The 128,610-nt window shown below is 42.8% G+C and overlaps 10 protein-coding genes across 19 annotated transcripts; 5 read left to right on the plus strand and 5 right to left on the minus strand.

The window, feature by feature from the left end:
- Positions 1-26,506: 26,506 nt before the first annotated feature.
- LOC120824273 (hydroxylysine kinase) lies at positions 26,507-29,907 on the minus strand. Of its 2 annotated transcripts, none has more exons than XM_078108292.1 (5): positions 29,780-29,907; positions 29,048-29,356; positions 28,305-28,447; positions 27,872-28,052; positions 26,507-27,125 (listed from the first exon to the last, which is right to left on the minus strand). In XM_078108292.1, the coding sequence occupies exons 2-5, from the start codon at positions 29,325-29,327 to the stop codon at positions 26,686-26,688; spliced, it is 1,044 nt and encodes a 347-aa protein (XP_077964418.1). In that variant the 5' UTR covers positions 29,328-29,356; positions 29,780-29,907; the 3' UTR covers positions 26,507-26,685. The 2 variants fall into 2 exon arrangements, with proteins under 2 accessions (XP_077964418.1, XP_040040912.2); XM_040184978.2 differs by having other exon boundaries at positions 29,672-29,802.
- A 1,029-nt stretch (positions 29,908-30,936) lies between these two features.
- LOC120824274 (hydroxylysine kinase) lies at positions 30,937-34,920 on the minus strand. The gene is made up of 5 exons (XM_040184979.2): positions 34,826-34,920; positions 33,503-33,811; positions 33,016-33,158; positions 32,478-32,658; positions 30,937-32,293 (listed from the first exon to the last, which is right to left on the minus strand). The coding sequence occupies exons 2-5, from the start codon at positions 33,804-33,806 to the stop codon at positions 31,851-31,853; spliced, it is 1,071 nt and encodes a 356-aa protein (XP_040040913.2). The 5' UTR covers positions 33,807-33,811; positions 34,826-34,920; the 3' UTR covers positions 30,937-31,850.
- Positions 34,921-37,233: 2,313 nt separating this feature from the next.
- Positions 37,234-47,665, plus strand: nmur1a (neuromedin U receptor 1a). 2 transcript variants are annotated; one of them, XR_013468612.1, is made up of 4 exons: positions 37,234-37,412; positions 39,849-40,779; positions 41,121-41,670; positions 41,906-42,645. XR_013468612.1 is itself a non-coding variant. In XM_078108293.1 (3 exons), exons 2-3 carry the CDS (start codon positions 39,876-39,878, stop codon positions 41,498-41,500), a joined length of 1,284 nt encoding a protein of 427 aa, XP_077964419.1. In that variant the 5' UTR covers positions 37,922-38,037; positions 39,849-39,875; the 3' UTR covers positions 41,501-47,665. The 2 variants fall into 2 exon arrangements, 1 of the variants encoding a protein (XP_077964419.1); XM_078108293.1 differs by lacking the exon at positions 37,234-37,412 and adding an exon at positions 37,922-38,037 and having other exon boundaries at positions 41,121-47,665.
- dynlt2b (dynein light chain Tctex-type 2B) lies at positions 47,308-50,084 on the minus strand. Its single transcript, XM_040185023.2, has 5 exons — positions 49,666-50,084; positions 49,089-49,222; positions 48,643-48,712; positions 48,263-48,326; positions 47,308-48,149 (listed from the first exon to the last, which is right to left on the minus strand). Exons 1-5 carry the CDS (start codon positions 49,710-49,712, stop codon positions 48,102-48,104), a joined length of 363 nt encoding a protein of 120 aa, XP_040040957.2. The 5' UTR covers positions 49,713-50,084; the 3' UTR covers positions 47,308-48,101.
- A 1,851-nt stretch (positions 50,085-51,935) lies between these two features.
- Positions 51,936-53,135, plus strand: LOC120824470 (receptor-transporting protein 3-like). The gene is made up of 2 exons (XM_040185360.2): positions 51,936-52,186; positions 52,558-53,135. Exons 1-2 carry the CDS (start codon positions 52,035-52,037, stop codon positions 52,886-52,888), a joined length of 483 nt encoding a protein of 160 aa, XP_040041294.2. The 5' UTR covers positions 51,936-52,034; the 3' UTR covers positions 52,889-53,135.
- Positions 53,136-53,863: 728 nt separating this feature from the next.
- LOC120823430 (uncharacterized) lies at positions 53,864-62,859 on the plus strand. Of its 2 annotated transcripts, XM_078108296.1 has the most exons (20): positions 53,864-53,924; positions 54,060-54,132; positions 54,305-54,359; positions 54,549-54,712; positions 54,891-54,935; positions 55,043-55,149; positions 55,499-55,668; positions 55,955-56,115; positions 56,391-56,601; positions 57,031-57,216; positions 57,348-57,526; positions 58,720-58,786; positions 59,284-59,447; positions 59,643-59,687; positions 59,928-60,034; positions 60,234-60,403; positions 60,560-60,723; positions 61,077-61,287; positions 61,965-62,174; positions 62,280-62,859. In XM_078108296.1, the coding sequence occupies exons 2-20, from the start codon at positions 54,121-54,123 to the stop codon at positions 62,561-62,563; spliced, it is 2,712 nt and encodes a 903-aa protein (XP_077964422.1). In that variant the 5' UTR covers positions 53,864-53,924; positions 54,060-54,120; the 3' UTR covers positions 62,564-62,859. The 2 variants fall into 2 exon arrangements, with proteins under 2 accessions (XP_077964422.1, XP_077964421.1); XM_078108295.1 differs by lacking the exon at positions 53,864-53,924 and having other exon boundaries at positions 53,977-54,132.
- Positions 62,860-63,781: 922 nt separating this feature from the next.
- LOC120824093 (uncharacterized) lies at positions 63,782-73,034 on the plus strand. The gene is made up of 17 exons (XM_078108092.1): positions 63,782-63,836; positions 64,147-64,310; positions 64,388-64,432; positions 64,554-64,663; positions 65,276-65,445; positions 65,580-65,740; positions 66,047-66,257; positions 66,617-66,907; positions 67,121-67,335; positions 69,101-69,199; positions 69,339-69,383; positions 69,654-69,760; positions 70,392-70,561; positions 70,759-70,919; positions 71,545-71,755; positions 72,166-72,375; positions 72,592-73,034. The coding sequence occupies exons 1-17, from the start codon at positions 63,782-63,784 to the stop codon at positions 72,897-72,899; spliced, it is 2,733 nt and encodes a 910-aa protein (XP_077964218.1). The 3' UTR covers positions 72,900-73,034.
- A 389-nt stretch (positions 73,035-73,423) lies between these two features.
- On the minus strand, positions 73,424-91,374 carry rubcn (rubicon autophagy regulator). 4 transcript variants are annotated; one of them, XM_040184277.2, is made up of 22 exons: positions 90,867-91,374; positions 88,684-88,837; positions 88,218-88,301; positions 87,489-87,654; positions 87,168-87,274; positions 86,620-86,851; positions 86,007-86,405; positions 85,396-85,443; positions 84,673-84,768; positions 84,149-84,264; positions 83,708-83,903; positions 83,309-83,416; positions 82,436-82,510; positions 80,555-80,615; positions 80,182-80,314; positions 79,925-80,070; positions 79,692-79,756; positions 79,219-79,457; positions 78,742-78,803; positions 78,478-78,631; positions 78,215-78,308; positions 73,424-75,559 (listed from the first exon to the last, which is right to left on the minus strand). In XM_040184277.2, exons 1-22 carry the CDS (start codon positions 90,902-90,904, stop codon positions 75,423-75,425), a joined length of 2,910 nt encoding a protein of 969 aa, XP_040040211.2. In that variant the 5' UTR covers positions 90,905-91,374; the 3' UTR covers positions 73,424-75,422. The 4 variants fall into 4 exon arrangements, with proteins under 4 accessions (XP_040040211.2, XP_040040212.2, XP_040040213.2 ...); XM_040184278.2 differs by lacking the exon at positions 85,396-85,443; XM_040184279.2 differs by lacking the exon at positions 82,436-82,510.
- Positions 91,375-92,260: 886 nt separating this feature from the next.
- LOC144411450 (uncharacterized) lies at positions 92,261-96,469 on the plus strand. Of its 3 annotated transcripts, none has more exons than XM_078108299.1 (4): positions 92,261-92,989; positions 93,625-93,738; positions 94,972-95,028; positions 95,400-96,469. In XM_078108299.1, the coding sequence occupies exon 4, from the start codon at positions 95,480-95,482 to the stop codon at positions 96,131-96,133; it is 654 nt and encodes a 217-aa protein (XP_077964425.1). In that variant the 5' UTR covers positions 92,261-92,989; positions 93,625-93,738; positions 94,972-95,028; positions 95,400-95,479; the 3' UTR covers positions 96,134-96,469. The 3 variants fall into 3 exon arrangements, 2 of the variants coding, with proteins under 2 accessions (XP_077964425.1, XP_077964424.1); XR_013468614.1 differs by lacking the exon at positions 95,400-96,469 and adding an exon at positions 95,120-95,238 and having other exon boundaries at positions 92,853-92,989; XM_078108298.1 differs by lacking the exon at positions 92,261-92,989 and having other exon boundaries at positions 93,603-93,738.
- Positions 96,470-97,290: 821 nt separating this feature from the next.
- On the minus strand, positions 97,291-120,117 carry tsc22d2 (TSC22 domain family 2). Of its 2 annotated transcripts, XM_078108297.1 has the most exons (4): positions 117,216-119,702; positions 107,550-107,621; positions 99,653-99,704; positions 97,291-99,548 (listed from the first exon to the last, which is right to left on the minus strand). In XM_078108297.1, the coding sequence occupies exons 1-4, from the start codon at positions 118,658-118,660 to the stop codon at positions 99,249-99,251; spliced, it is 1,869 nt and encodes a 622-aa protein (XP_077964423.1). In that variant the 5' UTR covers positions 118,661-119,702; the 3' UTR covers positions 97,291-99,248. The 2 variants fall into 2 exon arrangements, with proteins under 2 accessions (XP_077964423.1, XP_040040478.2); XM_040184544.2 differs by lacking the exon at positions 107,550-107,621 and having other exon boundaries at positions 117,216-120,117.
- Between the last annotated feature and the right edge of the window lie 8,493 nt (positions 120,118-128,610).

The raw sequence follows: 128,610 nt of genomic DNA on the forward strand, positions 1-128,610 counted from the left end.
GCTGCAAACCCATTTTGATGCTTCTGACACCACACAAGTTCCATCAGCAAGACTTTGAATCTGAAAGCCATCATTAGGGATGTGGTAAATGTGTTTTGACCGAGTGATTATTGTATATACACATGTGCTGATTTATAATCAGATTGAAATTAAAGGGGAAAATATCATACTTGCTTTGATTGGTAGTACTGTAAATACTGTGCGCATGCCAGGATGACGACATGGTTCCCATAATATAGTATTAGTCTCTTTCCAAAGGGCATCATCAATAGAGGTAAGGGTTGAATTCATTTTACAGGCAGTGGAACACAAATCAACAGACTTGGCAAAGACCAAAAGTGCCCCCTTTAAACAAGAATTTGGTGCACACACAAAAGCTTATGTTTAAAAAAAAAGCACCCATCCTCCCACAAATAAACACACGCAGAGACTCACCTCCCTCCTCGTATTGCTGCAGAGATTCCCCCGGCCTTGATTAATCTCCATCTTGTGTTTGGGTTTCAACAGGCAGGTTGCCCACTCCACATCTGGAAGCTCTAGCACTGTCATCTCCAGACACACACACACAGACACACTCTAATGGCTGTTGCAGCCAACACACAATTCCCCCAAAAGCTTTCTACCATACACCTTTCCGAAGGTTCGCTACTCTTTGTTTTCTCCTCTGTAAGCAATTATCACTGTGGTTCAAACTTTCTCTAGTTCTTCATCTTAGTTGTTTTTCTTTCTTGCAGCTATGTATGGCAGGGTGTCAAACATTTCAGGTTCGGGCAAGATACTGCCCACTTCGATCCGACGCGGGCCAGACCATTAAAACCATATAGAGGGGCGGCGCTGACGATCCGACCGGCGGACGGTAAAAGGAGCAGAAGCGACCGCGCCTGCGTGAGGACCGTTCTGTAATTCTCACAATAGCAAAGTCATCCGGCGGGCTGCACCGGCTTCGGCGGCGGACCGTCCAGACTCCGGCGGTGGGCCGGATCTGGCCCGCGGGCCGCGAGTTTGACATATATGGGAATTCATTGAGACAGGGTGTGTCCAATATAGTGTAATTATAGTATAATGACATATTATTAAAAATGTCTTTGTCAAGGACAGGGCGAATGTTTTGAATAAGTGTGGAACACAAATGTTGTATTTTTTTGTTTGGTGTTCATATTTAATCGATAGTGTGCAATTAACATCTACATATCAATGTTCATTCTAATGCAAAATAGAATGAAATAATAAGCAAAAAAGCATCAACTCAATGCATTTCATCTTTAGTGCTGTTCTACTACACAAGCCTTCTCCTAACACACTAAACTCATGCAACACTCTTGTTTGGATCCACAACCCTGAAGGACCTTGTATCCAAAGCTAAAACAAGCAATGTCCTCAATGCAATAAATCATTGTATAAACACAGCCAGTAGTCTCGTAACAGTGTTTCAACACCACAGTGTATTTACCAATTTAACCTTTTTAACAGTAAACTGTGTGAACTGAATGTTGTGTTTCGGTCTGGCAGGAACAGGCTTACTCCTCCATTCTTTAAAAATGAAGGCCAAGCGAAGTCAGAAATATTAACCGTTGAGTGTGGGCTCGACAAAATCAGAGCAGTGAAATAAAGCAACAGTGGATATTCTTATAGTTTTAAGCACACTTCCAAAGGCTCTTCTATACTTCAAGACTCCTGCAAAAAAAACAATGATGCATTCCTATGAGTGGCAATGGGGCAAATAAAAGTAAAAAAAAAAAAAAAAAAACACTGTGCTGAGTCAACATCTAAAAAAAGACAGATAATGAATAACGTGTCTCAGATATATATATACATGAGTATATACACACAAATGACAAAATAATTTTAATTTGGTAATATGTTTCTTTTGTTTCAATAGTCTGCCTTGTTTTGAATTGTCCCCCTTTGAATGTTCATAGCTCATCCCAGAGTAAAAACGTGTCACACAAGGGTTCAGACTGGCCTGTTCTGGCTGCTCCACTTTGACCTTCCTTCGAGTGAGTGAGACAGGCCACCTTTTATTCCCAGACACTTCGTTAAGTCAACTTCCTCTCTCCCCTCAGACCAGAGTGTTATTGTAAAGTGTCACTTGGTACTGTCAGAGACAGAAGAGATTGTTCTGTTGCTGGATGTGTGTGTGTGTGTGTGTGTGTGCGTGCGTGCGAGTGTGTGGGTGTCCATTCTGTCCACATGTCTTTCCAGCTGGTTTGTAAGAAGCTGTATAGAAGTGTTTTTGTGTGGCCATTTAAGGTGTCTGTTTGAATGTTATCTGTGACATGACACTGCCACTCAGTGGACTGGTGCCAGAATGCAACATGAATAGACTGACGTCGTCTCCACGGAGACTCTCTTCAGTGCCCAACATGCTTATATTAAGGGCTGTTATAAATATTTATTGCTTTGAGTAAACTAATGGATAGACACAACGGTAACACTTGACCTGCAATAGATTGATACAAAAACATGTATTGATGCTCATTAGAAACATGTTTTCTGCACAAAATAAATTCTGCACACAAATCTCACAGAGTAAACACTTTTGCCCAGTACATTTTAAGGAGCAACACGTGACATTCTGAACATACACATAGAAGATCAGATTAGCTAAAAGTACATGAAACTGGAGGAACAGTTAGCTTTGTCAAACAAAAATGCCTCAGCAAAGTAACTGCTTGGAATAGTTTCAGATCTACAGCAATAATACAAATATGAGTATTTCCCAGAATGTGAAGCTAATATTATATCAAATAATGATTGAAAAAAAGACACAAAAATATTCATCTTTCTAATGAAAGCATTTAAGACACAGGGATATCTGGTGTCGTTACAGCAGTGAAACTCTGATAACACCCCACTTATCACAAGGTGCTGCAGCTATTATCTGAGCTTCACACCGCTGAGGAAAAGTTAAGATAGTTGTCTTGATTTAAGCTGCTTCTGCTGAGTCAACTTGGCTTTGAACTTTGAGCGAGCGTTTCACCATGAACCCCCCCCACCCCATTTGTCCCCCGGGTGCTTATAGGGTGGAGAAGGTTATAGAGCGGATGGATCTGTGGACAAATGAAGGTGACGACACAGACGGAGCAAGTGAGCGCTGGAGACAGAGGCAGAGTCGGGAACAATGTAGTAAAAAAGATGACAATGTCGATAAAGTGAAATTGGAGATCAAGCCAACAGATGGTGGAGCAAAGAATGTGACCTGCCAAGTTCGTTGTGGCACTCCAGGCACGGATAGACGGATACATATAGTCGGGAGATAAAGAAGGGGGGGAAGAGAGGAAATGACAGATGCTCAGCGGGACAAACCAATGGAGGGAGGGTGGGCGGGGGGGGCAGGAAAGCACAGAGAGATGAGGGGAGGAAGTGAGACTGGCACAAAAGATGAGTGGGAAAGCAAAAGGACGGATATCTGTAAAATCTAAATATTAAAAGTAAATGGAGATAAGGGGCGACGGTGAAAACGAGCGAGGGATTAAAAAAAGGCAGTTCAGTAGAACCAGGCGCTGCATTGAAAGAGGGACGCAAGAGAGCAGGGGAGAGGCCACCGCTTGCCTTCCTCCAATTCTGATGTGGAACAATGGCTGCCTATCAGTCTGTCAGCACCTAAAGGCGCAGTGGGAGTGAGAAGGTAGGAGTGACACGGCCCCAGCATCAATGCGCCATTGTCTGTTCATGAGTCTCCGTCGAAACGAATATCACTTCCTTTCCTATTAAAAGTTCTAACACTATGACTAACGGCTGGAACTTGGGGGGTGGAGGGGGAGGGAGGGGGGGTCCGTTCTCTCTTAAAGCCTGTAAACAGAGCGATTGTGCAGATGCGTTCTGCATTCTGTGCGTTTGTCGCAACGCGACAGAGGCCCCCACGCGGCGCAGTGCATTTTTCAGAGTTACTAAAGATGCCCACACAAACAGCCACATACACATAAGTATTGAACAATGATGTCCTTTAATGATTTCCATTACCTTCCTCCAAGCAAAGGCTCTGTTTCTCTTTAAACTGTTATTGTGTCTTGACAACATACATTAAACAAGTGAGAGTGGAGAAGGATTGGAATGCAATGCACTGTTAACAGACACAATTGGACACAAAAAGATTCTGTCTTCCCGGCAGCAGTCATAGATTCAGACCAAGATGTAATAACTGCATACTGTACATGCAACGTCTGTGTGAAACACTGTGTAGTCATTGCAGAAACCAGTGGATTATGCTGGTAAAGCATAAAGTGCCACATCCTGTTGGCTGTTGTTGATCCAACTTTTGACCTAATTGAGGAGGGAAACATCGCTCCTGATATCTAATGTTCACAGCAACTGAGCCGTTTACAAAAAGGCCACAGGTCCGAGTGGCTAATACAGCCTAACTATTTACTTCTTTTAATTTGCTAAACATAAAGTTGTGAGCCAAATGTACTCACTGTCACTTTTGATCCACAGTCAGATTACTTTTTTTAGTGAAGCATGCCAAAATTAATTAATTGTCGTGTGTGCATGTGCATAGTTGGTTGTTTGTTTAGTTTGGGGAAAACCTCTGAATTAATGCTCTCTATTTGTAACAGCTAATTATGACGCTGAGGGATCGTATTTCTAATTACAGTGTTTGACACAGACAAACAGTAAATCCAGTTCAACAAAAGTTACACCGTAAATGTGATCTCATAAAAAAAAATCTCAAAAGAGAAGATTTGTTGCATTCTAACATATGAATATGCTACTATACTTAGTTTGAGAAGAAAGCTCTTAATGCCTTGCACATAGAATCCCAGTCCTTTCTTTTTTTAATAGTCACATAGACACATTAGTGAATGGGACAGCTGGATTCTTGAGCGGTTGGACCTCTGCAGTATGAACTCAATGTAAACCATATTCATTTCCTCTTAGTAAGCTTTACCAGATACAAAGTCTCATGTGAGTTAACGGTCAAAATCACTGGAATTGATCAACAACCCAGTCAAAGCACCAAATACATATTTTTGTAATTTGAATATTTGTGGGCTGCGTAAATCCTATTTCTGTCCGGTTTAAGCTTTTCTTGCTGTGATATCCTGTTTCATATGTTTTCCTTTTCTCAGTGCTGAAGACTTGTGGCTGGGGGGAAATGCATACATTTGCATTATACAAACATTTGTGGTCTGTACGATCAACCAGAAACATTTAGGTAATGGCAGTTCATTTTCAACATGCTGAGTATTAACGCGAAAAAAAATCTCAACGTAGTTTCATCAGCTACTCAATGATTACACTCTAAAAGTCATTTGGACAAAGTATCATTTAGGCGTTAATGAACGCAAACCATTATGTTATTTGACTTTATGTAAGAACATGGCTTTTTTTTGACGTGTTAATTTAAAACAGTTATTAGTTTGGCTCTGGCCCAACTTTGCAAGCGCCCACTCTGTTCATTTCTACACATAGATAGATCTCCTCGCAGAGTGCTGCGATCAATGGCGCGATGAATGTGGTTCTGGTTAGGAGGGAAAAGTGGGAGGTAAAGAAGCAAGAGGAAGAGAGCTGCCTTTGGAAATGTGCTCTCATTGGAGCACATTTTTCCTGACAATTTTGACACACGGGACTATAAACTATGTAAAATAAATATATGCAAACAATAAAGAAGCTTTTTGGAGTTTATCAGGCCCGTGTATGAGTGGGGAGGGTTGAGAGACTAGAGTGCTTTCTGAGTATGTTCATGATGTTTATGTGTATGTATATGTGCAAGTTGGAATGTAAATTAAAGTTGGAAGACTAAAGAATATACGCATATGTTTGTTTTCTATGCAAGCATGCATCTACTAGGGGCGTGGTGGTGGGGGACGAGCGGTAATTGATGGCGGTTTCTTGGGCGTCCTTTTGGGACTTGTATGTATAAATATCCATGAAAAGCCACATTTAGAGAACCAGCCGACCAGCTAACCGACCAGCCAACAAGTCACTCACAGCGCCAGACATTCCACAACCATCATTTAAGCAACTCGCTTTGATTTTCTATTAACTTGTTAACTGCCCTACTTTACAAGCAAATGGGAAGTATTAAACCTCTACCCGCTGGTTCTCCATTAACTTGCGCTCAATCACGGCCTTTTCACACAATAATAAAATGTTGTTTTAACTTTAAATGCATTCACATGCAGCGGAATCAACGGAACTGCAAATAATATCCTTAGGCAGTGAGAGTGTTGTTCAAGTGAATCATTTTATGCAGGAAGCATATGTTACCTGAGGGAAAAGTTGTCAAATTAGTAATGTGACGCATTCTCTGCCATTACTCCCCACACTGGCTAATGCCCATCAGAGCAACTGTCAGGAGGATCAGAACATTTCTGTCTTTGACGCCCCACAGTGGGCATCGAACAGAGATACAGTTTCTAACAGCAATACAGGACAATCCCTCCTTGCTGGATCCAACTCGAGGACAAGGGAAATAATGTCCTGAAAGCAAAACATGTAGTGACCAATTTATAGAGGGATTTGTTATTTATTACAAAAAACTATATTAGATTATTAAAAAGGAAGAGTTTAAAACATGGTTTTAGGCATCACAAAGATGACATCACATTTAATGAGAATGATAAATTATACAGAAATAATAGACAATAACACAACACAACATCTACTGGCAGCCCTGGTTTATATATTCTGCATTAAAGCAGTCACCCTGTTCTGCTCTGCCCTGCGGACTTTCCATCACCACATTCTCACCACTATCTGACTGACATGCTGTGGCGCAGGAAGTGTGTGGTGTGCGTTGGAGAGCAACGATGGTTTTCACAGTCATAGACCACTGCACAGGACCCTATAAATGTCATTCTGCCTGGTGGGAGGAGAAGACGAAGATGGGGCGCTCAAGCGGGATCACCCCATCGATAATGTGATCCACAGCTGCTGCACTGTGAGCACCTGCAGGCTTAAATCAAATTTCACAATCCCACACCCCAACAGTGGTGTTAACGACAGAGATTGCACTGCAAATGTCGGGCCCTCAAACTCAACACGCCCTCACACACAGGAGTATTCCAGTAATTTGGGGATGTTAAGGGATGTTTGCGGATCCTTGTGTCGGGTTACTTACTTTCCAGGCAAGGCTACTTAGGAACGAACAGTTCAAAACCACAACGGCGTCGCACAACCATCTTGTGAACCACCCAATCCTGGTTAGTGTTTGACAAAATTACAGCTATCAGCCATCGCACAAGGATTCTCAGTGAGATAACCCAGCCGCGTGCTAGCAATGGGGTAATTGGGGTTATATTTTGGAAACGGGGGGATTTTGTTTCTGTTTGATGAGCAACACAGTGGGTGGAAGGAAATCAGAACCCTGATTTATGCCGACTTTGAATCTGTTTGCCATGGACAAGCTATTGGGGGCCGCGTGTATCAGTCTAGTGGGAGTAGTTGACTCATCAGAATAAAGGAGATCAATGCATTTTCCACTGGAACTGGGTGACATTGTGCAGTGACATAGAGGTTGGAATCAGCTAGTAAAGCTAACAAAAAAAATCGGATTGTGTAGTTGAAGAGAAAGCCTCCCTCATTCGTACATGCAGATCCATATGCAGCGGTAAGAATCTGAGGTGCTAATGGCGAAAAAAGAGTAAAGAGTTATTTTAGCACCCTGATCCTACAAACACACACAAGTCTGGCAGTTCTAATCAAAAGAGCAGGGCTTCTCAGAGGGCGTCCTCCGGGGAGGCCCGTGTCTGGGGCCTGCTTCCCCCGAGGGCACCAGGCTATCATTCAGCCCGCAGGACCTGACCGGACCTCTAAGCCCCGAGGGCAGATGCTCATCTCCTCCAAACCCAACTATCGGCCTCTCTCTGCTGCATTATTGATGAGCTCTTCTGCAGTGCACAGCCCTCTAACAGCCCTTGCACTACAGATGGATTCTACTGTAGCAGAGTCGGTAGCTGGAAAAAGTTGGAAAGGATCAGCAGTGGATGGATGTATATGCAGAGTGTATGGATGGATGGACAAACAGGCAAGTCTAGATGAAAATGCATGATGGATTTTTGGCTTCTGCGCTCTGCCTTGGAGACATGTTTAGCAAAACAGCATGTGGTGTGAAATCAAACTTTGGTTCATGGATGGAAAAATGCTGATGTGCTGACTACTTTTCTAACTCCACTTATTTGGCTTGAAAACCTGAGCTCAGGATCACTGTCATATCCACAGGGAACAAAGCAAGCTTCCAAAGGGATTTCAAAGGAAACTGTACTCTGCATCGTGTGCAGGATGGAAAACTAAAGAAGTGTATTCTTCTGTAGTGTGCAGGTACTTGAAGTCGGTCTGGGGAAAGTGTAGCCTACTTGTGAATGTGCTGTACTGTGTGGGAAGATGGCGAGTAATGGTCTCGTCTGAGAGAAAGTAAGCTTCCAGCCCAAAAAACGGCAACCCTGGGAGCCTTTAACTGGCAGGGATACCATAAAGCCTCCTGTTTAAAAACCATAAATCAACGAGAGTAGACTTTACTTTTCAAATAAATACCGGATTCAGGAGAGGGGAAACTGTATGGGGGATAAGGTGTTGGATTTGGGCAGTTAAGTACTAGCAGAGAATTGGGACTGTGGTGACATCATGGTAGGGGAAGTTTAAGAACCACCCCAAAAAGGGTAGCTGTTTGGTACCCCAATCATGTGATTGTGTTAAACCCAACATCTTGAAGAGAACTGCATCAAGTTGAGTGTGTTGATAGATATGTGTCTATGTATGAAAGGTATTAAAAGATAAACTAATAAGGGTCATCATTTATTTAATTGTTAAGAATTGGATTTGACAACATTTCTTGTTTGTGGGGATTTAATCTTTGTCAGAGGGCAGATTTAAACATTACTTACTGGCTAATGCAAAAGCTCGGATATCAATGATATGTGTAGCATTTTAAATAGGAGGAAACACAATGTTCCACAATGCTAGTTTTGCCCGGCTGTCTATACTCACCAACCGTTCAATCATTTGATTTAATTCTTCTTTCAATAATGTGTATGAGGTTGCATTTTCAAGACTTTTTTTTATTTTTTCTATCAGCTATAATTTCTCATTTTCAATCATGCATTTTAAGATGCTTTTACATTTCGGATCAAAAACTATTGATACCTAAAGTATTAGAGATCAATTTCTGGACACAACAAAACCTCTCTCTGCTGCTGCACTCTGGGCTTTTATGCTATAAGTCACCAATTGCCAAGTATTAGTCCAAATGTTTACTATTGCTCTACTCTATGCCCTATTTAAAATCCAAACCGAATGAGGGGATTTGCAAACTATGTAACAGAAGAAGAGGCAATAGAAGAAATGAGGCAAGAGAGAAGCTCACTGAAATACTGTTTTGTTTTGTACTTTTTACAGTGAGATATGTCGAAAGGATCACATCAGGAGAGCTCGTGCTCAGCAATACTTGAACACTAGGCTGCATGCACATGTTTGCATACTGCCGTTAGCTTCAGCCAAGCTCGTCCACTGATGGCTGCCTTTCTGATTCAATCTCTGTTGGTGGGCGCAGAGCCTGGAGACTTCACTTGTCAGGGCCTTCTCTGAGACGCCCGCCTCCACCCTTCTCCAACTCACCCGCAATTTCCCTGGCTCTCACCGTCCCTTCCACCGCCACCCGATCCTCTTCCTCCGCCTCGGCGTCCAGCACGGCTCGTCCAACCGCTGTTTTGACAAGTGCTTTGGAGATAATGTCGCAAGGAACCCCTCCGTTGCCTGCCAAGAAATGCTAACTAGCCATAACATCAATTAGTCAGCAGGAGAATGAGGTTGAAAATGGTAGCTTGAAATGTAAATTGTTCCTTTTTCTGGCCATTAAGGGGGAGACCTGGACCCCATCCTGATTGACTGAGGGAAACAATGCCAAAAAGAGAGAGGGGAGGGTGAGGCGAGGTAGAACGAGGAGGCAGAGTGGAATTTCATGGACTCGATTAGCTGGGTTCATGGACGCTGGGGTGAAATGCGGAGCTTTTAAGGGGTGAGTTGAGTTTCGCGAGGTCCATCCCTGGTGTATTCCCCTCCCACTTATCTTCGATACCATCAGTGTCAGCGGGGTTACGTTTCCCACAGGCGTTCAATGGTTTCATTGCCTGTTTTAACATTTTACAAGACAAGTAAAGTCCTTTTACTTGTTACTCAAAGGTTTCCTTTCTCCGATGGGTTCTGACTCAGTAAAAATGTTGCTAAAAATGTTAGATCGGCAAAAGAAGATGGATACAATATTAATTTTATTCAATTGAATGCACATTGTTGATAGATTCTCAAATATTTATGTCAGTTAGATGGATTTTGTTCCACAGATGGTAAAAGCTTTATTGTAAAATGAACAGAAATGAGGTTCACAGAGAATCATCCAAATATTGCAAAACGTTACACTTATTGATGGATGATATGGGTAACAAGCAGCGAACCCATCAAGCTCTTATATAACTGCAAGAAGAAAGCCATTGTATTGTACGTGCTAACACAAAACATAAGGGTAGAAGAGGATTCAAGAAGAGTGCCCGGCAATTGCTTTTAGAACAGCAAACCCATGCTGTCAGCAGAGTAATGAGAGTCTGTTTGGCTCCTCTCAGCCACATGAGGAGAATAGTGGAACGACTGACCCCGTCTCTTAGCAGTTAAATGATGTCTTCCAGCTTTCAGAAAGCCATGTGGCTTACCAACAGAAAGTTCCCCTCCGATATCATTGTTGTGAGCACACCAAGCTATTGGCTTAGATGTGCTTGGTGCAGTGAGTGGGGGAATGGAGACAGGGCACAGTCCTGTAAATTAACTGATATTTGTCTTATTCTCTGCCAAAAATAAACCTGGATTTGAAAATTGATTCTTTGCATAAATGTCTGAAATAATAAACCTAGATTCATAAATTACAGCTATGTATTGAGAAACGACTTTAATTCCAACATGTCACAAATCTTGGTAGTTTCTTGTAACGTCTTTTTGGCAAAACGGTCGTAATTGTCACGCCCTAATTGTGTTCACCCGTTTTCACCTGTTTTTCCCCTGTCTCCTCCCACACCAGGTGTTCCCTGTTTGTCAATTATCCCTTGGGCATATAACCTGTGTCTTCTCCCTGTTCTTGTTGCCAGTTTGTCTTGTGTGTTTCACCAGGTCTTACCAGCGTTATATCCCAGTAGTTTCCAGTAGTTTCCAGTCAATTCTTGAGATCCCCCGTGTACTGACCCCTGCCTGCCTCCGACAACGACACGGCCTGCCACCTCTGTACCTCCGACGTCCTGTGTACCGAACTCCGGCCTGCCTCCGACAACGACACTGCCTGCCACCTCTGAACCCCTGATCTCCCGTGCACCGAACTCCTGCCTGCCTCCGACAACGACACTGCCTGCCCGAATTCCTCTTCATTAAAACCCTTATTCCCCATATCTGCGTTTGGGTCTCTGTCTGAGTTGTGATAGTACGAACTGGCCATGACAGACCCAGCAGAACCTGACTCCCTCCGGAATGCCGTCGCTCTTCAGGGAGTTGCTATAGGAAGGCACGAAGACATCCTACAACGGGTCATGGAGGGACTTCAAAGCCTCTCTGACCACCACGATCGGACATATCAATCCCTGATGGAGCAGTTTCGTGGGATGTCTATGGGACAGTCAACTACAGCGGGGCTGACACCTGCCCCAGACCAAGGTGGCCTCGCAGCAAGTGCGGCCTTGCCGGTAACCAACACGGCCCCTCGGGAACCCAACTTACCACCTCCTGAGCGCTATTCTGGAGACCCGAGAACCTGTCGTTCATTCCTCTCCAAGTGTTCCCTGATCTTCGAGCTACAACCATCCTCGTTTCAATCGGAGCGTTCCAAGGTAGCGTACATCGTTTCGCTCATGTCCGGGAGGGCAGGAACTTGGGCTACGGCAGTGTGGGAACAGCAAACACCCATCTGCTCCAGTCTGGCTGCCTTTATGGCCGAAATTAAGAAGGTTTTTGAGTCACCGGTGTCGGGGAGGGAAGCAGCGCGTAAACTCCTGCGACTCCGACAGGGCTCTCGCAGCGTGTCAGACTACGCGGTGGACTTCCGCACTCTGGCTGCGGATAGTTCATGGAATTCAGACTCTCTCTTCGACGCTTTTCTTAATGGGCTGTCCGACATTATCAAGGATGAGCTAGCAGCACGAGAGCTGCCCCCTGATCTCGACTCCCTCGTGAACCTTTCTATGCGGATAGATAGCCGGCTGCGGGATAGAAACCGGGAGAGACAATCAGCCCCCCCTAACCCCCCACAAACTGTAAGTATCCGGCTCTCCAACCAAAGAGACACTAGGGGCTCAGCAGAGTCTTTCCGTAATTATCCGAGGCCTCACGAAGTCGATAGACCAGAGCCCATGGACCTCGGAAGGGCGAGAATAAGCCCTGCTGAGCGGGAGAGGCGATTTAGCAGCCGCAGCTGTTTGTACTGTGGCACTTCCGGCCATTACATCTCCACCTGCCCACTAAAAGAGCAGGCTCATCAGTAGGGGCGGGTATGCTGGTGGGCCAAACAGAGACTCCCTGGACTCATACTACCCGTGCCCCGCTGCATGCAATTCTTGTGTGGGGGGCCCAATCCAACACCATCAGAGTGCTCATTGACTCGGGGGCTGACGAGAGCTTCATTGACTCCGCCCTGGTCCAGCAACTGGGCATCTCGACCCAACGCCTCTCCACTCCTATAGAGGCTCGAGCCTTGGACGGCCGGCCCCTTGGCAAGGTGACGCTCTGTACCGTTCCAGTGGTTCTACGCATCTCTGGCAATCATAGCGAGCCCGTCAGGTTTTTACTTATAAGTTCTCCTCACGTGCCTGTGGTTCTGGGCCATTCCTGGCTTCAAAAGCATAACCCCCTCATTGATTGGACAACGGGCTCCATAAAGGGCTGGAGCCCATTCTGCCACGCCCACTGCTTGGGGGCTGCACAACACTCCTCGCCTTCCCCCAACCCGGCATCGGGGGACCCCCCTGACTTGTCCTCCGTTCCGGCCGAATACCAGGACCTGTGGGAAGTCTTCAGCAAGTCCCGGGCGACATCTTTGCCCCCGCACCGCCCCTATGATTGCGCCATCGACCTATTTCCTGGCACTTCCCCCCCTAGAGGGCGTCTCTACTCCCTGTCTGGTCCGGAGACCAAGGCCATGGAGGCCTATGTGGAGAGCTCTCTAGCGGCAGGAATTATCCGCCCGTCGTCATCCTCTGCGGGGGCGGGATTCTTCTTTGTGGACAAGAAGGATAAATCCCTACGCCCCTGCATTGATTACAGGGGCCTTAATGACATCACCATCAAAAACCGCTATCCGCTTCCCCTCATCTCCTCAGCCTTCGAGCTCCTTCAGGGGGCGACGGTCTTCTCCAAACTGGACCTGCGAAATGCCTACCATCTGGTTCGGATCCGGGAAGGGGACGAGTGGAAGACTGCTTTCAACACCGCTAACGGCCACTATGAATATCTAGTGATGCCCTTCGGTCTGACCAACGCCCCTGCAGTGTTCCAGGCACTGGTCAATGACGTATTCCGGGACATGCTGAACCGGTGCGTCTTTGTGTACCTGGATGACATCCTGGTATTCTCCCGTTCTGCCCAGGAGCATGTTGCTCACGTCCGCCAGGTGCTCCAGCGCCTCCTAGAGAACCAGCTGTTCGTCAAGGCGGAGAAGTGTGAATTCCACCGCTCCACTATCTCGTTCCTGGGATACATCATTGCAGCTGGGAGCATCCGGATGGATCCCTGCAAGGTGAAGGCGGTGGAGGAGTGGCCACAACCGCACTCCCGGGTTCAGCTCCAGAGGTTCCTGGGATTCGCAAACTTTTATCGTCGCTTCATCCGGGGCTACAGCACCTTGGCAGCTCCCCTCACCGCTCTCACCTCTACCAAGGTCCGCTTTCGCTGGTCTCCTGAAGCGGCTCGTGCTTTTGCAGATCTCAAGCAGCGCTTCACCACGGCCCCCATCCTCATCCAACCCGACCCCTCTCGCCAGTTTGTGGTGGAAACGGACGCCTCGGAAGTGGGCGTGGGAGCCATTCTGTCCCAGCGCTCAGCCCTCGACCAGAAACTGCATCCCTGTGCCTTTCTCTCCCACAGACTCAGTCCAGCGGAAAGGAACTATGACGTCGGCAACAGGGAGTTGTTGGCCGTCAAAATGGCGTTGGAGGAATGGAGGCACTGGTTAGAAGGCTCGGAGCTGCCGTTTTTGGTTTGGACCGACCATAAGAACCTTGAGTACCTTCGCAACGCTAAAAGACTCAACTCCAGGCAGGCCAGGTGGGCTCTGCTATTCAGCCGTTTTAATTTTCTTCTTTCGTATCGCCCTGGCTCCAAGAACGTGAAGCCGGATGCCCTGTCTCGAGTCTTCAGCCCTGCTACCACCCCTCCGGATCCCGGGCCCATCCTTCCCACTTCCTGCCTGGCTACATCCCTGGTCTGGGAAATAGAAGCGGAGGTCCGCAAGGCACAGCGGTCAAGCCAGGTCCCTAGGAATGTTCCTACAGGCTGCCTGTTTGTTCCGGACCCCATGCGGTCTCAAGTTCTGAAGTGGGGCCATTCATCCAACCTCTCGTGTCATCCCGGGGCTCGCCGGACCCTTGCTTTCATCCGTAGGCGGTTTTGGTGGCCCACCATGGGGGTGGACGTGCCCTCTTATGTCTCCGCCTGCACGGTGTGTGCACAAAGTAAGACCTCGCGGCAAGCTCCGGCCGGCCTCCTTCAACCGTTGCCTACGCCACGCCGCCCGTGGTCCCACCTGTCACTGGACTTTGTGACCGGTCTTCCTCCTTCCGATGGCAACACTGTCATCCTCACTGTCGTGGACCGGTTTTCCAAGGCAGCCCACTTTATCCCCTTACCCAAGCTCCCCTCTGCCAAGGAGACGGCCCAACTCATGATACAACACGTCTTCCGGATCCATGGACTTCCCACTGACATGGTGTCGGATCGGGGTCCCCAGTTCGCATCCCAGTTCTGGAAGGCGTTCTGCGCCCTCATCGGGTCGTCAGCCAGCCTGTCCTCCGGATTCCACCCAGAGTCTAATGGTCAGTCGGAGCGGGCCAACCAGGACCTGGAGACTACCCTGCGGTGCCTTGTATCTTCCAATCCCACCACTTGGAGTCGACAGCTGGTCTGGGCGGAATATGCCCGTAACACCCTTCCATCATCTGCTACGGGCCTCTCCCCCTTCGAGTGCTCCCTCGGCTACCAACCTCCCCTTTTTCCTGTCCAGGAAGCGGAAGTGGGGGTGCCCTCAGCCCAAATGTTCGTTCGCCGCTGTCGTCGGACTTGGAGGAGGGCCCGGATTGCTCTTCTCCGGACGGCATCCAGGTATCGCCGACAGGCTGACCGCCGTCGGACCCCTGCTCCTCGCTACCGTAAGGGGCAGAGAGTGTGGTTGTCCACTCGGGATCTGCCTCTCCGTGTGGAATCCCGGAAACTGTCTTCCCGGTTCATCGGCCCATTTACCATCTCCAGGGTCATCAGTCCTTCTGCTGTCCGTTTGGTTCTTCCTCGTACCCTTAGAGTACACCCCACCTTCCATGTCTCCCGTATTAAACCTGTGTCTCTTTGTCGCCTCCTTCCCCCCCCACCTCCTCGGCCGCCTCCCCGGATGGTTGACGGGGGCCCAGTCTATACAGTGCGGCGTCTCCTGAGGGTCCGACCGCGTGGCAGGGGTTTCCAGTACCTGGTTGACTGGGAGGGCTACGGACCGGAGGAGCGTTGCTGGGTTCCTTCCAGGGACATCTTGGACCCCTCCCTCATCGCCGACTTTCGCCGTCGCCACCCCAGTCAATCAGGTACGGCACCAGGTAGGACGCCAGGTGGCGCCCCTAGGAGGGGGGGTACTGTCACGCCCTAATTGTGTTCACCCGTTTTCACCTGTTTTTCCCCTGTCTCCTCCCACACCAGGTGTTCCCTGTTTGTCAATTATCCCTTGGGCATATAACCTGTGTCTTCTCCCTGTTCTTGTTGCCAGTTCGTCTTGTGTGTTTCACCAGGTCTTACCAGCGTTATATCCCAGTAGTTTCCAGTAGTTTCCAGTCAATTCTTGAGATCCCCCGTGTACTGACCCCTGCCTGCCTCCGACAACGACACGGCCTGCCACCTCTGTACCTCCGACGTCCTGTGTACCGAACTCCGGCCTGCCTCCGACAACGACACTGCCTGCCACCTCTGAACCCCTGATCTCCCGTGCACCGAACTCCTGCCTGCCTCCGACAACGACACTGCCTGCCCGAATTCCTCTTCATTAAAACCCTTATTCCCCATATCTGCGTTTGGGTCTCTGTCTGAGTTGTGATAGTAATCATGCCAAGAATATCATGTGTTTCATGTTTGAAGGAGTGGGAGGTTTCTGCTTGTGGTAATGATTTTGTTAAATACCATGCAACCTCTACAGGGGTTTATTGGTATTAGCACCAGGTTTTTTCCTCAACTAGCCACAGCACGATCCTATTACAATCCAATGAACTCTTTGGTATCTCTTCCTGAGTGTACATTTTAATGGTGAAATAAACTGTAGCAGTCAAAGAAGAATGAGTCATTTGTGAATGGAGTCCGACCAGCAGTGTGGATATTTATGCTTAATTGAGATTCAGTCATTAATCAAACATGAATACATTCTGTACACCCAGTAACTAAATGACAAACATCATTACCCATCTAAAGCTGTTGCTTTTCTCCCATATATTAAATATTCTGCAAACGTTCTAATTAAACAATGAAAATTTCAACAGTTAGAAGTGCAAAAACATATACGAGAGCAAATTTCCGTGCACTAATATTTTTTGGACTATTCATTCTTTCAATCCCTGGCATGGATTCTTTGCTGTAGATAATCAGAGATATGGTCATCTAGAAATGATGCACTTTGACAGATAAATCAATTTCAAAACATGCTTTTAAGTACCTATTCTGAAAAGCCAAACAATAATATTTTTGGGAAGGCTGAGTGAAAACCTGAAACACACACAAACACCACCTACCCACATGCACTTGTGTATTTTCTAAAATGCATAAATAAAAGGCAAATGTATATTATTAGGCAAGCGATATCAGGCTATTATGTTATGTAGTTGGCTTCTTGGGAGCCAGACAGGCGAATAATCTACTTTATTCACTGTCACATTTATAGAATTCTCCTCTGAACAAGGCGAAATGATTAACCAGCTGGGTAATCCCGCTGCAAAAGGTAACAATATGTTCAACTGAAACGTCCCTTCAGCAAGGTCTTTATGTGAGGAGTCCCTATGTTGTAAATGTTGTGTATATGAGGAAAAAGTAGAGTGCGTGGGCCAGTGTGTGTGTGGGGTTGTGTGTTGGTGTTTTTTGGTCCTTTTTTCTCTCACTCTTCTCTTTTAACTTTGTTAAAATGTTAATGTCGGTTGATGATCCTAATTTCAGAGCCCCGCCTTATTTTCTATCAGGTGGGAAATAGGAAGGTCTGCAGACTTTGCTCTGCTACAGCTTTGGTCCCAAAATTTCGTAGAAAGAATTGTCACAATCTGTTGGGTCGTAAAATCTTATGGAAAAGAAAGTAAGAAATGATTAGGTCTAAAAATGTTTTGACTAACAAGTATTTTTTTTAACTATTTGGTGAGTTGAAAAAGAAAAAAATAGTTTTTTCATTTAAAAAAGTCCAAAATTATTTGGTCAAAAATGTTTTTACAAAATTCAGAAAATATCAGTTTTTCATAAAGAAATCATAAATGCTCATATAATTCAGAAAATTCTTTAAAAACAATGGAGTGTGATATGTAATAAGGATATCATTCAAATGTCATAAACAAGGTCATAGAATAGCATGTCATGAATTGGCAGAACAATGTCATAGTATAGCAATTAATAACAATCTCATGAAATATATTATACTTTACATTTTTATATGCCATTGTTGAATTGATACAAATTGTCGCATTTACCCTTTATATTTCTTAAAGTTTGATATAAATTGACACGTTGGTTGTTCTTCAACTAAATGCAGCGGCCGGTCAGTTTTCTGAATTTGACTGTTGTGTTTTTATCTGTTTGTCATATATTATTGTATATGTATATATACATGTGTACATATATCAATATATACAGTATATTCGTGTGTGAATTGCAATGAATGTATTTATCAATTTCAAAACTCTGTTCTGTATTTCTGTTCCATAAATAGTTATAATGTATATATAACTGTAATGCCAACTCTCAAAAATAGAAAATCCCGTAAGAGGATTTGTGGTTGCTCTAATCACAATCGTTATCTAAGTTTTTCTAGTTATGTTTAGGGAAAGCACGCGATGCAGATTATGGAAAGATCATGGTCTAGGTATAGGAAATAAAACACATACACTGACCATTGAGTCAGCCTCACCCTAAACAACCAAAACATTAAACTTAACCACAGACAGGTGGTCCACTTTGTCGACCCGCCATCTACCTGAACACCTCACTGCGACTCCTTTGAGTTAAAGAAATGTTTGGTGCTTCGCTCAAAACAGTGTGGCCTCAGAACGTTATCTATACAACAATTACATGTGTCAACATAATTGAGGAAACAATTTAGCACTATATAAACATGATTTCTTGGAGACAGATGTTTAGGGTTTCAAATGTAAATTCTCCCCTCACAGTCTTTTGCCGTGGACAAAAATGTGAATGTCTCATGAGGGTTGCTGCTCTATAGAATCCCAAGAGTGGTACAAGCTGTCAGAATGCACAACGACTGCAATCTCTCTGACACACGGCGTTCCTAATTATAAGCTACTACTGGCCAGCCTAGCACTTTTTTGAGGTCATGTCTTCAACGGCGCTGACATGACTGCAGACATTCCTTCCTTTGAGCTGAGAAACAACTCACCATTTGGTTTTCTCTGTAATTTGGGTCACATGACAGTGAAACCGGAGGATCAAACCCATGGCAAAGGGTCATACCCACAGTGCCTTATTAGTGGGAGAAGGTTATAAGGGCAACAAAGAAAATCTGTAGCGTCGGCTAAGAAACTCAAATTGAGGCTCTGGGAGTGGAGTAAAGTTATACTTAAATCATTAGACCGGATTCATTCTCATGGAATGCAAGGTGCCTCTGAATCCAACATATAGACTGAGTGGAGACCAATAAGCCGTTCCCTGCAAACTCAAACTCAAAGTCATTTAACTCTAAATGGCCTTTCCTTGTTTTCTTGCTGTCTGGCCAATTTTTCCTCATATTGTAATTTAAATAGCTGCTTATATTTTTTGTATATCTCTTTGTCATTGGGCCAGATTCTGCTTGGTGGGCCACATCAGAAATGGCTTTTCTGCAACAGCTCTGGACAGAAAAAAACTGTCTGTGCACACATGTGATGACCCTCTCTGCCTGTCTGGGTGGCGGCCCAGATCATGAGTGGGGAGCGGACGGTCACAGCCCCTAGAAACATTCTTTTGGTTGGTTCACGCACAGTTGTGAGAGTGGTCAAATGTGATGTACTGCATGTCTGGTATGTCTGGATTGCATCATCCCATTTTGTTCTTTGAATATTTTATGGCTCCACTAAAATTGACGCACCAAAGTTCTCACTGATTATTTCTGTTTTTTTGCTTTTGTTCCAGCTGCCAGACAAATTTCTCTGTGTCGTCTTCTCGGCAAAGCCATTTTATACAGGGTTTGATTGATGAGGCGGCATGCAGACTCATGAATGACCTCTGTACCCACAGTTCTCTCCTTCTACGTCCATCAGAAAAGGCGGAGGAAATAATCTTTATATGCGATGCAAACACTTTGGGGAGTCTTTTGGCATGCTAGAGGGGCAATATTTTATATTTTATGATTTTAGAGTACAACACAAACGAAGCCAGGGAGTTTAGACAAGTTCAAGATCATTTGCGAGGTACTTTTAACTGCTAAATTACCAGACAGAGAGTATCCTTAAGTTGTAAATTATATCCATCTCAGACAAAAGGACAGCACACAAGATAACAGGTTAGAAAAACACAGGGTTTGTTCGAGAAACAGAAAAGACTCTCTGGAACACAGACAGTGACAGGTAGAAACAGGCAATAACTAAAACGTGTGGTTACTGACACCCAGAAGCAGGAATAAGGGACTTAATGCTGTCACCAGGGCCCATCTGTACAGTAAAATGGAGTCTATCAAACTGGGTTATGATGGGCAGGGAAATAGAACAAGCAAGAAGACTCCTACAGTAGATCATAACAAGCAAAAAGAAACTATTGCAGACTAGTTGTAGTCTGAGAAGATGTGCTTAAACTTTTGACTGGTACTGTATATTGAACTCCAAGTTGCTCCCCAGGTGCTTTACAGCCGTCCCCTGCTCCTAAAATGCTGGCTGGGTTACACGAGGAGTCCGATTTCATGTATGTGGCGTGTTAAAAACGTTCAAAATGATTTGATGTTTTCTTCTACTTATGTCTGCTAAAGCTCTTGAGTCTTGACATGACGTTATCTAACTCCATGTGCATTCACTTATAGTAAGAGAAAACAAGTTTGAATATTACAACATCTAAGCTCGTGCTGTGATGGACACAGTTTGTAGTTTACAGGGTCCTGCGGAGCCACGGTTGACTAATCTGGGCGGTACTTTGGAGGATTGTCTCTCAGGTATTCTGATGTCGACTGAACAGGGACGTGATGGAGGCCAACAAGAGATCTCAAAAGGACTTTGCATCATGTAGATGGGTGTGAAGGGTCAGAGGTCATGCAGACCTCTTCAAGCCTTCCTAGTGATTCACAGTTTAATGTCGACACCTCCCACTCACTTCTTTTTCACCTCATCTGTTGCCATCTTTTTCCCCACCGGGGGCCAGAGTTTTTTTCCCCATCTCCGTCTCTAGTGCCCTTTACTTTGTGTCGGCAATTATACACAGCCAAACATCATAGGATCCAAACAAGACTCTTCTAATCACAAGCACATGTCCGGGGTGGAACATTCTTTTATCCCCAGATCGTTACAGATTAGAATAAAAATGTTATGTTCTCTATTGTGAGAGCTGAAAAACTAATGAACAGCAACAATTGAATATTGCCAACATCTGGGACACAAAAGTCAACCCGGAGAAACGTAAATTTCTCCAAGTAGAGAGAAGATTTAGCAGAATTACTAAAAAGTACATGTTAAATTTAAATGCCATTTTATCTTCAAACAGTGGGTGAATATTATACAGAGCCGGCAAAAACTCTCTAGTGGCTCAACTGCTCCTGCCATCCTGCACAATTTCACATTACTATTGTTTCATTAAAATAGATTTTTGCCTCTCAGCTTTTATCTTACTTTCTCAACTTTTCTTCTAACGGATGTCATTTGTCAAAAAGGCAGATAGATAAACACATGTTCAGCTTGGAATTTTAAATTGGGAAAGACTGTTTTTTTTTTATCCAACAGAACTTATTGGATTACAGTTGCTAACTCTTCTGTTTCCTATTTTGATTATTAAATCCAGTTTCTCTTCAAAAAATCTCCCAGCGAGGCAGACTGCTGTCCAAAATGCCTGTACACCCAACTCTCCAGCCGGCACTCATGTAGTAGACACTCACATAAACACTGACTCCTTCATGCATTGCATGCTTATCCATCCACACTGAGGCAGCCACCAACTGTACACACATGTCATGTTGTGTGTATGTAAACATAGTGGCAATTCAAAAGCATTACCCTATAAATTAAAAATAATCATCGCCACATAAATCAACGTCCTGTGATTTACGAGTTGAAGAGGCGTCTTTCCTCCTGCAATATTTGTCCGGCAACGACCGCCTGACACAAGATGCTTAATGGCCTGATATTCTGAATGGTCCAGGCTGGTACATCCGCCTTTCACTCTCACACTTTTTCTCTCTCTTTCTCTCTGTCTCTCTCTCTCACGTCCTCCTTTGCCCTTGTTTGTATTGGACGTGTGTCCCTTCCAATTTCCCATTTTTGAAAACATTTGGGATGTGTCCAGTTTTGGGTCACTGCCTGTGGCACTTCAGGTTGAACACGTGAACTTGAGCTGTGCTGTGCATACTATCAGGTTCAGACTGAGAGAGAAATGTGTAGCGCTCGGAGGGAAGAGTAAGCAGCCCCCTGTGAAGGGAATGCAGCGTAGTTGGCTTTCACTCTGCACTTAATTCAACTCAGCTCTGACCAAATAACTTAATAACTGGCCAGATTGAGCGTACAAAATCTGGCCAGTTTCCCCTCCGTCAATGTAGAAAGTATTAAATAACATTTGGTCATTGAGCCTTGTCCAAAAATGTACTTTAGATCTTAGATGAAGATCGAGCCTGAATGACCCATGAAACCACCATTAAACCATCCTGGGTCAGAAACTGTTATTTTCAGCTTGTTTTAAAGTTGTTTCATAACAATGAACCTATAATCCTCCATAAATATTTCCCATCTAAGGATCAAAAATTACTATTTGATATTCCAGCACTGAATTATTTTAGAGTTCCAGTCATGTGGATTAACACATCTAAGTGGGTAACAGGTGCAAACTGTACACGTATACATTACCTAATTATCATGATTAGAGACAGCGTTTGCATCAACCCTCCTTCATGCTTCTCTTAATGAGCAGTTCTGCAATTCTTAGTGGGTAAAAAGTCTCTTTCTTTTTGAGACGAGCCAGTCATTTCCAAAGAGCTGTTTCTCTTCATATCAAATCATAGTCAATATTGTTATGAAACGTTTCTAAGTTTGAATAAGTGCACCATTTCTGGAGTAGCAAGTCGTCCAGTAAGAGTTGAACTTTTCATGACACATGGAGTTGACAGGAGTTATCTGGAGAGTTGTGTCCACTAAATGTCTGCAGGGCATGTGGGGGTGTTTGAAACAATCTTTAAGTGCGATACTTTTCATACTCATACTGTGTTGAGCTATGCATTTTCTGTGTGGGTGGAAAACGATCACCAAGTCAGACAGTGTCAACATTGTGAATCACAGAAAAAGTCTCACTTGTAACATTGAAAAGTTTTGTGTATTATATGTTTTACCTTCCTGATGCCAGAAGGATGAATGACAAGTTGTTTTTTTGCGGATACTGTTCTTTTCATCCAATTGTTAAATACTTTTGTGATGATCTACTTTCCGTTTTCCTGTTTGGTAGGGAAAGCAAGGACAGTGGTAGATGAGAAAAAACATGATTTTATAGCGTTAATATAAGTTGAAACGCTCTAAATTAGCTACAGTAATACTAAAGGAGCTTCTGTCCTTCCTGCTTTTTGCCGTAGCACGTGATTAAACTAGAATGGGTGATCTCAGGACACAAAATATACTGTAACATTTCTAATAGAAAGTCTAATAATTGTTTCACAAATATATAAATGAAAAGATACATCTGTAGTAAATTTACATTTACATTTCATCTTTTTTTTCAGAACATTGGTCATATTTGACCAATCACACAACATAAGCCTAAGTTTATCTTACTCGTGCAAGTACCTTGCTTTGATAATTCTAGTAGTTTCTCAGTGGAATGAGACACCGTCCTGTACGTCAGACACAAGCAGCTTTGCCTCCGTATTCAGCCTGTGACTCAGTCATGCGGTCGGTCCAATCGATTCGCCACCCCGCCCTCAGTGCTCGGCTAATGCCGGAGCTCTGTGAGCACCTTCCTTCCCACCTGTTCTGTGCAGATAGGCCGTCACTCGTCTGCATTCGTCTCACGGCGCGTGCAGTGACGTCAACTAAAAAGCAATGTGCTAATGTGCAGAAAGTTTCAATGAATTGATGTTATGCCTTTCTTTTGCTCTCCCATCGGTCAGTTTTTGAACGTCTGATGGGGAGCAGCTCTTTGTAGGAGACCGAGGCTGGCATCTGTCGGTAAATACAAGCAGCTCTGAAACGTGCTGATAAGACTGTGGGGGCCTCTGAGCCGCAGCAACGGCTTACGGATTGAGGCCTGCGTCTCCTCCACTGCTCCCAGATGGGAGGAGCCTCCCATTTGTTTTTGCATGATTTTAGTGGCCGGATGCTATTGTGGTTACGCCTTTCTTAGAAAGTGATCACACTTTAGAGGTGACCTTATCCTTGAAGTAGTAAAGCTGTCCTTCTAATATAAATGACGGTAATTGTTTGAAAGAAAACGGAGCATTTCTCAATACTGAGACGATTTGCCTTGTTTGTAGGCAACAAGGAGGCCAAGCTATTCAATTAATGTTATTGAACTGCATGCACAAAATGCTTCAATTACGTGAAGACACATTTTTTGTGTGAAACTGGGTAGTTCAAGACCATGCCAAACTGCCAATTACCATAACAGATGAGAAACATCTTGTTAACAAAGACAGAGAGACCTGTTAGCCTTGAATCAAGCCTTGACATCTTGGCTACTACGGATAGTCTGGGCATAAAGCTAATATGCATAACACAAGAGTCTGTCAGGGATCCATGAAGGGAATTAGTCGTAGCAGGTCGGCTTGGCAATTGCAAAGGCCTCGCAAGCCAGCCAAGAGCTGTACGTCTGATGCGTCTGAAGATGGAGACTAGCGGAACAATGGAATGTGGGTCATGTTGTATGATGTTACGATGTTTTGCATGTCTGGAATCGCACCCGAAGGATCAGAATAGTTGTCAGCCGTCATGTTAATCTGTTATCAAATATACTATTTAATGAATGCTACAAGGAACGAAACGTCAACCATTTCCAAAGATCAACATAACAGCAAGTGTTGGTTTCATGGCATCTGACAACAGAAACTGAACATTTGTGCGAATAAGTCAAAGTACATCCTGACATTGTCAGCTAAGACAAACATTTGGCAGCAGATTATCTCCAACAGCCGCAACAGAGAATTCTGTTTGATATAGTTGCTACATGGAAATTAATGGTAAAGTCAAGGCCCAATTCCAAAAGTATATGCTGTATAATACACACACACAGTCAAATCCCACAATACAATGCTCTCGTAAAACTGTGGCGTGCAAGACATTTCGTTACTACAGTCCTGCTTGACAAATGACCCAGAAAAGTCACAGAAATGTACTTAAACGAAAGAAACTGGCTTAGTAGACATTGTTTAACCGGAAAAATCTAACATGGGATAACGGAACAAAAGATGTAATCCAACGGTTTGTTTTTTAATCCAATCACAACCCCTTGCATTCGTTGTTGTTTACCTTGCAAAAACAAGCCTTTGTATTAAAAAGATATTCCTAACCATTTGCTGTTTGTTTACATGTAAGGCACTCAGATAATATTCTCACGCAAAGTTAAGCAACAAAAATCCAAGATGAGGAAAAATATTTTTGCCATTTAATCCTGCAGAGAATGTATTATGTGATAAACTCATTAGCTCTTTTACATTGCATATTTACTGCTGCTGCGGATGTCTGCACACGGGAAACATTATTTGGTTATATTATACTTTGTCTAATTTGTTTCTCTTTTTTTTATTGCTCAGGTTCTGCTATTGTTAGAGGTGATCTTTATTACTAATGCTTCATTTTATTAATGCCTCATTTGTTCAATATAATATTTGTAAAGTTGTTTAGTACAATGCACCATTTGAGTGTCAATTAAATGTTTTGTATTTAAAAAGAAATGCACTCTGTTTTGGAATGCCAAAAGGTTTAATGGCGCTTAGAAGTGGAGTTGGTGTATTAAGCCGAGTCCTTTGAGTGGGCCATTTCTATTTCTGTTATAATTTGTGGAAAACAGATTCAAAGTACAACAAATGCCAAAAAGAGAAAACACAGAAAAAGAAAAGAAAGAGAGAGAGAGAGAGAGAGAGAGAGAGAGAGAGAGGACGGACATTGACTTAAGAGGAAAACAGTGCAAAGGTTCAGATACACGCCTCTTTCAAATGCCGGTAAGCTGCAGTGAAACAGACGGGGAGCGAACGTGAACACAGGCAGACATTGACAGACGCACACTGCGACTTTTTCTGCATGACTGCAAGGTACATGTCGCAGGCTGCGGCGGGGGCAGAGGGCAGATGGTGCCTTTTAGAGGTGGGAGGTTGAAAGGTGTGTGTGTGTGTGTGTGTGTGTGTGTGTGTGTGTGTGTGTGTGTGTGTGTGTGTGTGTGTGTATGTGTAGACATAAGGCTCTGGCTGAGGAGTTTGGACCACAGCTCAATTCTAAAGCTGGAATACCGTGCTGATGACAATTGATCTGTAGTTGTGCATTTTCCTGGAAATGATATCATCCGGTTAGCTGAAAGCGATGGGACTGGTTACCTTCTCATCCAGATCTTTACCCATGAACTATGGTTTCTTCATTTATCTTAATGGTATAAATCAAGCTTTTTAAGCTTCTACCCACTCACATATTTTCAAATTACAGAACCTATGCTTTCCATATGCTTAACATTTTAAACTCCCTCTATATATCCCTCGGGACTGTCAGAGGAAATGGTCAAAGTTGTCACAAAATTAGGATTCAAAGGATTTTAAGCCTGAATGGCTCTGGAAGACTCATTGTTAAATTCTGTGATGAATGAGCTAATGTTGCCATCTAGTGTTCATCGATGTTTCATATGTGTTTATTACCACAGCTTTCTAAATGTCAATAGCCAACGCTCTTAACCAAGGAAGAAAACCAACTTGAATACGTTTACGTTATTCGCCTATTAGTAAATCAATCAAAAATTAAATCAAAGAAAACTTTAATGAAGAAAGCCATGTATTTCAATTTATGGGTAAATGTTGAGGAAGTGGTACAAACAGCTGTATAAAGTGTTAAATATGTTGAATTTAAAAAAATGCTACACTTTGGATGTTTTCTGCCAATGCAAATCTTTATGCTCATCAACTGATACACTTCTAATTCATTTGTCTATGAACATGGCGGCATCTGTGAACCATTTTCTTTCCACGTTTTTCTTCCCCATCTCCCACAGTTTGGTAAGAAGCAAAGTCCCACTTTTGGCCGTGGTCAGGAGATATTCCTTGTTGTCTGGGTACTTTGTGACATTGTACCGGCCGTACACCAGAGACTGGCACAAGCGGCCGAGCACCAGCAGGAAGAGGGAATCCTTCTCCTCCTCGCTGAGCACCATGACGCTCTCCCAGCCAGCCAACACCGCTCCGCCTACGTCCAAAGGACTGGGGTTCTCCATCATCATGTACGCAATTGTTACGGCCACTTCAAATACATAGCAATCAATCATGAGCAGAGAAAAGTCCAGCACGCCCGACACCTCATGCCTCCCGTTGGCTGAAGGTGTGACAATGATGTTCTGGTCATTTATGTCTCCGTGTATTATTCCTGTGAAGGACATCACAGAAAAAAAATAATTCAGTGAAGAACTCTGCATTAATTGGAATGAAGCCAAAGTTCAGTCATTTTTGTCCATATTTGGGACGTTGGTGTGTTTTGTATAAAAATCTTGGGTGTGTCAATACTTACACAATAAAACAATACATTTGATATAGAAAGCTTGTTAGCATGTCCCCCGGAAAAAATGAAACGTAGAATTCTTTTGGATTTGGGTTTCTGGTTGCAGAGTCGCTAACTTTGTCTGTGTGCCTTTGGTAATGGACGAGTATCATGTGCAAGAAAAAACAGTTGCTTACTGTCAGACACCATGAGAGAAGTACGAGTAAAATAAAATGGAAAAGTAAATCTCTGGTAGAGTAAATAAGTGAGTTATATCAAGCTGGGGGCAAGTGTTGAGTGACTTGATCATGGATTATGGACTCATCACTGTGAGTGAACCCCTTTCAGACACAAGTAGTGATTTGATCCATTGTTAAGTCGCAGCTATTTAGCTCTATTACCATTAAATGAAAGATTTGGGCATCATAAAGTTAACAATACAATTCATTCTAAGGATGTGTGAATCAAACGTCCCATTCGTCCAACCAATAGTTGGGAGGTCAGTAGAGGTCAGTAGAATTCATTCTTTGGGGACAATGAATGTCAACTCATAAAATGTCATCTCACAAAATGTCAACACGTCCAATTGAACAATAGAAAAAACAAAATAAATATAGAATTATTATCTATATTACCTTTACGGAGAGAGACAATTCTGGGCGCCACCAGTGACTTATACTGTTTAACAACCGCTTTGATCACTTTCTGCGGGGGGTCTCCATCCATCACTGACAAGTAGTCGTCTATGAGAGGAATGTTGGATAAACTCCACATCTCCTCATTACTTTGTAAGACATCCAAGTTTGGAGAAACCAGCTGAAAAAAGAAAATGGTTTCAATACAAGTCATTTTGCACACTTTATGTACCACAACTTTTTAAATAATGAGCTTCATTATAACCAGAGTAAGCAGTCTGCAATACAATTAGGCCCTTTGTAAATAAAAGCGAAATAACAAACTGTAAGGAACGAAATATGTATGAGCCAATAGGGAAAAGCCCATGTGTAGGTAATTGGAGATCAAAAAATCTCTCTGAGCTGAAATGTAGAAGTTTGACATTTAACTGACTTGTTTCAATGTCGTATCGATGACTGCAGCCAACTTCCCGATCTGATAAAGATCTTGCACGGTTACTGGAGATTCTGCAACAGTTTTTCCAGGGAGATACGTCATCAGCCTCACACAGTAGGTCTGAGCACCCTGTCCACAGTCTAATAACAGAATGAAGATACAAAAACAGGAAGATATGATTCACAGTGTCATAACTAACAACTAATTATAATGTATGGTGCAGTTTAGAACTTAAAGATCATGTGATACTATTTAATAATGGACCAAAGGCCTTGCCCTAAATCGGACTAAAACATGACATTCAAACGTTCTTCTCGTGTCTTGTAGGGACATGCATATCTTCACAGTCACATTCCATTCCAACCATTCAATCCAAGTCACTACATTTTGGGGTTTAAGTTATAGGTAAAGGACGCGGGGACAGTGTAACTAGGTCAGCAGCGAGTTACACTAATGACATAGCTGATATTTTGACATATACCAAGTTGTTTCTCGGCTTTCTTACTACGCAAAACAATCAACAATTGTTGAGTTTAGCATTTCTAAACTGTGGCTCCAGCACTTAATTAGTTTCTAACAACCTGCAATAGAGTTAGTGTCTAAACAGATTTTCATAAAATGCATTTCATTGTTTCTAAACCAGTGTGTTTCTGCAGTAAAATGGGAAAAGGCTCCAGTCGTTTGTTTAACCTCTTGCATCATGTGATTGTGAATTATTATTGGTGGTACGTTGCCATTACCTATTTCCTCCATACTCATGAGCTTCCCGGTGGTGGTGGGCACGACTATCTGAGAAGGAACTCCACGTTGGTGTAAGAAGGACATGGCCAGGGTCTGCACCTCCATCCGGGTGGGATTCATACTTTCTTTTGAGTTCATGATCTTCAGGACATACTTGTTATCCTCCTTGGTAACTAGGAAGAAGTTCTGGTCGTTGTAACTTGGCAGGGTAGAGATCTCCGTTAAAGTCACCCCATAAAGTCGTACTGTCAGTTGTGTTGCTTGCTGCAGGGTGAGCATTGGTCTGTGATCAACGGCTGGGACGGTATCTGCACACAACAGTCAAATTAAAACACAAATTCACACCCATTTTTAAACCTTGACGTTTGAATATGCAAGTTCGCACCAAATGACAAGAAATCCATTTTCACTTCAGCCAAATTAAAAGGACTACTGTGCGCGGGACAACTTTTAAGGTTCAACGGGACCCTTGAACGTTTTGGAACTACACCACATGCTGCGGCAGCCAGCGTTGAGAGGATTATTTTAAATTTAGATGCTTTAAAGCATTAGCATACAAAATATTATGATAAACATGCATTCAACTCGGTGATTTAAATTTGAAGGACATTATGTGCTCTCACCCATTGCTCAAGTAATCCAAGAAAGTGGATGACAAAAGCCGTAAACGAGTATAAACACGTCTATCCTTTCTGTCTGTCAGGATGCACCAGTCAAACCTGCCTGCTTACCTCAACATATACTTTCATTCCGCGCCTCCTCTGTGTCATCAACTCCTCCTTGTGGACCTGCTCCGTCTCTCGCACTCCCAAACTAACCCTCAGTCACACCCATTCATAAAACAAACCTTAACCCCAACATCCACGACAATTACAGACCCATCTCCAACCTCGCATTTCTGATTAAAATACTGAAACGCCCACCCACTAAAAACTCACCTGGACTGACAGCAGCTGTACGAACCATTTCAATCCGGTTTCCCATCTCATCACAGCACAGAAAGCCAACTGGCCCAGATGTATAAAAACCTGGATGCAAAGCAAACCTCAACGGCAACAAATATGAAATCCTCATCAGACCCAAATCACTAAACAAACCCCACCACAACTTCTCCCTGTCCATTGATGGCAGCACTGCTCCTGCCAAGACACGTCGTCAGTATGAAGAATTGGGACTACTACTTACTGAGATACTGTATTATCTTGTATTATCTATGAATTGTTGATATAATAAATATGTTACCACAGAAATGACAGTAATTATAGTAAATGAATTATATTAATGTCGTCATCCACGCCTACATTGGAAGCAGGAGCTCGAGAGGACCACACAAGGGCAGCATTGCACAGATACAGATTTTATCCACAGCTATGAGGACAGTGACAGACCAATACCGTTGGTTTTCAAAGCACTTAATCAAACAAAAACAACGTATAAGTAAATACTTGAAAGGAGTGATGCAAAGTGTCAGATAGAAACACAGCAAAGCCCCTTTGTAAGTAAAATGTAAAACTGTGATGTTTACAAAAAAAACAGACTCAGGGATACCAAGCTGCAAGACTTTAATGGTGAACTACAACTAGAATCTGGTGAGGAGTTACAGAAGATCTATCTGACTAAGCAGCAGAAAGCAACACAAGTTTAGACAGTAGGATATCTGACTGTAATATATGCTTGAGGTTTTCTGTTAGTTTTGTCTAAGCAGTAGAACCACAATGCATCAAAAATATCTCAGATTAGTCAATCGCATTGTACTGAGCAAAACGTTTTGAACTTTAGATTGTAGCAGATGTGTCCTTTTAAAATGATGCTTAGTCATTTACTGCTGTCAGCCAGCGGAGGAGCTGTGTTACCTTCACGATGGAGGAACTCTCAGAGAGAATCAAGGTGGGCTTTTTGGAATGTACAAAATACAAACCATTTTATTAGGGTTTTGCAATCAAAAGAAGATAAAATGTTACAAAAATGGACTGTGTACAAAAAAAGGAAAATAAATGATGAAATGTAAATCATTTTAAAATTTTAAAAGTTTAAATCATACAAAGCAAAAAGAGCCCTTTTGCTGTCACCTCCCATATATATTGCTTCTTTAACCTCCTAGACATACATAGTAGACAACTAATCATTTACAATTGAATAAATAATTACTATTTCTTCAAGTCAACACTTACATGTTAGCCCTTCGGTTTCTGTAAGGCCTTTTATCGACATATAAATTACTATTATTGCAATATCTGAAAAGTGAACACCTACAATCAGCATTTGACCTACAATCAAATGCTGATGGAGAATCATCAGATCAGAGTAAGTTGGATTAATACTTTAACATTCAGCCAACATAGAAGCACTTATGATTAGATATTGTTAACTGGAAGAAAAACACTTTACCGTTAAGTTGACATTACAAATAGTGTGAGATTTTATGTGAAAGAAATAATGTTGTGATATGTAAGACTAAAACCCTTTTAGATAATTAAACGTGATGCTGATTGCTTATGTGTATTGTGATGAGCATTACCCTTGACTGAGGTGGGATAATTACTCTCTAAATTATCAAAAGTGGAAATGCCGACTTCAAATATTTAGCTGTCCAAGAATGATATTAAAAGACAGCTGAAACAAATTGTTTTAAACAGCTGCAATAATTGTCTTTTATTTAAAAAAAGGAGAATAATAATAAGCTTTTTAGATTGACTTTATCCCCAAACAAATCCATTTGAATTTGTGTAATGAGAGATGCGGACATCTTTGGTACCTCGACAGTGCGTTGGAAACGTATCACTGTCTCTCCTTCCATCTTTCTCACAATTTGTCGCCGAACTGAGCTGCACTCTGGAACCAGACCTTCTCTACCTGCTCCTTTCCAAGCTCCCAGAGTTGACGGAGAATGTGGACGCCCCTCCTGGAGGAAATCATCAGATACTCTGCATTTTCCGGATGCATTCTCACAGCGTGACGAGCTAAGACCATCGACTGGCAGAAGCGGGACAGCACCAGCACGTAGAGACAATCCCTCTCCGTCTCATTGAGGGGGAGAACGCTTTCCCAGCCAGCCAGCACGGGTCCACCCACCTCCACGGGTTCAGGGTGCTCCGTCATCATGTACATGATAGCGATGGCCAGCTCGTGGATGTAGTAGCCGCTGTTCATGTCCCCGAAGTCGAGGATGCCGGAAATCCTGTGGCCGTCGCTCTCATCGGGTTGAACGAGGACATTGAGGTCATTGAAGTCACCGTGGTTAATGCCTTGGAAATGAGAGAGACAATGTTATTAACCTGAACATGTTATTCATGCATTCAGGGACACATCCAATCCCTGCTGGCAGCATACACGGTGCTAATGATCAGGGTCGGGGGGAGGTGACCAGAAGAGTGTTCGAATTGGACAGCGTCCTTTATTCAAATGTTTCAAAGTAATTATTATACTCACACTTGCGGAAATTGGAGCGTTTAGGCGTCACAGAGGTCTTGTACTGATGAATGACAGACTTCACAACCTCTTCAAGAGGATCTCCTTCTAATATATTAAGGTGTGCTTCCAGTTGGAGAACATTCAATAGACTCCATATGAAATTCTCTCTCTCCAGCAAGCCAAGATGAGGGTGCTCCATCTGGAAAAGAATAAATGATATTAATTATAATACAGTGTGTGCTTCCTGAACAGTGGGGGGCTGGTGGTATATCGAACACAGTGATTCCCCTGTTTGAAGCCTTGTTTAATGAAATAACAATTATTGGAAAGGTAACCTTAAAGGACTTCTACCAATGTAATGGCAGGGAATTAGCCTAACTAGTAAATTCATGATGAAAGATTTTTTTTTTATAAAACAGTCTTTAGGTTTTGACTTAACACTTAACACAAGTGACAATACACTTTTAAATAGTGCAGCACTTTGTTGGTCAGCAATTGATGGAATTACAAAAGAATATAAATGATTGAAGGTTTCACAGGTATGTTAGTGTTATACCTTTTGTAGGATTTGGTCCATTCTGGCTGCCATCTTGCCAGTTTCATAAAGTAACTGTGGAGTTAAAGGAACCTTGGAAATAGTGGTTCCAGGCAAGTAAGTCAGCAGCCTCACCAAGTACTTCCGAACGCCATTGCCACAATCTGCCAAAGACAGGATTCGTTTTACCAGTTTGTCCAAATACAAGCATAGCTACAGTACATCTCTCTCTACACACACACACTATATATATGATAAGTATGATATAATATGGAGCACAAACCTCTGTGAATATATGCTCTGGTGGAAGATGGTGCAGGACAGTGCCAACTTTACTCATTTTAAAGGTAAAAACAAAGAAATTAGCCACCGCCTGAGCAGAGCCAAACGTGTCTTAACATTCCTCTGCGGTATTCAACTAGTATTTTCCTCAGCCAATTCTTCTACTTCTGGTATTTAACTCAATAAAGCCTGGTCTTACTTCCGATGTGTGTGACTGGTCTCATACCCATTTCTTCGAGGCTCATGAGCTGTCCTGCAGCATTCCGCAGGGCTGTTTGAGCAGGAAGTCCATTCTGGTGCAGGACCGACATGGCGTACGTCTGCACCTCGATCATGGAAGGGTTCTTACTGTCCTCTGAGTTCATTATCTTCAGGACGTACTCGCCACCCTCCATGCAGGACACGTAGAAGTTCTGGTCATCGTAGCTGGGGAGGGGGCGGATTTCGGATGGCGTCAGGCTGAAGAGTCTTGTCACCATTTCAACCACCTGAGCGTGGCTGAAGTTTGGCTTGGAATGCAATGTTGCCATTATTGCTGTTGAATGAAAACAATAACCTATTACAAAAATGCAATTTTGTAGCATAAATTTTAAAAACTAAATCATCAGTCATTTATTGTACAGTTATGATCATTTAAAGGACATCTTGCCATGCCATCTAGGGGGTTTATTTATTACATTTCAAAACAACTGAGTGTTAGTGCTGACGGTAAATATTAATTTCACTATTACAATAAATAATCATGGCGTTAAAAAATATGAGTATTTGCAAATACAATATGCCATCTTGGACTCCGTGACATGTGTTGCATGCGTTTTTTAAATTACTTGCTAAATAATTACTAAATCAAAACAATACTTGATTCCTGCCGAAATTAAGCCTTATTGAAAGGTGACCACTGCACCACTCACACGTTTTTTCCACCTTCATTGCTAATTGATTTAGTATTATTTAGTATGCATTCATGTGTGTTTTCTTCTGTCAGTATTTTATGAGAATGAACAAAGCAGATTAACCTATAGGTAAAACGATGCATAAACTCCAAAGATTAAACAGAGAACTGTAGGAGGTGTCATTAATAAATACAGTTAAATTTTAAAAGATAGAAAAGAAACTGACATACTGATAAACAGCAAGTGAGTGTGATTAAGTATATTATGTATATCGTGTGTAATTGGTAAGTGGTGCTCTTTTAACATTATTCACATTTATTCAACACATTGCATGAGCTATGAATGAACACGCAATGCAGTTTAGCACCACACAATATCAGAACATTAACACTAAAGCCTTTAAATAAGTAACTAAATAGATTGTTTAATAAATCATTAAACAGATTATTCCACAACTTTTACTTTGAAGGAAAACCTCTCTTTTTTCCGGCTGTCGATTTCACTTGACTCAAGTGTGATTACTAAAGTTTGTGCTGACCAAATCGGTTTATTTAGGATTATTGTGATTTCAAACTTTGCACAACGGCAGACGGGAGTTACGCGAGAAGAAGAGACACAGAGGCTGGTTGACGAGAGACTCGGGCCCGTAGTCTTACCTCGCGTTGTGCGGAAGAACGGGGAACGAACGGGGGACGTGGCGCGCGGCGGCGTGTGCGCTTCTTATCAAGTTAACGACGCGACTAAAAGAAAGTATCCACATCCTGTTTGGATTGAAAATCACAATAATATAAAACGGCATGAGAATTTGAAAATGTGTATTGTCGTCGCGACGGTGGTTTTACGTGGTCAAAATAATAAGAATCAAAATAACTTGAAAAAATGTTATCTTTTCTCACTTTGGAAATATAAGGAAAACGTTCACCTACTTTGTAAACAACAGGTCCCCACGTGGATAAAGGGGGAACAATTAAAAATGCATCGTGTTTGTAGCCTCCATCTGTCCTCCTGTTAATATTTATGATATGGCCTTTCGCTTGTACAGGCATGACTCAATTTGCCTTTGCTCGCTTATGACTAGATAGATAATGTCCCATGAGCTTCTCGTGTCTCACATGACAGCCATGAAATGGACTCTTTCGACCGTCAGCATCAGAACTGCGTATGAATATCGAATAATCATAAACAACGTTTCATGACTGCCAGAATACTGCTTAAACCTTAACAAGCATTTTGTTAATCATTCATCGTTATGAAACATAAACTATTTTAGTGAAAAGAACGCTAGCTTCAATTTACTCTTTTCCTTCACATATTTGTAAAAGTTTGGGTATTATTCCCATATGTAATGCACTGCACCACATCAGGCAGGTTTTAACAACACTACTTATCATCAAAAAGAATAGCATTCCCATTGGGTGTACTTTGTGACGCAGGGTGGAGGCTAAGCTTCAGCAACAGACGAAAACTGGGGTTTGAAAAGTCAAACTCCAATTTTTTTAAAGGCATTTCCCACCCTGTTTTCAATCGTGCTGCTCATTATTTGGGGAACTATAGTAAAACAAATACTGTAGGTCCTTGAAAGTCTCATCTCATGGTATAACCTAGATATATAATATTATAGATACATACTATCTAAGATATATTTCTGAGACATATGTATAGCGTTTTCAAACTTGTAATACAATTTAAGGACACGTCAACTGTTGAGATTGGGATTACAGCTTTTGACCTCCGGGCATCTCAGCCAGCTGAAAATATGTCAGAAACATTAAATTTCACTGAAAGGACAAACTGTCAAACTGTCATGGCGATAAATGAACCCTCAGTACCAGAGAAAGCAGTTAAGTCAGCTCTGTCACCCTTGTAGTGCTTCACTGTGAGTGACTTTGTCCTCAGTCAGCATGCAGAAAACGTAATAGTCAGGATTAAAATACACCTGTAGCTGCCAGTCATTAATTAGAGGTAAGCAGCAGCGTTAGCAGTTTTTACTTTACTGGAATTTGTGCCTTTATGTTCCTGTTTTTTTTGCACATTTTTAATTTTCTTGCTCAGTTGGTGGCATTATTCAAAACTATATTCATACGACACCAAAGTGTTGTGAATTTACCTTCTAACCTTTGTTAGTGGCTTTCCAAATGCTCATGTTTTGTGCTATTTGCTATTCTGTTTATTTTGATATATTTATATATATTTTTCTGTGTATTTGTTGTCTTCCCCTTGCACTGCTGCAACAACCATATGACCCTTGACCCATAAAACACTATAAAAAAGTGTGTGCGCACACACGTACACACACACACGTATCCTGTATTTTCAGCAGCGCACGTGTGTGCGGTTAATGTGATCACTTATTAACATGTATCATTCTTATCAGGTCAAGGTAAGCATCTGCTGTGCAGAGATTTATCATTCATGACAAACAGGAAGACTATCTGATACCTGCACAACCTAATACATTATTCATTCTTACTGCTGAAACATGCCAGGTATATAAAATCACTTTCCAATTTCACAATCTCTATGAAACTTTAACAAAACATCTGCTTAAATTCTTGCCTTTCCAGCTCTTCAATACGTATCTCTTCAGCATTTTTTTTATCCTTTCCGTTTCTTTGGCCACTTAACCACATTAGGTCCATCCAGTAAATCAAATTCACGAATCAACATTTAACATTCATAACAGTATTACTTTATGTCACATCCTGTGTTTGCAGAGTCAGTGATTCACGGTAGTTCACTTTTACACTTGGATCTGTATGCTTTAGCCTCTTTGTTTGTTTTTCAACCTGTTTGGCTGTTTAATCAGTATGACATACAGTATATCCTGCAAACCCATTGTGTAGCCCTTTTCTGTCTACGCTCTTTTGCCATAATTTTGTTTTTGATATCTAAATTATTGTGCATGAGTGTTTTTTTCCCCCACACTCAGTATGAAAAGCACACAAGCCTTGGCAGTACCATATTGACATGTCCATAATTACAGTAGGAAGTAGGAGCCGCGGTATAATGAAGGTTTGACAGGATGGTATTGAAAGGGCCGAGGTGAGGGAGGGGGACAGAGAGAGAGAGAGAGTGTGTGTGTGTGTGTGTGTGTGTGTGTGTGTGTGTGTGTGTGTGTGTGTGTGTGTGTGTGATTGTGCAACAGAGCAGGAGGAGACGAGACGGAGAGAGGAGCACATTGTTCACTCCTCAGTGAAGACATCAGTCGGTGTTTGGGAATAACAACGGGGGAACACGTTAGAGGTAAGAAGATTTATGCAAATTAATCATTATGAGTGCAGGAATTAGACATTATAATGTTTATACCACTGTCTCCCAGTGGTACAGACATCCGGCATAATGTGATGGTTGAGAACCTGAAAAACGCATCACGCATCATTTAATGAATGTTTTGTTTTGCAAATCAAAGCATTTCAATTCAAGGTGTTTTTCAAATGGTAGATAAATAACTAATAAAAGAAAATCTTTAACCTTTCATGACGATACGCTAATATACTGAAACAAGTACGTTGCGATCGAGGTGGGCGGAGGCAGGACTGAGAGTTTGACAACAAAAGGTACTTTTAAAAATCCAAAAATCCAACGAAGGGGGAACGAAGACACGGAAAAACACAGACGGGGAACAGGAACAGGCAAGACATTAACGAGTGACATTCAGGGTAGAACATTCAATGACGCGACAAGGGACAAAGGACACACAGGGCTTAAATACACTGGGGAGGTGCAGGTGATTGGACACAGGTGGACACAATCTGGGACACGGCAGACAACCACAGGGGATGACAGGACAAGGCAGGAAGGGACCCAGGGGACACAAGAGGCAGAAAACTACAAAATAAAACAGGAAACAAACCCAAAACGTGACAAAGTATGCAGTCCTCACTAAATCAGCTAAGTATAACTTCTGTTTATAGGAACATTTTATTTTAACATGTCATTCAAAATTGACATTAAATATATGTTTATATCAGGGACAGTGCACGTTGATGGATCAGTGAATTCAGTTTATTTCTGTTACTCTGATATATGTGCATGAAACCAACAAAAAAAATGCTTGGATTAGAACACCAAGTCTATAATTGAATTAGTGTAATCGTATTGTACAAAGGTCTGTCAAGATGACCATAAGGGTAAAAGTAATTGAAAGTAACCCCCCTGAAATAGCAATATGGAAATAAGGAAAAAAAATCCATCTTGGCTAAAAAAGTGTCCTTAGTGTAGGTCATTCAGCCAACAATCAATATAGATGTAAATAAGACGAAAATAAGACTAAAATAGGATTTTTGTTTTTCATCTTCATACTAAACTATCTTTCCCACCTGCTTTCAAATTCTTTCAATAGTCAAAATTGGGAACCAAGCCTGCTGTCCAAAACAATTAAACTGTTTTTACCCACCATGTCTTTGAGATTCTCAGAAATATGTAACAGATAATAAAACGTACTAATATATGTAAATATGTGGAAGAATTATGATTAAGTTTTCCCAATTATCATCAACAGTCAGTCATTAAACTGGAAACACAGACTTTTCCTATCTCATTACCCCACTCTCACTTGGAAATATTGGTAATATCATTTTATGTCAAAGACAGTAATTAACATGCAGCTAATTTACTACGCCCGAGTCTGACAGACGCCAACGAAGATCCTATTCAAGTACAATCAAAGGTACTGTGTATTAAGAGTATACAAACCAATAATACATTTTGGATAATTTGGAAAATCCCTTCATTTTAAACATTCAATCCTGATCATTGATACGTAAATGTCAGTAATTGTGTTGCTCATTGAATTTGCACTGGATTAAAAAAAAAAAAAAAAATAGAATGAAGGATGTGACTCAAAGCACTTACTTTTATGGACCACTTCAATGCAGTGACTCAGTGCTTTGCATTTACACCGAACCCTTAATTGAATGGATCTCCCAATAGGGAAAAAACAGAAACAATCATCATGACTCGCATAGAACCCCCATCACAACCAATCTCCACAGACTGGGCTGGTCATGGTAACGGCATTGAGAATATAACATAAAACCCTTTTATTGCAGTCTTCCTAAGTGAATTTGCTCCAAACCCTCTTCCTGCTATTTACCTGTCTGCTTGCCAGTGAAACATGTCCACACATTGGACAGGGGAAATTATAAATCTAGGAATATTACTTTATTATTCTTTTACTATTAAATTATGAAAAATGACCAATCTTAACAAGAAACTGATCCTGTGAATTTGAAGTCTGATATACAATACAGTAGCGGATTTCTCTGAGTCAAATAAGTTTGATATTATTAATTATCCTTTCAGTACTTTGTTGCAGGGAAAAATATCTATCAGTGAACAGATTTTAATTCATGCTTATTAGATCACTCAGTCTTCTGCTCACTGTCGGAAGTCAAATCAAAATTAATAGGCAGAAACAGTCATAGATCCTCTTGTTCAGACTTTTGGAAATTGGTCAGCAGATCTCAGAGCAACATACGAAACAACTCCTTCCTTATTTGAGCTGACATATGTGACAACACATTTGCAGTAATGAGCAAAACTTTGACCCCTGTTCACGCAGGGTTAAAAATTATTTGGTGTAAATATCGTTAGCCGCTAACTTTATTCCAATTTGTCTTAAAAAAATGCCATAAAATGCAATCTCACGTTGATGTCTGTTTCATCCCTTTTTCTTAGATAGCAAGTCTTGACTTCTTCTGCAGGATGTCGGCTTTCAACTGCTCGTTCCAAAATGGTGTTTGGCCATGTCCTTCGGGGGAAGAGTGTTTCAACCTGACCCCGGGCGTGCATGGGAGCCACGTCGCTCTGGAGGATGCATGTCTGACCGAAGAGGAGTACCTGGAGAGATGCCTGGGGCCCCGTCGATCGCCTGTGTTCCTCCCCGTCTGCGTGGTCTACCTGCTCATCTTCCTGGTGGGTGTGGTGGGGAATGTGCTGACGTGCACCGTCATCACACGCAACAAAGTCATGTGGACGCCGACAAACTACTACTTGTTCAGCTTGGGGGTGTCTGACCTGCTGGTGCTGCTGCTCGGCATGCCATTGGAGCTGTACGAGCTGTGGCAGAACTACCCCTTCCTCCTGGGAAACGGCGGCTGCTACTTTAAAACGTTCATATTCGAGACCGTGTGTTTCGCGTCCATCCTCAACGTGACGGCGCTGAGCGTGGAGCGCTACATCGCCGTGGTGCACCCACTGCGCGCCAAGTACGTCGTGACGCGCACCCACGCCAAGCGGGTCATCCTTACAGTGTGGGGCGTGTCGGTGTTGTGTGCTTTGCCAAACACAAGTCTGCATGGAGTAACATTTCTTTACAGTTGCTCCACCGGTTCTTCGGGGAACATCCCAGTGGAAATCCCCGGCTCGGCGATCTGTACGCTGGTGAAACCGCAATGGATCTACAACGTGACCATCCAGGTGACCACCTTGCTGTTTTTCATGCTGCCCATGCTCACCATCACTGTTCTCTACATGCTCATTGGGCTGCAGCTGAGGCAGGAGAAGATGCTTCAGTTGGAGGCGAAGAAAGGCTTTGGAGAGGACAGCTTCTGTATCGTCCGAACGCAGCTGCAGAGGGCACGTCGCCGGCAGGTCACTAAAATGTTATGTGAGTATACAACAAGTCGGCCTACCGAAGATCTATGTTATGGCCATGAGATAGCTCCCTTCCCCTTTGGGCTTGTGATCACATAATAACTCAAATAAATAATAGTGACTATTTCTTTCTGACACTTACATTCAAATTCCAGTTATTTTAGACATAGATTTGAAAGAAACATTTTCGGATTATGAACCCAACGTTTTATTAACAGTAAAAAGCACCCAGAAAAAAATATTCTCAGTATCACTGACACAGCCACAAGAGGAACAATTTGATAGTTGCATGTTAGCAACATGGATCAACGCACTCCTTTTAACACCTTCTTTTGTCTCTTGCTGTTTTTCCAGTTGTTTTAGTGGTGGTTTTTGCGATCTGCTGGGCCCCGTTTCACACCGATCGTCTCATGTGGAGTTTCATCAGCGACTGGACTAACAACCACCTGGAAATATTCCAGTATGTGCACATCATCTCGGGAGTTTTTTTTTACCTTAGCTCATCGGTCAACCCAATCCTGTACAACCTCATGTCCACGCGCTTCAGAGAAATGTTCAAGGAGGTCATGTGCCATCGCCCTCACCACATCGGCCCCAGAACGCACTCACTCAGCGGGACCCAGGTGACCCTCCGCAGCACCCTGAGTGATGTGCCACTCAGCAACGGCGCTGCTGTTGCTGAAGCAGAGGCAGAAGATGGAAGGATCAAAGATGAAACCGTTTTTTCCTGCTAAATTCTTTTTTTTTTAAATGTATTTGAAAGGGGAGATGTTGTTTGTAGGATGGTTCTATTCTGAGCGACTATATCCATCTACTCTCACTAACATCTACCGCAGGTGCATCAGCTAACCTTGAATAGTCTGCCGGAAGATCTCCATAAAAACCAAGGCTGCCAGCAGGCAGTGTGATGTAAGTGCTGCTATGCCATTTTTCAAAAATGTAGAAGTAATTCAGCAAATTACACTTTTAACTTGCCACAGGTTAGATGCAGACCAAAGCCCTCTGGTTTATGTATGAACGTACACTTGAATGTATCTTAAACTTGTTAGAACGGTTGTGCAACATTCAATGTCTGAAAATAGATTTTGAAAATAGATGAAAGTTGGAAAATATGTTTAAATGAAGACAATGATAACAAGTTTAAAAATGTTGGCATGAATAAGGTCCATGGCAGAAAGAGGATGAACGATAATTATATACATAATTACTTAAAATTTAGAAAATATTTGTGAAACACACATGTATGAATTAACAATAAACAAAGATTTCTAGGTAAACTATTTTCATTAATTAAACTAAAAAACAAGCATTTGGAAAAAGAGTAAAAAAGGGAAAGGATATTATGGATGCTAGAACATCATGCAAAAGTGATGGTGTTTTATTACTTATACTGCTTCTATAATCGTCAATGGTGTGAGTTCAGTCAAACTGTATGTGCAGTAATTACTTATATCAATATCAGTTATAATATAAATGTCAAAGATCACTTGCATGGTTCTGTACTATATTGCCGTATTCAGATAACAAAAATGCTTGTGCGCCCGGTGTACTGTTCACACTAGTGTTTGCGTGTCATTTCTGTAACAATCTTAATGCTTCATATTGTTCGAAGTTGTATTCAGATGTTATTCATTACCATGGAAAATAATTTTAGTCGGAAATATTGATCATTTAAAGCAGCTTTGGTATTTGCTGTCACTGCAGAAAAAGTACATACTGTTTTGTATAATGTACGAGTGGCCCTCATTAACAGTATGACGAACATAAAGTAAAGATGCTTTCAACACGATGGACTAGGATTCCAGTAGTAGCTTCGTACTGCATTAACTGACAGCAACTGTATGTGTGCTAAACCAACCATAAAAACGGTTTAACAAAACGTCTTCTTTCATTTCATTCATTTACAGTTGAAAACACATGTTCATACCCTTGTATGTAACATATATTTGAATAATAGTACATCATTTGTAATAGCGTGATGCACAGTAATAAACACGTAATGCAAAACATTACTGTATTGAAGACAGTAATAAATAACAAGTCTATATATTTTTCAAACCAGACAGTCACTTGATATGTTATGAAACTGGTAATTTGCTAGAATTCTGCACAAGGTGATCACATGGAACAGATTATTACTAAAAGGACACACGTAGCTGATTTATCACATCTTTTGTGATGTTGTAGCATCCCACATTTCTCCAAGTAAATTGGACCGTAGGAAGATCTTCCAGAGCCGACAACCTCAGCAGTTTGGAAGGCAGTACAAGGTTTCTTTAGCTGTATTGTATTCTAGATCTGCACCTCAGGCACAATGTAATGGATGGTCCTGTCTTGTTTTATGTTTGTTAGACCAAGGACATTATCACCATTCGCGCCAGAATTACCAAATGCAATTTCCCCGCGTACCTCCTTGACATCATTTTAAAAGGGTCATTCACTCTACCCATCCAACTCATAGCTGCCAGTTTTCAATACAATGCAGTACAAAAGGTCATTTTATGTGATGATTTAAATGTCTCGCTGTTATTGCAGCATAAATACTTATTTTTCATTAAACTCCATGAAGAGATCTCTGCTCTGTATGTAGAATAGTGCATCTTGAGAAATCTACAGTGAGTAATTGACAGCAAACTGCGATATGCCAGACCAATTCCGAAACGTATCATCCATCAGGACAGCTTATTAGCGTGGGCGCGACTACATGGAAATATGACACAGTGGACAAAAACATAGCATATTGTAGTTTGATTTCACAACAGAGGCCTCATGAGGCTCCACGGGGCCATGTCTGACATTCATACCCTCGCCATGTTTTTGTGGACCTCAGAAGCATTGATGAAGAAACTCCGAGAAGTTCATAGTCAAGACACTGACGTGGAGATGTAACGCAGGTAAAGCGCAGTGCACCGGAAATGAAGTGCCTGCAGCAAAGCCCCGGGGTCTTTTGTGACTGTGACAATACTAGAATATAGACCACTTCTAAACTAATATGTAGTTGTTGCACCATTTTGTCTCATTTTGTGGCCACTGCAACCAACTGTGAAGGCCGGCGCATGCTTCTGCGTTTACGTCTGCGTCGTTGCGTCGACCCGCCAATGACGGCTTGTATAAGCGGTCATATTTACGCATTTCTTCCGACAGAAGTTCTTAAATCTGATCCGTTCTCCCGTAAACATTCTTTGTTTTAATAATGGCCGTATCGGGCTATGAAAGCGGAAATGTGAGACTCCGTAAAGGACGTAGTTAGCGGACCAATCGCAGCTTGGTGCGCTGCGGGAGGCTTGCGTTGCTTGCGTCGAAGCCTAGAAAAATGGCTCGAGACACGCAAGGACGCAAGGAGGTGTGAAAAGCGACGCAAGGGACACGCAAGGGGGTCTTGCGTCTGCGTCGCTCTGAAAACGCAGAAGCATAAACTAGGCTTGATTGTGTGCATGTGTGAAGCCTCCATTTTATAGTTCTGTAGTCACCAGAAACAAGGGTGCATTAAAAAAAAGGGTTGTTCAATGAATAGGTTCATGTTAAAGACTTGAAATTGTGAAATATTTTTGGTATCATATTGCACACCTTGTAACAATATACATATTGAATCATCAGGAAAAGATGCACACCCCTTAAATGAGTATCAAACCATTTTCTCTGAAATGCCTATAAACTATTTAAAACAAAACCAAGCCGTAGAGACTTGAATTGTTCCAGCTGATTGAAACCTCTGGACCAGGTGCAACACTACATTAGTCATCATTCGCCATGTAGGGGGGAAATATTGTGTGACACTGAAATACTTTTCCAAATAATAGCCAATAAATATCCCAGCCATCTCTACCCTGAGGGGGAGCAGAAGATTGGAAAATAAGGCCTCATCAATGCACAGGCACAACTCTCAGCAGAGTCCATCAGCAGGTCGTCAATGGAGACACACAGACTTCCCTTGACCCCATCTGGAAGAGCACACATTAAAGCTTTACTCTCTGCTGATGCCTTATGATGTCACATTTGAAGAATATTAACCTTAGCTAGATGTGTCTTCAAATGGATAAAAGGTGAAGATTATTTCCACTGTGCAAGTTGTTTATTCATGGGCACCAACGTACGTATTTTTTGGTGGCAGTAATTGGAGGAAAGAGAAACGTGTGTAGAGCATGCTAAAGCTAAGGCGTCGCAGTAATGTCCCTCACCCTGATCTGTGTGTTTAGTCAAAGTATTCAAGAGCAAGCAACAGAAACTGCCCCTGCTCACCAGTCTCAAGCAAAACAGGAATCTATCAGTAATTAATGGAAATCACAATCTTAATAAGTTTAAAATAGAGGAAAAAAAAGAGGTTTATTACAGCTCGTCAAACTTGTGTTGTGTTTTGTTGTTGTTTTCTCTCTGATAATTTTATAATATAACTACTACTATAATGGTACGATTAAACCAACACAGCAAATGATCAATCATTTATGAGCTACAAACGGGTTTTATACAATATATGTTGCAAAGTTCAGCAAAACAACGCCAAACATTATTGAAAATGATGAAGAAGAAGAAGAAGAAGAAGAAGAATAAGACACTCCACTATCACAAACATTTCCAAACAGTATTGGAAAGGCAAAGATCTGATGAAGCCGTGGTGCAACGCTGGTGAGATTCTTTTTTAAATACTGGAGGGATGGATAAGGACAACCTGCAGCACTGAAGATTACCTCCATCATCAGTCTCATCTAAAGTATGTCTACTTATTGTGTGGAAAAATCCAGTTAAAAGAAACTTGGCGTAGATTAAATGTTGTTAGTGTTATCTACATGTTCTGGTTTGCTTTATGACCAAACTGGTTAGTTGAGGCAGAAACAAAGCAGGCATCCCCTGACTACACTCTAAAAAATTTCACCGTAAATTAACGGTATTTCACTGGCAGCAAGGTTGCCAGGAATTTACCGTTATTTTACGATATAATACCGTAAATGATTTTACACTATGTTACCGTAAAATGGATTACTGTATGTTACCGTAAACTTGAACAAATTTTACTGTGAATTAACTACCGTAATTTACGGTATGTTGTCGTATATTGGATTAGTTTGTTACCATACGATTACTGTTTTTGTGTTATAAATACCAGAATGTTACCGTTTACTTATAATCGTATACTTTTGCATTTAATTCCCCACAAATTAAAGAAAGACAACCAAACTCATTTCGTCATAGTGGTTGGAGTTTATTAGATGCCTTTAAGACAAAAATGTTAGGCCTTTGCCTAAGCCGTAAAATAAGCCGCATGTATACAATAATAAAAAATGTATTATAAAATCATTAGGAACAAGGTAAACTAACTGCAACAATGCGCTATGGAACACTTTCAATTGACCGCAGATAATGGCTGGCGTCCTTAATCCAGTGCCTCTGTAAAACAAACCAAAATTAAATATTTAGAAACACTGTCATTGGTAAAATATTAAAATTACAAAGATGTGGAAGACAACAAGATGTAAGGAAAGAGTAGGAAGGAGAATGTTGATCATGCTAGGCAAATAACACTTACCAACGTTACTTGGAGGGACGAGGCAATGAGAAACTCCTCCGATATTGAACTGCACAGGTGTTCTGGATAAACTGAGATTACGCGTCTGACGCGTTCAGGAGCAGTCGGTCACGATTAACACTCAAATGACTTTTAGGCAATGAACACTTTATAATCTTTACATTCCGGCCACTGAAACGACAGTGAAGGCGGCGCATGGGATAGGAAGGGTGTGCTGTGCAGCACAAGGTTGGAGGTTTGAATCCTGGCTGCTCCCTGTGCCAAGTTGAAATGTCACTGAGCAAGACACCTAACCCCCGATTACTCCACGTAAATTATGTCAAACCATGGGTGTTTGGATAAAAGTGACAGCTACATGTATTGTAATGTCCTGTAAGTCAAAGTCATCATCGTATCTCATGAGATACTATCTCATTATGATGACTTACAGGACCTGTTTTTCAGTGGCTGACATGGGCTTTCATACATTAACCTACAGATGTAGATGGATTGTGATTCACTGCACTTGTATGTGTATTTCCACCACTTCATAAAATATATGTAACATGCAGTTGAATTACGGTAGTCTGCTATTATTGTAAAATGACAGCTTTAACTGTTTATTCATGACATTGGCCGTTCATTTACAAGCAAGGGATGGAAATGTAACTGTATGTTACAGTTATTATGACATACTGTAAGATACTGTTAGAAATGCACCGTAGATTTACAGCAATTTGTTACAGTGTAGCTATCTATGACTTTCACAAACAGTTTCCCAATCAATCTCTGACTAAACCCCAAGAGATTGCATATTGTCTGAAGAGGAAGAACTGTTCAAAGGGCTTTTGGAAAGTAGAGTAACATGTACAGTGAGACAGAGGAGTGTTATCTCTCTAGGGTGAGTCTGCTACAGTACAGGGTAACAGCACAGTGACTGCACAGTAATTCCTGTTGCTTAATTATGCCTTAATAAAAAAATAGTGGTTTTAGTGAGTCGGTCTAAATTCTGCACATAAGAACAAATGTTTATAACAACTGTCGGCTTGAAAACGTTTTTTTTAATGTAACAGTTAATGTTGGACATTTGATATTGAAACATTTTACTCTAGAGATTGCAATAGTTTTCGAAAAATCAAACTTAAGTAAATTAATAAGACGTCCACTTCAAAAGATAACAAAGCCATTGTGTCAAATGCAAACCAGGACTAATATTAACAAGGAATTCAGTCGTGTGTGACAAAGATGAAGATGAAGAGCAGAATGAGGTTTATGATCATTGGGCTTGGGATGCACTAAACAGACAATAGTTTAAAATTATCGTAAAGTCTTTCCTGCATGTAGTCGGCCAGCGGTAATGATCGGTCACATTGACAATCAGACAAATACTGACCTCTCCTGTAACTTCTGTGCTGTGTCAAGCACCTGAAGTGTACAAAAACTGTGCTGCATATTCAGTTGTGATCTCAAGGATTCTAGTAATCTACGAGGTCCGCTGAATACATAAAACACACATGATACATACCTACAAATATCGGGATACAAGTTTTTTTGTCCAACCCTTCAAAACAAATTATCCCTTTTGTAAGAGATTGCAGTCTTAAATAATCCTCTTGCCAGATTTCTATTTTTTTTTTTTTACAAACACCAGAGTATCAACACAGATATCCATCACTCCTACTCTGGATGTCATCTGTCTTGACTTTGAGATGCAGCGATTAATGCCAGTTACTTCAGACACAGCGTAGGCCTGAGATCCTGAAGGACAGCAGTCTCGTTTGGATGTTCACCTCACAACTTTCCATCTGAAAGACTTTGGGCATCCATTCTTGACCTTAGTAGTAATAGCTTCCAAAAACTACCGCCTGACAAAACAAGTTCTCCTGCAGCCAAAGGTAAAACACATGTAACGGATTAAAAATAAAAATATTGAATTGAGGAGTCTGCCCCTCCTCCCCCACCTATAATCTGAATAAACAGACCATGAGGTACATACGTTTATGAAAACATCTTCTGCGTGGTTGTCTGTATCGGCGTCCCAAAAACACCTTGAAGACATCCTGGTAAAACACATAACAAAGGCCTACATTCAAGTTTTGATTAAGTTTTCTGCTGGATATTTCAGAAATTGCGCATTGTGATCATATTTCAAATTGACAAAACAATGGTAATTCAAAGAATGTTGATTTTTGAATGTTGAAGTCCCTAACTTCTCCTGGAATTTTTGCTGGAACCCTGCAAAGAACCTAAAAGAGTTTCTGTTTTTGCATTGTTGGTGTTTTCTTCTATGTTACGGCTGTTGCATGGATAAAAAGTGTAAAGTTAGGAAGCATATATTAGTTTATCTTGATTCACCACTACCAAATGATCACTTACTTGACTCCTTCTCCACGTTGTTCTCCAATTACCACTTGCACGACCAGCTTATATTTGTCAAAACCTGCGTCTGTTGAAGATGATAAATAAAGCAGTAATAATGCATAACATTTTTACAGGGGAATACAGGAGTGGTATGCTACAATTACTTTGCAGCATGTATTTAGTGGAAAGAAAATTCCAATAGGAATATCTTTGTTTATTTTTCATTGTGTGCTGTTTCCACCTCTAAAGGATTCAGAGTGGTACTACACTGAATGCCACGTCAATCATAAGCAGTACTTAGTTTCATTATTTCCATAGCGCCGTTAGTTTGTTGCCTTCACAATCAGGAGGATGGTGAATGTGTAAAAACCTTCTATGAAACACAAGTGATCTTATTCCAAAAGGATGTTATGAAATAACAATAACAGTTTTTTTTCAGTGATGGAAAAAGCATCCCTTACTCTTCACTTTGTCCTTAATGCATTCTGCAAGTGAACGGGACAGCTCGGTGACTTCCCCCGGCTCGTACCTCTTCCCAGACAGTCGCTCCCTCACAATTTCACGAATACATTCCCTCACAATGGCTGGTTTAAACCTGGGAGGTTAAACAGTGAGCAACGAAGCAGGAAATCAAGTGAAATCGGCCTGGTTTCCACAACTGACCAGTCTCTGCGTGGATGACTAAGCTGTACAGGTCTCCTAATAAATTATGCTTACGTTTCTATGACTGGTCAACAATACATTTGAATAATGTGTTTTACACACGTGACTGTAGCCTAGCGAACTAGCTAGCGTTAACAATAACCCACTGACAGTAAACGTAACGCGTCGTTCAGACCGACGTTATCCGTTTAACGTTGACCTGAACCAACCCCCTTATTAAAAAGGTTAACTAACGTTATGTAAAGACTAGTTAACAAAAGCACGACAGCAGAAAACCCCAACGCAGTAATTGCTAACTTGGTTTAAAATTAAAAATCGTTAGCGATGAAGTAACGTTAGCTGGCTACAGGCTAACTAACTGTAAGACCAACTCACTTGTGCTGGTGATTGGGTCGTATTAGGTAGGTATCGGACCCCTCCATTGCTTGCTAGTAACACACCGCGAGCTACAGCAAGGAAGGGGAAAGAAAGAAACCTTAGCGTCAGATAACGCTACTTGCTCAAGAGCTAACGTGAACTAAGCTAACGTTAGCTAATGTCGTCGAAGTTCCATGCGTTACCATAGCAACGTGTTTCCCAACCTTCCGGTTTCAAAATAAGTTTGTACTGTATCTTATTTTGTAATATGCTAAAACTTTGCTTTTTCTTCCTTTGTTCTTTCAGAAATAGTCTCTGTTGGAATCATCCTGTCGTGGTTCGCACTTTCCTTTATCTGACAAAGAAAGCCTTTGATTTCCTTTTCCTCCAAAATGTCCCTATCATCTACACAATGTCTTTCATTCGCTTCCCTTTTACTCCCACATGGTATAAGATCAGGGTTGTTATCTTAAGAGGAAATCTGGTGGAGCCGGTTCTCTGTAGTCTTAATCATGATTTCTGAATTTCCAAGGCCTCATCAACCTACAGTCAAATAAAAGTGGATGTCATTTGGCTTCATTCACCTGAATACAAGAGCAAATCAAGACTCCTTTCTGCATTTAAAGAGCAATCTCCAGCTATACTGACAGAAGGGAAAGACCTCTCCTGGCACATCCTGCCCATTATCTCCTCTGTCATTGCTTTGTCAAAGATACGAATGTTGGATTTAAATGACATAGAAAAAAATGGAAAAAGTCATGTCTTTTATCAGCTATCACATGCAGAACAAGTTTTAACTATTTGCATCTACTGTAACTAATCGTACACACAGGATAACTGAAACCAGCAAACACATTCGTTTTATTGGAATATTTAAAAGGATTCATTTTGAAATCAAGGTCTTTTGCCATTGTGTGAAAAAGCCAGAGGGATAAACACCGCAAAAATTGTCTAATAATATTGCATCTAACGGTTGAACATGGTGTGATTGAAGACATTCAGTGTGGATCCTCATTATCTAGAGAAAAGGGTAGAATTATGGCAGAAATAGAGTTACTCCCTGTTGTAACATTAAACTTACAAATGAGGTCAAGATGCTTTGTTATGCGCCGTGTTAAGTGAGTAGCTCTCATTGAAGACATTATGCATTTATTGTTTACTGTTAAGCACCCTATTCTATATTTCCTACAGAGATTATTAATATGGAATCAAAAAAGGGTAAACCGTGTGGGTGGCAATGTTTGTACAATGTTTTTGTACTATTGTATATATATTTTGATATATAAAATTAAAATGGAACCAGGACAGACTGAAAGAAATGTTTGAGGTACTAATTTCTCAAAGGGGAAATGAGATGGGAATCAACTGTAAACACAAATTATCTCATCTATTTGGATAAAATTTTGTAAATATACATGTAAGCAAGTGAGTATGTTATCATCTACTCCATACCCAATCCTAATTCAGCAATATCCTCATGATACAGACTAGACCCCAGATTTAACAAACCAATATTCTAATCCAATCCAATCCACTTTCATTATAAATCTAACAAAGTACTCTTGTTACAGGTCTTTCGGTTTCATTTTTCTCAAACTCTCTAGTTGATTTGGGTTTCATTTACCGTGAAGTCTGTCTCGGGTGGCGTTACTTTCTCAAACGAGCTCTGATACGTCATTCTCCTTGTTTACTGTGCAGATCAGCTGTGAGTGTTTTGTCTCTTTCTCAGGATGGCACATACAGTGTGTGCTCGTCTCTTGGATGTCAACAGCAAACAATCCTAGAGATTCCTTTCGTCTTTTTCAAATAAAAAGCTATCTTTGAACAGTAGAATAACTGAATATTCAAAATAATATTTGAACATATGCTGGTAAGAAGATACCCTCGACTGTATAAGAAAGATAGGACATACAACGCATACATTCATTGAAGACATGGCACCATATCACCAGCAAGTGTCAGTATTGCATCAATACAGCAGGAAAATATTTCACTTTCATTTCTCCATCATTTCTGACCGAGTGAGTGCTCTGAAGATTTCATGAGACACAAAATTTGTAATCGTGTATCAGTTGATTTACACATAATCACTGTACTTTTAAGTCTGACTTTCCTTAAATTCTCTATAGGTCACAAGGCTGTCACGTTTAATTTCCATGAAATCTTTATTGATTCACAGTACTTCTAAGTTTCATTTTCCTTTTATTGCCGGTGATACGAGTTACAGCACGTTTAAGTTTCATTTTCCTTAAATTCTCTGTTGACAGTTACATGACTTATTTTAAGTTTCATTTTCAATAAATTTGCATGACAAGTCATTCTCACGACCTCTTTTGTGTACGTGCACATCAGCTGTCAGTGTTTCTTCAGCCACCAGCACCGACAGGATGGCACTTTCAGACAAATGGACAGCTATCTTCGAGGAGAAGGCCCGTGCTTTGAAACAAGGAGACTCCTGGATTCTACAGTTTGATGACAGTCTTGTGCCTGACAGGCCGAACGCAGGCTGGCAGCAGTACATCCGGACGACATCTGCTTGGTCAGTGTGTGGGACTCCTGTTATGTCTGTAGTATGTTGTATAATACGTTAAAATGAAAGATGGTTTAGAAGATACATTTGGTTTTTATATAGATTTGCGTCAGTTTATGTACTCAAGTAATGTATTAAAAAATATGTCTGATTTTAGGACCCAAACTGGTGCACAACCGATACCGTAAAACGTTAAGTTTGAGTAGCGTTAAAGGAAATGAACATTGTTAATGATAATGCTATCTCCGGTGTTACACAAGCTTGATTATTTTAGTGACATTGAGAGAAGAAACAATCTAGTAACACTTGAATGGCAGAGAAAGGGTGTAATTTTGTTAAAGGCCAAGTCCAGACGTCCTTCAACTTGTGTCATTTTTCAGGTTCGCATGCATGGATTGTGGAAGAAGCTGGCCTTCCAACCGTGTGATGGTGGTCTTTCACATGCGCCTGTCAGGCGGGCAGGGCGTCGTCAAGGTGAGGCGCTTCCGACAGAACTGCAAGGAGTGCGAGGAAGCTCCAATGGACCAGCCCGCCGTCTCCCCGGAGAACATTGACATCGTCCTGACGAATCTGATGGAGAAGATAAGAATAAAATGCTACCATGAAGACCTGGGCCAAGTAAACAGGCCTTTTGTGAAGCTGAATGTCAAAAGTCCCCATGAACCTGATCATTGTGAGGGATGCATTCAAGGCATCTGTGATAGGAGTTAATCTGCATTGCTTCTAAGCCATCATTTTTGTTAATTTAACACAGATTCACATACCCCATAATATACTACAATTATGATAACATAGATATATCATACTTATTCATAATTATCTGCATGTAGACTTTTAGATTTATTCTTCTTTGTGTCAGTGGTCTTTAAAATATTACTATTATCTTCTACCAAGCATTAAACAAGCCTTGTTATCATTTGGAATGTGGTGGATAAATAAAGAGTACATAAACATTAAACCAAATGGTATTGTCTTTTCTTTTTAAGTGAAAATGACACACTAAATGTATAAAGGAGTCACTATAGTAAACTGATTTGAAAACACTGCGGTACTTAAATATCAAATAGTGAATTTGGACATGAGCAGTAAAAATGGGGATATTATGCATACAGCAGGTATATTCTTATGTAGTGTATGCACGTCACTTCAACTGAAGAAGTGACAGAGTGTCCCCCCACACTTCATTAATATGATATTTACAGAGGGGGCACCTGTACATGAGGCACAGGAACACAACTGTATTTATCTCAACGTTTCAGCAAATTGTGTCCTTCATATATGATCCAATTGCAATATATGAGGCTCAAAGTCCAAATTGTTACACAATATGAAAACAAGTTTGCAAAGGCATCGTGTGCTGTGGCTAAGTTGTGCTACCTGGTACATTTTGATAGACAACATTAATACAACATGGAAAATAGTTGGCTGGTAGGAGGTTTAGGGGGACACCTGAGGACACATGTCTCTCACAGGCCACCCACTGTTTATTTGCGTGCCACCAACAGGTGTGACACTGCATTCGGTCTTCACCTTCTGCAGGTCACATATTCTGGTAGAATACATTAACTTTGGCCCATCTTTGTTTTGTATGAAACCACCGACAGGGAAAGTAGCTGCCGTGCTGCAGTTTTCCATTTCCCACTTAATTTGCAAAGGGTTTGTCCTGATCACCCCTGGCTTACACTGGCACTATGTATATCTTGGCCACCAAGGCTGAATTTAGTCTTGCAAGAGTGAGTTTTGTCAGGTAAGAGAAGGGCCTTTGCCTTGGCAGTCTGACCATGTTAACTTACGGCCGGAAAACTCTCCTGCTCATATGAATGTAAACTAAAAGCTAATGTCCCAGTGAAGCGCTGTGACAATTAATCTGTGTCTTGTCCAGACGTGATACTGAAGAAACAGCTTCCATCGGACGACTGTAGGAAGAAATAACTCCTAACATCATGACCCAAAGGGTAAAGTATCTTCTCCTGGTGCATATTCTGTATGTTGTTGTGTGAAGCTAAATACAGCAGCAGTTTTAATGAACCATTTTATACATAATAACAACTAATTTATAATCGACACACTTTACAACAGTTTCAATGCTTTAAGTTGCTTAGATTACTTTTTTTTATTTTATTCTAGTGTGTCCCTCCGTCAGTCAGGCCCACTGTGGTCCTGATTCTCATGCTAATGCCAGGTAAGCTTTTTGGTCTGCACAATTTTGACTTCCGGCATGCGCATGTCAAACGTTTCTGTCAAGAAAGATAACCATCGAGGTAAAATAGAATTAAACAGCTCAAGAAAACGTGCACTGGTACAGGACAGCTGTTTTGTTGGAAAATAAGCTGAAGCATGTTAACGACTGGGCTGGTTTTTGACCCTTCAGCGGTTGGCGGTGCCTTCCTGGTGAACTGCTCTGAGCCGAACCAACCCGCCTTGCTGGACGCTCTGCGTCCGATCTTTAACCTGAGCTCCATACGACCCGTTATGAACATGACAACCTGCACCAACATCAGCACATACTTCACCATGTATGGGATACTCGGAGTGGTATGTTTCAGCCCTCAGCAGATACGAGTCAGTTTCATTAATGTTTATACTGAGTTCCCCACAGCATTACATCTCCGGGCTCCACTGAGACTTCCTTGAGTATTGATTTGGTCCCGCAAAACACACAATAAACACTGTAGCTGTGTTTGTGTCTTAAAGCAGGTTTCTTGTCTTCCAGGAAGAAAAGGCTCAACTCTTGATTACTTACCTTTGGCTAACTTCTGTATGTACTGCAATTATCTATCTTCATTTCTCACTCAGTGATGTAGAGATATTTGTGCGGTTATTGTTTTTAATGACGTGCACTGACACCAGCTCTGTGGGTTTTAGTGGTGGATGAACGAGCATGTCAGCTGGGACCCGATCCAATGTGGCACTGACTCGATTTCTCTTCCCAGAAACCTGTTTTGGACGCCAGATATTGTCATCAACGAATTGTGAGTACATAATATGTTTATATATATGTAAAACTGAACCATATTAGGAAACATAGATGTTTAAAGGGCCAGCAAATTTTCCAAAATGTTTTTACCAAATATTATTCAGATATATAATGGACATAATTACACATGTGGTGGTCCAGAGAGTATTTCCTGGAAACAGCACGTTGTATTTGGGTTTAACTCAAAAGTGTCCAAGTTTGCTGAAATGAGGGAAATTGTGATTTCATGTGAGCGGCAAAACTGCCATTATTTGTTTAGAGTTTTCTTTTTTACATTTTATACATTGATAAATCATTTAGCAGATGTTTGACTCATACCTCCTCTGCTTGTTCCTGTCTTGCAGCATGGATGAAAACACAGCCCCCTTCGTACCATACGTGTACCTGTTTAGCAATGGCAGAGTGCACGATGCTCAGCCGGTCAGAGTTGTCAGCTCCTGTAACCTTGACATCTACACTTTTCCCTTCGATATTCAGAACTGCTCAATGACTTTCAACTCCTACATCCACTATGGTAAGTTACTTCCCCAAACGTCTTGGCAGTAAGTCATCTTTGGGCTTTTGTGAGCAGTAATGCATGTTTTAATACTGTAGACACGTAAAAAGGAAATAAATACACTTGATATTGTGTTATGTGTGCTGGCCAATGTTTTTGTTATTAATGTTTTAAAGTAATTGAGTAAGATATAATCCATACATAGTCATTTATTTTAAAACATTTATGTCTGTTATGTCTAGTGGATACGTAATGTGACCTTGACATTACTGGATATCATATTTCACTATTCCTTCGCTCCCAGCGCGGGACATAAAGATTTTCCCGGGGAGAGATGGAGATGAAATAACAACATTTTCCAAGGAGGCGATGACCACCATGGGGGAATGGGAGCTGCTGGATATCACCTCTCACAAATACGACCGAGATGTTTCCGATGATTACATTGATGAACTCATATTTCATGTAGGTTGATTATCTGTAAATTGCAAATATTGCACCTCAAATTGCATTTCAGTCTCAGATTTAAGTATTTAGTTTGAAGCAAGTGTGTAGAAGCTATTATTATTATTAAGTTATTGTCTAATATGAATAATTACTTTAGCATTTTCTCCAGTTTTACTTGCGTTCGTCCTGTTATAAATATCAGTCTCATTCATTAATTGTGCAGAATTGTGCAGGGTTAACAAATGTGTACAGAATGGGTACCGGACAACGTGTTTTACAACTTACCTCGACAGGTCCGAGTGAGGCGGCGTGCCACCCTCTATGTGGTGAACCTCCTGATCCCCAGCTGCTTCCTCATCACAGTGGACCTCTTCAGCTTCCTGCTGCCTCCTCAGAACGTGGACCGCTCCTCCTTCAAGATGACCCTCATCCTGGGCTACACCGTCTTCCTGCTCATCATGAACGACCTGCTGCCCATCACTGGAAACACCATACCGCTCATAAGTCAGTCTTATTCCGACTCCGTATTTACTGACGTGCGTCACATTTGTATCTGGCTGTAAATGTGATTGTTTCATCTGTTGCTCTAGATGTTTCAGAATGAGTGGAGTCTGTCAGCTATCCTGTGGTCTAGAGTGTAAACAACGATATAATGATGATGCATCGTCTTTATTTCACATCAGCACAGCCAATGCACAAGTCTAGCACAAAATGTTATTTGGATGAAAAACTACCATCCTTTGTTTTTTCACTCGTTCAGTTAAAGTTAGTATAAGGAACTTTTACGTTATGTTGATTTTGGAGGCCCCCTGTGGACAAAATGGGTGGTGTTTCCAAGCGCAAGACTCCCATTTGAAAACCTCTCACAGGCTTTGGTCCTCTGTACTATTTACATAAAATAATTTAAAGAAAACATTCCTCTGGTTCTGGCAGATGTGTTCTTCTCTGTCTGCCTGGCTCTGATGGTGGCCAGTCTGCTGGAGACCATCCTCATCACCAACCTGCTCTGTGGCTCAGCTGACTTCTCTCCTGTCCCTCGCTGGGTCCAAGTGCTTGTTCTGGAAATTCTGGGCCGTCTCGTTTGCCTCCGTCAGAGGACGAAAGAACCAAGAGATTCAGGTGATTAGATGTATACTGTACGTTTTGAAATGGATCAATACAGAATATTATTTGATACACATTCACCACATTGTAGGAGTACCGTACATGTAATAATAATTTTTAAACTTTCTTTTTGCCTTGAAAACTAGAAATGAAACCAAACGCGGCACAGCAAAAACCTGATGATGAGCTTTCAGCGGAGATTGGGACGGTGGTGGGGGGCGGGGCCCTTCAGGAGCTGAGGAGCCTGGGTAAGAACCTCCAGGCCATCCGCCTGCAGGTGGAGCAGCAGCTGCGTGGAAGCAAAGGCCGGGAGGACTGGATCCAGGTGGGTTTCATCATAGACCGCCTGCTGTTCGGCCTCTACATCCTCTTCATATCAGTCAGCTTCATTACCATCATCATTATCTGGGCCAACTCATACAGTCAGTAGACGACTGCAGTCTATTTGAACGGGCTCCATTTATTTATTTGAACAATACTTTATCGTTTTGTTGTTTTCTTTGGAGACACTTTTACGTACTCTATATTGTATTATTAATAATAACAAATGGTCCTATTATCCTTATTGGACAGTAAATTGAGTCTACTACATTAATTAGATGTACAAGCCTTCTGTGTTACATTGTGCCATTACATTGAAGGAAAACATTGTATACAAAATAAAATTACTTGAAAAGATTATTTCTTTTGATTGACATTCATTTCAAATATAATAATCCAATGTTCCAATTGTTCACCTATTTATTCATTCATTTTTATGCCAGTTTTGGATCCTTACTGTAGATTCATCTTAAACAAACCAAATCTTTGAAATGATCAAATAAATGTCTCAAAATCTCTCTTATCATACAGAGTGAACTAATCTTTGAGTCCGTATCAGACTAACATCAGTAGTCTTTCATGATTCTAACCCAATCGTTCTGCATTACTCAGGTCAGGTACTGATATTGTGTGACTGGTCTCAGCTCATAGTCACCCTGAAGGTTGTGGGTTGGGTTCAGGTGAGCGACAAAGCAGGAAGCACATTGTTGTTTAAAATATAATTGAATGTAGTATCATCAGCAGGTGCCTGACGATAACCCAACATTCATCTCCAAAGTTTTGGCAATATATTGTATCCCGTTTTAAAGTAGCCTGAATATCTTACATGAACTGCTACATAACTTCAATAGGCAGAACTGCCCAAGATGTGAGCATTACGGTTAAATAATTTATGTATACATCAGCATTAATGTTGAATGCTTGAAAACTCACAATTTTCCTTTTAGATTATTAAAATATATGCTTATATATTCATATCTAGATATTGTCTGATGTCTTTTACTATTACTTTTGGGACTATATGCAATTCTAGGTTTCTTTGGCGAATCAACTTTCTTTCAAGATTTATGCCTTCAAATACTATTAAAATGATAGTTTTGCCATCTATTATACATATACAACTTTACAGGACAGCCCTAAAAAACAGCACACCACTCGGACTAACAACCGCTTTTGACCCAATGTTAATGTTTTTAGTGCTGCCCGCTGCAAGTCAAGCCTGCTAAGGTTCTTTTCATCATCCTCATCTCTGTGCTCATGCATGGTAAGTACAGCACCTACTCTATGGTAAAGTGATATATATATATATATATATATATATATATATATATATATATATATATATATATATATATATATATATATATATATATATATATTCCGAAGGGGAATTATAAATAATATTTGTTGAACATTATTACCCATTTTATCAGTAGATGTGATTTTTTGAAAAGTGAAGTTGCGAGCCTTCTTATTTTACAGCTTATCAGTTCACTAAATTATGTTTGCCAATGCAATAACATAATCTTTAGCTCTGTCTAGATAAACAACATTCCGGTCTCGTGTGTTTATTACTTTACAGTTACTAGTTTTACCTTTAAATTGTAAATAGCTCCAGTGCAATTTGTGAGCACCTGTTTCTTAAATGAAAAAGGAACAACAATGTTCTTTTAGGGTACATTTTGATGTTTTTAGCGCTGCTAGTTTGTGCAGCTAATCTGCTCCAACAGTCACAACTGCGATTCATTTGTTCTTCCGTAGCTCCCTGTGGTTCTGTCATGCTGAACTGCTCTCAACCTGACCCGCCTTCCCTGCTGTCGGCTCTCGAACCCGCCTTTAACCTCAGCTTCATCCGACCCGTCGTGAACATGTCAACGCCCACCACCGTGGGCATTGGATTCACCCTTTATGCCATTATGGGGGTGGTAAGAGACCATGCATTACTCTAAAACCAACTGCGAGACTTACTTTAATCTGTTTCGGTATCTGTGTGGATACACAGATACCGAAACCTTACAGAAATGTTTTTTCATACTATGAAAAAACATTTCTGTAAGGAAGGAATGCATACAACTAAACTGTTAACATACTAAAACTAAAACTGTTGGGTTCTTTTACAGGATGAAAAGGCCCAAGTGCTGAAAACATTCATATGGCAAAGTTTAGTAAGTACTTGCATCAAGGTTGTAGGTTTGGATAGTAGATCAAGTTTGGAGGGATTCCTACTGTGTAACAGCAACAAAACACTACATGATGTCACCCACCACAAAGTAATATAATCGGCAATCTGGAACGGTTTGGGAAGTTAAGACAATAGTGTGCCGCTCAGCTCTGTTAAATGACCCAAAAGCTGTAGAATTCTACTCAACGTAGTTTGTGTTGTATCCGTCTCATTCATGCTGCAGAGATGGAGGAACGAGTTTATCAGCTGGGACGCAGAACAGTGCGGATCCAAATCGATTTCAATTCCAAGGAATCTGCTGTGGGTACCAGATATAGTCATAAATGAATTGTAAGTACCATCACAGTGCAGTTGTATTTTTGTGCTGACTTCATACCTTTATATCAGTGGGCTGACCGAGATTGGCTACTCTAAGATAATACACAAACTTTGCTTACAGGTTACACTCATGCTACATTTGCTGTACGGTTGTTTGTATTTCTACAAAGAAAGCAGATATTAATAATAATATTGTTGTATCGTCCTGCAGTATGGAGAAGAACTCGGCTCCGTTTGTCCCGTACAGTTATGTGTTGTCTGACGGCTTAGTGATCGACGAACAGCCGGTCAAAGTGATCAGCTCCTGTAGGCTCGACATCTACACCTTTCCGTTTGACGTCCAGACCTGCAGTTTAACCTTCAACTCCTACCTGCACGTTGGTAAGTAGAAACAGATGCACTTCATTTTTGTTCAATACAGATTGATGGGGGGGGGGGGGTCCCTTAGTGTGCTTTTGTCAATCGAATTCCGCATAACGACATTGTAAATGGATCAAATCTCACCGAATCATTGACTATATTGTATTTGGATTTCAGCAAAGGCTCTGCAGATGAACCTGTCATTTAGTGCAGCAGACATATTGCAAAACTCTAAAGAGGTGATGACGACTATGGGTGAGTGGGAGCTCGTGGGACTCACATCGTCGTCAGTCTTTCTACCAGCTATGGATGACGAAATGTACCAAGAGATGCGCTTCTTTGTAAGGAAACAATGCCGACTGTAACCTTATTGTATGTTACACAACACTAAAGATTAGATGACGATAGAGAAAGTTTAAATAGTATTTTTAAGTTTTCATTTTTAATTAGTACAATAAAAGTATGAGTCCATCACAGAGTACTAACAGTTACCCTACTGACGCATGACCATCATTATACACATACGTCATATGAACATAAATAATGTCTGTGCAACTATTACACTGCAGGTATTAAACTGATGATTGACTTTTTTTCTATTCACTCTAAAAAAAGAATATGGATTTGAGTTCCATACAAATCTAAAATATGAATTATCGTTCACCAGCTGCTGTTTCTGTCGGCGCTGCTACAGGTGTCGGTGCGGCGGCGTGCCACCCTCTATGTGGTGAACCTCCTGATCCCCAGCTGCTTCCTCATCACAGTGGACCTCTTCAGCTTCCTGCTGCCTCCTCAGAACGTGGACCGCTCCTTGTTCAAGATGACCCTCATCCTGGGCTACACCGTCTTCCTGCTCATCATGAACGACCTGCTGCCCACCACCGGGGACACCATACCGCTCATAAGTCAGTTCACGATACCCACGGCTAATACAAAAGAAAAGGAAAATTCAGGGAAAGAAAATGGTGCAGTTTTTTGGTAAAATTAGTCAGACAAATTTGGTGGTAACAACACATTTAACTGCAAAAAGGGCAAATGTTTCAATTTTGGGAGGAGTGGACATAGAAATAGAGCTAAAAATTAAGTGAATATTGAACTTAAAGAAACAGTGTGTACAGGTTTTGATAGGTATCTTTAGGATGTTAGTACAACTAGGACCTGTTCTTATCAATGTTCTGTTTCTTAATAATAATAAATACATAAAAAGACATGTATAATAGTAAAAATGAAAGAAAATGCACAACCAAAGTTAAAATGTTGAAATAACTCATTATACTGTTTTTGGAGTATTAACAGTTATACATCAGTAAAGCTACTATGATAAAGCTGTTAATAAACAAATATAAAATTATACTAAGGTGTTTGCTGGTATATTCAACATACTGTATTAACTTAAATGTGGTAATGCTAGATGTCAATGACCTTTAATGCTTGGAATTTTTGGCATGGATTTAACTAATATATATACATTTTTTTTTATATATATACATTTTTTTAAATAATAATAATAAGTGCTTTTTAGAATATATATTATAAAAATCACTTATTATTATTCTAACAATCTTCATTACGATTATTCCAGATGTGTTCCTGTGTCTGTGCCTGTCTCTGATGGTGGCTAGTCTACTGGAGACCATCATCATCACAAACCTGCTGTGCGGCTCCCTTGGCTACTCTCCCGTCCCGCGCTGGATCCGAGTGGTTGTTCTTTCCATCCTGGGCCGCATGGTACGGCTTCCTCCCAAGCCCGCAGATCCAGAGGACACAGTCATCCAAAATCCTGCCGCGCAAGGTATTATGTAGGATTTAGGATGTGGTTGGACACATTTCATGCAAGTCCTTTTCCAAAACGTGCTTTGAGTCAATACAAGTTCCTTCCTCATATCACGTACCGCAGAAGTGAAAGTCTTCTCTCTGGCGGCGGCGGACGGTGAGGTTTCACAACAGAAAGGGCCGCTGGATGAGGACAAGGCCCGGCAGGAGCTGAGGAGCATAGGCAGCGACCTTCTGGCCATCCGCCTTCAGGTGAAGGAACAGCTGGGGAAAAGCCAGAGCTCAGAGGAGTGGATCCAGGTGGGATTCATCATCGACCGCCTGCTGTTCTGCTTCTACGTCCTCTTCATATCAGTCAGCTTCATTACCATCATCATTATCTGGATCAAGTCAGCCAACATATCCTGATTTTGCTTTGCTTTGACTGAACGTGTTTTCTCAAAGTCATTGTCAATTACTACCACTAAGCATAAAATAATTGTGCAATTAAACTCCTGTGGATTTCTACCCTGCATTGTCTCGCAAACCATATTTTAATCCTTAACAATTCGGAGAATTCTTGTCAAAATTCATGGGAAAAAAAACATCTCTTGTGTGTGTCTTCTAATGTGTTAAACCAAATATGAGTTTTCACCTCTAGTGGGGATGATGGTGTTTTCCAAGCGTGTCATATTTTGTTAATTAAATAAAGGTTCAATTCATTTATTTGTTTCCATGAATTCATATATTTGCACAGAGGAAAATGTTTTATGTTTTATGAGTTCCCTACTCATTTGAATGTACTAAAGCTCAAAAGCTTGGGACCGTAGGCCCGGGTTTAAAAGAATGTTGAGAGCTTTGCCTTCAGGCTCATCTCCATCTTCACCAGATAAGTTTGAGTCTGTACATCAGTCTGTCCGCCGATCTCACACTCACCATATATGTTTCCTATGACACCTAGGAGCGATTCTGAAATTATATCAGGTACAAACAAGTTGGAAAGCAAAAGCGATATTGATACCAGGTCAGGCAGACTAACAGATTGTAACTCCCGTAGGTGTAGGTGTTGAAAAATAAAATGGTTGAGTGCTTACCGGAGGTGTGGAACAACAAGTCTTATCGTGTCCTGTATGTTTGTGATACATCTGCACATACCCAATTTTTATGGGTTTTCATTACCGTTCATTTATATATTTGCATTATTGGATCATCCTCAGGTGTGTTTATTGGAAATGTGAGGGTTTTACTTTCTATATTTTACCTGAAGTTTTTTTTTTATTACTAATGCACAGTATATATCTAAATATATATATATATATATATATATATATATATATATATATATATATATATATATATATATATATTATATTGTACTTTTATACATTACTCACATTATCGGGACTCATTTAGCATTTCGGTACAAAAAGCTAGAATCTACAAAGCAAACCAAATTGTACTACTACGGTTAGTCGTGTGGTGGTTGCGGTGAAGTCTCCAGAGAATCGATGTTAGTCATTTCAACGTCCTGCTATGCGACAAAAACAAGAGTCTGTGCGTTTACACTGCCAGGAGGAGCTCGCTGTGCTTTACACTTTATTACATCGTCGGTTGTGGAGGATAGTTAGACCTTCAGAAACGTCGAGCATGAGTGAGTCCAAGAGGAGTATCAGCATCATCTGCGGTTTGCTCTTAATGTCAGGTAATGAGAACTTTATTTTATTTCCTACTTCATTGTTGTTCTATTAAGTGTACGCATTTTATTTTATTGAAACTTAAACAATTCTCTTTCTGTGAATAACAAGCGATGCTGTTGTTATTATTATTGTGGTATTATTTGTAAGGTGCTGATGCTCATCTCTGCTGTTTTGCCTGGAAAACTTTTAATTGCTTGCATATGAGAATTTATAAATGGAGAAAAAAACGTTGATTTCCTATGATATAGTTGTGCAAAGTAATATCACATTTTGATACAATGATAATTCAAAACACATTTTTCTGTTTGGGGTCAGTGTCATTATGTTGCAGTAAACTGTCCTGTAAAAAAGGCCACAGTGGTCCAACCTATGAGTCCATTCAGGCTGTGTTTGACCTGGAAGCCTTCCGGCCAGCAGTGAACCTCAGCAATCCCACCATAGCTAACATCTCCTTCACCCTCTATGCTGTCCTGGGGGTGGTGAGTTCCTCAGTTAGACATCTATCCATCAATCAATGCATTTTTAGTCTTAACTAACCTGATTTACTTTATTTCAGAATGAGAAAACCCAAATACTCACTACGTTCTTGTGGCTGAGACAGGTAAATTGCATGAAAGGACATACTGTAACATATGAATAAATGTTATGCTAAGATATTCATCATCACTTACAGGGAAACTTTTTAAACAAAGGTAAACATATATCTGATTTATTCACTGCAGTACTGGCACCATGAGTTCCTGGTTTGGGACCCGGATGAGTGTGACGGTGTCACCAAGATTTCTCTCCCTGTGAAGAAGCTCTGGTCTCCAGACATCATAGTTTACGAGTTGTAAGTTTTCGGGCTGGTTGCTTTTCTCTACTTTTAATGAATCCCTGCAGTATAGTAGACACAAACTAAACAATTCATTACAAAGTAGTTAACGCCGTGAGACGGATGGGTGAACTTACGAGCCGTTCACATTAAGTTAAATGCCACTGTCTGTGGCTAATGCTTTGCACTAAAGCAAACCCAATAGAGCCATAGGCGGCTTGCACAGTATGATCTATGGATGCAAGCGGATAAAAGGAAAATGCAAACTGCGGTGTCGTGGTCTTGTGAACTAGCTTTATAATTGCTACATGTTCTCCCTGGGGTGGTGCAACATCATCCTCATAGGATGCCGTGATCAACATTGCAGTTTCCCGCTGGTACAAAGAGGTCTGCCATTAGTCAGAATGATGCCAGGATGTTGCCACAGGTTGTGGTCCTCCTATGGACACTTTGTCCTGTGTTTAAGACACGAGCATGCTAGGGTCCTAGGGAGAGACAGTCATGTCCATCAGGGATCTGGAATGGATCCACTCCAGATGTTGATAAACAGTCATGAATGTAGTTTTATTTCAAACCTTTAATATAATTCTGTTTATGTCTTTTACCGCCCGACTCCGCCAACGCTCCCAGCGTGGATGACGATGTCTCCCAAGCTTGCCCTTACGTCTACGTCAACCACACAGGTCACATCCGCTGGGACAGGATGCTGCGGCTTGTCTCGGCCTGCAACCTGAAGATCTTCAGTTTTCCTTTCGACATGCAGAATTGCTCATTCACTTTTGGCTCCTATATGCATACTAGTAAGAACATGCTTCTTAACATTTACGCAAAAAGTTCTCCGGTCCTTGGCCACTGTTTAACAAATGAAACTGATATCTGATATCTGTAGAACTCACTAGTTTTACCGTCTCTATTGTGATTTTCTCTTTCACAGTAAGGGACGTGAGGCTCAGTCCAGCTTTGAGCTTTCAGGAGATGTCCCAAAACTCAAAGCGTTACCTGGAAGCCAGTGGGGAGTGGGAACTGGTGGACATACTGGGAGAGGCCTCCATCCTTCAGTTTGGGGTCGACGAATGGGACATTATCACCTTCTGGGTGAGAGGAGCTTAACTGAGTTTACTATTCTTCCGTAAATGCAGTAAATAAAACGTAAGCTACTACACTACTCTCATAACACGAGGGACACGATTAGAGGCTGTAATTATAGTGGCGCATTGAGCTGCTGTATTAACCTTAAAAGGTGATGATATGATAACATGACAATTTGGTTTCTTTTGCTCCCATGTTGAAAGATCTTCGATTGCAGGTTTAACACAGACTTCACAATGTCTGATGCAACTGTTTCCTCAAGAAAGGAAAATAGGTGACGAGACTTTTCCCAAAATTACACTTGTCCCCCAGGTGGTCATAAAGCGACGGCCGGTGCTCTACGTGGTCAATCTGCTGATCCCAAGCTCCTTCCTCATGCTCATCGACATCCTGTCCTTCTACCTGCCCCCCCACAGCGTGGACCGCGCCTCCTTCAAGATGACCCTCATCCTGGGCTACACCGTCTTCCTGCTCATCATGAACGACCTGCTGCCCAGCACAGCCAACGGCACGCCCATCATAGGTGGGAGACATCAGCTGGAGCACTATCGTAGCCTGGGTCCTGGGTTCCACCATCATCGGCAATGGCCTTTTCTTTTTTATACCTATGTTATTGTGTTTTATTGAGATGATTATGGGAGTTTTAGAAATAAATTGTACAGGACATACAGTGTCTAACACTTGACCTGTTTAATCTGGTTGTGTCGCTACATCATGGAGTTAAAAATCATCCAATCAAAGGGTTCTTTGCTTTCTTTTAAGTGGGTTGCAGATAAATGAATGAGTCAATAGAATGGACCAAGCATCCTGTTAACTCTTTGCTTGTTATACATATGTCCTCAATGTGTATCCTTTGATATCTCAATCCGCCCTTCAATCCAGGTATCTACTTCTCCGTGTGTCTGGCCCTCATGGTCATCAGCCTTTTGGAGACGGTCATCATAACTAATGTCCTCCACCATAACTCCATGAAATACAAGGAGGTCCCAACCTGGGTAAGGGTTGTAGTCCTAAAACACATCGCCAACCTCATCTGCTACCAGTGGCCGGAGCACGTCAAGGCCCCCGCTACACCACAGAAGGATGAACCTGAAATTTTAAATGGCGATTCTGGGGTGTGGGTCGTCCAACCAGCCAGCCGGACGCCTGCACAGGACCAAACCAGCAGCCTAGGTGATCAAACTAAAAGGAATGATTACTTTTACTGAGCTTCCCAGAGAATACTACCAGCCATCTATTCTAACAAAGGAAAAATAAGAATATTGAAGGGAAATATATGATAGAACATCTACATCCTCCAACAGTGAATCACAGTCATTTTAACCTTTCAGGCAGCAGCACAATAGTTCTGTTCCATCCTTTGCTGTTTCCTTTGCTGTTCCCCAGGTGCAGCTGCTCTGCCTGAACTGCAACAGATCTGTCGATACCTGGGAGACCTTCATGACCACCTCACCTCAATGCACAAGGAGAACGAGCTGCTGGACCAGTGGTGCCATGTGGGATACGTCCTCGACTTCCTGCTCTTCCGCATCTATCTGCTGCTCATCTCCTGTTACGCGCTGGTCATTATCTCAATGTGGTGCGTCTGGATCAGCCAGTCCTAAGGGAGCGATTCAGGGACCAGTGATAGGTAGTAACAAATGAAAAGAAAAACAGTCTGTGTAAGTAGAAGATAAAACAAAGTTAATGGCATAGCAAGTCCCACTATAACCCTTCATATCTGTACCGTTTCACCTTTGACCGTAAATAATAAAACACAATTAAAAAAGCATGTTGACATTTCTTTGTTTAAATGTGCATGTTTCCTTGTTTACTGGTCTCCAAACCAATCTTGGCTTTGTCCTTTTCTATGACATAATCAACCGTCTTCCTTTCTATCTTTCCTTGTTACAGTCAATGGGAATTATATATAAAGACATGAAATTAACAGGCAGCCGCATTGTTGACTTTCACTGCAACTCTGTGGAAACAGGGTTACAGACAGACTGAGACAGCCACCGGCCAAGTGCATACTCTTGTCCACGTCTTACCTCAACTGTCACAAATTTGTTGACACATCTAATTCCAATCCACATGAAAATGATTCAAAAACCGGTTGTGTTATGCAAACATCGTGCAAACAGAGCCATCAGAAAACTGGATATACCCGATAGTTTGTCATGCTGCAGTCAGGCATGTTCTACAGTCAATATTAGCCCCTGGAGGAGGTTACACATTTCATTTTTCACTATAAATACATACATGTTCAATTTTGCACATCATCTCAATCTGCTGGAGCAGACTGCCGACTATTTTTACTCTGTAATCTGAGGGACTCAAAATAAAGGCTTAACTGAGAGAAAATGACAGTTGTAAAACCTGCTGAGCTCATCTTCATCTGTTCCATGCTGCTTCATGGTAAGACAATTTTACTATCCACAAAGTATGAAAAAGAGCACTTGTAAGTTAGTTACACGGCTACTTCAGTTACTTCAGGTCCTGTACAGTGGGAACCTCACTCTAACATAACAACATAATGATGAGAAAGATCTATTTAAAATCTAGTTTGATGTTTATGTTAAAAAGTTAAAATAAATAATATGTACAGTGCATGTCAAAAGTTTGGACACTTTCTCATTTAATTGAATGAGAAAGTGTGTCCAAACTTTTGACTGACACCGTACCTACCATCAGTTTCCGTAAAATTATACAATAAACATGTGACTAAATTAGTTCAGTATTATATACATTTCTATTTTATTCCTTTCATATATATTTCTAGATTTCCAGATGGGTTTAATTCTGTGCTTAATATGTCATAACTGAAGCCACCTTCATAAAGTATAATTACCTTTCTAAACAAGTATATTTGATTAAATATTTCTATTTCATTGTTATTAATAGCAGTGTGATGACAGGAAATTAATTATTTTGTTGTCAGGATGTGAAGAAAAATTCCCTGGGTGTTGTTTATTATTTGTTAATAAAGACGTTGGTCACAACTTGTGAAGCTTGTGTCACACGTCCAAATGTCACTATGCCACAAACAAGGAAATGAACCCACTCTTGGATTTGGACATTTATCCTGATAAGGTGATTTCCCTTTTTCATGACAATTAGCTTGTTATCACAATAAAAATAGACGATAATTCACTTATGTTCTCAAGAAAAGCAGGAAAGCCACAGCCGTTCTTGACTTCCCCGTTATGACCATGTTGTTAACAGCAGATGAAGATCTGTAATGCTTCTGTCAACACATCAATACAAATATGGTAGTTCATAGCCATCTCTCAACTGGTGTTTTCTACTTTCTCTTTAAAAATAGGTATTGCAGCAATGTTGAATTGCACAAACCCAACTCCTGAATCTTTGTTTGCTTAACTTGAGAAGAATTTATTCCCTAAAAATCTACTGCGACCTGTGAAAAACTTTTCAACTCCAACTAACATAACCATTGGTATCACCGTGGTGGGGATTCTAGGAGTGGTAAGTCTACTCAAACAGCTTCTCATGCCTGCACATGAGCCCACAAGTATTGCTTTTTTAATGAGGTTTATATTGGTTATACAATTCATAATTAATCATCACCACTCTAATTTATTTAAAAGATGTGTTTCATCAACAGGATGAAAAATCCCAAAGCCTGACAACACTCCTGTGGCAAGTTCTTGTAAGTTCTCAGAGGACTAACAAATGGTCTCCATCCACGTGAATGCACTGTGTGCAGATTTTTACTTGTTTATATCATCTTTAAAATGCTCATTATTATATACATTCTGGTTTGTAAGCTTTAAGTGTTGTTTTTTTATATTACTTCCGGCAGGTTAGATATTTGCTGTTTAAATACAAACAACAAATTTACCTTTGAAATTTAGTTTTATTATTCAAATGAATGGCATTTTCAATGCTGCTTTCCCATTGGTGTGGTTCTGTTTACTAGGAGTGGGACATCGAGGGACTGAGCTGGGACGAGAAGGAATGTGGCACTGAAAGAGTCTCTGTCCCTCGAGAAAAGCTTTGGGTTCCAGATGTCCATATTGCAGAGCTGTAAGTTAAAAGATTACTAATTAACAGGACATCTCCTGTAGTCTGTGGGCTTTTTCAAATGATTGTCCAATTCAGATAAATGAGCCTTGGAAGGCAATCTTTGACATTGCAAATCTGATAAGAGATAAACCTCAGTGAAGGTATAATATCAAGCTGTTTGGTACGGTTTGGTTCGCTGTTTGGTACTGAAAAAAAAAGTTTAAACTATTCCATTTTTAGGGATGTAAAGACAGACTCGTTTCAGTTTTATTTCATTTGGTTAAAGCCAAAAGGAACTATCCAATTGAGTGGATTTAGGCGAGCCTAGTGGACAACGGTGAAGTGTTTCGGAGCACTTTAAAAAAGCTCACATTCTACTGTAGCTCACAGTCTTCTACACGCACTCCCAGTTCTCAATCTTTCTTAATTGAAATAAGGATAAATATTTAAAAATCCATCAGCAATGAAAAACATGCTGTTAGAGAGAGATATTAACTTTCTAGCAATTGAATTCCTCTCTTCTTCTTATCTTTACCTACACTGCAGATTTTATCGTATGTCTTATACAAATACTGCCTTGCTTTGCCTTGTCTTCTGATAAAGTGAATTCATTTATTAATCCATAATACATTGGTATTCTTTTCTATTTCAGCATGAATGAGGACATGTCTCCTAAAACTCCCTACGTCTACTTATTTAACACTGGTCGTGTATATGACGATAAGCCGATAAAAGTGGTCAGCTCCTGCCGATTAGTAATCTACACGTTCCCTTTTGATATCCAAAACTGCTCTCTGACCTTTGGATCATATCTACACTTTGGTAAGACGCCGTGAATATAAAACACAGTTGGATCTTTTAACGATGTGGATAAATGTCTTGTGTTTACGGATGTGTTTAAATTGGGCCTGGACCGAATTAAAAACAGTTCGCCATCGTTTTCTTGTCCCACATTGACATTATTTGACGGTATCTACCTTGAGACAGACTTCTGAAAGTGAAATGACATGTTATTCAAGCCACAGATGTAAGGATGATTCAAGGCACCACAGCTGAAGAGATACTGGCGGAGTCGCACAGTGTGCTGGAGACCAATGGGGAGTGGGTGCTCGCAGATATCACCGTGGCTTCTTCTAACCTGGCCTTAGATGTGGGAAGCTACTCTGAGATTGAATACCATGTAAGCACTTTTTATAAAAAATATGTTCATTGTTTTTCCGTTTGCAAATCGCATCAAGTGTGAAGTCAGCTTAAGGCAGACAGTATACAGCAGTATGCAGCCAAATATACTGCATAGGTTCCAGGCTACTGCTGACTGTCTCTGCCTCTGAGACTGATCTTCTACAGATATTTGGTCCATACCTTCCTTGGCAGGTATTCAGTGTATCATTGTATTTTTATTTGAGAATATACAACCAAAGATCATTATTACCAGTTCATGTTCTTCGTTCCTAACCTGCATATTTCTTAACCCTTGCAAAACCTTGAAAATCAAAATATTCATGTTTTGTTTTTTTATTTTGTGCCTAGTCAAACCGATTTAAAATAGTGAGGCACCGTGGATCCAGTCCTGGCTACGCAAACCGTTTAAATCACTATGTAGAAAAGAGGCTGCCGAGCTCGAGAGGAGCAACCTGGCTCTCTGTCCACACATTACCAGCCTAATCAAATTAAACAGTTCTTTGAAAAATGCAATTACTACGTGAGACGAAACCTAAAGTGAATCATTTGGCATCCAAATACGGAAAGGAATGAAGATAAATGATGCTCGAAGTGTGCTTTAAATTTTAACGTCTCCTCCCAAGATCCTTTTGAGACGCAGGCCAACCCTCTATGTGGTGAACCTCCTGATCCCCAGCTGCTTCCTCATCACCGTGGACCTCTTCAGCTTCCTGCTGCCCCCCCACAGCGTGGACCGCGCCTCCTTCAAGATGACCCTCATCCTGGGCTACACCGTCTTCCTGCTCATCATGAACGACCTGCTGCCCGTCACCGGGGAGACAACGCCGCTCATCAGTGAGCCACACCGCGAACATTGTTACTCGCTTCACTCGACCCCCAAGCTCAATGCTGCACATGTGCTTTTAAAGCTTATATCCTCAACAACATATTAACCAGATTGCTGGTGAACGTATATCTGTGTGTGTTGGCCGGTTTGTTGTGCAACTTGTCTGATGTCCTCCGCTGAAACGCGAGACAAAGACGTCATGAAGACCAACTGTAAAGAAATAGATGACTGTTCTGGGGTCAGTGAAAGACAATCATTTCCGGTTGTCAGAGCCACCTTGACAGTAATGTAAATGTGACTGAGAAAGTGGATTTTCTACAGAAGTTCCAAACCAGGTCATGACTGAGGACATTTAAATGCATGTAAAAGATACGGTTGCTATGGAGAAATGTGCTGAATTGGTTTGGTTTTCCTGCAGACGTCTTCTTCTCCATCAGTCTCGCTCTGATGGTGGCCAGCCTGTTGGAGACGGTGTTTATCACGAACATCCAGTACAGCTCCTCTGAGACCCGGGACGTCCCTCACTGGCTCAGTGTCCTCGTGCTGCGATATCTAGCCGTAGTAGTTGGTCTCCGTCAAAAAGAAAACAGCCGAACCACTATTTTCCTAAACCCCTCTGCTACCACAGGTATGTCAATATTGTTTACTGACATTAAATATGAAGGTCGTGAGAAAATGAATGCGGTAACTGGTTACGTAGAACACCGTTTGGAGGGAGTTGGTGCTAAAATCGTTTAGAGGAGACAACTGATGGACCATAATCTAATCTATGTGCAATTTAGATTTGATTTTCAGTCATTTTTTGTGTCCAATCGAGCGGTTCTTTGCTTTTTGAATGAACCAGGTGAGAATTCCCGCATCCAAAACATCCCGGGACTCCATCTTAACTACGTCTCTGGTGATGTGGCTCCAGCAAAACCCCGCCCGGCCCCGATGGAGCCGGGTCTGGACGAACTGAGGAAAGTGAGCAGAGATCTCTTGGCCATCCGCCTCCAGGTGGACAAACACTTCCAGGAGTGCCAAAGCGGGCAGGAATGGCAAATGGTCGGTCGAGTCATCGACCGCCTGCTGTTTGGCTTCTACATCGTCTTCATCGCGTTCAGCTTCATCACCATCACATGCATTTGGACCTGGAGCAACTACGCATCGTGATTTACCTGAGACATTCACACACATAATGGAACACAATGGGAGTTTCTGCATGTCGGGAAATTGTATCAAGAGTAACGTCTGTTGAGATCATTTAATGTTGGGTCTATAATTTGGGATAATAATTAGACTCCTTCTGCCATCTCAAGATGGTATTGCACACAAATGGGCTTTTTGATAGACAGGTCGTACACAGGGGTGTTGAATAACATCTTTGTTAATGACAGTTTCTCTTTTGTTAAATAAAATTGCCTTGCCTTTTGAGAACCAATGTTTTATCAGTTCATCAGTACGTTTGAGCCGAATTTGTTTGTCCCTCCAGGCGTTACAGAGAAGAGCTAGAGAATGAACGGAGGACACTTGCTCGGCCTAAAAATGTCTAATATCTTTTCAAATGTGGGAATGTTTGAGAACTGATCAAAAGTCACAGAAATAATGGTTAATATTTCAGCCCTACTTCATCTTAGCTCTAATTAGATTAGTCTTCAGCGTTTCTATCAGCACAAAAAAAAAAGGTGAGCCTGATCAACAGTCCGGCCAATATTTTATTGTCAATTAAAGAACCAAAACAAAAACAATACAAATTAACATTTTTTTTTCGTAGTTGACACTTAAATCCGTAGTGCACTTTAAATGCCTCCACGAGAGCGGCGGTTCAAACTCAAAGCGTCTGCTGACTTACGGAGGCTTTTCAGTGGAGCCGAGTGGTCACTTCAGTGATTCCTTTAAAAAGCCGCCTGAAGACATCACTGCTTTTCGTCTCTTTAATACTCGTCTGTGGGAGCTTAGGAATATCTATGACATTTATTGCTTTAAGTACGTTCTGGTAAGAGAGTGTTGACCTCCTGTAGCCTTAAGGCCATAAAGCAAAGCCGGTTGAGGACGGTATGTACTTTGAAGACTAATCCATCAGGTACACAGAAAACGTGCTGAAGGAGTCACAAATGCGTCTGATTAGTCACCAGACAATTTATGCTTTATAGCTAGAAAGTACTGCAATACAACTGTTAAGCTTTGGGGCCTCTAGATGTCATTGAAATAAAGCATTGTCAATTAGTGAGCTTTATAAGGGCTGATAGACATGTTCTTGATAAACAAGGCTAGAGCTGGTTTCCGGTTTCCAGTTTTGAAGCTAAGCTAAGCTAACCAGCTAGAAGGCCCCAGCTACGTGCTTAAGCTTAAACATATTATTTTAAGGGCCAATAATGCTGGGAAACACTGTACTAGACTAAGATCTCTTGGAGAAAAGACAATCACATGAAAGATTTCAGTCCAAGATGGGATACATTTTCATAACAAGGCTGGTGCGCAACAACGGTTATCCATTCGATTGTGGCTCTGTCATTTTGGACTGAACTACTTCATAAATGTAGTTTATTCAAGGTTCATGTTCTTAAACGAACATCATCTAAATGGATAGTGACGTCCCAGCCACTCCCCACCCCCCTCACCAACAACAGCAGACAGACAGACATATCAGTGCAATAAACTCCACTCTATTATTCCAAAACCTGCAACGTTAGAAACAAGTGCTGATTAGGCTGGTGCAAACCTTTTGTGCATGACCGCATATACAGCAGGTAGACATGTGCACGCACGCAAACACACAGCTTTCTCTAATAAACCCACTTACTCACAGCAGCACAAAAACAAAGCTTTCGCAGTTTCATATATTTGCAACACGGCCTGAAACTCTAAAGTTCACTCCGTCTATGAACTCGACATCCCAATGTAACTCCACTGGCCGTTCCAGTCTTAGTTAATTGGTCCCAGAGGCACATGAGCGTGGATGAAGAGCTTAAAACGGGGAAGCAAGCGCGTGGCAGGGAAAGGATATGCTAAATATATCTTCAGACAAAAATAGAAATCTCAATATTAAAAAGAGCCGGATCGTTTGAATACAGTATCTGCACGAGAAAATCTGTCAAAAAAGGGCCAGATTTACATTTTTTACAATTTCAGCTAAGCCAGTAGCCAATCGAATCATTACAACTGTAGGAGCAATATAAACATGGGTACAATAGTCTGATCAAATGGAAAAATAAGTGCCAAAACGTTTAGTGAATCTTTGGTCCTTTTCACACAAGTAACTGCAACTGGCTTACAAAAAATATTCCTGCAAGTCAGATATTTTACAATTCTATACTTTTACTTGTGTGCAAGGAAATGTATGAATAATTATTCATTAAATATTGGGAATGAGCCAATCTCAAGTTTAAGATTTTTTTTAACATATTTTTAAAGAAATCACCATTTAAAAATGTCTTTTTAAAAGTGACAACACTCCCATAAGGAAAAAAATCCAAATCATAAATTACTGTGACACAAAAAAGTAAAGTGCATGTGTTCAAAGTGGAATAGCTTCTGCTAAATGTATGAACAGCGACCAACAACCAATGTAGTAAAAAGCTGCATTAGTTTGCCGTATTGTCACCCAGGCGTGAGAGGACTGGAATATAAAACGTTGTGAGTCACTACAATCATGGTCGCGTTGTGCTCTTCTTTTGAGTCTTCCGTCACCGGGCACTAGGGCCCGCCTCCCTCGTCCTCTTGTTCCTCCATGTTTTTGCGCGCCATCCTCTCTCTGCGCTCTGCCAGCCGCCGGCATCGAGGGCAGTCTTTGCCCTGGCGGAAACAGCCGCTGTGGTAGCACGCGTGGCACTCTGTGGAAAAAAAAAAAAAAAAGGGGGCGAAAAAAAAAATCATTACAAAAACAGTTAAGAAACACATGCGTGTGTGTGCAAAGAAAAAAGGGTTTCACGTGAAGCAGAACAGTTCGAGTCTGACAAAGGGGTGGCGTCCAATAACGTTAACCCGTTGAACCGGTTTGATGATAGTGAGCTGCGATGCATCAAAAAAGGAGCAGCCAATCGCAATGGGACTTGTTGGAGGCAGGGTTGAGGAGGGGAGAATAAAAGAGGCAGGAGTCGGAGGCAGCGCGGCAGAGCGGAGGAGGAACCATGCAGGTGAGCTCGCTGCTCTGGAAGGGTGGGGGCCTCGAGCCACACCCGTAAACCAGTTCAGACACATCTCATTTCTTCCAAAAGAGGCCACAAGAGCACTCTGAAGGACTTTAACGGCAGATCATTATGACGCCGATTCTTCGACTGAAATTCATTTTTGTTTCCATGTTGGCAGAAAAAAAAATTGCCATGCAATGGGAGAGAAAATAAAATGACAAGCAACTCAAAAAAAACCAGTGGCGTTTATTTCATGTTCACACGAGGATGAGGCTTAAATAATAGCAACTAAAACAATAAATTACAGTCATTCAGAGACAGTCTACATTGAAATGAAAACACTACGGCTGTTGATTTCACACAATACGATGAAAGAATTGGTGTGATCCAATCAAGTAGTGTGAAGTAGGCTGGGAGGAAAACAGCAACCACTCCTCCACCGACTCGGGGGGGGGGATGTGTAACAGACCGAACAGAAGCGTCTATGTCTGATGCAGAGCTTTGGCATTGTTTGCCATCGCTGCGCCCCGAGCAGCACAGCGCTCAGAGACAGAAAACTCAACCAGGACCCAAGAGAGCTTCAGTATCGGGCCGACACCCCTGTAACACGAGCCAGACATCCACCACCAAATAGCTGCCAAGTGGGAACCAAAGCCAAGAAACACCACTGAAGTGTAGAGATCAAACCCAAGTGAGCGCAGAGGAAGAATAACTGGACAAAACAATCCCGACACCAAGACGGCTCAAAGAGACGGTAGCAACAGAGAGGCCGACATGCGGGACATCTGATGAACACACTTTAATATTCTTATATACAAATATACCACTCTTCTCTGTACTCAAAGGAATATTTAGACATTTTGGAAGACCCCAATGTGCAGCTTCACTTTAGTGCACAGAGCACCAAGACGTGAACACTTCCACTCTCGCAGCTGAGGAAGCTGCTGCACCCAGACAGGAAATAAAGCATTTTATTCTTCGAAGGGTACAAAAAAAAAAACAAGAGGATACATGTCAGTCTGAACAGGACAAGTCAAGTGGCAGCGCAGCCCTACAATCTACCAACCATAAACGCTGCCAAATGATTAGAGGAGTGGACATCAAGCAGCCTTTAATAAAATCCACTGTTTTATTCAGCAGATTCATCAAATGAGAACCGTTCAGCGAGTCTGTGTATTGTAACTTGAACGATTGTCATTCGGGGGGGGGGGGGGGACTAGTGCATCTCTCGGCTTTACATTCGCTCTTACTCTTGTCCTCCGCCACTCTCAAGACCACAATCTGCATCATGCATCTCCTCAATCTCTCCACTCGCAGGTTTCTCGGCCCCTCTCCCAACCTTCCTGCCTCCGGTTGCCCTCATAGCTTTGCGAGTCTTACGACCCCTCCAGTAAGTGCGAGTTACGACGGCTCCCTCTGGCAGTTCTTCTTCCTCAGAATCCACCTCGCTTTTTCCCGCACTCTCCCCACTTCGCTCCTCCTCTCCTTTGCTCCGCCCTCTGGGGAAGACGGCTAACAGCCGATGAGGTTTTAAAGACTTCCCCGCAGTAAGTTTCTCCTTGTTTTCTGCACCTGACATTTCTCTTTCGGCGGTGTGCTTATGGCCTTCGTCTAAAATTCCCTTCCCCCCATCGCCCTCCGTGCTGACGCTCACTTTGTCCTCACATCCTGCTTTCTCCAGACAGCTTTTTTCTGACCCTTCCTCCTTTACTTCAGTTTTCCGTTCACCCTCTCTCGCTCTTTTGAAAAAACCCATGGCGAGACTCGCTAAGCCCCTCCTAAGTCCTTTCCTCTCTAACTCTACTTCATCTAGACTTTCCGTGCTGCTGTGCGTTTCGCTGTCACTGCCTCTTGTGTCATCTTTTACGACGTCCTCTATTCTGTCTGCGTGAAGAACCTTTAATAAATCGACTTGTTTGTGGCCGTCTCCCCGTCCCTCGCCCTTTCCCCTCTCTTTGCAATATTCCTGCCCGTTTCCTCCCTCTTCTCCTCCTTCGCCCGCCCCCGTCAGTTCCTCCCTCGCCGAATCCGTCCCACCCAACAATTGCTGCCCTTCCTCATTGCCCTTACTCGCGGAGAAAGCTTTCGCCTGTTTCCCGGGGCCGAACAGAACCTGAAATAACCCCCCTCTTCCCTGTCTCTCTCCTGATGCGTCCCCCCTTTCCTCCTGCACGCCACACTGCACCCCTCGCTCTGTGACCCCCTCGCCTCCCTCCCCCTCCCTCCTGTCTTGATAGAGGGCCTTGGCCAGCCTACGGGGTTTGGAGATCTTCCAGTCTCTCCAGGTAAGTGGAGCGGGGGGGCGGAGGGCGGGGGCTCTGATGCCGCCCAGGCCTGCCGCCGGCAGAGGGGGCTCACCTTCGCAGCGCTGGCACTTGTTCAACTGGAAGGGGAAGATGATGTCCTTGTCGTTGCTGCAGAACTCGCACACGAAGCCCTTTGCCTGACACAGCTGGGGGGGGGGGGGGGGGGGGGGGGGTCGATCCAAACAACCGGAGAAAGAAAGAGCGGACATTTGGTTAAGCGGAGAATGTTTTGTCACGTACGTCATGTTTTATCCCCGAGATGAAAATCAACCGGGTTAACTCCCCGCGTTGAAAGAAGTTGCGTGGCGATCTTACCACACAGCCGGCTACGTGCGCGGTACCAAGTTTGAGCAGCTCTTTCATCCTGGGAGCCATTTCCCCGCTGCGCACGGCACTGAGGTCACTGAGGGAGAAGAGATGAAGGTCCTCGGTCAGGTGACCTGGCAGACTGTCAAACTGCTCCAGCACCCTGAGACACACACACACACACACACACACACACACACAAAGTTAGACCTTGCAGGGAGAATAATTATGTTTTACGAATTACGTTAGAACACGTCCCAGCAAGCCTCTTACTCTTTAGCAAAGCGACAGGTCTTGAAGAGGTTTTTCATATGGAACAGCTGCACTCTCAAAACCTAAACAAAAACACAAAATGGAAAAAAAGGCCTCTTGTTACTTAAACGTACACAGACAGAAACACGGAGGCGTGTCGTTGGGTACACGGTGGAAGGAACGGGAGGGTCCGGATCAGCTTACAATAACAGCATATGTGCTGTCAAAGTCTTTAATAACCAATGTCCCCGGGGTGGGGAAGCATCACATTTCTCCTCTCACGATTATCCAGTGGGTATAAGCTACATTGACACACCCAGATGAACAGTTATGAGCCATATTATTGTTTTTAACCCAGTCCTGCCTGATCACACGCATATTGATTTCTTTAATTACAATGGCTTTTTTTTTTTTAAAGGGCCAAACTGGGGAGAGAAAAAGTAGAGAAAACAAGATTGGCTAATGCCCAAGTTCCCATTCTGCGGCTTCTGTGCTCACCCGGACAACCTCCAGAGCTTTGACCTTCTTGTACAGGCCGCTGTTGATGTCACTGGGGTTGAATAGCGGGTCTCCCGCAATCTTGCTTAGCAGGTCCCGGGCAAAGTTGCTGACGTAGTACTTGCTGAAGTCCCACTTCCTCAACACTCGGCCGGGAACCACGGCCTGAGCGTTCTCATGGCAGCACTGGCAGAAGTAACGTCCGAGGTACTCGCAGTACCGCATTCGCTTGATATAATCTGAAGCGTGGACAGGCAGCAGGGACACACGTGGGTAGAGGTGAGAATACATAGAGAACAGGAGGAACAGGAAGCTTTAGCAGGCGGATCCCGATCCCACACAAGCACTTGAGAACTGACGTTGCGACTGCAAATACTTTGGATGCAAATTTTGTTTTTTTAGTGGAAGAATGTTCAAATGCACGTTGATGTTACGTTCATTGCAACTTCATTTTCAACTTTTGCTGGTCGTACCGGGGTCGATGCGGGTACCACAGCCAGCGCAGCGGTAGTTCTGTTTCACGACAAGGATCTTCCTCCTGACAGGGAGAGATAATGGCTATTATGAAAACGGAGACAGAGTGGACGTGGACACGGCCCGGGATGCGTGTCAGTGTGAGGATGTCCATAGCAAATGAATAGCAGAAACATAAATGAATAAACAATGTGAATGGAAAAAAAAGAAGGAAAAAACGGTGTGGACTCACTTGGGGGCGGAATGAATGTTGAAGATGATCTGCGGTCGGGGCGGCGCCCACTCCAGGTTACCCCGAACCCGGATCCTCAGCTTGTAGATGTCGGCGTGTTCGCCATCATCGGGCGAGATGGGCAAAGAGTCGGGGATGGGCAGCAGCTAGGAGCAAAGCAAGTTTTTACAATTGTATGAATGATTTTGCATGTTCAGTTTAATGTGTGGAGAGCATTAAACATCTGCCGGGTACAATATACAAGCAAGATGTTGTACCTTCTGTGGAGCGTCGTGTTCCGCGACCAGCCAGTCGAGCTCAGAGGCTGCAGGAAGCTGCATGCCCTCAAATTGCCTGAGTAAGCCCATGGCTACCGACTCAGCAGAGTTAGACTGGAGGTAGGATGGAGAGCTGAAAATGCAAAGTCAAAAATATAATATTGGGATTAATGAAAATGTGCAATTGATGAGTTATTGGTTGTTATTGACATCCCTAATTACAATACATTGGTTTCCAAGTGTATCGCTATTATGCAGACAAGACATAAAAATAGTATGTGTGTGATGAATTAAATTAAACGGTGTTCAATAATTAAGATGATTATTCTGCATGTGCAGGCGAAACAAGGGAAATAGGAAGTGTGTAACTTACATTGACTCGGAGCTGAGAAAAGACCTGCTGCTGGAGCTTACGCTGCGCTTAATGTCTGCATCTGGAAGACAATAAAACAACAGTTAAATAAAAGACAGACCACTTAGCAGCAGTGTAAAAGTTACACAAGTTTCTATCTGCGGGAAAACAAAATGTAAATTTTTAGATTTGAAAATGATGTTCAGATGATGGCTGTATTTGTGAAAAATAAGTAAAAATGTACAGTTGGTGTTAGTTTGTCACCCTGGGGTTATTTGATATTGCTAACCTGTAATTAATGTTTGGAGAATACATCATTTAAGAGTGTCGCAATTATACACCCAAAAATGAGCCCCACAAAACATCCCCATCTCTGATTCAATTCATTTTTTTAAAAGATAAATTTACAGGTAGCATGCAGGGAAGCCAAAGAAAAAAAGTCAAAACATTGTCGACATGTTGTCTTCAGACACCCCACAAACAACACGTAAGCAAAGACATTCAGCAGTGCTGCTTGGGAAGAACAAGTAGGCGCCTGCATGGATTCTTGGGTGATTAGAGAGACTCATTTCTACCAGAAGAATTAATTCAAAGAACTGGTTTGACGGAGCCAATTCTGCTGGATTACAAGCAGAGGAGGAAAATGGCAAAAAGCATAAATGCAAAAAAGCAGACAGGGCATGGTGAGTGACCCTTAGTGATCTTGTGTCCAGGAGGAGAGTGGGTTGATTTACTTTAGAGATTAAGCAAACTAATTCATCACGGAATTCATAAAAGGAAAGCATGCGATTCAAATGTAGATTTTTAAATTTAAGATCAAATTGAACTGTGGTCTCGCTTTGGTGTGAGGCATGTAGTGGTACTACTCATCAGTACTCAAATTAAGTATGTTGGTTAATTATAATATAAAAATTATAATTAACCAACGCAAACACCTGTTATAAAAGGGCCTTCACAAAGGAACCAATTAATACTGGGCTGACTTTAAAAAGGAAGGATGTGACAGAATGATTTCAGCATTGGTGACGGTGAATAATGTGATGGGTGGATGAATGAATGAATGAATAATCCCTTCAGTTTCAGGGCGCCATGGAATGCACCCCTGTAATTCCCTGGTCTCCTCCTATGAGCCTCTTTACTATTAAAAATTGTGTCCACCAAAGCCCCGGAGCACTGACCAATGAGCAGCAGCACAAGCCGAGCGCACTACTCCAAGCTGAGGCGAGGAGGCAGATGGCGCCGCTCGCCAAATTGAGAACTTTCTACATTCCCTGAACGGTTTAGATACAGTTAAAAATAATACTGGAGAATTATTTAAAAAATAAATAAATAAAAAAAAAACAGTATAAAAACTTCTTTGGAGAAATTAGAGTTTACTTCACAAATCATAAGAAAAGATGAACTGACCAATATTTTTGTTTAAAGCCAATCCCAAATGAAAAGAGAAAATATTTAGTCTCAATGCCTTTGCAACAGCTAAGTACTTTTTCTTTTATTAAGTCTTGTACAGCATGACCTGAGGTGGGAGTACATGAGGTTGAGGTTCATGGTTTAACTATCTCCAGAATCCATCTCATAGCAAACTAGGAAAAAAAACTACCAACTAACGTTGTTTGTGTATTTTTAATAAGTTAAAGACACTTTCGGAATTAACCTACTGACGGTTTTGATAATTGAAATGTTTGAACAAAATCAATATCAGTATGACGAAACAAAGACAAAAAGCTATAAACTGTTGTGGCTGAATTGCCCTTCAGTGTAACAGGAATGATTGAATTCTCACTTTGGAGCGGAGCCCTCGGCTTCCTCTCGGGGGAGACCCCCAGACCCCTCCCCCATCCCCCCGGCACAGTAAACTGGCTGTAAAGTATCATTGTTGAGCCGCACCCAACCTGCAGATACCTGAGAAGAGGGAGGCGAGTGACAGGGAGAGGCCGTTCTGAGACACCGCCAGCAGGGACTGACCCTCACAGCCATCTGAGAGACAGAAACTAACACTCAGCACAACCACAAACATGTTCTCCTCTCCAAACGCGCCGCGTGTTTGTGGCAAACATACGGTAAGCTGCACCGAGACGGTACGTCTGGAAGTCATGCAGTGGCACAGCGCCCACCACGCATGCACACTATGAATGCTCAACCCACAGTGCTGAGAGGTGCAGATATTCACAAGCACTCAACCTCACAAAGTACATGCATTTATGACATCCCACAACCCACGTCAACAGCATCAACGCAAAGCGTGTTCGAAAGTTCCCAAATGTTAGTGAATAGTTTGTTGAGGTTAACATTCGTCACACAAAACGGAACTCTAAATCTGATTAATCTATTCAGAGGAGAAAGTTGAAGTTTTGTGAACACAGCTTCTCCAGCTCAAACGCACCCAACCAACTGATCAGAACCGTATAGAATCAGACACGTGGAGACTCGCATGACCGCAATGTTCGTGTGAATGAATACGTAAAAACGTGACATGCTGGTTAGCAACATGAAGCAAGGGTGGTGATCAGCTTATGAATTATGACTAGAACAGAAACAAATTCAAATGACACTTTTAAAATACATTTTGAAACTATGTAATAAATATTTGGTCAAAGTTCAAATCTTGGATTAATCCTATGTGGTAACTGCATTGTATCACTGTAGCTTGTTGATCATCAAGTAAACATACCAGCTGTGCACAAAATGTGCGTTACATGTGGGAATGGTTGACACTGATTAGCAACCAAAAAACAAAGACACTCCTTTTGGGGTTTCCCTGTTCCCTCTCTCTACCTCGTAGTTCGCACTCCTCCACCTCCTCAGCCGAGCCGGAGTCAGAGAGGCCCTGGTAGGAGTCCTGAGAGCTCCTCCTGGAGCCTCCGCTGTCAGTGGAGTGGACGACTGAAGGAGGAGGAGAAGGAGACAAGGGGTTGAGCAAAGGACAATAGAAATAGACTGCTTTGCTCAACACACTCGAGCTGCACACACAAAGCTGCCTGAATGAAAACAAGTAAACCAGAGTGGATGTTAATGTGAAATGAATTGAATGAACACTGATTTTGTTAAATGACCTAAATTCAAATAGAATTAGAAAGTGGGAGGGGCCATATGTAACAAACACTTCACTAGGAAAGGGCATAGCGTGTCCATTCAGTCAGATTCAACAGCTGCTCGGTACTCGTGTTGCCTTACTGTGGGAGTTTGCGCATGGCGGCACACGACTGCATCTGATCAGCTGCCTGCGCAGTCGGATCTTCTGTTTGAGCTGCTGGATCTCAGAGTCGCTGTCTCCCTCTTCCTCGCCCTCCTCTTCCTGACGCCGCAGGTTGTACTTCATCAGCTCGATGGCAGCAATGAGGGACTCTGAAATGCTGAAATGAGCATTTTCCTATAGAACATAGAGAAATATTGTGGATCCGTCAGAGACCAGAATTTTTAAGCGCCTTTTTTATCCAGAATTTGATTTTAAAAAATTGGGTTGGTTTTGTTGCTGCATTTGTAAAGCCATATGAAATGCCTCAATTTTGTACGAACACTGAATGTAATCAGTTTGACTAAATAAGGGACCAATTCACTGATCAATCAGCACCAAAAATAGTTGGAGTTAGTCCCGTGCTGAAAATGGACCCTGACCTTCTCAAGGTCAGCACAGCTGCCAAAGTCCTGCTCTGACAGGTAGCTGATGAGGCTCTGACCCTGCGACGGCTTCCTGAACATCCCATCGGGAACACTGTCGACCTGGGACACATCTGTAGGAACCACAACAGAAAATAAATCAATCACCTGGAAAAACTGAAGGAAATAAATACTCTAAGCTTTCCAAAAGCCAACTCCATGATGTCAGAGTATCTTATGTACACCAGACTACCAATAACATATACAGACACACCTCAACCTTTTGTATGAGTGTCACATCTACGGAGCAGCTGACTCACTCGCTACATTCACATTTAGAAACATATCAGGTCAGTTTTCCTGTTCAACTTCCTTCCATATTGTGTGGACTTTCTCTTCCTCAAATATTCCTTTCAATTTTTTTTTTTTTTTTTTTTTTATATATAAATTAAAAAAAAAATTAATAACAGGATAAGAGCAAAGCCCTTTGTACTATTGCACTCCTTTTAAGAGCATCATAACTGTAAAAGCAGAAAACTCACGAGACTCCATGTAGAGGGAACTGGAAGAGCTTGTTTCTTCAGAGGGAGGCGAGAAAGGGCTGTAATTCGTTGTACCGCAGTCGTCCCCAACGGATTCTGAGGGGAAGAGAGTCTCTGTTAAGTGTCGTTTTTGTCCACACTAAAACAAATACAGAATGATTTGAGGTTAATTGGAACATGCGTCACCATTCATACACAAAGCAGGTTAAAACAAATCAGTAAAGTCTATGGAGATGGCTGACTTTATTGCATGCAGAAACAAAAACATGACATTTGACCTTTGTCAGTGTGACGACTTCATTCAGGGATGTACAGAAGAAATCTGTCCATCCAGTGATACAGAACTGACATACTTTACATACAAATGCTGTAGAGACATCATTCTAAATGACAATGACTCACACGCCACTAGCTTAAATCTAATGGAATGAATATGTTTACACAACCGTCATATATAAACGGTCATAATACTTTCAATACAACACTGGTTATGACAAATGTGTGCTAGGGCATCAACACAACACTGAAAGGGGTCATTCATGGCCTCATCACGTAGTTTGACCTGAGTAACACCAACCAAAACAGTTGCGAAAAAGCAAAAAAAGACGTCAAGAGGAAAAAGCACATATTGAGACTTGAAATGAGAGGGATAGAAAGCGTTTCCCAGCATGCAGAGGAAAATAGGGGTGTAGTGATGGAGCACAGAGGAACTGCACTGCCAACCTGCTACCGGATCTTCTATTATTATGGTGATTTTTCGGTGGCCCCCTCCTTTGCACAAACAGTAAAAGAGAGAAGGATAGAGCAGAAGGAGAGAAAGTTACCTCAAGCCAAGGAGGAGAAACAGTGAGCAACGAGAATTGAGAAGTTAATTCAGAAACGTTTAGAACCCTCAAGACCGGAACTGTGCTAATTGGGAGAGAATGCGTGGCCTCGCCACATCTTAGAGTGAAAAATACAACAGATAAGAGTATTCAGGCACAGCCCAGAACCAGGACCTCACATTTAAGTTGAGCAAAAAGGAACAGAATTGTGATCAAAAAAGTGTTCTACGCAACTGCAGCAAACTGAGAAGTCACGCTACAGCAGGTTGTGCCGGTAGAAGAAGATCTTGGGCGTCACTGATTTTCCCATTAATGTATTACTTTTATTGCTGACTCCAACAGACAAGTAAGACCAACGTTTTCAGTTTCTTTGCATAGCACATTTAAAAAAGGACACGGCAACGGTCAACAGGGGTTTCCTGCCACGCTTCTTTTTTTTTTGGTTCAATGTTTCTAATTCAATACAACACACAAATAGACCAGTTATTCACACAAGTTGATTTTTCTCACCGTTCTTCATTTTCTGACTGACCCCTGTGTCAGAAAATGAGCGGGTGTGTCCCCTGGGCGCCCGGCCCGGCCCCCTCTGGCCCGCTGAGAAAGACGAGCGCCTGTGTGGGGGCGGAGCTAAGGCCGGGGCAACGCCCTGCTCGCTGCTGTCGGTGGAGTTTGGAGAGTCAAAGCGGCTGCGTTGCCCCAGGTTACCAATAGCCAGGTACTCCGGACCATCGTCGTAGTCGGCGTCACCAGAGTCCCCGGCCTCAGGCTGAAGGGAGGGGGACGAGGGGGGCTCCGAGAGCGAGATGCTAGGGACCGAGACGGAGCCAGGAGGGGGTGTCCCACCCCTCCCGCTCTCCCCTGGCTTGGACACACACGGAGCTCCCCGGCTGCTGGCTGGAAAGGAAGTGTCTGCAACAGAGCAGGTGGATAACGGAAGATGGATCAGGACGCCGTGTCACAGACCTGCTTCAGTTTCTTTCACAAGCTTAGGGACTGGTTTTAATTCATTCAAAAAGAACATTATGTAAAAACACCAGTTAGAAAGAAAACTATATTGATTAAACAGCATGAACAACTCCACAAACCCCTTTAAAAACAACTCCACTCATCACCCTTTCCTCACTTGTGCAGTTGCCGTTGTTGTTTTGGGATCCAACTCCTGTCGTGTTCCCAGAGTTGTGGCTGGCGGCGACTGTTTCTCTGAGGGAGCAGAAGGAGGTGGTGAGTCTGCGATTTAGAGATTCTCTTGTGGGAGCAGAGTCAGCGTTCCTCCAAACGGCGCCGGGCCCAGGTAACACACACAGGCTCTGGCTCTTCAAAAGGCCCAGACATGGTGGGCCCTTCAGAGGAGACAGCTGGAGAGAAGGGAGAGGTGCAAAATGTCAGGCCATATCCAGAGTGTCCTCCTTTTGGTTTCCTTCATTTTTCATTCTAGACTGGTCATCTGAAACACACGACACGACTGATAACGACGTTGTAAACACACCATCGCGTTTCCTTATGTTCAACAGATAAATTACATTAAAAATACATACTTTACACAATGGAGTAAATAAAATCCCAATCCACTAGACAAAAACTGATTACAGATAATGAACAAACAATTGAAATAGATACAATAAATGCCTTCAGAGTACCTTGACTTTATCCAAGTTGTTTCAAAACACTCACCCCGAACGCGTCTACTTGGGCCAGCAGCTTGGGGTTATTCTGCTCCACAGCTTCCAGACACTGGAACATGGCGGTCACATGGGGCTCGCTCAGCAGAAAGGCATCCTCTGAAAGGCCGACACAGACGGAGAGGTAAGGAAATAAGATAACGACAGGGATCATGCATAAATAAAGTGAAGACAGAAAGAGAAAGCGAAAGAGGAGAGAACACAGAAATATTTAGCTGCTTCATACTTTTGTTACACCAATGTTTCACAACAATGTTGTCTACACTAAACTGGACTATATGTGTGCCCCATCGTGATGATCATTACAGCTCACCATTATAATATTTCCGTGTGTGCCCCAGGTGCCGGAGCAGAGGTCGTAGCTGAGCCGACAGCAGGTGAACCTGTAAGCTGTGGAGGAGCCAGCGCTCGGCCTTGTAGCTCTCGCCGCCGGTACTCTGCTGCATCCCGCTGCTCAGCACCGGCTGCAGCTGACTGAACTGTGGACGGATGGAGGGGAGAAAACAGCAGAAATAGTGTCTGTTCTCATTTGTTATTTTGTCAACAAGGTCTGTTAACTCAACAGCACAACATACAGGAGATCTCGTTGCTAATCTTTACTATTTACACCAAACATGCGGCAGTTTGTTGACGGCCCAGTTTGTGTGAGCCTCCGACAATGTACTGTTGCACAATCAAGAGTGGACTGTTCTCCACAACACAACTACAAAAAACAGACATTTTAGGAAGTGCAGTGACCGGACACAAGTGCAAATGTGAACAACAGACCTCGCAGGCTCTCTGAATTCCCCACCCATTGTCACGGTACAAAAAACGACACCACTGATGAGCTAAAGAAGAGTATGTTTCCTTTTGCATTGGGTACGGTTATTACTTCAGTTGGCCGGAAGCTGCTTAAGAGAGTGAGTCGTGCAGCACTACATATTTTCATATCATCACATAGCCAAATATTTCAGGGAACACAATAGAAAGTGTTCTGCATAGTAAATTCACAGTCTCCATGCACACTCCCGACCCTCACGTCGCTGACAGGAGATCCTACCTGTTCAACGTGCGAGGCGAGGTGGGGGCTGATGTAGCGCACGCACCACACAAACGGCCAGTAGTCTCTCTTCTTGTAGTACACCTGTAACACAGAACCAGAATGGGCATCGGTCACAGAGAGCCGGCATTGATAAACACAAGACGCCCCTATGGAGAACTTACAACATCCATTCCTGACCAGCTATGGGTGGGTGAGAAACCTCAGATAAATAGAACGACGAGGCAGATACTGTGGTCTGTTGTCCGATGGTGTGGTCGTAGGGTTATGGGTCAAACTTGGATTTAATTGCTCCTCCGTGCTTAAACACAAGCCTTTATTGCAGGCCAAAGCTAAATGTCAGAGCTAATCAGTCAGAGCAAGCAGGAAGTCATGCAGAAAATGATCAGTAATCTGTTGGCAACACATGGCAAGCACTCAAAAAGGAAAGGGTGACATCGGCCAGATGATGAGCCTGAGTGCAGACCTGCTCGTTCTTCAGCCCATGGCTCAGGATGTTGTTCATGTCCTTGTGAAGCCGCTGCAAGCCGCCATAACGAGACCACACATTGGGATTGTTGGTGGACACGAGACCCTCGACTGTGGTCTTTAGGCTGAAGAGCAGCTTCCAGTGCTCCCTCCTGTAAGGTACAGAGGGCAGCAGGAAGGAGTGGGAAAGGTCGAAGGAGGAAGTTTAGGAATGAGGAAGGAGGTGAAGAAGTGCTGGTGTCAGCAGTGCTGTGGCTTCAATCGTCACCCAGAAGGAAAATGCTTTTCCTGAAAATTAAAACCCCAGCAGTTTAACTACGCTGCACACTGTGACTAAGGGTGCTTACCGTGAACATTTTAGCCGAAATTTCCTAAATAGACAAATATGCGACTATACACTTACTCACTACCTAATAAAGCATGACGTTTTCCAAAAATCCAGGGTTTAAGACATTTTTGACCCAGCTGACATTGGCACAGAGTTTGGATATATGTACATTTGAAGCATTGATGTTATTCTTTTCTTATATAAACTGGGACCTTCCCGAAGGCTCTGTTGGCATTACAAGCCACAAATACTAGGTAGACCGGTTGCTGTGTTGGATACAAGACCTCATATTGGGTCATATTCTCTGAGAGCCATAGAGCGTTGGCTCATCTCCTGGAAATGCTCTTTTCCCCCTTTAGTCAGCAGTCTAACTGAATGCTATTTAGAAAAAGTCACAACTGCAGCAACACTTGAAGGCTTTCTTTTAGTGTGGGATCATTTTACATCCCATCGTACGTGAAAATGGTAAGTATAAATGAGACTACAGGTAAGTAGTGTTGAATGCTAGAAAACATTATAATATAAAAAGAGGCCAAACTTTAGTTCAAATTTAAGTCCAAAATGAAATCCAAGACAAAAAAGGCCCTTTCTGTTTTGTGTAAGATCAATCTAGGTATCGCAGTCATGCAGCCTCACTGACTAACCCGCAATAGAGGATTATTTTAGTTTTTTTTTTTTTTTTTTGAGGACTCACAATCATCATCAGGCAGCGAGCGAGGTAAAATATAACACTTATAACAACTAGGAAGGGCACATTTATGAACAACAAGAGCCGCAGGGCTGACAATTCACATCCTGTAACATAGAAAGAGGCTGGCCGAATGTCACAGAACATTCCCCACATGCTACACAACCCTGTGTGTGTGTGTGTGTGTGTGTGTGTGTGTGTGTGTGTGTGTGTGTGTGTGTGTGTGTGTGTGTGTGTGTGTGTGTGTCATCCATTGGTTTGTTGGAGGCGGAAGGCTGAGGAAGAGGTTGTTTATCTTTAAAAAGGGTCAACTCTGTTTCTGCGTGTTTGCGATAGTGAGCATCCCAGGGCACTATACAGACATCTACTGCTAAACGAATCCTCACAACACTCAACGGGGAATAAATGTTGTTCCGACTGAACGCAGTCGAACGAAAATGAGCAAACTCGTGCAACATTTCCCGTCAAACGAACGCTTCCAGTACGTTAATCGCACCGTCAAGGCATGCGGGCGTTTTTGACATGTCGGGTTGTGTATAAAACTTTAGCTGTGTCAATGCGTCAACCTTCTACAATCAAAATCGTTATTTTTCCATTTCATATATTGTATATATATAAAACATATTGCACTATACAACACGCGACTGTCATTAGCCATGTGACGTAAACTGTCAAACTTCATCCGGCCACCGGCTAGCTAGCAGTTAGCTAGCAGTTAGCTGGCACTCTTAACAACAGGTATTGGCGATTAACACGTGCGAACGCATTCGGAAACCTAGTAAACATTTAGCGCCGAGTCAATCGGTTGATCTTTGAGTCAAACGTTCTGACAAGTTTCGCAGTTGGCTCGTGCGGTTTGCTCTAAGTCGTCCAACACTGACCTGTCAGTTAGCCTAGCTGAGCCACTAGCTAGCGCTCCTGTGTCAGTAATCCACCAGCGAACTAGATGGGCTAACGTTAGCTAACTTAGTAAACGTTATCCGACATGGTAACAACTGATTCAGTTCATGGGATTTATGGTTACAGACAAAATACAGACACGCAGACAATCGTGAGTTAGCAACTAGCTTCTTAGCAATACGTTCCTAGTTGTGGCATTTATTCAACAAGCGTTATTCTTAGCACAGCTAGCCGGTTAACAAGCCCAGCCCAGGCTGTCACTCACCGGCGCTCTTCCGCCTCTCCCTCCGCAGACACCTCCATGTCATCCAGAAGGAATCGAGTACCGTAAAACCCCGCCAGCTTTCCCGGATTTCCAAATATCTACTTTCGTAGAACAGATGCGCCCCCCCAGTAGTGGGGTAGCTTGAGGCAATTAATCTGACTTCCAGTCTTCCGCCATCTCCGCACCGCCTGGCCGCGCTGCGAATCAAAACAGTGAAGGCCGCGTGACCCGCTATCATCAGCGAGTGGGCGGTGACGTCATCTGCTCTGCCCACCTTTTCACGATGACCACGCTTTTCACTTTTTCACGGAATAACACTAGGGTTCATTTCCCTCCGTGGTTTTCCAACGGGTGAACCGCTTTCATCATTTAAACACGAGCTCAAACGCTCTAATGTGGCTCTTAAAAAAATAGAGCGATTTTTAGAGACACAGTCATCAGTGCCACCTGCTGTACATGAACACGGTTTCACGTGTGACTGCTGCCCTCTGTTTGAACTCACACGTATTTTTATCCACTCGTTTCCTCCTGAGTGCTACTGTATTTTGTTAATTAAAACTTTTTTTCTTTTTTTTAAAGTTTCAATATATGTTTTTAATTTTGGTGGTTAGAGTATAGCATTTGCCCTAAGACAACATAAGCCTTTACTGACCTCAAGAGGTGGACATTCAGACAGAGATAACTTCAGATACATAGAGAAAGTCAAAATAATAATAAGAGTTGTAGTTCAAAAAATTAAATATATATATATTTAGACGCCCCCCGCGACCCTGTGTGCAGGATAAGCGGCTTGACAATGGATGGATGGATGGATGGATATATTTAGACGTTTTGAAAAACGTTCTACCCAAAACAGTTGAAGACAGAAGTAGCAGAGTTGGCACATCTGGTTTGTGAAAACACTGTATACTAAACTGAAATATAGCCTGATGATGTACTGACATTTTGTGTTTGTCTATATTGAAATAGAACATTTTTTATCTTCAGTGGAGACCTAGAACAAGATGATTCGTACCTACGAATCGTCTTGTTATAGCTATATATATATATATATATATATATATAGCTATATATTATACCGTCATTCAGAGAAGGGATTCATTTTCCAAAGTTAAAAACTGCTGTATTAACATTAACCATAACTTGCAATTGAATCAGTGATATGAAGAAATCTACAACAAAAAAACTATATAGATCACGGATTAGTGTTTTACGTTACTGACAGTTTGTCCTTTTCATAAACATCATACCCACATGATGGCACCACAGTCTTAAATTGTCTATATTAATTGAAAAGAATCAGCCTTACCACTTGATGGCAGTGGTGAGTGAAGAGCTCCACGTGAAACATCAGGTGTCAGCCCATAGCTGGGTGTGGTGGCGGATGACTGAATGGTGAGTAATTGCCCTTACAGAACACACGCGTGCACACCCACACGCACGCACACGGTTACGTTATTTCAAAGTTTATATACTTTGGTAATGTTTGGTGATGCTCGGACAAGACATCATCAATACATCAACAGTGAACCTTTTAATGAAGGTTTTGTATTGTTTTTGGACCTATTGATTCTCTGATGTATTTATCTAGATGGTTTTGCTACTTTAAATATCTTAATACCTGCGTAAGTAGTATTCAGATCATTTATGTTAATACACCAATGTGAAAATGCTTTCTACAAATAAAAGTCCTGTATTTACAATTTAGACAAGTAATGTAAATGAAGTGATTATTCGGGCCCTTTTCAGAGTGTTATTTTATAATGGACGACATTTTTGCTGCTGTTTTGTGTTGAGCGTGTGGGCGCATGTCTTTCAATACAAAGCTAACTCTGGACTTCTAACTGTACCCATTGTTAAAGTACTCAAAACGTCAGTTGGGGATAATATACACAATGTATTCCTGTGAACGTATTGGATACAGGAGAAAGGACATGTCGGGAGAAGTTAATCAGATCTCAGGCAGTGGAAACTTTTCATTTAACCCTTCATTCAAGGTATTACATTTCCTGAACTGCAACTGCTGCGATCTGGAAAACCCTCCCGGTTATTACCACATTTCTACTGTATTTGAGCAGCTGTGACTCACAGCTGTAATCTGCTGCACCAGGAACACACACAAGGTGAGTAAGAGGTGTCACGGTGACACTGAGCACGGTTGAACCAGTTTATCAACCAGTCAGTCTGTATTGCTATATCAGACAATTGTCCATTATACAAAAGAGTCTAAATTCAGAGGGTTAAGCAAACATGTAGCAGGCAGCATAATCCAACACAGGGAAAGACATGTGATTTAGCAAAAACACACGGAACAGACTTCATTTGTTGTGAGGTTCAGCTGGGTGAAAAAATATTTTTTTACATGATTCATTACAAAAATCTGAGGACACTTATGAGACACAGAGGGGAAAACCAACTAGAAGGGCCATTACAGCTTTCTTAGAATCTACAGATCAGATTATTGCTAACTTTGTAAACTCTAAGCGGGGAATTGGATTCACATGGTGGAAAGTGTAAACATCAAAACCATGGTTTCATGGTGTTTTCTCCTGCAGAGTGCCAATTAGAGCAGCGCTGATGACCCAAATGCAGATATAGCTTTTGCCTCAACAGGCCAGAAGATCAAAATAATCCCATTGCTGCACTTTATTCCGGCCACTTTAAAAAGAAACAAAATCAAAGATAATCTGAAGCTGTAACATTTTATTTGTTATGCTCAATAACCACTTTATACAAACCTTTTTCTTCACCACTACAGATCCGGATAAAGACATTTAAAATGATTCCAAGCATGCAGCACATCCTGGGAGAAGCTGATCACCGGGCAGACATAGATACGTTGTGCACTCATTTCATCCTGGCCGAAAAGCAGGTATGACATTACCAGTTTGATTTAGGACGTGACCAACATGTCAGGTCATGGCTAAGTCAATACATAGTAGGAGAAAAGGCCATCAGCACCAACTTCGGGGATGAATAACTAATAGTACTAACTTGATTTGGAAAGTGAACATCGAGAATTCAAATAACATTCTGAATGGAAAATCTTCAGTTCCAGTGGAGAAACAGGCTGTGAGTGGTTGTCAGCTTTGAGGCGGTGAAAGACCCGGAAATAACAAGTAGGTGATGAGTGACTTACCAAATGCCGTGATATCGGCGCCGAACCAGGTGTAGACTTGTCTTCTTACTTCAGAAAGGTTTTATTGGTCCTTCCAGCGAACTCACTGATCAGATCCCAAAGTGGAGTTCCTGTTTATCTGGAAACTTATCAGATTACAGAGAACCAGTTTCTTCCATAAACATGAGCTCAGGGTTGGCAGAAAACCTGAATGCTGAGGCAAACATATTAATTTGAAATTTTAATGAGAATTCTGTTTAACAGTTGTCCAGGAAGTTTTAATTCCTGGTAATTATTTGGAATAATTTAAAATTAGAAATAATTGCTTGCTGGGGATCTTTAAACTGCCATCTCAATTCTTCAGGAGTTCAGTTCAGTCTCGATTAGTCTCCAATATTCACTCACCTAAAGGATTATTAGGAACACCATACTAATACTGTGTCTGACCCCCTTTCGCCTTCAGAACTGCCTTAATTCTACGTGGCATTGATTCAATAAGGGGCTGAAAGCATTCTTTAGAAATGTTGGCCCATATTGATAGGATAGTATCTTGCAGAGATTTGTGGGATGCACATCCAGGGCACGAAGCTCCCGTTCCACCACATCCCAAAGATGCTCCATTGGGTTGAGATCTGGTGACTGTGGGGGCCATTTTAGTACAGTGAACTCATTGTCATGTTCAAGAAACCAATTTGAAATGGTTGGAGCTTTGTGACATGGTGCATTATCCTGCTGGAAGTAGCCATCAGAGGATGGGTACACGGTGGCCATAAAGGGATGGATATGGTCAGAAACAATGCTCAGGTAGGCCATGGCATTTAAACGATGCCCAATTGGCACTAAGGGGCCTAAAGTGTGCCAAGAAAACATCCCCCACACCATTACACCACCACCACCAACCTGCACAGTGGTACCAAGGCATGATGGATCCATGTTCTCATTCTGTTTATGCCAAATTCTGACTCTACCATCTGAATGTCTCAACAGAAATCAAGACTCATCAGACCAGGCAACATTTTTCCAGTCTTCAACTGTCCAATTTTGGTGAGCTCTTGCAAATTGTAGCCTCTTTTTCCTATTTGTAGTGGAGATGAGTGGGCTCTTGCAAATTGTAGCCTCTTTTTCCTATTTGTAGTGGAGATGAGGGTCTTCTGCTGTTGTAGCCCATTCATCCGTAGCCCATGTACTACGACTGTACTCTGAGAAACTCCAACAACAGTTCTCAGCAAGTGACTCTGCCTCGGTTTGGAGAGGCCTCAAACACCTCACTAACTTCAAGCCAAAAAACCCCCACTATATGAATGACCTCCGCCTGGCAGACGAGCTGAATGAGTTCTACTGTAGATTCGAAAGATTATGTCCTGATCCCATCCCCCACAGCTCCACCAACTGCTCTTCCCCCTGTACACCAACAGCTGCACCTCCAGTCACCAGTCCGTCAAGCTCCTGAAGTTTGCGGATGATACCACCCTCGTTGGACTGATCTCTGGTGGGGATGAGTCCGCCTACAGGTGGGAGTCTGACCATCTGGTGTCGTGGTGCAGTCAGAACAACCTGGTGCTCAACGCTTTTAAAGACAGTGGAGATGGTTGTTGATTTCCGGAGGAACAGAGCCCCACCCTCCCCCATCACCCTGTGTGACTCCCCCGTCACTATTGTGGATTCCTTCCGTTTCCTGGGCTCCATCATCACCCAGGACCTCAAGTTGGAGCTGAACATCAGCTCCATCACCAAGAAGGCTCAGCAGAGGTTGTTCTTCCTGAGGCAGCTGAAGAAATTCAACCTGCCAAAGACGATTGTGGTCCACTTCTACACGGCCATCATCGAGTCCATCCTCTGCTCCTCCATCACCGTCTGGTACGCTGCAGCCACAGCCAAAGACAAGGGCAGGCTGCAGCGTGTCATCCGCTCTGCAGAGAGGGTGATCGGCTGCAATCTGCCGTCCCTGCAGGACTTGTTCGCTTCCAGGTCTCTGAAGCGAGCTAAAAAGATCATAGCCGAACCCTCTCACCCCGGACAAAAACTGTGTGTGCCCCTTCCGTCTGGCAGGAGGCTGAGGTCCATCAGGACTAAGACCTCCCGCCACACGAACAGTTTCTTCTTGTCGGCAGTCGGGCTCATCAACAGAGCCCGGTCCCCCACTGACTGACTATAACATTCCACCGGTCACTCCTCTTCACACTGCACATGTCGCTTTAACTGTCATTTCTCACTCGTCACTTTGTTGTCACTCGTCACTTTGTCACTTGTTCGATAGTGCACTTTATTTTTTAATATTTTTAACTTCTAACTTTAACTTTATTCTTATTTTATACTAACCCATAGCCTTTTTCTACTAACCCATTGCATTAGCATTTCATTTTATTTTATTACTTGTTCACTGCTGTCTTGTCTATTGTTACACTGTCTACTGTCACGCACCAACCGCCAAGACAAATTCCTTGTATGTTTGACATATTTTGGCAATAAATGTTTCCTGATCCGCCTCAAGGTTGTGCGTGTTGTGGTTTCACAAATGCTTTGCTGCATACCTCGGTTGTAACGAGTGGTTATTTCAGTCAAAGTTGCTCTATTAGCTTGAATCAGTCGGCCCATTCTCCTCTGACCTCTAGCATCAACAAGGCATTTTCGCCCACAGGACTGCCGCATACTGGATGTTTTTCCCTTTTCACACCATTCTTTGTAAACCCTAGAAATGGTTGTGCGTGAAAATCGAAGTAACTGAGCAGATTGTGAAATACTCAGCCCGTCTGGCACCAATAACCATGCCACGCTCAAAATTGCTTAAATCACCTTTCTTTCCCATTCTGTCATTCAGTTTGGAGTTCAGGAGATTGTCTTGACCAGCACCACACCCCTAAATGCATTGAAGCAACTGCCATGTGATTGGTTGATTAGATAATTGCATGAATGATAAATTGAACAGGTGTTCCTGATAATCCTTTAGGTGAGTGTATTTTGACATGATACAAAAGGAACTCAAATCCAAGTAATTCAATTAATTTAGCTCCCTCAGTTTGTGTCCTGGTACGGTGCACCGAGTAAAAAGCAAGCTTTTGTCCTACAATAGTGCAAGATAGCGGCTGACAAAAAGACTTACTGATGTGGACCGATAATCTGTTGAACTTGTTTAAAACAGATGTTGTAAAAAGATTTTAAAATCTCAGTTCATTCATGTTTGTGTAAAAAGAAATTAATCTGTGAAAAGAAAAATGTTCAGTGTTTTGTAGTTAGATATTCTCCAAAGTGTTTACTAATAGAAGTAATGAGTGGATTTCCTGGTGAAAAAAAAGCATGACAACATTCTCTTAATAAAACAGTAATTTATTTTTGACTGAAAACTAAAATTGTCTGAACAGCACATTACAAGGGCATTGTTAAGATATTTTCTCCAAGGCTCAGTGATCACTTTCATACAGTACACTTGGCATGTACACACAATCTCCTTCAAATGAAAGGAAAACAGAAAAGAATACTAAATAAGCCAGTTTGCAACAAAAAAAAAAAGAAAAAAAAAAGAAAAGAAAATCCATTGATCCTGTAGAAAGATGACCGAGCATTTTGGTTTAGTTCCAAGCCACAAAAGAAAGAAACCGAATCGCCGGGCGGTACAGCAGCACAAGAGGCACAAAAGACACAACAAGGACATCCCAGAATACTCTCACACGGTTTTTAAAAGGGAGAAAAGTTGAATAGTTTCCATCGTCTTGTTCCGTACATTAGTTTTTTGTAAGCAAAGTGTTGGTAAACTACAAATTGAAACCTAAATGCTGCATTTATTAAATACATAAAAATCTGTAATTGTAACAAAACCTTTCCTCTGGGTGGGAAAGTTGCCACGACAGACATGAAGGCGGGAAAAAAAGCAGCTCCTTCTGACTTGTGCACAAAGCAAACACAGCCACTTTTTTTTTTACCCTCGACTACTAGACCCTCTCTGCCAGTTGTTCCTTCTCTTTCACAATCATTCACAGACTGACAACTTCACACAAAATAAGAGTGCTGGATAAAAACATGAGGTAAGGAATAGGTTTGATTATAGATCATGCAGAACATGCAAAAGAGCAACAAAAAAGGAAATGTAGGGGAAAAAGTAGGAAAAAAAGGTTGTGCATTTAAAAAAATAAAGAAAAAAAATAAACTACTTCCACAGCTTTGCGTCTTTGGTTATAAAGTAGGTCGAACCATTTCACAGCTTTTCATCAGACCAAACCCCTTAATAATTTCTGTATTTCACTAAGAAAAAAAGGTAAATTAATAGATTTCTTTATCGAAACATCCCATCACATCTTAAACAGGTGTTCTCCTGTACACACCCTACTTTCTCTTGATACTTTACAAAATATACATTCAACCTGGATTTCACCCAATATATAAACTCAGCTTTAGTGTTAGCACTATTTCATGACATTTCTATAATAGAACTTATTGCCTACTTTATTGAGATCTAGTTGTTGAACGAGACAACCAAATTTAATACCTGACATTCTAAAATACCAAAAAGAAAAAAGGTTTTTTGTTAATAAGTATATCCATGACATTGTTCAGTTACATTATGAAAATAGCAGCCCTGAAATAAATAAATTCAAATACTAAAACTGAAATAAAGGAGAAAAGGTATGATTCATGTCAAAGTACGGTGGCTCTAAGAAGACAACAAGCTTTTTGTTGCAGCATAACGAGCTGAGGCTCAACCCCCAAGCCGAGGCACCCGCATGGCTTCCTGCTACTGTCGGGGGGGGGGGGGGGGGGATCCTCTCCCGAGGCCCTCCGGCCTCTTCCAGCTGGGGAGCGACGGATTGAGGGTCCTTGGAGGACGGACCCCAGTGGATGTCACAGGACCCTCGTCACTCCTGTGTGGTCGAACCGCCCCTTACCACTTGTTGCCCAGTCAGAAAAAACAAAAACCTCCGTGCCCTTTGACCCCTGTCCTCCTGCACCACAACTGTGTGCACCCGCTCGCCTGATCCCTCGTCTTCTTGCAGCCCACCACGGGGACCCGATGAAGACGTTTTTGAAGGGGGTTTGTTGATGTCTTAATAATGTGCAGCCCGGTAACGGCAGCAAGCGAACCTCAAAGCGCGGCTCTCGGTGGCAAACAAAGATGTCGCCGCTTGGCGATTTCCTCAAACGGAGCACACGGAGGGCGGAGTCGAGCCGTTTCGCTTCATGGAGCCAAGGAGACGGCAGCAGTCGGGTGTCTTTCCTGACAGGATCTTCCAGTCCCGTCTGAAAAGTCTGCGTTTGAGCGCGTGTAACGGGGTTCACGCCGAGGTGATGTTGGGCCGATGGGGGGCGCTCTGACTCCCTTCGCGGTGAGCCAGGGGGCCGTTGTTGTTGTCGATGGCGACGAGCGGGTGCTGCTGCAGCAGCGATGGAGGCGTGCTGCCGCCCTGGTGGAGCTGACTGGAGACCTGGCCCAGCTGATCCGTGTTGGCCAGCGACTTCAGCACGGCGTTTTCCCGCTCCAACATAGAGTTCCTCTCGTACAGCTCCTTAATCTGCTCCTTCAACACCTCCACCTCCTCGCGAACCGCATACATCAGGTGGCTCTTCACCAAGTCCTGGAGGAGAAACTAACATTAGCACTCGGAGGGAAATAGATTCCACCCACACACATAGCTAGAAAAAGTGCTGTGTGTGGGGAAACATGTGGGGAACAACTCACCATGGCTTGCTCTATCTTGTTATCAATTGCGACGACGCTGGCACCGGATGCACTGTGGAGACAAAAAACGACAACACTTTAGCGTGACGTCAGCGGTTTAACTTTGATTAAATGCCCAAATCGGTTGCAAGACATTGATGAGTTCACATGAAGTATAAAACGCCCATTTAGAAGAATATATATATTTTTAAGTTATTGGAAGTGTCAAAGACTTTCCAAAACTATAAAGAGTGAGTGGAAAGTGGAGGCGAAGAAAAGAAAATAAGAACTTGTTACAAATATGGTGCAGTTTTTTAAAAACACAAGGGGCAGCCTGTACTAAAGCAGCATACTGTGGGTTTACACAAACAAGCATTAGGGTTAGGCAATAAAATACTTTGCAACAGGCTCCACCTGTAGCCAGTCATGGGTCCACATTACTCTCCAGGCCGGTCTACTGCTCACAGAATTAAATAAATAGCACAGCAGCTGTTTTTAAAAACCTATTTTAAAAGAAGCGCTGCCTCATAAAGGACTGCGTGCAGCAGCAGGAGCTCTGATAACAATCCTCCTGCGGATTGTTTCAACAGAGTCGCGATGACATCAGACTTTTCAAATCAGACCACAAATACCTGGAGAGGTTTGTGTGATCCGACCGATAAGAGGAGAAAGCAGATTCAATTCGTTTGAGGTACAAATTTAGCGAGGGACTGTTGGATCAGATTAACTGTATGAACCAGCCTCACAAACGACACATGGGTTCAAAATGTTACAAAATTAAAAACATTTAATTCATTCATTTCAGACACGACGAAGGGACAGAAACACTTCAGACACTCGGGACACCAAATGAGACGATTTCAATGTCCACAATGGCCTGAAAAACGTGGCTGGACGACAAAAGGCATCGCGCGCGTTTTCATAATAACAAGAGCAAGAGAGAGCGAGAGAGAGAGAGAGAGAGAGAGACCCCCCCCCCCCCCCCCCCCCCAAAAAAAAACTATGTTGGCAAACAACTACCAGCAAATGCGCGGAGCAGACGGATACCACGCGCACATAGAAGTCACCACGCCGAGGGAAACGCACACAGACACGCGGCGGGCAGAGAGCGGGCGCGCGGGTATTTACCTGGCGCAGCGCGCCCTGTAACACGCCAGGCGGCCCGGCGGGGAGCACGGCAGGCTGTAGCTCATTCTGCAGCGCATGTTCTCTGGTTCCGGGGAAAGTTTCTGCCGTGGGGCTGCTGCGCTCCTCGGGGTGGAAACAGGCGAGTGGTTCTCGTTGGCGTGTAGAGCGGAGGAGCGCGTGTTAAATGTCCCCCGGACACGTGGTGCGAAAACGAAGGGGGCGGAGTTAAGCGTCTCCCTCCCTCAGACTTGTAAATGCCCACACTGTTAAGATTCCGTTGAATTTAGAGTCTAAATGCATGCTAAAATAGGGACACTTCCCCGAACAAGCGAACGGCTGCGTTGTGGGACATGAAGGCCGCGAGAGGAGACATCAGGGACAACGAGCGTGTCCACGAGTGGTTTTATACACAGGCTCGATCCAAGTAGCCCGTCAAAGTGAATGGGGGCAGCCTGAAGGAGTAACCAGACATTTTAGAGAGAGAAGAAAGTATTTGTTGCTGTCCATTGTCCAAGGAAAACAAAGCAGACTGGACATTTGATTCGAGGCAGCCATGAGGCGGTTTATATAAGGGCCGCTCACTGCGTTCACCTCAAAGTGCTGCCTTCCTCGCAGACTAGCGGGAGCACACATGCACCAGTCCCCCAAAACAAAGTCTCCCGGACCGCAAGGCAGCACGTTCCAACTTTGGACACCTCCGGCCCCTAAACCGAGACATCTGTCAGAGCCACCGTCGCGCTGCGACAACACACGGCCCGGTTCTTCTCCATGAGGCCCAGTTGTTGGACTGTCACCGACCTCTTGTACCCGCCTCGACTCTGGAAGCAGCAAAAAGGTGTCAGCTTCACGCTCTCCATGGAAGTATTTCAGTGATGAACTTTATGTCATATGTACCGAGCAGCTGCGCGTGGCCTCATCTTTCCCTCTGGGGGCATCGCACGATGTCTTAGGGCACCAGAACGCTAATGCGTTCTCCAGAAAAAGGGCACAGATGCAGCGGCGCACGTCGTTGTCACAAAGCATACCAACACTCCCTGTGTGGGGGGGGGCGACAGCTGAACAAATTAGACCTCGGCCTTTCAGTAACCCTCCCCTGCTAAGTGTATTTCAAAACAATAGCTGCCGCTCTCTTTTCCGATGCAGAGACCCCCCACCCACCCCACCCGCGGCCTTAGTTTTGTAAGGTGCAGTTCGGCTGCTGCGCCAGACGAGGTCGGCAGAGGCTCCGACACAACAGAGCGGCTGTCGGGACTTTCCTAAATGATCACTCAGAGAGGAGACAAACGCACCGAATGAACGTGGAGCTGTAACGAGGCGCAGGAGAGCTGAACGTGGCTCCTCTATTGGGCCCCGAAACCACCCAAATTACAGATGTCCTATTAGATCAATTAAATCAAGTTGAGCTAATCAACACAAATACACAAAAACATGGACACATGGGATTAAAACGGTTGTAGGGAAGTTTAACCTATTAAACTAACCTAGGAAATATGTCTTGTCGAGGGGGAATGTTGTTGGGAATTATTTTGTTTATTCTTAAGGCCAGTCATCACAATGCACTTAAAACAGCAACTTAAAAAGAAAACACTTTAGGCCAATAGTCATTCCAGTGCCTAGGGGAAAATAGATAGATGGATCAAGTGGATAAGATAAGGGACTTGTTTTGCCACAGCTTGCTGAGATTTAATCTTCATCTTTGTGCACTGGGTTAGAGTAAAATTCCTACTTGCATTGCACAACGTTGTGAACCAGAAACCAAAATGAATCGCGTTTGTCACGACGCAAACCTGAAACTATTTTCTTGTATTTGGTGATGCAAAACTTGAAATCCCCCGAGACAACTGCTATTTGCGTATTGCACGGAAATAGTCAAAAGGTGAAATGGGGTCAATTTGTTGGAAGAATACAAATTTGTCGTAAGCCGTGTTGTTGAATGGTGGTCCATACTCCAGGTAGATACAGTATGAACGGCAAAGTGACTTTTCAATCTTGCTTACTAATCAATGAATCCACCAAACCTTTCTGAAGGAAAAAAAAAAGTTAACACGAAAGGGTCAAAGTGTCGAGCACATGGTCTGGGCGACCAGATGAAAACTGCTATTGTCAGTGCCATTTTTCACAGGTAATATTCTTATTTAGTCATAGTATGCTCACTTTTAGCTGTAGAAAAGTCTTTGAGGCTCAATCTTGAACCAAGTCCCCCATTGACCCAAATACTTCCTCCCCGGAACATTTGCACAGTGGGTTCTCTCACCATGGAAACATATGGACACATAGTGTTTTAATGTACTAATCTGTTTATATTGTCAGTTCTTGCTTGTATATTTTTATCTTCTTTTATTCATATATTTTATTCCTATATTGCACCAAGTCAAAGTCCTCTGTGTGCAACATATGTGGCTATAAATGGCTTCTGATTCAGACACGTTTTTCTTCTTCTTTCCTTTTAAAATTGCTGCGATTTGATCAGGTGCGAGCGACAACTTGTATTACTTGATGCCTGAATGCCAGCATGCTCATCGGAAGGCGTATTAACTACCATGTTTACAGCATTAACAAGAAACCACAGCTAACACGGAACTGGAAAACCTTAAAAAAAAACCATAAATAATGACGTTTGCATATCGCACTGCAATAGTCACAAACCAAACAATCCCTTTTAGCCACTTCTGTCAGTCGCACTGGAAGGCCTCGAACAATGGCGACAATTGCAGGATGTTCAAAGCGTGTTAATATGTGCCTCCGAAAAGGTTTCAGATGGTCGGGATGTGTCGTCTACAGAAATGGCGGCCCGGGCCAACACAATGGACACTGAAGGCAACCAGATGGACTCACGGAGACCCCTCATGTGGGGGGGGGTTGATATGTCTAGCGTGCACTCAAAGCGCCCCGAGTAGGTGTGTAGGCCGCCAACGAACTTCCCAGTCAACAGACCCGAGGAACTGTCCCACGCCAACCCTCGCTGGTTACATAATCCCCAGACCGGCGCACAAATAGCAAATTCTGTCGCTGTGTGACGTCCCGAAAAAAGGCCCAAAAAGCCCGTCTACCCCCGGACACTTCCACCGGATGAACCGGACGCCAGGGAGCATGAGAACGGGACGACGCCCTCGGGGACTGAACGCAAAGAAGATACGTACTCAAGAGACGGCGGATGATTGCTCATTTAAAAACGGCTTAAGGCGGACCCTGTTGTTTTAGCCTTTAAGAAAAGACCCCTAAAAAAACGGCTAAAAAGGATGTTTGTACGTGGCGCCCTTAAGCTTGGTTTACACTCGCCGGAGTGAAGCCGACGCATGGAGCTTTACAGTTAGTGGCTTACGGTCAATGTGTTTTCACATGTCAGTTGGTTCATTTGACCGCTGGCGTTGCGTAGAATAACTCGCGAGTACAAACTAAGCTCCACGACTAAGCCACAGTGTAACGTGACCATCAACCTCCGTACGCAAATACAGCGGGGCACCAAGGGAAGGTGTCGCCATGTGTTGAATAAAAAGACAACAAGACCTTCCGCTCGCACCGCGTGCCTCCACACCAGATTTTTACTACTTTTCCCCTCGGCCTCCCTGAATGGTTTTGGCCGGTGCAACTCGTTTCTCTCCATGTGGAACAAGACCTCAGTGGAATGTGTTAAAAAGTAATAGCGTCGCTAAAGCGTGGCTTTAAGGGGAAAACCCTGGCACCAACGAGCCTCTGTATGCAGCGGAGCATTCATCACGGGTTCAAGGACTTGGTCTCACTTGGTCCTCCTCACTCAAGTGCGGGTATCGGGCGTCACACTGATGTCATTAGGCAGCACGCTGCAAAAACACCGACGCATGTCTCAGCTGCTGCGTCTCACTCCGGCTTTCGCACAGCTGGAGCGTCAATCGTGACACAGAGGACATCGTTTAAAAGAAAGTTATCTCAAAAGATTAGAAATGGGCCTCGTGGCCAGAAGCAAATGTTTGCCATTTGTGGTCCGGTGGTGGGGATTAAGAACCTATGGCTACATTATGCATCTCCCAGGAGTGAATGCCTTTACTGACTGGGTGTGAAGCAAGACATTGCTAAAAAAAACATTCCTGTATAAATAAAAGGTCAAATGTTGGGGGATTTTTCCAAAGACGAAGTTGACTAAGATGACTGTTAAAGCGGCAGAGAAAAATGATTATGATTTCCATCCATCAATTCCTCCCCACATTTAAAAAGAAAGGCCTCCTTAACCCTCAGATCAGAGATCTGCACAATGTCAGGTCTTATGTCCATGAGGCGCTGGGGGGGCCTCCAGTAATCCTTTCAAAATGATGTGCCTACTGCTGAATGTGCGGGTAAGAAAGACCCTGAAATTGAATTGATTACATCGAGTCGGTGTCAAGAGAAAAGGCCCATTTGGTTTGAAAATCCATGACCAGATGTGGAGCAAAATAGTGATTCTTTTTTTATTTTTATACTTTCCCTTCCTGTTGGCGCATCGCGCAATAAGCAGCAGCTTTCCCACGTTTCAGCGTTTCTCCCAGTAACGCCATGTTTGTTTCTGTGTCATAAACAGGGGCAGCATACCTGGTCTGGATCAAATAACTCCCGGTGGCTGAGCGTGGGGCCACTAATCAAGTGTGCTCAGCTGGAATATAAATCTGCTCTTTCTTTATAGTCCTTAATCATAAAGTTGATTATTGTGGGCTGCAGGCAGTAAAAGAGCTGCTTCACTTGGGACCAATCACGGCCTCACAAGGTTTCCATTCAGCACACCAACAAATTGCTTTCCTGGAATGTTAACAAATGCAGAGTGTAACTTCTAATTCAGTTAGGGTACAATTAATTAATCTCTCTTGTCGAGCTGATAATAGACTTCAGTAGAGCTGCAGAGGATCAGGCGAGGGTCAATCATATTTTGAGCTCAGGAAATGGCCGACCCGTGGCTATTCATCAGCCTTTAGACCTGTGGGGGATCGAGGGGGGGGTGGACACTGCATGGGAACTTTAAGATCCGGAACGGGAAGAAAATAAGTTGTTGTCTCATTGGAAATGAGACTGTATTGTATGTGAAAAAAAAAAAATGTTCAAAGCAGTAATTTCCCGAAGGGCTCCTTTCTGCCTCCAAACGATCCATGTGCAATCCACTCCTCACTTCCAACAAGTCCGACCTTGCCGTGAAGCTGGCTCAGGGCGACTCCATCACGTTTACCTGTGGATCCCTGAAAAGCTTTTGACTAAAGCGTCATTGTGAGTCACGGAGCCCACAGGCCAACTGGACTGGGAACTCAAATTAAACGCACTCCCTTAACGGCTTCTGTTGCACCGACGTCTTATGTGGACCGGCTCGTTTGAAGAAGAATGTTTTCAAACGGATGTTGATACACGCTCACTGCGGTGCATCACGCATTCTCAACCCAGGAAAAGTCCCAGCGTCCATGGATCTGTTGCCGTGGAGATATTTGATTGGGGCCGTGGGATATCATTTCGTGGCTTAGCAAGCCAAACACACATTCAACCAAAAAAAGCACACACTTTAATTCAAAAGTGAGTTTGTTGCCGTTTGTTGAGAGCCAATTAAATATCCTTGGCAGAGAGTCAAGATCTCAAACAGCCTCCATGAGAAAGCGCATGGAAACAAAAAGAGTCCGTGACTAATGTAAACCACGTACATATCTACTCACAAATCAAAGGCCACTGGAATTAATTTTCCTACAGTACCGACTGTACTTGACAGGTACTCACATGTTCTAAGTTAATTAACGATCTGTTGATAATGCAGCATAACTTCCAAAGACTCCACAACTACGCAGTACGATCTATATAACAAGTCCAGAAATTCCCAAATATTCTGCACTCTGAAAGCAAAGGGGTATGAAGTCTACAAAGACCATGACCTTGTTTTAGAAATGTTAATTTACTTACATGTGGAAGCTTTTTATCCCTTTAAAACACCCAGGAGACAGTGGTTTATGCTTGCTATTTAGACTACTACCTCAATAGCATTATCTCAATGTGGTTCTTTGAACAGCTGTGCACATCAGTACCAGCGATAGAGGCGACTGAGTGTGTGTTTGATCCCCTGTCCTTGTTCATGTTCATGTAAAAACTGTTACACTTAAATTATTGACTTCAATTATTGACTCCTGTCTTTCCCCCCCCATAAGTTTTTTTGGCATAGTATAGTATTTGGCAGCTTCTCATCTAAAAATACAGCGACTTCAGAGAATCTGACGTAATACAACATGACCCGTGTCATGTCATTTCACTGGCAGAGGCTATTTGCAGTGCTGAACCTCCCCCCGGACCCTGTGCACGGCGTAGGGGCAAGAGGAACCCGGGCACCGGATCCGTGAGACATTGAGAGCGTCCCCAGAAGTGTCACTAAATGCAGCCGGACGCTCCCTACAGTGCCGTCGCTTGGCATCGCGTACAGAAATGTGCGACTTGACAAACTAATTTAGTTGTTGCTGTCGCACTCCCTTTCTAGTGTAAAGAAATGATTCATTTATTTAGTGGCTCTTCAACCCAATCCTATCCATCTTAGGGGGACAAACTATAACGGTTCTTTTTGGAACATTCTTTACCTACTAAAACGTGCAATGTGAGCGTCAAGGACATCAGCAAACACTGCAAGTAGAACGATAACTTCCTGAAAAACAAGACGTGTTTTTCGTAAAATGACACATCAAGACTCCGTAAATAACAGCGAAACTAAGAGTCGAGATGGACATTTTCTTGTAGGGTGCACGTGGTTCTAGTTTAGATCTAGTTTAGTCAGCCAGTCCAGGCGACACACACACACACACACACACACACACACACAAGCTCATACCCATCGTTGAGCGGCTTTGACCCTCGCAATCTGTTAGGCCGGAAAGCCTGGTAGAAAGCAGTGGATGGGTTCCTGTATTTTAATGGGGGAGGAAACAAAGACAAGAGAAACATGAGTAAAGGAAAGGACAAGTGGACTCAGAGAGCGAGAGCCTGAATCACCCCGGGAGGCCGGGTCAGAGGAAAGGCCTTATCGTCTACTACACATTCATACCCACGCTGCATCGACCTAATATCGCTCCTTGTTAATACCCACTTGGAATAATATCAAGATCAAATAATAATTATTAAAAAGGTGTCGATCTCATTTAACTATGACGTGGACGACGTAACCCACCGTGATCATGAACAAAATGCAGTATTTATACGCAGTATTATGGACTGTGCTAATGTTTTAAACATTTGCTGGTACCACCATAACAATTTATTTTCTAGGATTTTTCAAGAACAATAAAACAACAATGTGTAAGACCAAAAAATAAATAAATGGAAAATGCTTGTTTGTACATAAATCTGTGAAGCCCAGAACATGCAAATTGCCTGGTGGGGATTTGTTTTCATTCATGTTTCATGTGTTCTCATTATTAGTTCCAATCAATTATAACTTCATGCAGTCTCAGGTCTTACAACACAAGGCGTTAAATTAAATACCTGTTTGCTTGTTTTAGATTGACATGAAACTTGTATTTCTTTTAACTCACTAACACATGATTGAGACAGGAAGTCAACTCTTCCCCTCATCCGTTAAGGGTCATGAATTTACCAATACTTTAAAACTACTTGGCCCGACTGACTCTAAACAGGAGAAGTGAGATACAATTACAAACTACATCAAATATTTAGCAGCTTTCAGGTAATTGGTAGCACAGGGTGGAAATGTTATAATCTCAGCTGTCGTGACTGCATTGTAGAAGACAGATGACATTTTGTTCTTCTTTGCTTTTTACCCGACTACGGGTGAAAAGTGTCTTAATGAAGTTAAAATGAGCTTAACACTTAAACTGAAACCAAAAGGTTGGTCAATTACAATTTTAAGTCATTTTGCAATCTGTTCTTGAATAGCACTATATTCTTGCAAATTAACTTAAGTCACTTGAATTTGGTCAAGGTTTTTCGTCACAGGATTTAGTCAAGTACAATAACTGAATTCATTTTCAGCAAGAAATATTCCTAGTGACATTTGTCACTAGGAATATTGTCATTTGTGGGTACAAGCAGGAGGTGAAGCGCCGCAGTACGCGCTGCTGCCGGGTCAAAGATCACAGGAGTCAACCTTGTGTCCACACTCAAACTGTAAAACAGGAAAGGCTTGTCCCACTATAAGAACCGGCCGGGTCCACCGGATGATCACCGTCGCGTGTGAGTGATTTCCAGCCGCGGTTCCTTTTCAGAGCCCGTCCGCCGCGCCCCACACACAGCAGCCCAAGACTGTGACGCCGCCGAGGTATTTAGACACCGCTGACGTTTAATGAGCTCGGAACCACACACTTTAACACTCGGGCGGAGATCTTGGCTCTCTGAAGGAATGAAAATTCATTGATTTATTGGGACAAGGGTGGAATTCTGTGCGCATTATGAGTTCATCTGGCAGATGGGAGGCAGCGTTATCCAGAATGGGCGCTCAGAAGAGAAGCAGCAAATTTAAAGCTAAGAATAATGGAGAATTGGAGGCGTGGCATCCAACCTCAGGGGACAGTACACATCCGTGTCTCTAATGCATCAGGTGCCTGAAGGTGTAGAACGCATTAGTTGGAGGCACCTGGGATTATGAAAAAGATTTGTTTTGGGTGCTTTTTGTGACTGAAAATCTAAACGATAATAATGGGTGTTACACCCTCTGACTTTGGTAAACGGTGGACCCGTGGCATCTATTGAAAGAATGTATTGAATGACTTTGACTACTCCTCCTCGTTGTGTGAAAAGAGAAAAGGTTGTTTGGTAGGAATGCAGATCAAACCTCCCTCTTGTTTCAGCCCCAAGTATAATTTGCCAAAGTACAAGTTTAGTGGGGACTTATCCTGACATTTGACTGATGTGGACCTGACTGCACTCAGGCAATGACTGCAACATCATTGCATCTGGCATTAGTCAAATGGAAATGGAGATATATATATATAAAAAATTGATATTGCGTGTTATCTTCCATCAAAAAAAAACAGTAGGGGTCGCAGTAAATTACTTTTCAATTACTATTTCAATTTGAATAACATCACAATCTGCACAGAATTAAAGTTCAACATAAGTTGGTTGTTTATTTGCTTAAACTACTTACACATTGAGCAACCACCATTCAAAAAGATGGATCTCCCATTCTGGTTGAGTTGCCTGGAGCCACACTACACGGTCAGATCTGAGCGACCGGTCCCTGGTCTCATGATTCGTGCTTGACAAGGGATTTAGCAGCTAGAACATCTGTCAATAGAAAAGTGCTGCTGCATAGAAGGCCTGTCAAGTCAAACATCAAAAACTATTTGCAGCAGCACACGAGATCTAGGACACAGAAATGACGGCAATTATTATTTCTGAGCAGAAAATAGTTACATGTTGTATAACAGCAGTGGATTTCCATGATGTGCTCGCTTCAGCCGAACAGGAACTTATAAAAACAAGTATGTCCACAAATCCCTGAGCTCTGACAGGTTAACAATCGTGGCACAACACACACAAGATAAAGAGCAGAATCGCAAGCAGGACTTTGCCTGTAAAGCTCCATTCAATCCTTAAGCTGCAGCCTGGGCAAACACGCGCTCCCCCCGAGGTCACTCAAGAAAAGGCCTCTGCTTTCAATGGAGCAAATTAAACTCTCTCCCTTTAGAATCACTTAAAAACAAGAAAATAGTAAAAAAAAAAACAATGTGCTGCACATCGCCGGCTCGAGTTGACGTCTATACCCCCCCCCCTACACCGCTCTATTCTAATGTTGCGCATACGGGAAATGGGACATGGCCCAGGCCACTGACTGGAAGACGCCGTGGGAGAGACAGGAAGAGGCTCAATCGCAAATTAGGATGTGACCCCCTGCGGGGGGCCAAAGTCGGGGAAAGACCCCGGCGGTTAGCTGCTGCTAACCGCCGACAACCTGACCCTGCCCACCCGCCTAACGCGAGAGAGGAACGGAGGCCCGTCCGGGTATTTGTGACTCAACCTAAAAAAAACTCAGCAAATAAGAGGCAGGCTCGAAACACCTCTGCAGAGACGGGCAAAAGATGTAAAGTCAGTGTAAGATGAGGGGAAAATGTCACACTGATATGCGCATTCTTGTATGTCTAAGTTAGACATAATGGTTACAGTGAAATGCGGAGGACTCAGGTGTAATTTAGGATCTGGGCTTTGCTCATCCGGCTGGCCCGCGGCTGATGGCCCGGGGCTACAAAGCCACCATGTCTGCTCAATTTCACTTTGTCGAGCTTGGGTTCAACGACTCGCCTGGTTAAATAAAGTGTAAAAGCGGTTCCTGGAGCGTGCGCTTGGCCGAGTGAACTCTGCCATACTGGCCGACGGGTCCGTTTCTGTCTGGGGCTCGTCAGCTGCTGGCCTGTCACTCTGGTGACTCTGTTTGGGTTTGATGTTGTCTGTTCTGAATGTTAGATGTAGCCACGCTCCCTGATTTGCATATAAGAACGTGAAATGTAAAACGGCATAATGAAATAAGTCTCTGGAAATGAAAAACGGCATTATGAAATAAGTCTCTGGAAATGAAAAACGGCATTATGAAATAAAAGACTCTGGAAATGAAAAACGGCATTATGAAATAAACGACTCTGGAAATGAAAAGTGGCATTATGAAATAAAAGTACCATGAAATAATTAAATGTATTTAATATTAATGTATTTATTGCCTCATTTATTTATTTCATGATGTATTTCAAATGCATATTTGATGTATTTACGTATTTATTCATTTATTTAATTTTGACTAAAACGGCATTCCATATTTATAGTGCCAAAGAAATATCCCTATTTGCAACTATTTATTCAGGTTACTCACAAGCTCAAAGCTCAACTGTGTTGGATAACCTTTTAACAGATGCCCGTGTTATAATTTACCCCGTATTTTTTATGAATAGAGCTTGAACACACAATAACCGGTTAACGTTAGCGGTTAGCTCTGCGGTATGTAAACAGTACATTTTTTGTCAGAAGGAGCAGATTGGAAAACAAAAGGGCAGAGTGGAGCCCCAAAAACAAGGCTGATCAGATTAAATATCCAATGAATATGTATGCTGAGAAACCATCAATGACGGCGAAGGGTTAGCGCACACGTTGAAGTTTAACTTTAGAGGCCGACCCACATGAAGAACACGGAGGCACGGCCGTGTGAAAGTTCAGAGCGACTCAGTCATGCTCACACCTGACCGGCGTGCTAACTGGCAGCTCCACATGCCTGCCCCTCGATGTGAGATTCCGCTTGCAGAACAGATGTGATCTTAATTACCAGCTCGGAAGGCTTTCTTAGGGGTTAAGATTACTTCTGTACCTCACTGCTAACGTACAGAGACAACTTGTTAGGAAGAAGTTTGGGACAAACCGCGGGGTGAGTCGGTGAACGACAAAAAAAAAAAAAAAAAAAAAAAGAGTCCTAGACCTTAGCGTCGCCGAGAAGACGGCAAACATGGCCCGCCCTCAAATCTCTCAATCACCCTTTCCTCAAACTACAAGCCTCTGTTGAGCCAATCCCACCCGATCATACAACACACACACACACACACACACACACACACGCACGCACGCACGCACGCACGCACGCACGCACGCACGCACGCACGCACGCCAGCTCAGCAGACGACAACCATTGAAAGGCAGCAAGAGAGGATGGATGACTCAAAGGCAGCTGCCTGCCCTGCTTTCCACACATCCTCATTACTCACTGTTCAGTCATGTCGGGGCTCCTCTGAAACCCTCACGTTCAGCCCTCGTTCCCGCACACGAAGACAAACTGGTTTAGCTTATTTAGATCAAAGGATGTTTATATTCATTTGACTTCTTCTCCATGCCTAAAGACTAAGCTCTTCCTCTACAAAACCACCTCAAGCCCCGCAACCGCCAAAAGGTGGTTAGCATTTTCCTTATCCTCCCCCTTCTTTATTGGGCTTTACTTGGTCTGAAATACATGTCCCCCGTGTACTTTCAGATTTACGGTTGCTCGTCATTAGCGTGAAACATGCTAAGAGGAGACCACTTGTGCCTCGTGGCTTATCTCGCTTTCACTTCCTCAACGTTGTGTGAGAACATCTGACTTTACTGTAAACGGACAGGGCAACAGACACCAAAATACTTTTGATGACTTCTGAGGAAACTCTGAAGCGCCACAGATGCCGGGTTAAAGTTTGAAAAGGACATCTGTGCTGCTTCAGCGTTTGTAAGTTGAATTTGTAGGATTCATGGTTTATGTGCACCTGCAGACATTAATATATAATCATCATTTAATAGTTTATGATGAACATCTTTATATCTGTATTTGCAAAAGGACGGCTAGCTTAATACTCACTTCACAATATTGTGAGCAAACGGCAAATTGTGAGAAGCACTTTCCTTCTTGCCTGACTGGTATCATGGAAACATGGAACTATCCTTCAGCTGGCCCAGCTAACCTTCTGCATATTTATTGTTCATTTTAGTGAGAAGGATCAAACCCATCAGAACACTATTCAAACTTCAGATCAGTCTAAACTCTCCCACGTCCAGTTATCCCATCTCCAGGAACACGTAGTATTAAGCTCGTGAAGATGAAACCGTCATTTGAGGCCATCAAGAGTTGACACACACACACACACACAGCGGGACGTTACCCAATCCCTCGGCTCAACGTTGCCTGCTCCGCTCCGTGCTCAAAGTGCAGGGTGGTGGCGGGGGCGAGCGACTTGGTGCTTACCTAACGTGTTGCTAAACCCTCCGAGAGGAGATGTCCAACCTGTTGTGTACCGAGACCATTTGGTCGGAAAAAAAACAACAAACAGCCACAGTTTGCACACGGTCATCTCATTCCTGGAATAGCCTGCGACATACTTTGCGGCTGATTCGAGGGCCCCCGGCTTGCAGCACAGGCCGGGTTCGTTGTGGCCGGCCCCCCGCAGCGTGCTTGTTTACTTGCTTTGGCAGGTCCACTCTAATTGGAAGTGATCCCCTGCTCACATCTTGCTGAGACAACAGGGAGGGTCCTGCTATGCTAACTTATTGAACCAGTCTGCCTCACACCGCTGGCCCCTTCAGCTGCTTTTTGAATCTTTATAAAACATTTAACAAACGCTGATGAGTATCTAAATCAAACAGACAAGTCGCTGGACAAATCACAGAATGAGGAGATTATTGTAGCTCTGCCTCAGTGCAGCAAAAGGAGTGTTACTCTTGTGTTTTAGAACCGCATTGAGTTAGTTGAAAATTGAGAATTGAGTGATTGCTGAACACGGAAACTTTCACAAGCGAAGAGGTTCTCTCTCCCGATTAATTCGAAAACCATTATGTTAATTGGGAGCCAAATTTAGAGCGAGAGTGTTAAAACCAGTTGGGGACAGACAAAAACACACAAGAGCCAGAGAGAAAGCCCAGATAGCATTGCAGGGCCAGTGGACCAGCCCCCCAACCCCACCCCCCATCACTAAAAAAAAAAAGAAGAAAAAAGCCGGCGCAGGCCCGTTTGCTCGGCCCGAGGCGTCCCACAATCACAGCCATTCAGGGCTCCTGGAATGTATCCCCTGGAAGTTCAGGCAGGTCAGCTATCTGTGGAAAATAAGCTGCTCCCTTGTTTCCAGGCACTGCTGCAACCAAACTACAACCCCCTACACACCCCATCCCAAATCTGACTCTCCGTTCCCCCCATTCCCACCCTCCTCTCTTTGTGTTGAGCTGTCAAACTGCCAAGGGATCAAATGGAATGATGGCACGTACAAGTTCAGTCTTACGAAACTTTTGACAATTTGCTGTCCCTCCCTATCTCCAGGCCTGGAAGACAGAGCGGCTTAGACTTAAAATTTTTAGCAACAGCTCATGGGTTAAACACGCTCCACAGCTTGTACAAAAGGACACGCTGCAAATGTCTCTTGAAAAAAAAAAAAAAAATGACACTCCACCGGGGCAGCCATTGTTTTCCAAACGGCAGGAGCCCCAGTTGGTGCCTGGACAACTCACAATTTCCGCAGAGTGGAACCTCGCACACACTTTGCAGCTGACCTTTCAGAAATCTCAGATTACAACTTAATGTGACATTCGATGTGTGCGAGGAGAAATAAATCTTGTGGTTATTTGAGTTTCCACAACAGCACGGTGACTTCATCAGTTGGCTATCGGACTTGTGGAGGCAGTTTCTAAGTTTTGCCCCCCGCCTCCCTTTTCAGTTGGACCAAGGTCCTTGGTTTGTTTGCCCATATGAGCAGGCAGTCTTTTTTTTACCTGGCAGGAGCAATGAAACACTGTTTGTGACGGGATGTCGGTCGGTTTGAATCCCCACACTGTCTAGGAGCAATGACCATCCACACTCTCCAATAGGCAAAGGCAGACTGTGACTGAACTATGTCTCCAGTGCGAAAAATGTCGGCTATGTACGCCGAAAGGCGAGTCATAGCAGTGTGCAAAAGTCGGCTAATTCCTCATTGCCCGCGGGAGATGTTCACATGCTACGTTCATTACTTCCATTTTCAGCGCTGGAAAAAAAGCATTTTCGGGTAAGACAGACGGCGGAACGACCTTGAGAAAAAAAAAAAATCTGACGTGAGGATGAAGGTGCAGATGTGCTTCGATTAATGTGATATTGGATGACTGGATTCGTCCCAGGGGCACGGTGTCTTTTCACCGTACACGAGACCGTTGCAGCGGGATGACCAGAGATGCTAATCAGAAATTAGCTCTCACAACCCCACACCCACAATGCTGTTCCACTTTGGTGACTAACTCAAAACAGAACCAAACAATGAAAGTTGGAACAGATTCCTCGTCGAGGCTCAGCCAGTGCAGAGAACAAGGAACCTGACAGGAGTTTGTTTATCGGTGTCCTGCTATATTTGGTTTTTCCACGAAATTTGTTTCATTTGTTCTACAAAGTTATGAGTTAACGAGGCATGCTAAATACAACTTATGTACAGAAGTTTGGTGCAAAAGGATCAACAAGCAAAACCATCTGGAAGGCTTTGGCAATATGCTGTTGAGTCAATTTGCAACCATGCTGTTTGACTTATTTTTCTGGGGGGGGGGTGGGGGTGCTGAAGCCCCACTGCAAAATGCAGCGATTTTGTTATAAATCTGAGGACACAAAAACACTGGACCAATCGACTTGATTTAGTACAAGTCTGCAGTAAAAGTGGCAGCATTTTATACTTAAATTATATCAGCCCTACTTAACATCCTATATTCACACATGTTTCTATCTAAAATGCAGCCTCATGGAAAAACTTAAACCCCCCAACTGGAAAGCAACAAATGGACAGTTTTTTTAAAGTGATGCGTCAACCTGGACGGGCCTCACGAGGACACACCGATAGCTTACGGGCTGCTATCATTGCAACAGGTGTGTGTGTGTGTGTCCTCTCTACCCCCCCTGTTCGCTCTGTCCTAACCTGCTGCCAGCATCACCATAGCAACACAGACAGCCACTGATGTCACTCATAAACAAACGGGCACATATAGGAAACGGGCACGGGCTGTTCCTCGTGAAATCAGTGACAACACACAGGTAGTTGACCCCCAGCACACAACCCATGTGTGATTGTGCTGGAAAAACATCCCTCTGTAAACAATGATTTGCCTGATGGATAACTAGGTTACAAATGACCAAAATCAGCCCTAGAAGACCACAACAGGGGTATGGAGTATGAATAAAATACATTCAGCATAGACAATGCACATACGTGCGTGTGTACTCCAGCTCTCATCTGATTGATTGTTGGCATAAACATCACCTCTCCAACAACACTTGAGATGGCCATCAAACACACCCTAACAATAGCAAGTGTTTACATTAGAGGAATACAGTAGGTCATTTGTTTGTATTTGCACGGCCTAGACCTAGACAGAGAGGAGAATAAAACGACGCCTACGTTTGGAGAGTCATCCCCTTCTCTGCGTGTGTTGTAAAGCAACCAGACGCTTGTGCCGCCCCTTAAAACACAAACTGTGTGTATGGTTAAGAGGAGGCTTGAGGGAGAGGATGTGGGTTTGCAAAGAAGCAAGTAACCAAGCATTGATTCGTGGGTTGCATCATTAACAAAAAAGGCTGAACATACAGAGTATCCTGTCTCGGTCTGTTTCGGATGGCTCACTACACTTTCAACGTAATCACTTTACACCCGGAGAAGGAATTCAAATGTTTTGTTCTTCCATTAATCCTGAAGCACAACCAAACATTTGAGCTCTAGCCTGCCTCATTGTGGCACTGGTGAAAGGAGAGGCATTCTCCACAGCTCGCTGTGTGACCACAGTGCAGAAGAATGCAAAAAGGATGTTTAATACGAGGGCAAGCTGCCAGACACACACTCACTTCCTCCAACATGCTTTGTGCCCTGCGACAAGAGAAGACTGTGCCTTACTTTGCTCATAGTGACAAATACTACATTATTGCCCAATCGCCCACTTCTGAACTAAGAAGAAGTTCATATACTAAGAAAATAAGAAGTGGTAAACAACATTTATGGAAGTGAAATCATTGCACAAATGGCATATTTGTGTCACATCCTCTTACCTGTCCTCATCTACATCCATTGTAATATGGATGCCAAACAGACTGTTGACACCAGGACTGGGCAGGTTGAAGCCCTCGCCGATGAACGGCTTCACACCATCTTTGCTCGCGAACACAATGGCACCGGGCACCGGATGGCCATCGGACTTCGGACTGAAGACGGAGGGGAGGCCCGATGCTGCTCCTCCGTTGAATCCTAAGGGCACGACAGGTCCTGTGCCAGGCGTCTGACTCGGCACTCCCGGAGGGGTGTCGACGGTGCAGGGCGCCGCGACCGGCGTGCCGGGGCCGTGAGTGGCGGTGGAAGTTGCGGGGGCTGTGCCTGACCCCCCTGAAGGCTGAGTCTGGCCCACGTGCTGCTGCGGGCCACTTCCCGGGAGGATGGGCGCCATGGCCGACGCATGTCCCGTGTGCGGCAGGAGACCCTGGGCTGAGGCGGCCTCGCTGCCGACCCCTCGGGCTCCTGGAACAGCGGGGGCGGTTAGAGGCGAAGGTACCTGGCTAGTCGGTGTCCCACCGGGAAGCACAGACACGGGGAGGTTCTGAGCGCTTGAGACAAAGTGCTGCTGGCTGTAGTCAGGCTGACCGGTGGAGTGGCCAGCGGGGTGAGGAGAATAGGCAAACTGCTGGGCCTGCGTGGCAGGAGCACCGTGGTGCACCCCATTGAGGCTGTTGGAGAGGAAGTTCTGGGGGGGCCCGGTGGGCTGGAAGGCACTCGCTCCGCCGCCCATCTGAGGAGCCGGGCTGTAGCCTTGCTGCGGAGCCTCTGAAGGGTGGGGGTGCGCGCCGGAGTAGCCACTGTCCGTGGCCTTCTCCAAAGTCTGTGCGGAAAAAGCACTGCTGGTGACCAAAGAGTTACTGGTGGGGCCGAGCCCACTGAGCCCACTGTCCCGGTCCACGCTGTGATTGTGCCTTACGGCCGGCTTCGTGCCATCCACAGTTCTGTTCGCGTTCGAATCCGAATCCCTCTCGTGGAACTCGGTGCAAGTCCACCTTCCCCGTCTGAAGGGTTCTCCGGTACCGTGGTCCAGCTTAATGACCCTGAAGCGGGAACTACAGCTGGTGCTGGTGGAGTTGGTGGCAGCGGTGACCAGATGGGTGGCCGGGCCCGGGACAGATGGGTGAGATGTAGCTGAACGATGTGGAGGGGCAAAACCGGGGCCCGTACTTTTATAACAGAGCCCCCCGTTGACGGGGGCCGCGGCGGTCGGGTGACCCCCCGGAGGCTCCCCGGCGTTGTTTGACGTTTCCTCGGATGAGCTCCTCTCGCACGTGCCGCGGTCGGCCCGACAAACGTCAAATATTTCCGAGGACACGTCCTCCGTCCGGGACTCGTCCGGATCGTCGAGGCTCTCGGTGTCGTCGGTGATCCTGGTCGTCCCCTGAGCCTGCGTAACACTCGTGATCTGGAAACAGCTTTTCTTCTTCGCCGGCATGTTCGACATGTTGCACTGCCAGCGGGAAGTCTTCTGCCAGGTAAAAACTAGTGCGGGGACGTACTTCACAGCGGAGGGATTCGACGCAGACACGTACAATCACAGGACATTTTCATTCCGTACCTCTTCCTCCGACTTGTCGGAGGAAAAAGTGTCCCCGAAGCCAGAGACGCCCCCAAAGAAACTCCCGAAACGCGCCGCGGTGTGTCCGGTCCCAGCAGACGGGTGACTGGTGCTTCTATCCCGGCTCTCTCTGACACCCGCTCGGCCTTGGCTGTGTCCCGAGAGCGGAGTTGCCAACAGGGCCCTTGTCAAAGTTCGTGTTCGCGCAGCTGCCGCCGGTACTTTAGTCTGAGGCGGGCCCGGTCTCGCAGCCCACTCTTCTCTCTCAGCTCTGTGTATTTATCACCGACGAGCTAACGTTAAGTTAGCCGATGTTAGCCAGTTTCCCCAACCTCAGTACAAGCATGTTTGAATTCATGATGTAAACAAACCCGTTGGCTTTCAGAAAAAAAAGAGTCTAATAATCCAGCGCTAGACGGCGAACACGTCTTGGAGTCTTTGAAGTTGTGCCTCTCGTCGCGTGGAAGGAACACTCTTGGCAGCTGCTCCTAGCTGACAGATAACCACTTTACCAGAGGAGGTAAAAGCTAAAGCTAACTGCTGCCTACCGCTCTCCTAACCCAACCACTCGACAAGATGGCAAGAGCGAAGTGCATTGTGGGTATTGGTGTCTAATTAGTTTTCTGTTATGTCAAAAAGTATATAAGCACAATAACAACACTACCGATTTTTGTATAGTGGTAAGCACATTACTTTTTTTTGTTATATTTAAATTTAAAATAGCTTAGTTAGTTTTATTTGACTAATAATTTATCTCTGAACTATCTCTGTCGCCACCGTCACTTCCGGGTAACGTCCAATCCGCTGGAAGCAGGAAAGAGTTCGCCAGCAGTCGGCAGATGTTCATGAATTACAAATACTGTTGTTGTTGTTGTTGTTGTTTTTTTATCTCTGTTACCTGGAATTAAAGTGAGATTTATTTTTTCAGACTTTCATATCCAGAGTCATAATGATATTCATAAATGCAGTCATTCTTAATGACAGATATGTGTCCTACTGCGAGATTATTAATAGCGTATATGATATAAATGTATAAACTGTTAAAGGATCAAAGTAGATATTATTTATTAGCTATAAAGCAGGCTCAACTCTTGTGAATATCACTTTTTGGATTGTTAGACCACAGCATACTAACTTTTCTGTATAAAGATGGTGTGAAAAGGTGGAAATACACAAACAATAGTAGTAGTATTCTAAAAATGATATCGTGACAGAAGACACTAGCTCAGAACATTCCACATCGGGGCAGTTACAGTATTTTTTTAGGTTGCTTGTGTTCACATCCCCTCATGTCCAGGAAGCAGGAAATGCCTCATACATATGGCCCATGACTATGGTAACCCCTAAGGACACAGTAAAAAAACATATTCAATCACGGATTACACTCCTGTTTATGCAAACCATTTATTAATAATTTGGGCCGTTTATTCCTCCAGATCTAATTAGAATTCTTGTGTAAATTACATCATTAGAGGTCAATGTAAATAACGTAGATGTTAAAAATGTTCCTTAGAAACAACTTTGTTTCATAGGAAACAGTCTAGGCCCACCCCATATATCTGTTTTTAGTTTGATCGTACAGAAACATACACACTAAAAGATGAGAGACGTTACGTATGTTGGAAAGAGTTCAGGAGCCTGTGGCCTGTAAAACACCTCTTTTCAGTAGATTATAAAGCCTCCGTAAGCCATTGCCCTGATCATTTAAAAATCCACACCTGTACTTGTTATATAGGACTCTGGGGACGCGTATGTAACTTTGGCGGCTTGTGTATTATTTTTTTAAATAACACATTTAGTCCCTAAAGTCGAATAAGTTTACCTTATTTCCCCTACACTATATTACTTACTTCATTCCCAGACGGTGACTCATTAGCAATGGATTGATAGTAGAGGTTATTGCTTCAATGAAGACCATTGAAGGCTTGTAGGACAATTTGTCACAAGATCAACATGTTTGAGAGCAGTCAATTCTGATCGGGGTCAAGAAGTAGTTTTCTCTTTAATTGCCGTCTTCAAAAAAGACCTACTGGTGGCACCTGGGGTTTAATACCATGTGATCACACAGTACGCGGTTACAGTTAACATGCAATGCATTCTTCGAGTCTCTCGGTAAAACTGCAGTTGTGGACAATAGCAGTGAAAAAAAACTCCCTACCTCAGCTCTCAAGCTCATCTTCCCATTCTAGCTGTCTTTATCTATTGCATTCTAATTGCTCTTAGACCATGTAAACTGTGTAGCAGATGGAAATGATACTAACTCAAGTCGATCAACTGAGAGAGGTTGAAAACACTATTGCCATATTATTCCATTGATACAACTGACTAATCGTTGAGATAAGGTTGCATAATTTCCGTTTGCCGACTCACAAGGTCTGTCTGATGAAAACAATTTCATGCAGTCCTCAGATAAGACAGAGGAGACGGAAAACAACTCAATCCAGATGTGGGTGGACAGATTAAAAAACACACAATATGTTTTGGTTTTCCTGTTGCAAGGGCTGGAAAAACAAATAAAGTGTCAGGAGGTATCAGCTTGTCTAAAAAATAACCACAGATTAAAAAAAGCCAGTGAACTAAGACAGGCTTTAAATAAGCGCTGAACATTACTCTCGTATGGACCTGAATATAACTCCTTCTGAAAACAATGTTGCAACATCAGCTCCAACGAGAGCCATAAACCCCGACGCCCTTCTTTAGTAGCGGGCTGCGCGTGGGCTTTCCCGGGCCCCAGCCAACGTGTTTGTGTAGCTGGATGTGTTTATTTGCTCTGGTCTGAGGGCAAAGACTAACAGGCTGTGCTTGCGGCGCGTCACAGTCCAGCATGCTGGGTCCACTTTCAGCGTGCCGCCGCAGAAACAAGACAGGCGTTGTACCGCTGTATTTTTGGGGCCCGGGGTCCTGGCCAGCGGTCACTGTCGGCAGCCCAACCTGGGAGACCACTGGCCTTTAGCAGAGCAGCATGGGGCCTGAGAGTGCACGTTCAACAAACACACTGAGCAAACATCTATCAGCCCTTGCTAAAAAAAAGGGGGGGGGGGGTCCCCAGAGAAAAGGGCACAAGGGGTTGGTTCAGGGCGACTTGACCAGCCTGTAACTGAGGAATGAAATATGCAGGCTTGTTAGTTTCTACCTGAACTCTTTTCTTCCCACGTGCCTGACTGCCAATAACAATGAGTGTTACATAAAGTTACGTTACTGTTGTGTGTGTTTCAGGGCGGAACTTAAACCCCTTTTTCTTCCACATAAGCCTCCTATTAGCTCCAAATATTCATGACTCACAGAACAGGCTTTAAGTCAAAGTCCGGTGTAGTTTTGGAGATCGATTGGTATATTTTCTCTGTTCAGCCATGAATGTTCCGCCTGTTGTTTTTCACTACCTCGTGAATTCCTTCAGAATAAGCCTATTGGTCATTCGTGGTTCAGTTATTACACAACATCCTGAGATTACATAATACTGGATGCGGATGACGTACAGTATTGTGCATAATGTCCGTCTGTATGGTAGAGCGAGGAAGAAAGAGCCTCCAAAGACTGGTGCAACGAGACAGGGCATATATTTTGATGCTTAGCAACTTTCACACTCTTTTGTAATATTTTTACAACCCGGCTGAAAGGCTCCAGCATAAATGAGAAACCAGATGACTGTAAAATGGGTAAATAATGAAATGAAACAAACAAAACAGCAGCTGTGTCTTGAAAGCGTCAATGGTCAGGCGGAGGGAATTTGAAGCTGGAACCTCACCAGGCTCAGGTGAGGGCAACAATAACATTTCTGTACAATCAGAATGTGTTTAAGTTCTTTAATCCCCCCAAATCACAAGCTACCAAAGAAACAAGGAGTACAAAGTTCAGGGTTTTGGGGTCTTAAAAGCATTACAACACAAGGAATAATGCCTGTTACCTTGAAAACGGGAAATACGCACAGATGAGGTAAAAGATTCTTGGTGGAAGGGATTTTCATTCTGTTATCCACAATGAAACACGTTTGATCCTTGGGGTCATTCTGCATCAGCTACAGACACAAGCGATATATATATATATATATATATATCATCCAAATGAAGCATTTGGCCTAAAAAAATAACTTTATTCAGATAATTCGGGTGTTTGTGTGTGTGTGTGAGTGACAGAGAGAAAGAGAGACAGTGGAACAAAAAACAGCTCCACTTTTAACCATAAGTGTATATTTACACAGGAATGTGTGCCGAGATGAACTGAAAGATCCACTTCAACAGGTTGATTTTTGGAATTTATGGCATTCGTTTGTTGAGACTACGCAACGTGATGCAGGTGCTTGGACAGGAGAAGATTATAGAGATGCATTAGTGAGGGAAAATCAAAAGGGTTTCAGTGATTCGCTTACGATTTGTCTCCACAGTCATATTGGTTATCATGATCATTCAGGAGAATATTTTGCTTCCAAGCAATAACTTCCATCACTGTCTATCTGTGTCTTTATTCTGATGAAAAGACATCTGAATGTTGGTATGTAGGAGTGTATTTATTATATATAGTATATATTAATGTTTTAATACTAAGAAAATAGGCGTACCACAGGTCGTTTAGCATCTAGAAGCTAGTATTTGTCCATGTTATGTCATTAAAAAATATTAACGCAAGCTCTGTGACGGTAAGTCATCTCTGTGCCCAGAAAGCTACAATCACTCATTCATAGGCCAATAAAAAGCTTTTGTGTTGTCTGATGTTTGAACTGATCTAATTGAACACTGGAAGCCGTGTCACGTGACGTGAATCATCTGTTTGTGTAACATGGGGAGAACATGCAAACTCCACGCCAGGATTCAAACCCCCAGCAGTAACATCATGAGTAACTGCTGAGTTACTGCTAAGTATTTGACTCTTTTTAATTTAACTCTTGTGGACTCTCTGTATATGTTTAATCATCATCATTATTATCTGACAACGTTTAACCTCCTGGCTGTAAACTGAGCATTACCAATTTGAATGCAAGTCCATAACTGTAGGAATCTGTGAAGCAATTGAAAGAGTTTGTTTTGTCATTTATGTGTCATTTATCATCTTCCGCCGCAAGCTAAAGACACACCTGTTCAGACTTTACCTTCACTAAAAACACTAAACACGTTGTAGCACTTTAATTGTACTTATAATGGCTCTTATCTATAGCAAGTTGTAGATCGGCTTATTACTTACTTTATTGTTTCTTGTTCTTCTGGGTTTGTATCCTTATGGTTGAAATGCACTCATTTTTAGTCGCTTTGGATAGAAACGTCAGCTAAATGACATGTAATGTAATCTCTATCTGTTGTATCTGTTTTGTTCAGTACAGCTTCACAGTTTCGCAATTGCTTCCATTAAAAACTTAAAAACACGCCGGTGAGTTTTGGGGAGCTGTAGACTGAAAGTGCTTTGATTTGGACAGTTGTTGCTTTAAAGCTGTCTCTTGTGAGCTGTTCAACTCAATGAGGAAGTTGAAAAGCACCTGCAGGCCAAAGTAAAACGCAGCGATTTAAGCGGTTCGCCTATGACTAATTATAAAATCACATTTTTTTCATCCATTCCTGCTTTCGCACAGAGCAGCTAAAATGTCTAACATACATATTCTCAAAGTCATCTAAATTATTGTGGAAGTAGTTGGAAAAAAAACTCTGAAACGTGTTATTCTTGGAAGTAGATGTGATATTTTGGGCGAATGAATGCATCTTTAAATACACCATGTGTTTCGTAACATGTCTGTTCGTACAGGAAGGCCGGGCACTGACTCTGTTGCAAATTTGGGTTTTTCTGGGAAATTTGTCCACTTATGAAGATAACGCAGTCCCATTTCTATCAGTTTGTTGCCCCGTACCGCCGGGTACAAATTTAAGTGCGGCCTGACGTTATTTCAGTTCTTGAAAATTCTAACATTTGCCACAACAATTACACAGACAAGGCCAACAATTCGACAAACACAGGAGGAGAGGACTTTCAAAATAAACAGGAAACACACTTTAAAAAAAAACCCTAAAACCATAGTAGACTCTTTAAAGAAGCAGAATGTACTTATTTACTCAAAAACTTAGAGGTAAATCTACAGGAGGCCAGTTGTGATTGTGAGGTCATGTGATTGTAAAGTAAAGTTACATCACAATGACCCAATTTGCATAATGCCGTTTAAGTGAGTCTTTTCACATAAAGGTAGTTGGGAGAAATGGCATCATGTTTGTCATTTTATTACTGCTCTTAAGTTAAACGCTGTTTAAATTAACTGCCTTCCCCACCGTGCATTTATTTATTATTGGCTTCTGAAGAATCCTTTGATGTTATCTGACTATTGGCCTTTAGGGTATTTCTTTTCTTTTCTTCTTTCTAACATGAGGAGGATTATTTGCGTTTCCTAATGAGTGGCTCTTGTGCACCATCTGTTTCCCAACTGTGTTCATGACTCCAGCACATAAATTAGTTGGAGTTAACAGTCTTGGCCACAAGGTGTCGTCACTGAGCAGTAAAACAGTACTGCAGATACAATGCTTTACCTGTCTCTCTATCTACCTATCCATCCATTTCTTTCAAAAATTAAATATATAAAAGTAGACAGTATAGATATACTTCAGCAGTTCTGTATTATTACTAATACTATGATTAAAATGAATGTTATTATTCTTATGAGAATTCTACTTATTAACTAATGCAAATATAGATACACAAACAAACACACAAAGGGCTGCACACTCCAGCAGTACTTCCTATTTTTTATCCATTTGATTTGCAAACGATATCCTAGTCTTTGAGGAAGACGCTTGTGGTGGCTTTGATACCCGTGTATGTTTCATATGTGACCTGTAAACACGTGTCCACATCAGTGGGTGTAGTGGTCGAAGGTTCAACTAGGTGTGGACTTACACCTTTTAAAGGGGCATCATTGTTGGCACAAGTAGAAAAAACTGGGGACCTTTACAGCCATACACTAAAGGTCTAATCAAATGAGCAGTAAAATAAACAAAACACACGCAAGTCAGTGGCAGCTCTCAGTTTGGCCTGTAAGATTTCTTCTCCCATTAATGAAGAGGTGGGTTTTCTTCTCCATTTTATGGGAAACCCAGTTAAGAGCTTCCCTAATGTGACTGGAGTGGAAACTTCACTTTTTTTTACAAATCACTGGATGAGTTTCACATTGAAAACTTGGTTTCCAGTGTATACGGGGATGCTTCAGTTCCAACTGCAACTCCGAGACAGGGAATTTAGCTGTGTTCTTTTACAGTCATATGGGGGAAGCTAAAAGTGGGAAAAGTGAGGAAAACATCTGGGATGAAGTGTCGTATTGGTCATTTATAACAAGTACAACCCTTTTAGATTAAATCCAAGAGCATTTATCGGTATGTTTTTGTGATTTCTTGTGAATTTCCTGTGAATTTTGAAGTGAGACTATAAAATGGCTTTGCAGTGACTCTGTATTTAGAGCCAGGTTGTGTATACCCGCTCTCGTGCTGCCCTGAGGTAGTTTGTTTATAACCTAACTTTAGCTGTTTTGAATTCAACCTTCCAATTGCATAGCATTGGAATGATTTGAACAAGAGTTTAAATCGCTATTAAAAAAAACATCAAATACACATTTGGCCAAAGTAGTGTAACTGATCAGACCTTGAAAATGTCCGTCCAGAGTGAGACTCACTTCATCCTTGGTCCCCCATGAATCATGGCTATTCATTTGTTCTCAACAGTGGGTCTTTATATCTGTACATGATCATGCCACACTACCCAAGTATGAAGGACTGGACAGCAGCTTGTCAGTCTGGAGAACAAAACCTCTGCCCTTGCTGACAAACAAAACAAGCTTTTTCCTGTTAAATGTATTTTTAAAATGTATAATCATGGTTCTTTTGGAGTTTAAAGTGCGTGAATAACAATAAAAACCAAGAAGCGTTTTTTTAATGTTTTAACCTTCTTTAAGCAAAAACAAAATGTGGGTGTTGGATGATCCACAAGCATTCCTCACGCATTTTTATGGTGAAAGAAAACGGAGGTTTACAAACCAGGAAACACAGGAAACAACAAGACAGACGGAGTTTCACACCAGGGCAGCTGGAAGGGCTTTTACAACACTGTTCTACATTTCTCATTTTTCATTGTTTTAAAGATGATGGTCAGCATTTCCTAATATCAGCATACAAATAATTTGATGATGCAAACAAATTAGACGAAGAAGGAGATAATAGCTGTCTCTTTCTTAAGAGTTTTATTTTTATTGCAGTAGGTTTACGTAAGCTGACCTTGTTTGTCAGTGACCAGGTTTTCTGCGCGTTTGCATAGCCACATTTTACATGTCTTATATGACAGAAATGTGTGCGTGCGTGTACTTTTCACAGTTCATTTGCATGTGTTTGTGTATGTATGTATGTGTGCGTGGGGGGAGGAGGGGGCGGGGCATCTTTGACGCGCGGGGGGGTGAGGGAGGGGGGTGTACAAGCCTCTGAAAAGACTACTTCATTGTGTCCAGCGTGCACGTCGACTCACCTTTGATCCCCCATGTTGACCTTCTCCACAGGGCAAAGGTCACTGAAGCCAGGCCAGCCAGGCGCCACGTGTTTGATCCCAAGTCGCTTATAAGAGATAAGTTATCAAAATCATGATGCTTTCTTTTCTACCTGCTGTTGTTGCGTAATTGTCCATCACTAAATCTCTTGGAGGGACTTGTGAAACAATGAAAAGTCAAAAGTCAAGAGCTTCTGCTTTCCAACGCATTCTCTCTCTCAAAAAAGGAGAGAGGTTGCATCCTTGAGCCCTCCCCTCCTCTCACCCCCCCCTTCCAATCCTTACGTGCTATTGATTTCCTCTGCGTGTGACAGACACGGAGCCCGGTGAGGAGAGAGGAGACATTTTCTAGTAAAACAGAGCAGCACCAGCGCACACATCTCCCCTACCTGCTGCTAGACAAGTGAACCAACTAATGACAACGACAAATATCCATCATTTGTGTGATGTGATGGGAGTGATTAGAGCTTGGATACCGAGAAAGAGGACTTGAACATTATGTATATAGCGATATGTCTCATGCGCATGGACATTTTGAGCGTTTTCATCCGTCTGAGTTAAAAATAAGTCCACTTCTTCTGCCACTACGGGAGACAAAGAATGAACTGGGCTCGTGAATAAATCATTTTGGCTTCGATTGAGGAGAAACAGTTTCGGGAATTGTGCACAGACGACACAAGAGCGAGCAGAGCCTCCTGCCGAGTCATAAACGACGGCCGGCTGATAACCTCAAACAAGGGCGGGCAGCCGAGGCTCTGACCTTTGAGCTCTTTTCTGTTGGTTGCTTTTCATATTGACCGAATACAAATAAGAGCTTTTTTTTTTTTACTCTTTAACTTATTTCAGTGTCAACTTGTCGCGATACATGCCCTCCTTTAGCTGTGAGGAGAAATGCAACGGGGGAGGTTTCACAAGCAGCTACGTAAGGGCTCACATTGTCCTTTATACTGACACAGCTGTCGTATATCATCCAAAGAACATAAAACACCTTGGATCAACTGATTAAGATACTGTTAAGTATCGTCTGTGTAGCCAAACCCGGATATAGTCAGTACCTGACCTGTTGTTGTTCTCCAAAAAGTAAAAAAGAGTATGTAAAAACACTGTTGGACCAGGTGACATGTTCCTTTATGCAGTAACAATGGTGATGGTTTTTCCATTTTAAAAGAATTGGGGCATTCTTGGCCTTTATTTGAGCGATCAAAGTGTAGAAATGGGGGAGGGAGACCAAGGATTATAATAAACATCTCATGAGCTCATGAGCTGTAATCACTCGGGTAACAAGGTGCAAAACTTTATTTTAGGTCAATCCCACAGTGCAAAAACACTCAATAGAGCATCAA

Source organism: Gasterosteus aculeatus, chromosome 8 (assembly GCF_964276395.1).
Source record: "Gasterosteus aculeatus chromosome 8, fGasAcu3.hap1.1, whole genome shotgun sequence".
NCBI lineage: Eukaryota > Metazoa > Chordata > Actinopteri > Perciformes > Gasterosteidae > Gasterosteus > Gasterosteus aculeatus.

Excerpts from the sequence above, each read along its gene's own strand:
- LOC144411450 (XM_078108299.1), top strand. The coding sequence starts at position 95,480 with ATGAGTCCGCCTACAGGTGGGAGTCTGACCATCTGGTGTCGTGGTGCA.
- LOC120824470 (XM_040185360.2), top strand. The coding sequence starts at position 52,035 with ATGGCACTTTCAGACAAATGGACAGCTATCTTCGAGGAGAAGGCCCGT. Across the intron at positions 52,187-52,557 it reads ATCCGGACGACATCTGCTTG|GTTCGCATGCATGGATTGTG; the intron begins GTCAGTGTGTGG and ends GTCATTTTTCAG.
- rubcn (XM_040184277.2), bottom strand. The coding sequence starts at position 90,904 with ATGGAGGTGTCTGCGGAGGGAGAGGCGGAAGAGCGCCG. Across the intron at positions 88,838-90,866 it reads GGAGAGGCGGAAGAGCGCCG|GAGGGAGCACTGGAAGCTGC; the intron begins GTGAGTGACAGC and ends TGTACCTTACAG. Across the intron at positions 84,265-84,672 it reads TTCCCTCTACATGGAGTCTC|ATGTGTCCCAGGTCGACAGT; the intron begins GTGAGTTTTCTG and ends TGGTTCCTACAG.
- nmur1a (XM_078108293.1), top strand. The coding sequence starts at position 39,876 with ATGTCGGCTTTCAACTGCTCGTTCCAAAATGGTGTTTGGCCATGTCCT. Across the intron at positions 40,780-41,120 it reads GCAGGTCACTAAAATGTTAT|TTGTTTTAGTGGTGGTTTTT; the intron begins GTGAGTATACAA and ends CTGTTTTTCCAG.
- LOC120824093 (XM_078108092.1), top strand. The coding sequence starts at position 63,782 with ATGAGTGAGTCCAAGAGGAGTATCAGCATCATCTGCGGTTTGCTCTTA. Across the intron at positions 65,446-65,579 it reads TGGCTCCTATATGCATACTA|TAAGGGACGTGAGGCTCAGT; the intron begins GTAAGAACATGC and ends TCTCTTTCACAG. Across the intron at positions 69,761-70,391 it reads GATGTCCATATTGCAGAGCT|CATGAATGAGGACATGTCTC; the intron begins GTAAGTTAAAAG and ends TTTCTATTTCAG.
- LOC120823430 (XM_078108296.1), top strand. Across the intron at positions 54,360-54,548 it reads GATTCTCATGCTAATGCCAG|CGGTTGGCGGTGCCTTCCTG; the intron begins GTAAGCTTTTTG and ends TTGACCCTTCAG. Across the intron at positions 55,669-55,954 it reads CAACTCCTACATCCACTATG|CGCGGGACATAAAGATTTTC; the intron begins GTAAGTTACTTC and ends CTTCGCTCCCAG.
- tsc22d2 (XM_078108297.1), bottom strand. The coding sequence starts at position 118,660 with ATGTCGAACATGCCGGCGAAGAAGAAAAGCTGTTTCCAGATCACGAGT. Across the intron at positions 99,705-107,549 it reads TCAAAGCCGCTCAACGATGG|TGCATCCGGTGCCAGCGTCG; the intron begins GTATGAGCTTGT and ends TTGTCTCCACAG. Across the intron at positions 99,549-99,652 it reads ACAAGATAGAGCAAGCCATG|GACTTGGTGAAGAGCCACCT; the intron begins GTGAGTTGTTCC and ends TTTCTCCTCCAG.
- LOC120824273 (XM_040184978.2), bottom strand. Across the intron at positions 28,448-29,047 it reads CATGAGTATGGAGGAAATAG|ACTGTGGACAGGGTGCTCAG; the intron begins GTAATGGCAACG and ends TTCTGTTATTAG. Across the intron at positions 27,126-27,871 it reads AATTGTCTCTCTCCGTAAAG|GAATAATACACGGAGACATA; the intron begins GTAATATAGATA and ends TGTCCTTCACAG.
- LOC120824274 (XM_040184979.2), bottom strand. The coding sequence starts at position 33,806 with ATGGCAACATTGCATTCCAAGCCAAACTTCAGCCACGCTCAGGTGGTT. Across the intron at positions 32,659-33,015 it reads TGGACCAAATCCTACAAAAG|ATGGAGCACCCTCATCTTGG; the intron begins GTATAACACTAA and ends ATTCTTTTCCAG. Across the intron at positions 32,294-32,477 it reads ACGCTCCAATTTCCGCAAGT|GCATTAACCACGGTGACTTC; the intron begins GTGAGTATAATA and ends CTCATTTCCAAG.
- dynlt2b (XM_040185023.2), bottom strand. The coding sequence starts at position 49,712 with ATGGAGGGGTCCGATACCTACCTAATACGACCCAATCACCAGCACAA. Across the intron at positions 49,223-49,665 it reads CGACCCAATCACCAGCACAA|GTTTAAACCAGCCATTGTGA; the intron begins GTGAGTTGGTCT and ends TTAACCTCCCAG. Across the intron at positions 48,713-49,088 it reads CATTAAGGACAAAGTGAAGA|ACGCAGGTTTTGACAAATAT; the intron begins GTAAGGGATGCT and ends CATCTTCAACAG.